Raw genomic sequence first — 144,179 nt, 5'->3', positions numbered from 1 at the left:
GTATTAGTAGTTATATCTGTTTGGATTAATGCTAAATGATGTTTTCATGATTTTTTGCCATTGTTTAGCCATTCTTTTTGGACATGTTCTTTTAATGGCTTTAATCTAAGTTCAAAGTGTGTTTCACCTTTGACACTTTTCCATGATAATTTATTTTGCACTTGTTTAAGTGTGGTTTGTGCTTAATTTCTTAAGCCTAAGATAAATTCTATCATGGGTTAGTTGATCGGTTTGTTTTGGTGGATTTTTATTGGATATTTTCCAAGTTTTATATGGACTCATCAGGTTTTACCTAGATCACTTGTGTCTAGGGGTTTTTTATTGAGTATTACACACATGTGTTTCACTTTCTTACTTTGGAGTTTTATTTGAACAACACAATGTTCATATACTCCGGATTGATGAGTTGGGCACCAATTTTAATGCTTCTTTTGGCATGATTAATGTCCATTAGATGGTATGCATTGTTTTTTTATGATCAACTATGGTTTTTATGGATTTGAGGAGCTTCTATGCTTTTATCCATGGTTTTTTAAGGATCTTTTGATCTTTTGGATAATATCATGTGCTTTGAAGGTAGCATTTGCCTTCGTTTTTTGCACGTAATTTTAGAGTATATTGCTTGTACTCTTGTACATATTCCAACTCGGATACCTAGTTGCTTATATATCTAGATGAGTTATTTTTTCTACCCTAGCTTTATTATGTTTATTGGGTAGTAATCATTAGAAAGGCGCCAATAATTCAATTTCTTTTCTAATGATGTACTCGGAAAGAGTTATTCCTTGGTGTAGTCTCAGGTATATAGAGACAGGTTTTAGTATGTGAAAGTCTGGATAAGGCCATCTTATTCCTTTTATACAGGATTTTATTCATTTTTTCTAGACGGCATACTAGGGAGTTTCAAATTGGTAAGGTATGTATGGGTGGTATCATGGTGGTATGGGACACTAGTGATCCCTCACATATATTATCTTATGGGATAATTTGGACTCAAGATTGTTGCTTTGCTTACATCACTTAGCATGTTGACCTCAACATTCAAAGACAATCTCATTTTCTAAATTCACTAGAAGTTATACTGTGGGCATTCTCTAGATAAACTTCTTTTATCTATAGCCTGTATGTTTTGATGAGTGTAATCTCGTCGACATTTTCACTTGTTCAAATCTCTTTCTTTAGAGTTCAAACAAGTTTATCTTGTTATGTTCGGGTAAGGAAATTTGGATTCTTCCTTTGTTGGCATTTCTTTCTCTAGTTTCGTACTTTAGGTGATTTATATAGTCAACCTGATGGTTTACGGATGGACATATGTGACTCATCGAGACGCTGATGACTCTCTATGTTGATATGGGTAACTCGGGACGTCGATTATTCCATATGCAGATGTGGGTATGTCAGGGCACCGATGAATCCCTGGTTTTTGCTGTTATAATACCATGTTTTCCTACTTTATTTCGAATGGTTTACAATGAGGAAGTTACTTTGAATGTGAATTGCTCTGATCGTCCACAGTAGTCTGATGGGCAAACATAGCGTATGAATCAGATTGTAAAGTATATGCTTCGTGCATATGTCTCTAGAAAATGATCATATTGGGAAAAATATCTTCCAATGATGGAATTTGCCTATAACGGTTTTAAACATACGACTATTGGTTTTAGTCCGTTCATGCTTATGTATGGGTATCAACCCAGGGCACCATCGAGCTTGATGCATTGATGCTTGACATCGAGCTTGATGTCAGTCTTAAGGACATCGAGCTTGATGCATCGAGGGATTTCTTGCGTGATATGCAGGGAATACTCATCGAAGCTCGGGATTCTATCAGGAGTGCTCAAGATAGGGCACGGTTTTATGCTGATAGGGGATGCTCATCTTGGTCTTTTGAACCAGGAGCGTTGGTTTATTTAAAAGTTCCTAAAGATTTTCAGACTTTGTCAAAAGGAAAATGCTCGAATTTATCTACTGGGTATTGTGGTCAAGTTCGAGTTATACATCGGATTAGCACGGTTGTGTATGAACTATAAACTACCTCCACATGTTAGAGTTCATCCAGTCTTTTATATCAATAGATTGAAAGGGAAACTGGGAGGTGAGGATTACACAATTACTCCTCAAGAACTCGTTGAAGTCAAAGATTTATCCTATGTTCCACACATGAACCTAATAAGGTACTTGAATTCAGAAAAAGGAAACTTTCTAGTTGACTAATCCTTGAGGTTAAAATTAGGTGGAAAGATAGGGAAATAGAGGTTTCGACTTGGGAGTCGGTTGATATTGTTGAGTGCAATTCTCTCTTTTTTTCATTGCAAGAGTGCAATGTTTTGAGAGAGGGGAAGTATGTTATATGCACATTATGTGTGCATATACTAGGAGGCTAACCCAAATTAAGCTTATGAGCATGGGAGCATGTGAACAAGCTCTAGTGGAGCATGGGTTAGGACCAACCTTAAGGGTTAAGGTTAGGGTCTGGCATCCAAGGGTCACACATGGGAAATGGAGAGTCAAGAGTCACTTGAGGGCCCTCCTATATAATAGGGACATGGGGCACACTCAAGGGAGGCTTGGGGACTTGGAGGCTTAGGCTATGGTCTCTTGTGTAGAGGTTCATATCTACTCACCTACCATTTCACACTATAGTTACATGCTATTGGAGTTATACCTCTTGATGGTATGGGACATCTACTCACCTACCATTTCACACTATAGTTACATGCTATTGGATTGGAGTTATACCTCTTGATGGTATGGGACATCAAGGTAGAGGTATGATGTATTTCATTTATAATTCATGTGTGCATCCCTTGGGCTCGAGGGTGGTTGGGAGGTTGAGTATATGCCTGATTTATGCATGTTTATGCATAACAATTATCTAGAGAGAACTTAGGGTTTTAACAAAAGGCATAAGATCTCTCCACATTTATATTTTGAAGGGAGAATAGTCCTTTAGGTTGTAAGGTTTGATTGCTCAAATGTTGTCTACAAGGTAGTGAACGTAAAAGGATTAAAGAAGGGATAAAAAATATCAAGATGAGGTGATCTCATAAATGATGTGTTGGGACAAGGTCCTATAGATTCACATGGGGCTAGCCACATGGTCGATGTTAGTTTATAGAGACGCTTGCTAAAGCTATAAATGTATGTATGTGTGAAGCCTCTCATTTTGCAAGAGATTTTTAAGTTGTAGTGATATCTAATCCATGTAAAGGAGCACATTTGGCTAATAAATTATAGTGACAAGCCATAAATTTTTTTAAACCTTGATCATTCTTCATTTGGGAGTCTATGTGGAAGTCTCCTAAGGGCGTGATTGGTTCCACACCAGGGTGAGAATCTTTGTGATCATTTTATTCATAGATGGTTGCTTTTGAATTTCTTGAACACCTCCTATTGAATGGGGTGATGTTAAGTAAGAGCTCTTCCAAGGTGGAAATATTTACAACCATAATTTGGAACAACTAAAGGGTGATATAAAAATAATAATTTCCCCTTCTTTTTATTTCAATGTGTAGGTTCTTATGGCACTCTACATTGTTTTAGTAGAGATTCTTGTGAGACTACCTATTTGGGAGGTTTTTGGGAAACTCTACCATTTTTGGAAAGAGACTCTTCATAACACCTAATTTTCCTTTTGTTTAGCAAGGTGAGCAAGTTCTTGTGTGACTATCTCTTGTTTTGAGATAGGTTGTTGTGTGCCTTCTTGTATTGAGCCACCACACCCATTGCACCTCCTATGATATACTTGAGTGTTTCTTTGCCATCTTCTTTGCATTTTAGCATCCATATTATTGTATTGTAATTGTAGAAGCATTGCACTTCTAGCTTTGGGTTGCTCTTTATGTGCCTCATTTGTATAGTACTTTTCTTTGCTGCCCTTGCTCAAGAGGAGGGGGGGTGTTGTCATGAAGGTCTCCTAGATGTTGGTTCATTTCTGTAGAATATTTTTAGTTGCCCTTACTCAAGGGGGGGGGGTGTTGTCATGAAGGTCTCCTTGTTGGTATTATCCAGATGTGGGAATTTTCTTTATAGTATCCCTGTGCTAGTAGGTTATTTTTTACCCACCACCATTGAGCAACAAAACCTCTTACATGGTTGCTTTTTTGCTTGATTATTGGCATCTACTTCTTTGGTTCTTGTTCTTAGTCTAATTATTAATTTCCTTTTTGAAGGCCTTTTGGGTCTCTAGACTTAATTAACTTCATAGTGATAGTATTAAAACAATTAGACCCTTAATTAAATGAAGCTAAGCAAGGTGGAAATACTAAAATCCATGAGACTCACGTAATAAGTGAGGTCAATTATGTTAATTGCATTATATATAGCTTCATAAGCACTCATTTCACACACATCATGCTTATCACACATGTCTACAACACACAAAGCATATGAGCCCACTCAAACCATGTGAATTCCATGTAAAACAAGTGACTTTCACATCTAGCACTTTCCATGTGCACCATCAATACATCTACACCTTTTGACCAATGAAACATGTATTAGGAGAACCCTTGCCTCCCCTCGTGATACAAATACACCACAAAGTGAACCCTTACAACACACAAACGTATTTATTTGACACCTCCCCTGGGTTTGACTACTCAAACCTCAATGCCTGCCTTTAGGGATGTGAGTTCCTCAATGTGCTAACTCAGGTTCCAAATCATCACCTCCCCTGGGTGTGACTACTTAAACTTCCTACATCACCATAGGCTACCATTACCCCACAGTTTAGTTAAGCCTCCACATACCTTGGCACCCACACTCTTGGATCTTAATTCAATGCATCTGCATTATATGTGAAACAACTCACCCGCAACTCACACACTCAAAAATACAGTTAGGGTTCATATCCCATGACTTAACTCGACTGTTTACAAAGGTTACAACATTCACAAAGGCAAAACTTGATGGAGAACTCGGTGATGTCCAATGTGATGCTGCTGATCTTATCGAAGAACATTATGGTGAAGCCTGAGCTAGTTTCAATCTTGTTGATGCCTGGCAAAGAAATCTAGAAGCCTATGAGGATGAGGATAATGCCCAACAATACACACTTGCATTTTCCATGTGAGAAGTCCTTAAAGTCGAAAAACCTTTAGACTTGCATTTTCCATGTGAACGACTAGTCCCTTGAGTCAACAACATACGTACATATGAACCCTCTCTTTCTAGACTTCTACGTATCAGAAGAAGAAGTCTGTTTTGCAACTGATGATGCCGCATTGCTACTCATACTGAAGGCTACACACAGCTCTTACATGATGAAGAGATACAGCTCCGACACCATGAATGCCATCAACGCACTATGCCTCAGTCCTCTCTAGCGAGGGAGCTGCGTAGAAGAAGGAGATTTCTCCCGTCGAGGACATCATTGCGCCTGTTAAGAAGCTCACATGCACACCATGGTTGTGCTTTTCTCAAAGTGCTACAGTGTAGGTAGGAGAAGCCTTTGATGATGGGAGCTGCTGAAGTCCTGTAGTGCCAACTATTGTGTTTCTCTAGTGCCTATTATTTATTATGGGACAGTTTTGCCTGCTGCATGCTTGAGCTGAAGCTGTTGCATACAAAACCCGAGCTGAGGCTCTACTGCTTTGCATTGATCCTTGAATGTTTTTTGTTGCAAGTGAGGAGACGAAGTTAGAGTCGCTTCAGCTCTGTTATTTTGCATGCTCTCTACCAAACCCTGATCTACAGCTCAAGGAAAGGCTAGCTGATGATGAACAGAAATGCTTGTAGTGGTGAGCTTGTCCCATTGACTATGCTACCATATATATAGTATATAGCTAGCACTCTTTAAGTTGCTCGGTACCACTCAGCACAACACTGCTATCATCTATCAGATCTCTGCTTGTTTGGGCTCCACACAAGGAGCCAAAGGTGTGCAACCAGCACGCTAGAATTTTATAAAAATTCCTTATAAATTTGGTAGGGAATTTCACAAAATTTCCATATAAGTCCCATGGGGACTTTTTTTTTTTTGGTGGGAATTGAACTTGAAATTGCGTATTTACATCGAGCTTGTATATAAACTCTCTCTCTCTCTCTCTCTCTCTCTCTCACACACACACACACACCACCACTGGCTCAAGGGTCAAGGGGTACACATCCACCTACAGCTAGCGAGGCTTAAACCCAGTACCTCTCAGATATCACTCGGCCTCTTTAACCACTAGACTACAGCCGTGGGTGTAAGTCCCATGTGGACTTTCATGCCCCCATTAACATGGCTTACTTTCTTACGTTGTTGCTAAGCAGCTTGTTTACTCACACAATGTTGGCTATATATATATATCTCTCTCCATCTCATCTGAGCATAGAAACAAATGATTTTTTTGAAGCAAACCTTAAACAAACTCAACCTCAACCTCATAAAGCATGCTCGTCGGGATAGAAACTTTGCTTCGATACAATTCTACTCCATGTCTAGCATTCATTCGAGTACTTGTCACTAGAGATTCATCAACTAATTAATCAATCTTTCACTATGGGTAAAAACCTTTTTATTTGAACGGGTCACACACAAAGCACACACTAAGCATAGCAAAGATTTTTTAAATATTTATTTGAAAGAAAGAATGAGTGTAGATTGTTAGAATTGGAATAGAATAACGCTTTCGTGAGTATTTATCAAATAGTTTCACTTCCTATGAAAGGGATCATCCAGTCTCCCAAAATGTCCAAATCTTTATGCCTAAACCCCCATGAAATTGTTTGAGGTGGTGGTAGCAATAATATTGGCCTTAATAGTCTTCTACAGAGGAACTGTACACTCCTTGGCCCACTTGACTCCAATCATTTCATTACCTTTGAGACGTTAGGCTATTTGTATCTTAATATCTTCCAACCCATTCGATAGCCCTCTTCACAGTCCTTCAAAAAGCAATCCTACATGTTCTGCTAGGATTTTTGGTTCCCTGTATGGTTAACATTATTCAAGGCTATTCAAAGATTTCGATTCTTCCCGCGAACTTAACATATTTTTGATATCGCTTTTAATTGATCAACTCCTAGATTATGCTTCTCAATGAGTGGATCGGGAATCCTCTATGTATCTCAATAATAATCTAAATGAGATCTGTATTTTGTTGAATCTGTATATGCCCAACCTGCCATGATTTGATGAATCCTTCACATTGTTTTTTCGTATACCTCTCAATGGAGGTGCGTATTTTCTGATCTTCCTCAATAATCTTCCATCTGTGCGAGTCTATAAGAATAATACTCCTAATTCACATCGAGTTGAAAACCGAGAGGATGAATCTCTCACACCATATATATTTTTCCATGACACAATATTTGATTAGTTTTCATTTGATATTTCTTTATCTCCCACCAATACATCCTCAATACCACCCTTTATTTGTCTTTTTAATCAACCTCAAAATTAACTTAATTATTATTTGTGTGACAAGCGGGTTTCCTTATGGGATAACTGTCACGTAGGCTGTAACGCCTGTGACCGACGGTAGACCGGATGGTCATATCCGGGGTTCAGTGGGAGAGGACGCCTATGCGGAGTCATGGGCGGCCAGGCTAGTGTGGACGGCAGGCCACACACTATATAGCCTGGGGGATGAGGGGCAATCCTCATTCTTCCTCTATGGCTGGGTGGTGAGCCAGAGGCCGTCCCCTCTTGTGGTAACGCCCGTATAGCAGCGTTATGGATATCTAACACTGGTATCAGAGCGTGGTTCGATGGGGTCGTCAGAGTCCGCGCGTGACCGGGGTCGATGGTTTTCAACAATTCATCTTCTCACCCTTATCTCCACAATGGAGTGTGTGGAGGGAGGCGGCCAAGACATTTTTGGAAGGGAAGAACTCTCTCTCTCTCTCTCTCTCTCTCTCTCTCTCTCTCTCTCTCTCTCTCTCTCTCTCTCACAGCAAGCAAAACGCAGGTAAGCATCTGGTTTTTTTTTTCTTTCTGCGTTGAAGTTGGTAGATAGAGAAGTCGCCTATCTCTATACTGTGTGTGGGGGAGGAGGAAGGCGAAGACCAGCCCCACGCTTAGATGTAGCAATGCAACGTTTGGGTCTGCGTGAAATTGCTGTGAATGATAGGTGGCGTAGCCACCCAGGTGTAATGACGAACGCCCAGCGCAGCTAGCACTGAAGCAGCCAGGCGGCGACGGCGGGCGTGTGGAGGTGGGCGGCACTCACTGCTGCTGCTGCTCTATCGCCTGAGCCATGGGCCAGCCAGGCGCGACGGCCAGCCCAGGCGGCCTAGGCGGCCAACCAGGCGGCGGCTAGCCAGGCCAACCAGGCCAGCCAGGCCAGCTAGGCGGCGGCCAGCCAGGCGACGGCCAACCGGGCAGCCAGGCAGGCCAAGCGGCGTCCACCAGAGCAGCCAGCCGACAGGCAGCCGACCAGCGCAGCAAACAGCCACGAGAGGAGAAGGGAAAAAAAACATTTATTTTTTATATATTTTAATTGTTCATTTTTAATTTATTAAAAATGAAACTAAATTCAAACGAATCCTCTCTCGGCTGGGGAGGAGGGATAATCCCGGCAAGGGATAATCCGAGTTTTTCAGGCACAACTTCCCGAGCGAATTAAATTTTTTATGAGTTGCAGGCATTTTTTTCTCGTGGATCGGAGCATCCCCGACTAGCGACGCTTGTAGAGGCTCGCAGGAAACACAAATCGACAGGCAACCGTAAAGGGGGGTGACTATTCTCTCTCCACCACTGCTCATTTTATTAGCGTTTTTTTTTAGTAATTTTCGAGTTCTCGCATTGTTTTTTGCAAGAATTAAAGATGTCTGCTAAGCGTAGTGTGTCCCCACCGCCTTCTACTTCTCTAGGTTTTTCAAGTCTCTTGTCCTCGGTCGTGGCTTTGACCCCGACCGAATTGTCAGGCCGTACACGCCCAACCGTTGTTCGGTCCGGAGTGCGCTCGTCAATCACGCGTGATCCGCCAGCGCCCTCCTCGTCTATTGACCCCGCCTTAGGACCCAGCGAGCTCGCAGAGCGGCCGCATTAGCAGATGACCCCTTTCTGGCCGATGAGCCAGAGGACATGAACACCGACGTCGCCGAGGGGACCGAGGAGGACCTCTTGGAGTACGATGACGATGATTATGACCTATTGGACCCTGCTGACATCCTGACAGAGACGGAGCTCTCTAGTGGACTGTTTAAATATCTTAATGCCAAACTGAACAATATGGGTAAAGTCCAGGCTGATTTAGTCACGATGCTACAGAGCATCTCCACACGGTTAGATGCACTGACAGTCGCCTCGGCTAGTACTCCGACTCCTCGTGGTAGCCGAGCTCCTGTGGCACGGGTGAGCGTAGCCTCGCCAGTGGTTGCAAGAGTACAGGCCGATGCGCCTGCGGAGCCGTCCGTAGCGACAGCTTCGTCGTTATTAAAAGACTTAAAGCCGCCTAGTTTTGGTGGCGAGGAGAAGGAGAGAAACAAGGACTCTGTCAATATGTTTCTAGCGAAGTGGTCAGATTTGCACGTGCTGTGACAGCAGCCTAGCTGGATACAGCCCGTATAGAGGCTAGCCTCTCATTAACCGGCAAAGGGTACAAGTGGTGGATGAGTTTGACAACTCGCCCTGCCACTTGGACGGAATTTGAAATGATGTTTCGAAAAGAATTTTTGCCTGTTAATGAGGCAGAGAGAAGCTGGGAGTTATGGGACAAGTGCTCGATAGAGAACAAATCCCTAACTCAATACATCTCAGGCTACAGGGAGATAGTACTCAAGCTAAAGGGAATCGATGCATTCCAGACATTGCGAGGCTTTAAGAGAGGCCTCAAAGATGATTACCTTGAGTACGTAGAGCCCTTACAGCCTAAAGACTTAGCAGAGGCAATTAAATATGCACAGATATTTGATGACATCAAGCGTCGTAGTGCGCGTGGTGGTTCTAGCAGGGCCGAGGATAGTGAAAAGAGGAGGTCATGCCTCAAAAGAAAAGGGTTCCGCAGTGATAAACAAGGGGATAGGACGGACCAGGAAGGACAGGGTGGTCATTGGTCTAAAAAACCGCGACCATCCAGGAAGAAAAGAGACACCGAAATCCAAAAGAAAGAGCAATATATTAAAGCGCGAAAGGAAAATCGCTGCTTTAATTGCAATGAAGTAGGGCACATGAAGGCTGAGTGTCCAAAACCTAAAGCCAGCACGAGTGGCAACGAGCCCAAAAAAGATGGTAAATCTTCTAGGCGGTTGCATATAGCGCAGAGACTCCCTCTCAGTTCCGCAGAGTTCAGAGAGGTGACAGTGTGTCATTGTGATGAGCATCACGCTTGTTTAGTGACACCAGCGATGTGGCAGCCTACTGTAGGTCCGCATGACATGGTGCGCATGTATGGCACCATAGGTGGCCGTAGAGTCACAGTTTTTATTGATGATGGAGCTAGCCACAACTTCTTGAACTACTCGTTAGTCAAGAAGTTGGGGTTGACTGAGACCCGGAGTGATCATGAGTATACTGTTGGCCTAGCCAACGGATATGACAAAACGGAATGGAATACCGTAGTATTGGGGGTTCCATTATCTATGCAGGACTACGAGGCTCCGCTTGACTTTCAGGTCATGCACTTAGCCAGAGCAGACGTATATCTAGGCAGGGAGTGGCTGTATGGCTTGGGCCCTAGTCTAGCTCGGAATTACTTACATAATACGCTATGTTTTGAGCACGGAGGTAGAGTCATTACCCTGCAGGGCGACCGTACTGTCCCTGCCACACCACTTATTTCCTCCATGGAGCTGTGTACAGCGGTCCGCAGAGACCAGATAGCAAAGGTATATGCTTGTTACCCTCTTTTGAATTCTGTTTCCGTAGATAAAACTGTAAATGATGTTTGCGTAGACAAACAAGAAAAACAAGATAGCCTTGGACGAGACCCACTGTTTGAAAACCCTGTTTGGCATGCATGTGATTCAAACAAGAAAAAATCCAAGGTGAATGAGACATTAAAGAAAAAGTACGTAGATACTTTAATGAATTTATTAGAGGAATTTCAGGATGTTTTTCCTGATGATTTACCAGATGGTTTACCACCATCTAGAGAAGTAGACCATGGCATCGAAGTTATGCCAGGATCAAAACCTATAAGCAAACCTGCTTATAGATTAAGCCACTCCGAGGCACAGGAGGTGGAAAAACAATTGACGGAATATTTGAACAAAGGCTTCATTCGGCCTAGTTCAAGTCCGTGGGCATCGCCTATTCTTCTGGTAAAGAAGAAAGACGGATCTATGCGGATGTGCATAGACTATAGGGCTCTTAATCAGATAACGATTAAGAACAAGTATCTAATGCCACGCATGGATGCGTTGTTTGATCAACTCTATGGATCGAGATACTTTACAAAAATAGACCTGAGATCAGGATATCATCAGGTTAGAATTAAACAAGAAGATGTTGCGAAGACAGCATTTAGGACCCGTTTCGGGCATTTTGAGTTTTTGGTTATGCCATTTGGGCTAACCAATGCTCCAGCGACGTTTATGACGCTGATGGACAGCATTTTACATCCATATCTGGGAAAATTCGTAGTAGTTTTCCTAGATGATATTCTTGTGTACAATAAGACACAGAAAGAACACATAGAGCATTTGCGTCTAGTGTTCGAGTTGTTGTTGCGAAAGCACAAACTATTTGCAAAGAAGAGCAAATGTGAATTTTTTGAAACAGAAATTCACTACCTTGGCCATATTATATCCGCCGATGGTACGCGGATGGAGCCAGAAAAAGTAGAGGCTATTCTTAAATGGCCAGCGCCAAAGAATCTCGAGGAACTGCAGATTTTTCTTGGCATGTCGGGGTTCTACCGACAGTATGTGAAGGACTACACGAAGATCGAAGTCCCGTTGACTGACCAGTTACGGTCAAAAACTAAAAACATTAGTTGGGGGGACGCCCAACAGAAAAGATTTAATAAGCTCAAGGTGACCGTAGTAGCAGCTGCACCTGTTTTGACTATTGTCGATCCAAATGAGCCGTTTGTTTTGGAAACAGACGCTAGTAATGAGGCCATTGGGGCCGTACTTATGCAAAGGGGATGCCCAATTGCATTTGAGAGTAAAAAGTTAGATCGTGCGTAGCGTAACTACTCGGCTTACGAGCGAGAGTTAGTAGCGATAGTTCATGCACTGAAAAAGTGGAGACACTATTTATATGGTGCTACTTTTGAGGTCCGGACGGACCATGAAAGTCTGAAATGGCTTTCAAGTCAAAATGAACTGAAGGGTAGAAAAGCTCGGTGGGCGGAGATTCTACAGGAGTTTGACCTTCAGATACGTTACCAGAAAGGTAAGTATAACGTGGTGGCAGATGCACTTAGTCGCATGCCACAGATTAATGAACTTAGTTTCACAGTCTTCAAGAATGATTTCTTGGAGTCCCTACGTGGTTTATGTGAGCACGATCCATCTTTTACATAGGTCTGGTGCGCTGTACGCGTACGCACTTCTTCACAGACGCGACCACCTCCCTCGTTGGCACGTATTGCTAGTCCGGAGAGACCGACCGAAGGTGCAAGGAGAAGAGAAGCGAGAGTTAGTCTGGAGAGACTAGCCGTGTCTTTTGGGTATAGTTTGGAGCCGGAGAGCTCTGACGTAGGCCCTTCATCACCTTTGACTGCCACGGCTTCAAAGGGGAGTGATAAACTTCGTCGGGGGGAGAAATATGCTAATTACTCCATTGACGACGGGTACTTACTCTACAAGGGTAGAGTATGTGTACCAACTATTGGTGACTTTCGGGCCCAAATTCTCAAAGAAAGTCATGATAGTCCAAGTGCGGGTCATCCTGGGATTCAGAAGACCTATGCACTAGTAAAAAGACAGTTTTATTGGCCTAGTTTGTTTAAGGACGTCTAGACTTATGTGCTGAAATGCAGTAAGTGCCAGGTCAATAAACATGAACGTCTTAAGGTTGGAGGACTACTCCATCCGCTGGAGATTCCTCAAGGGAAATGGGAAAGCATTTCCATGGATTTCATTACTGGTTTACCCAAGACGAGTCGAGGGAATGACTTGGTGTGGGTGGTAGTGGACAGGTTAACTAAAATGGCAAAGTTTATCGCCACGAAGAAAACTGTTAAAACACCAGAGTTGGCAAAACTCTTTATTGAACATCTCTACAAGCTATATGGCCTGCCCCACAGATATAGTGTCGGATAGAGATAGAAAGTTCAACAGTCATTTTTGGAGGGAAGTCTTCAAAAAGTTGGATACTACTCTGAGTATGAGTACGGCAGATCATCCGGAGTCTGATGGTCAAACTGAAAGAGTTAACCAAATTCTAGAGGATATGTTGCGTTCTTATGTTAGTAAGAAGCAATCTAATTGGGAAGAGTACTTGCCCTTATTGGAGTTTGCCTATAACAGCTCCAAACACTCCGCGACGACTGGATTTACACCATTCATGTTAATGTATGGATTCCAGCCGAGATCTCCAATGGCTGTAGGCTAGAAAAGGAGAAGATTCAATCTGTCAAGGATTTCCTTGAAGATATGAATGATATGCTCAGAGCTGCACGTGAGAGCATTCGTAGCGCTCAGGATCGCGCTAAAACTTATGCGGATAAAGGATGTAGAAAGGTGACCTTTGCAGAAGGTGACTTTGTATTCCTCAAGGTTCTTGCGCAGTCAGAAACCATGAAAACGGGAAAGTGTGATAAACTTTCTCCGAGATATTGTGGTCCTTTTAAAATCCTTAAGAAGATTGGGGACGTAGCATATAAACTTGAGTTACCGGAGAGTTCTCAAGTCCATCCTGTCTTCCATGTCAGTAAACTGAAGAAATCAGTTCACGGGTTAGAGAACGCAGTTTCTCCAGAGATTTTGGTGGACTTGATAGAGCCACCAAAGATACCACATGAACCTGAAAGATTCTACAGTATCGTGATAGACAGACCCGACATAAAGTGTACCAGGAGGTACTTGTTAAATGGACAGATAGGGATGAGGAGGTAGCTACTTGGGAACGCCGTAGTGCAATTTCCAAAAGGTTTCCCCAGTTTGTTTTCAAGGACGAAAACTCTTCTTAAGGGGGGGTAATGTCACGTAGGCTGTAACGCCTGTGTGACGACGGCAGACCAGATGGCCATATCCGGGGTTCAGTGGGAGAGGACGCCCATGCGGAGTCATGGGCGGCCAGGCTAGTGTGGACGGCAGGCCACACACTATATAGCCTGGGGGATGAGGGACAATCCTCATTCTTCCTCTATGGCTGGGTGGTGAGCCAGAGGCCGTCCCCTCTTGTGGTAACGCCCGTATAGCGGGGTAATGTCACGTAGGCTGTAATGCCTGTGTGACCGGCAGACCGGATGGCCATATCCGGGGTTCAGTGGGAGAGGACGTCCATGCGGAGTCATGGGCGGCCAGGCTAGTGTGGACGGCAGGCCACACACTATATAGCCTGGGGGATGAGGGGCAATCCTCATTCTTCCTCTACGGCTGGGTGGTGAGCCAGAGGCCATCCCCTCTTGTGGTAACGCCCGTAGCGGCGTTACGGATATCTAACAATAACCATGCTTTTTAAACAAGTGGCATTGTCCACCCATGCCTCACTAATGAACAAATTAGATTTACCTAATCCAAGATTAGGATTGGCATTTGCAGAAAAAACTAATTATGATATGAGGTAACATGCTTTGTGAGGCATAAGTTCAAGTGATACTGGTGCTTCTTCATATGGATAACCTTGGATTCAATTAATAATCCGTGAACTTTAGGATATATGACATTCAAAATTTTTTATACCAAAGCTTGCACTCCTTCTTTTGATTTCTTTTCATTTTCCATGAAATATAATTACGTAAAATCATTGACGATGCACCCTTTGGCGTGTCCCCAAAAATTTTGAGTGGGTACAAATTCTCCTAGTTTGTGAGCCACCATGCGATCAATTACATAAATGGGTAAGTGCTCTCGTCCATTGTGAATAGGAATAGTATGACCAATCATGCTAGGGACTATTGCACAGGCATGAGACTTGGTCATTACTAACTTCTTTTCTCTCCGCACATTAAGATTTTCAATTTCTCATATTAAATGATTGGCTTAAAAAGGACCTTTCCTTGATGAATGTGCCGAGGCTAATTACCCTCCTTCTTAATATCCCCATTTATCAATGACTCTTGCATCAACAAAGTATAAGTGGATTATTATATTTTTTATGTTTTCCCAAGTGCAATTTATCCCCAAGGATGGCTTCTTTCACCAATTAATGTCTTGCCTTCTCTCCCTCCATCGGGGATGAACTAAAGAGTTTGTAGGCCGCACCTCTCACCGGGCATTTCCCTAACTAATGTTTAGATCCAACTTGTCCTGAGCCCTCATTGTTAATATCATTTTTTCCAGCTCATCCACATTGCTAAACAATTTTGTGATCTTAAAATAATTTCACTAGAAGGTATTCTAAGTGTAGCCAATTGGCCCTCTTTTACAACTATTTTTGCTATTGCACACTAGCCTCTCTAAATAATTATCCACCTTTCCCTGTTTTCATTTCTATATTATGTATAATGGTTACCCAAAGGTATCTCGGTTGAAGTAGACCCGTGTTACGAGGAGAAAGAAGCATCCATAATGTTTATGTTAGTCTAGTCTATATCTTGCATAACAAGAACATAATCCGTTATAAAGATTTTTACCAATTTCATAATTAATGCATGGTTTTTTTTTTAAATCTAATTACTTTGTTCTTTATTTCTAAGGGCAACAAGCATCTTTGTCCACCGAGTCATAGAAGTAATTTATTAAGTGAGGAAATGCTTGATAATCTTGATAAACCATGGTAAATTTTTTTAGGAAGTGTCGATCTTAGGTTATTCTCTAAGGTTTAGTGATGATGAAACAAATATTCAGATTTTGTTTTTCTTTTGCTCCAAGGTTCAGTGAATGAAATGAATATTTCAAGTGTATGCCCATAGATTTTGTTTCTTCTCCTTCTTCAATTATTGTTTCGGGGCTTTTGTATACCAAAATAATTCTACTTTATTACTAATAAATATGACTTTACAAAGCAAAGTTGTAGCCACCATTAGAACCTTTCTCTTAAGATACTTAGGTGTGATGTCCTTTGTTCACTCAAGCTCTAGAATAGCCTTATCCTTGTTGTTCAAGATGGTGACATCATAAGGATTTAGCACCACAAATTGAAGTTTAGGACCATGAGTTGTAGTGGTAATTGGAAAATATCTCATCGTGTAGCTAATGTGATTTTCCCATAGAAGTAGGCCATGGTCATAAGTTGATGTGTGTATAGTGTGGTGTGGTAATGAGTCTCTGGATGCGGCTATGTGAGAGTGGTCTTTTGCAGTTAATATTATGTTGCAAAAAAGAGATTGCTATGTAGAAATTGAAAGGTTTTAAGAGGTTAGAGTGCAAGGATACTCACCTATCTCAACTGCTTGCTCCAACTGTTCCTCCACCTCCTTTATCTTCAAAAGACTTGGGCGGGGTGGCCTTGATCTTTGTGAATTTTGATGGAGATTTCTAATTTCTTTGTCCCTTTCATATTGTGCTTTTTGGTCCATCTCATCTCTCTAAGCATAAAATTTTGAGTTTGCTTTTTCTCAAAGTCTCTCACTTTTGTATCTCTCATTTACAAAGCTTAGTAGTTTGCTTGACCTTGCTACATGTTCCCTTGCTTGAGCTAGCTCTTATCGGCTTACCTTTAACTCTTCCTCTTTGGCTGTATACCCCTATTATTATCTGCTTCCACATTAGTCTTGGCTTCATTTTTAGCTTTGTTCTTGGATTTCTCTATTTTCTTGACCAACCTTAGCAAGTTGGTCTCCCTGGAAATTCTTTTGAGCTTTTCCATCTCTACATCATCCTCAACTATTTCCTTTACTGCTTGACATAATCCTCTTGGTTATTTAGCTTCTAACCTAGATTAGTAGCATTAGGCTTATGCTTTCTCACTATGCTTTCCTACTGTGGCCTCTTTTGCTTCTATTACCATTCTATGCGGCTTATGTACTAATGTTTCTCTAGTGGCTGCTTTCACTTTTAGCTCCAACTATAATGGTGTAGCCATCACCTTCGACATAGGTATATGCTTTTATTGAGAGATTTTATTATTGAGGATCCTTATATGCTTGCATCCTTAAAGTGCCAATCTCTTAGGTTTTTGTGGGGAGATGATTGGTACGCTAAGTTATACATGTCATTGGCTTTCATGGATCCCTTATGTGTCTCCATTGCATTCATCATGCACATCCTATTGTCTTTGGTGAGATCATATGTCCATGGTTAATTTGACATAGCAAGATATTCCGATACGAAGGGCTATGTCAATGCCTATTGCACACATGTGCACCCAATTAATATCATATAGTTAAAAGCACTAAAAGAGCAACATACTAAAAGAACAAGTCAAAACACAAGAGAAGATTGCAAAAATTATACGAAATGTCACACATATATTAAGTAATAACAAGGATCAATCCTGACTATGTTTGGATGGGAACTTCAATTTCGATATCCTCCTTTGTAGTGGTAGATTTGGAGGCCTCCCCTATATCTTTTACTCATTGAGGCATTCCATCTCCTATTTTTGAGGGTACAGGAAGGGGGGGCTCTTTTGGCATGATCAACTATTGTACTTGTTATTCTAGCTTTAAAGTTGTGCACATATGCATCATTGTAACGCTCTAGGTCATTTGCAATCAAAAAATTATAATGACTAAACCTTAGAGAATAACCTAAGATCGACACTTCCTAAAAAAATTTACCATGGTTTATCAAGATTATCAAGCATTTCCTCACTTAATAAATTACTTCTATGACTCGGTGGACAAAGATGCTTGTTCCCATTAGAAATAAAGAACAAAGTAATTAGATTTTAAAAAAAAACCATGCATTAATTATGAAATTGGTAAAAATCTTTATAACGGATTATGTTCTTGTTATGCAAGATATAAACTAGACTAACATAGACATTATGGATGCTTCTTTCTCCTCGTAACACGGGTCTACTTCAACCGAGATACCTTTGGGTAACCATTATACATAATATAGAAATGAAAACAGGGAAAGGTGGATAATTATTTAGAGAGGCTAGTGTGCAATAGCAAAAATAGTTGTAAAAGAGGGCCAATTGGCTACACTTAGAATACCTTCTAGTGAAATTATTTTAAGATCACAAAATTGTTTAGCAAGTGTGGATGAGCTGGAAAAAATGATACTAACAATGAGGGCTCAGGAAAAGTTGAATCTAAACATTAGTTAGGGAAATGCCCGGTGAGAGGTGCAGCCTACAAACTCTTTAGTTCATCCCCGATGGAGGGAGAGAAGGCAAGACATCAATTGGTGAAAGAAGCTATCCTTGGGGATAAATTGCACTTGGGAAAACATAAAAAATATAATAATCCACTTATACTTTGTTGATGCAAGAGTCATTGATAAATGGGGATATTAAGGAGGAGGGTAATTAGCCTCGGCACATTCATCAAGGAAAGGTCCTTTTTAAGCCAATCATTTAATATGAGAAATTGAAAATCTTAATGTGCGGAGAGAAAAGAAGTTAGTAATGACCAAGTCTCATGCCTGTGCAATAGTCCCTAGCATGATTGGTCATACTATTCCTATTCACAATGGATGAGAGCACTTACCCATTTATGTAATTGATCGCATGGTGGCTCACAAACTAGGAGAATTTGTACCCACTCAAAATTTTTGGGGACACGCCAAAGGGTGCATCGTCAATGATTTTACGTAATTATATTTCATGGAAAATGAAAAGAAATCAAAAGAAGGAGTGCAAGCTTTGGTATAAAAAATTTTGAATGTCATATATCCTAAAGTTCACGGATTATTAATTGAATCCAAGGTTATCCATATGAAGAAGCACCAGTATCACTTGAACTTATGCCTCACAAAGCATGTTACCTCATATCATAATTAGTTTTTTTTGCAAATGCTAGTCCTAATCTTGGATTAGGTAAATCTAATTTGTTCATTAGTGAGGCATGGGTGGACAATGCCACTTGTTTAAAAAGCATGGTTATTGTTAGATATCCGTAACGCCGCTACGGGCGTTACCACAAGAGGGGATGGCCTCTGGCTCACCACCCAGCCATAGAGGAAGAATGAGGATTGCCCCTCATCCCCCAGGCTATATAGTGTGTGGCCTGCCGTCCACACTAGCCTGGCCGCCCATGACTCCGCATGGACGTCCTCTCCCACTGAACCCCGGATATGGCCATCCGGCCGGTCTGCCCCCGTCGGTCACACAGGCATTACAGCCTACGTGACATTACCCCGCTACGGGCGTTACCACAAGAGGGGACGGCCTCTGGCTCACCACCCACCAGCCATAGAGAAAGAATGAGGATTGTCCCTCATCCCCCAGGCTATATAGTGTGTGGCCTGCCGCCCACACTAGCCTGGCCGCCCATGACTCCGCATGGGCGTCCTCTCCCACTGAACCCCGGATATGGCCATCCGGTCTGCCGTCGTCACAGGCGTTACAGCCTACGTGACATTACCCCCCCTTAAGAAGAGTTTTCGTCCTCGAAAACAAACTGGGGAAACCTTTTGGAAATTGCACTACGGCGTTCCCAAGTAGATACCTCCTCATCCCTATTTGTCCATTTAACAAGTACCTCCTGGCACACTTTATGTCGGGTCTGTCTGTCACGATACTGTAGAATCTTTTCAAGTTCATGTGGTATCTTTGGTGGCTCTATCAAGTCCACCAAAATCTCTGGAGAAACTGCGTTCTCTAACCCGTGAACTGATTTCTTCAGTTTACTGACATGGAAGACAGGATGGACTTGAGAACTCTCCGGTAACTCAAGTTTATATGCTACGTCCCCAATCTTCTTAAGGATTTTAAAAGGACCACAATATCTCGGAGAAAGTTTATCACACTTTCCCGTTTTCATGGTTTTTGACTGCGCAAGAACCTTGAGGAATACAAAGTCACCTTCTGCAAAGGTCACCTTCTACGTCCTTTATCCGCATAAGTTTTAGCGCGATCCTGAGCGCTACGAATGCTCTCACGTGCGGCTCTGAGCATATCATTCATATCTTCAACAAAATCCTTGACAGATTGAATCTTCTCCTTTTCTAGCCTACAGCCATCGGAGATCTCGGCTGGAATCCATACATTAACATGAATGGTGTAAATCCAGTCGTCGCGGAGTGTTTGGAGCCGTTATAGGCAAACTCCAATAAGGGCAAGTACTCTTCCCAATTAGATTGCTTCTTACTAACATAAGAACGCAACATATCCTCTAGAATTTGGTTCTCTTTCAGTTTGACCATCAGACTCCGGATGATCTGCCGTACTCATACTCAGAGTAGTATCCAACTTTTTGAAGACTTCCCTCCAAAAATGACTGTTGAACTTTCTATCTCTATCCGACACTATATCTGCGGGCAGGCCATATAGCTTGTAGAGATGTTCAATAAAGAGTTTTGCCAACTCTGGCGTTTTAACAGTTTTCTTCGTGGCGATAAACTTTGCCATTTTAGTTAACCTGTCCACTACCACCCATACCGAGTCATTCCCTCGACTCGTCTTGGGTAAACCAGTAATGAAATCCATGGAAATGCTTTCCCATTTCCCTTGAGGAATCTCCAGTGGATGGAGTAGTCCTCCAACCTTAAGACGTTCATGTTTATTGACCTGGCACTTACTGCATTTCAGCACATAAGTCTGGACGTCCTTAAACAAACTAGGCCAATAAAACTGTCTTTTTACTAGTGCATAGGTCTTCTGAATCCCAGGATGACCCGCACTTAGACTATCATGACTTTCTTTGAGAATTTGGGCCCGAAAGTCACCAATAGTTGGTACACATACTCTACCCTTGTAGAGTAAGTACCCGTCGTCAATGGAGTAATTAGCATATTTCTCCCCCCGACGAAGTTTATCACTCCCCTTTGAAGCCGTGGCAGTCAAAGGCGATGAAGGGCCTACGTCAGAGCTCTCCGGCTCTAAACTATACCCAGAAGACACGGCTAGTCTCTCCGGACTAACTCTCGCTTCCCTTCTCGTTGCACCTTCGGCCGGTCTGTCCGGACTAGCAATACGTGCCAACGAGGGAGGTGGTCGCGTCTGTGAAGAAGTGCGTACGCGTACAGCGCACCAGACCTATGTAAAAGATGGATCGTGCTCACATAAACCACGTAGGGACTCCAAGAAATCATTCTTGAAGACTGTGAAACTAAGTTCATTAATCTGTGGCATGCGACTAAGTGCATCTGCCACCACGTTATACTTACCTTTCTGGTAACGTATCTGAAGGTCAAACTCCTGTAGAATCTCCGCCCACCGAGCTTTTCTACCCTTCAGTTCATTTTGACTTGAAAGCCATTTCAGACTTTCATGGTCCGTCCGGACCTCAAAAGTAGCACCATATAAATAGTGTCTCCACTTTTTCAGTGCATGAACTATCGCTAGTAACTCTCGCTCGTAAGCCGAGTAGTTACGCTGTGCACGATCTAACTTTTTACTCTCAAATGCAATTGGGCATCCCCTTTGCATAAGTACGGCCCCAATGGCCTCATTACTAGCGTCTGTTTCCAAAACAAACGGCTCATTTGGATCGACAATAGTCAAAACAGGTGCAGCTGCTACGGTCACCTTGAGCTTATTAAATCTTTTCTGTTGGGCGTCCCCCCAACTAATGTTTTTAGTTTTTGACCGTAAACTGGTCAGTCAACGGGACTGCGATCTTCGTGTAGTCCTTCACATACTGTCGGTAGAACCCCGACATGCCAAGAAAAATCTGCAGTTCCTCGAGATTCTTTGGCGCTGGCCATTTAAGAATAGCCTCTACTTTTTCTGGCTCCATCCGCGTACCATCGGCGGATATAATATGGCCAAGGTAGTGAATTTCTGTTTCAAAAAATTCACATTTGCTCTTCTTTGCAAATAGTTTGTGCTTTCGCAACAACAACTCGAACACTAGACGCAAATGCTCTATGTGTTCTTTCTGTGTCTTATTGTACACAAGAATATCATCTAGGAAAACTACTACGAATTTTCCCAGATATGGACGTAAAATGCTGTCCATCAGCGTCATAAATGTCGCTGGAGCATTGGTTAGCCCAAATGGCATAACCAAAAACTCAAAATGCCCGAAACGGGTCCTAAATGCTGTCTTCGCAACATCTTCTTGTTTAATTCTAACCTAATGATATCCTGATCTCAGGTCTATTTTTGTAAAGTATCTCGATCCATAGAGTTGATCAAACAACTCATCCATGCGTGGCATTGGATACTTGTTCTTAATCGCCCTATAGTCTATGCACATCCACATAGATCCATCTTTCTTCTTTACCAGAAGAATAGGCGATGCCCACGGACTTGAACTAGGCCGAATGAAGCCTTTGTTCAAATATTCCGTCAATTGTTTTTCCACCTCCTGTGCCTCGGAGTGGCTTAATCTATAAGCAGGTTTGCTTATAGGTTTTGATCCTGGCATAACTTCGATGCCATGGTCTACTTCTCTAGATGGTGGTAAACCATCTGGTAAATCATCAGGAAAAACATCCTGAAATTCCTCTAATAAATTCATTAAAGTATCTACGTACTTTTTCTTTAATGTCTCATTCACCTTGGATTTTTTCTTGTTTGAATCACATGCATGCCAAACAGGGTTTTCAAACAGTGGGTCTCGTCCAAGGCTATCTTGTTTCTCTTGTTTGTCTACGCAAACATCATTTACAATTTCATCTACGGAAACAGAATTCAAAAGAGAGTAACAAGCATATACCTCTGCTATCTGGTCTCTGCGGACCGCTGTACACAGCTCCATGGAGGAAATAAGTGGTGTGGCAGGGACAGTACGGTCGCCTTGCAGGGTAATGACTCTACCTCCGTGCTCAAAACATAGCGTATTATGTAAGTAATTCCGAGCTAGACTAGGGCCCAAGCCATACAGCCACTCCCTGCCTAGATATACGTCTGCTCTGGCTAAGTGCATGACCTGAAAGTCAAGCGGAGCCTCGTAGTCCTGCATAGATAATGGAACCCCCAATACTACGGTATTCCATACCGTTTTGTCATATCCGTTGGCTAGGCCAATAGTATACTCATGATCACTCCGGGTCTCAGTCAACCCCAACTTCTTGACTAACGAGTAGTTCAAGAAGTTGTGGCTAGCTCCATCATCAATAAAAACTGTGACTCTACAGCCACCTATGGTGCCATACATGCGCACCATGTCATGCGGACCTACAGTAGGCTGCCACATCGCTGGTGTCACTAAACAAGCGTGATGCTCATCACAATGACACACTGTCACCTCTCTGAACTCTGCGGAACTGAGAGGGAGTCTCTGCACTGTATGCAACTGCCTAGAAGATTTACCATCTTTTTTGGGCTCGTTGCCACTCGTGCTGGCTTTAGGTTTTGGACACTCAGCCTTCGTGTGCCCTACTTCATTGCAATTAAAGCAGCGATTTTCCTTTCGCGCTTTAATATATTGCTCTTTCTTTTGGATTTCGGTGTCTCTTTTCTTCCTGGATAGTCGCGGTTTTTTAGACCAATGACCACCCTGTCCTTCCTGGTCCGTCCTATCCCCTTGTTTATCACTGCGGAACCCTTTTCTTTTGAGGCATGACCTCCTCTTTTCACTATCCTCAGCCCTGCTAGAACCACCACGCGCACTACGGCGCTTGATATCATCAAATATCTGTGCATATTTAATTGCCTCTGCTAAGTCTTTAGGCTGTAAGGGCTCTACGTACTCAAGGTAATCATCTTTGAGGCCTCTCTTAAAGCCTCGCAATGTCTGGAATGCATCGATTCCCTTTAGCTTGAGTACTATCTCCCTGTAGTCTGAGATGTATTGAGTTAGGGATTTGTTCTCCATCGAGCACTTGTCCCATAACTCCCAGCTTCTCTCTGCCTCATTAACAGGCAAAAATTCTTTTCGAAACATCGTTTCAAATTCCGTCCAAGTGGCAGGGCGAGTTGTCAAACTCATCCACCACTTGTACGCTTTGCCGGTTAATGAGAGGCTAGCCTCTACGGGCTGTCTTCGCTAGAAACATATTGACAGAGTCCTTGTTTCTCTCCTTCTCCTCACCACCAAAACTAGGCGGCTTTAAGTCTTTTAATAACGACGAAGCTGTCGCTACGGACGGCCCCGCAGGCGCATCGGCCTATACTCCTGCAACCACTGGCGAGGTTACGCTCACGCGTGCCACAGGAGCTCGGCTACCACAAGGAGTCGGAGTACTAGCCGAGGCGGCTGTCAGTGCATCTAACCGTGTGGAGATGCTCTGTAGCATCGTGACTAAATCAGTCTGGACTTTATCCATATTGTTCAGTTTGGCATTAAGATATTTAAACAGTCCACTAGAGAGCTCCGTCTCTGTCAGGACGTCAGCAGGGTCCAATAGGTCATAATCATCGTCGTCGTACTCCAAGAGGTCCTCCTCGGTCCCCTCGGCGACGTCGGTGTTCATGTCCTCTGGCTCATCGGCCAGAAAGGGGTCATCTGCTAATGCGGCCGCTGCGAGCTCGCTGGGTCCTAAGGCGGGGTCAATAGACGAGGAGGGCGCTGGCGGATCACGTGTCATCGATGAGCGCACTCCAGACCGAACAACGGTCGGGCGTGTACGGCCTGACAATTCGGTCGGGGTCAAACCCGCGACCGAGGACAAGAGACTTGAAAAACCTAGAGAAGTAGAAGGCGGTGGGAACACACTACGCCTAGCAGACATCTTTAATTCTTGCAAAAAACAATGTGAGAACTCGAAAATTACTAAAAAAAATGCTAATAAAATGAGCAGTGGTGGAGAGAGAATAGTCACCCCCCTTTACGGTTGCCTGTCGATTTGTGTTTCCTGTGAGCCTCTACAAGCGTCGCTAGTCCGGGATGCTCCGATCCACGAGAAAAAAAATGCCTGCAACTCATAAAAAATTTAATTCGCTCGGGAAGTTGTGCCTGAAAAACTCGGATTATCCCTTGCCGGGATTATCCCTCCTCCCCAGCCGAGAGAGGATTCGTTTGAATTTAGTTTCATTTTTAATAAATTAAAAATGAATAATTAAAATATATAAAAAATAAATGTTTTTTTTCCCTTCTCCTCTCGTGGCTGTTTGCTGCGCTGGTCGGCTGCCTGTCGCCGGCGGCTGCTCTGGTGGACGCCGCCTGGCTGGCCGCCCGGTTGGCCGTCGCCTGGCTGGCCTGGCTGGCCTGGTTGGCCTGGCTGGCCGCCGCCTGGCTGGCCGCCTAGGCCGCCTGGGCTGGCCGTCGCGCTTGGCTGGCCCATGGCTCAGGCGATAGAGCAGCAGCACCTCCACACGCCCGCCGTCGCCGCCTAGCTGCTTCAGTGCTAGCTGCGCTGGGCGTTCGTCATTACACCTGGGTGGCTACGCCACCTATCATTCACAGCAATTTCACGCAGACCCAAACGTTGCATTGCTACAGCCAAGCGTGGGGCTGGTCTTTGCCTTCCTCCTCCCCCACACACAGTATAGAGATAGGCGACTTCTCTATCTACCAAATTCAACGCAGAAAGAAAAAAAAACCAGATGCTTACCTGCGTTTTGTTTGCTGTGTGTGACGGGGAGAGAGAGAGAGAGAGAGAGAGAGAGAGTTCTTCCCTTCCAAAAATGTCTTGGCCGCCTCCCTCCACACACTCCATTGTGGAGATAAGGGTGAGAAGATGAATGGTTGAAAACCATCGAGTGGGCTCCAGTCCCCCGGTCACGCGCGGACTCTCCACAAGAGGGGACGGCCTCTGGCTCACCACCCAGCCATAGAGGAAGAATGAGGATTGCCCCTCATCCCCCAGGCTATATAGTGTGTGGCCTGCCGTCCACACTAGCCTGGCCGCCCATGACTCCGCATAGGCGTCCTCTCCCACTGAACCCCGGATATGACCATCCGGTCTACCGTCGGTCACAGGCGTTACAGCCTACGTGACAGTTATCCCATAAGGAAACCCGCTTGTCACACAAATAATAATTAAGTTAATTTTGAGGTTGATTAAAAAGACAAATAAAGGGTGGTATTGAGGATGTATTGGTGGGAGATAAAGAAATATCAAATGAAAACTAATCAAATATTGTGTCATGGAAAAATATATATGGTGTGAGAGATTCATCCTCTCGGTTTTCAACTCGATGTGAATTAGGAGTATTATTCTTATAGACTCGCACAGATGGAAGATTATTGAGGAAGATCAGAAAATACGCACCTCCATTGAGAGGTATACGAAAAAACAATGTGAAGGATTCATCAAATCATGGCAGGTTGGGCATATACAGATTCAACAAAATACAGATCTCATTTAGATTATTATTGAGATACATAGAGGATTCCCGATCCACTCATTGAGAAGCATAATCTAGGAGTTGATCAATTAAAAGCGATATCAAAAATATGTTAAGTTCGCGGGAAGAATCGAAATCTTTGAATAGCCTTGAATAATGTTAACCATACAGGGAACCAAAAATCCTAGCAGAACATGTAGGATTGCTTTTTGAAGGACTGTGAAGAGGGCTATCGAATGGGTTGGAAGATATTAAGATACAAATAGCCTAACGTCTCAAAGGTAATGAAATGATTGGAGTCAAGTGGGCCAAGGAGTGTACAGTTCCTCTGTAGAAGACTATTAAGGCCAATATTATTGCTACCACCACCTCAAACAATTTCATGGGGGTTTAGGCATAAAGATTTGGACATTTTGGGAGACTGGATGATCCCTTTCATAGGAAGTGAAACTATTTGATAAATACTCACGAAAGCGTTATTCTATTCCAATTCTAACAATCTACACTCATTCTTTCTTTCAAATAAATATTTAAAAAATCTTTGCTATGCTTAGTGTGTGCTTTGTGTGTGACCCGTTCAAATAAAAAGGTTTTTACCCATAGTGAAAGATTGATTAATTAGTTGATGAATCTCTAGTGACAAGTACTCGAATGAATGCTAGACATGGAGTAGAATTGTATCGAAGCAAAGTTTCTATCCCGACGAGCATGCTTTATGAGGTTGAGGTTGAGTTTGTTTAAGGTTTGCTTCAAAAAAATCATTTGTTTCTATGCTCAGATGAGATGGAGAGAGATATATATATATAGCCAACATTGTGTGAGTAAACAAGCTGCTTAGCAACAACGTAAGAAAGTAAGCCATGTTAATGGGGGCATGAAAGTCCACATGGGACTTACACCCACGGCTGTAGTCTAGTGGTTAAAGAGGCCGAGTGATATCTGAGAGGTACTGGGTTTAAGCCTCGCTAGCTGTAGGTGGATGTGTACCCCTTGACCCTTGAGCCAGTGGTGGTGTGTGTGTGTGTGAGAGAGAGAGAGAGAGAGAGAGAGAGAGAGTTTATATACAAGCTCGATGTAAATACGCAATTTCAAGTTCAATTCCCACCAAAAAAAAAAAAGTCCCCATGGGACTTATATGGAAATTTTGTGAAATTCCCTACCAAATTTATAAGGAATTTTTATAAAATTCTAGCGTGCTGGTTGCACACCTTTGGCTCCTTGTGTGGAGCCCAAACAAGCAGAGATCTGATAGATGATAGCAGTGTTGTGCTGAGTGGTACCGAGCAACTTAAAGAGTGCTAGCTATATACTATATATATGGTAGCATAGTCAATGGGACAAGCTCACCACTACAAGCATTTCTGTTCATCATCAGCTAGCCTTTCCTTGAGCTGTAGATCAGGGTTTGGTAGAGAGCATGCAAAATAACAGAGCTGAAGCGACTCTAACTTCGTCTCCTCACTTGCAACAAAAAACATTCAAGGATCAATGCAAAGCAGTAGAGCCTCAGCTCGGGTTTTGTATGCAACAGCTTCAGCTCAAGCATGCAGCAGGCAAAACTGTCCCATAATAAATAATAGGCACTAGAGAAACACAATAGTTGGCACTACAGGACTTCAGCAGCTCCCATCATCAAAGGCTTCTCCTACCTACACTGTAGCACTTTGAGAAAAGCACAACCATGGTGTGCATGTGAGCTTCTTAACAGGCGCAATGATGTCCTCGACGGGAGAAATCTCCTTCTTCTACGCAGCTCCCTCGCTAGAGAGGACTGAGGCATAGTGCGTTGATGGCATTCATGGTGTCGGAGCTGTATCTCTTCATCATGTAAGAGCTGTGTGTAGCCTTCAGTATGAGTAGCAATGCGGCATCATCAGTTGCAAAACAGACTTCTTCTTCTGATACGTAGAAGTCTAGAAAGAGAGGGTTCATATGTACGTATGTTGTTGACTCAAGGGACTAGTCGTTCACATGGAAAATGCAAGTCTAAAGGTTTTTCGACTTTAAGGACTTCTCACATGGAAAATGCAAGTGTGTATTGTTGGGCATTATCCTCATCCTCATAGGCTTCTAGATTTCTTTGCCAGGCATCAACAAGATTGAAACTAGCTCAGGCTTCACCATAATGTTCTTCGATAAGATCAGCAGCATCACATTGGACATCACCGAGTTCTCCATCAAGTTTTGCCTTTGTGAATGTTGTAACCTTTGTAAACAGTCGAGTTAAGTCATGGGATATGAACCCTAACTGTATTTTTGAGTGTGTGAGTTGCGGGTGAGTTGTTTCACATATAATGCAGATGCATTGAATTAAGATCCAAGAGTGTGGGTGCCAAGGTATGTGGAGGCTTAACTAAACTGTGGGGTAATGGTAGCCTATGGTGATGTAGGAAGTTTAAGTAGTCACACCCAGGGGAGGTGATGATTTGGAACCTGAGTTAGCACATTGAGGAACTCACATCCCTAAAGGCAGGCATTGAGGTTTGAGTAGTCAAACCCAGGGAAGGTGTCAAATAAATACGTTTGTGTGTTGTAAGGGTTCACTTTGTGGTGTATTTGTATCACGAGGGGAGGCAAGGGTTCTCCTAATACATGTTTCATTGGTCAAAAGGTGTAGATGTATTGATGGTGCACATGGAAAGTGCTAGATGTGAAAGTCACTTGTTTTACATGGAATTCACATGGTTTGAGTGGGCTCATATGCTTTGTGTGTTGTAGACATGTGTGATAAGCATGATGTGTGTGAAATGAGTGCTTATGAAGCTATATATAATGCAATTAACATAATTGACCTCACTTATTACGTGAGTCTCATGGATTTTAGTATTTCCACCTTGCTTAGCTTCATTTAATTAAGGGTCTAATTGTTTTAATACTATCACTATGAAGTTAATTAAGTCTAGAGACCCAAAAGGCCTTCAAAAAGGAAATTAATAATTAGACTAAGAACAAGAACCAAAGAAGTAGATGCCAATAATCAAGCAAAAAAGCAACCATGTAAGAGGTTTTGTTGCTCAATGGTGGTGGGTAAAAAATAACCTACTAGCACAGGGATACTATAAAGAAAATTCCCACATCTGGATAATACCAACAAGGAGACCTTCATGACAACACCCCCCCCTTGAGTAAGGGCAACTAAAAATATTCTACAGAAATGAACCAACACCTAGGAGACCTTCATGACAACACCACCCCCCTCTTGAGTAAGGGCAGCAAAGAAAAGTACTACACAAATGAGGCAACATAAAGAGTAACCCAAAGCTAGAAGTGCAATGCTTCTACAATTACAATACAATAATATGGATGCTAAAATGCAAAGAAGATTTCAAAGAAACACTCAAGTATATCATAGGAGGTGCAATGGGTGTGGTGGCTCAATACAAGAAGGCACACAACAACCTATCTCAAAACAAGAGATAGTCACACACAAGAACTTGCTCACCTTGCTAAACAAAAGGAAAATTAGGTGTTATGAAGAGTCTCTTTCCAAAAATGGTAGAGTTCCCAAAAACCTCCCAAATAGGTAGTCTCACAAGAATCTCTACTAAAACATGTTGGAATTAGGGTTGCAGGAAAGCACATAAAGCTTGGAGAAGAAGAAGCAAGAATGCACACAACACAAAGTGTACTAGATTGTGTCAATGTACAAAAGATAAGTTAGCCCTAGAGTAATGGGCGTATATATAAGCTGGGGGGAAAAAACCTCCTAAAGAGGGAAAAAGTGCCCCGGCGGTCCTAAGTCACACATCACTGCCTATATATATATGGCAACAAATCCCCCCTGGGAGTGATGGTGTGAACGAGAGCTGGCACTCATGTATAGGGGAGTGCCATGCCCGAAGTAGATCAGTCCACAAAGGGGAGCAAGCCCAAAGCTTTGCGGAAAGCTTTGAACTTCTCACGAGGAAACGCCTTTGTGAAAAGATCGGCGAGGTTGTCCTGTGTTGGCACATAGGCCAAGCTGATCTCTCCTGCTGAGAGTCTCTCCCTGACATAGTGATAATGCACCTCAATGTGCTTTGTGCGAGCATGAAAAACTGGGTTTCTCGCAACTGCCAATGCACTCTGACTGTCAGTGAAGATAGAGGTGGCAGACTCCTGTCCAACACCCAAGTCAGCCATAAGCCGTCTGAGCCACACACACTCAACCGTAGCTGTGAAAGCTGCCCTGTACTCAGCTTCACAACTAGAAGTGGCCACAGTAGGTTGCTTCTTGCTCAACCAAGATATGCATGAGCTACCGAGCATGAAACAAAAACCACTTGTGGACACTCTTGTGTCATAGCAACCAGCCCAATCTGAGTCCGAAAAAGCATGTAAATCTGGCGGCAACGATTCCCCCTTGGGATAAAACAACCCAAGATGTATGGTGCCACTCAAGTAGCGAAAGATGCGTTTAACTGCCTTCCAATGCTGAGACCCTAGGCTATGCATAAACCTACTCACCTGTGAGACTGCAAACTGAATGTCCGGCCTCGTAGTAATGCATACATAAATGAGGCAACCAACAGCTGTCTGATAGAATGTGACATCAAAGTGATCTCCAGCATCATGAAGACTCAACTTCAAACCTGTCTCCATTGGAGTAGCAATAGGCTTGCAGTCTTCAAGGCCAAATCTCTGCAACAATGTCTCAATATACTTTGTCTGACACAAAGCAATACCTCCATCACACTGCTTAAATTGTATCCCCAAATAATGATGCAAATGCCCCAAATCTGACATCTCAAAAGAGGCATTCAAGTCAGCCTTAAAATCAGCAATATGACTCTCATTTGGTCCTGTGAGCAGCATGTCATCGACATAGAGAGCAATGATTAGATGTACATCATCCACACGTTTAACATACAAAGTGCTTTCTGTTGGACTATTCTGAAAACCATGTGCAGTCAAATATGCATGTATCTTTTCATACCAAGCTCGTGGAGCTTGCTTTAAACCATATAAAGCCTTTTTCAACCTGCACATTTTGTTTTCCTGCCCTCTTTGAACAAAACCACGAGGCTGCGATACATACACCTCCTCATGCAAATCTCCATTCAAGAATGCAGTCTTTATGTCCAACTGATGTACATTCCAACCATTATGAGCTGCCAATGCACAAATGCTACGAATGGTAGTAGTAGTCGTACGACAAGTGGGAGCAAAGGTCTCATCAAAATCAATGCCCTTTTCTTGAGCATAACCCTTTGCAACAAGTCTAGCCTTATAGCGATCAACACTGCCATCTTGCTTTCGTTTCAACTTAAAAACCCATTTACATCCAATGGCCTTTTTACCAATAGGCAAATCACACAAAGACCATGTACCATTCTTCATTATAGCATCATATTCACTTTGCATTGCAGCCAACCAATTTTCTGATTTTTGTGCCTCATAAAATGAAAGAGGTTCTTCCTCTTCACACATACTAGACACAGCCAAAGCATAACAATCTGATGCATAAGAGGCATGCTGAAAACCTGAACGAGTACGACTAGATATAGATGCATCAATTTTACTATCACGCAAGGTTTGCACCAGCCATTTAGGCATACCTCTAGCCTGCTCATTTTCAGCCCTATCCTCAAAAATTACATCTTGTAAATCTGCATCAGAAATAGGCTAATCTATGATGTCGTTTGAAATTTGCATAGGCTGTATATTTGCCTCATTAGGACTTACATTTGAATTCCCACCTGTAAACAGAGGTAACAATGTATCAAATACATCCCGTAAGCTCACACCTGTCTCTTTGGTACATGATAACAAAGGCTGCACATCATCTTCCACAAAAACAACATCTCGACTAATCAAGATACGCTTTGACTGCGGATGATACAATCTGTAACCCTTGCTCTCAGCACTGTAGCCAACAAAAATGCATTTGACAGCCTTATCATCCAATTTTCTGTGTTGTTGCATAGGCACTAAAGCATAGGCCAAGCAACCAAAGACACGCAAGTGACCAATAGAAGGCTTCCTGCCATGCCAAGCTTCGTATGGAGTAATAGACTGCAAGGCCTTAGTGGGACTGAGTACATACGCAGCACACATGACAGCCTCAAGCCAAAACGCATGTGGCAAAGCTTGGTTCTTGACCATACATCGTGCCATCTCCATAAGTGACCTGTTTTTCCTCTCAGCAACACCATTTTGCTGAGGGGTATACGGCACTGTACATTGGTGTTTTATCCCACGACTAGCCAGAAATGCATCAAACTCTTTAGACATGTACTCCCCCCCTCGATCAGAACGGAGGGTGCCCACATTACAATTGGATACATTTTCAACCATAAGAAAAAACTGTTTGAAGCACAAAAACACTTCGGACTTTGCCTTCAGTGGATATACCCATGCATGCCTTGAGTAATCATCAATGAAAGTCACGAAGTACAAGTGTTTACCAAATGACGGAGTTTGCATAGGCCCACATACATCACTATGTACAAGTTGCAATTTGCGAGTGGCCCGCACAGAACCATCCTTTGGAAACGCAGAACGCTGCATTTTGCCCAAAATACAGCCTTCACAAACATGTTTCAATGGTGCCTCAAGAGGGGGCAAAGAAGCAACCATATCAAATTTCTGCAAACGCAGCAAACTAGCAAAGTTCAGATGACCAAAACGAGCATGCCATAGTTTTGCATCTGAAACTGCCTTTTCATCAGAAACTGCATTTGCGGAATCTTCCACACACTTGTCATAAGAATTGAGCCTATACAGCCCACGAAACAAGGTGCCAGATGCAATAATCGTATCACCAGAAGTCAAATCATGAACAGTACATCTGTCATCCACAAATTTGACTACAAATCCAAGTCTAGCAAGTGCAGAGACAGACAATAGATTCTTCTTTATTCCTGGCACATACAAAGCATCTGAAAGTGTGAAAGCACTGCCATTTGCAACAGTAAGCATAATTTTACCAATGCCCTTCACTGGGTAAGAAGCATTATTGGCACATGTGATAGTATTCCCATAATCAATTGTTCTTTGAGATCTTTAATCTCAGCAAGAAAAACATTCATGTCATCATCTTCCTGCATAATCTTCAATTCTAGCTCTTTACGCAAGTAAGAGATTTTTGCCTCGTTACGACCTGCATACAAACCAGCTAGAATATCCCAAGCCTGTTTTGCTGTTTTAGCTGAACGAATATGTGGGGTGATGTTACGTTTGACAGAAAGTGCAATCAAGGCATGAGCCTGCGCATCTTTACCATCCCAAAACGAGCTTGTTCAGCAGTGGGTAAAACAGCAGCAACAGTAGAGCTGCTAGAACCTGCAACATCCTCAACAGATCCTACATCCACAGAACCTGGACGTACATCCATACCCTGCACAATGTTCCACACTCCTTTTGCAACCAAAACATGCTGCATCATGTATGCCCAAAGTGGGTAGTTGCTGTCTCTATCCAGTTTGTCTTCAGCAGACAACATGCGAAATACATCATTGCTGTTATCAGCCATGGCCACTGACTGAAACTGATGCAAAAGCTACCTGTAATGAAGCAAAGACTGAACAGAAGACAACTTGTGCTATGTAGCACGGTCCACAATAGAACACGTATGCCTGTTTTGCAGAAAACTGCACTGTCGAAATTTCTGCAGAAAATGACGAAAACACCTGTGCAGAACTTGAAATGCAAAAACGGAGCCCGAAACGACCTCAGATGCAAATTCTGAGAACGCAAAGCCCTACGGGCATATTTGCAGAGTATAGGGACCTGCAAGCGCTCGTGAAAACTCACCTCAATCGGAGAACGTGAGTCGGAGGGTGCTGGCGGCGTAGCCCTGGGAGCCGATGCCTGCTCTGATACCAATTGTTGGAATTTAGGTTGCAGGAAAGCACACAAAGCTTGGAGAAGAAGAAGCAAGAATGCACACAACACAAAGTGTACTAGATTGTGTCAATGTACAAAAGATAAGTTAGCCCTAGAGTAATGGGCGTATATACAAGCCGGGGGAAAAAACCTCCTAAAGAGGGAAAAAGTGCCTCGACGGTCCTAAGTGTGTTCACACACATCACTACCTATATATATATGGCAACAAAACAATGTAGAGTGCCATAAGAACCTACACATTGAAATAAAAAGAAGGGGAAAAAAAAATTTATAGATCCATCACCTTCCCTCCATACATGAAATTTTTATCTTGCTAACAAGCCTAGGGTGTCCCTAGCACCAAGAAGTTTAAAAAATGGCCTCACCAAAATCCCTTTAAAATTTTACACAAGTCTAAATTAACATCATGGATTAAAATTTTTCTCCATGATGTTAATTTTTCTCCATGCAATTATCATTGTTTCCATGTTTCAACCAGTTTGCATGCCATGGAATTGACTTTAATTCCATGCATTTCTCTTAAATTTTACACAAGTCTAAATTAACATCATGGATTAAAATTTTTCTCCATGATGTTAATTTTTCTCCATGCAATTATCATTGTTTCCATGTTTCAACCAGTTTGCATGCCATGGAATTGACTTTAATTCCATGCATTTCTCTTAAATTCATGTCATGACCAGTTTTTACCATGGAGTACTATTCCGTGCCATAGATATTACCCCCTTATCCATGCCATAGAATGTATTACAAATCTATGCTATGGAACTCACAACATTTCCATGCCACATATCTCAATTCCATACCATTAAATGGACCACAAATCCACTCCTTCCACTATTCCATGCATAAAACTCAATTCCATATGAAGAATTGCTATTGCTAATGTATATCTCCCTCCATCGCTTGTTTTCTCATAGATTTTAGCTTTGTACCCAAACCTTATCAAAACATTTTCTACAGTAAGCAAACTAGTTTGTCCTGGTACTCATTTTCCCTCATAAGCATTCATATCATCAACCTTTTCTACAATAAGCAAACCAATTTGCCTTTGCCTTTGCACTCATTTTCCCTCATAAAAATTCATATCATCAACCTTTTCACCCTTTAGTTGTTCCAAATTATGGTTGTAAATATTTCCACCTTGGAAGAGCTCTTACTTAACATCACCCCATTCAATAGGAGGTGTTCAAGAAATTCAAAAGCAACCATCTATGAATAAAATGATCACAAAGATTCTCACCCTGGTGTGGAACCAATCACGCCCTTAGGAGACTTCCACATACACTCCCAAATGAAGAATGATCAAGGTTTAAAAAAATGTATGGCTTGTCACTATAATTTATTAGCCAAATGTGCTCCTTTACATGGATTAGATATCACTACAACTTCAAAATCTCTTGCAAAATGAGAGGCTTCACACATACATACATTTATAGCTTTAGCAAGCGTCTCTATAAACTAACATCGACCATGTGGTTAGCCCCATGTGAATCTATAGGACCTTGTCCCAACACATCATTTATGAGATCACCTCATCTTGATATTTTTTATCCCTTCTTTAATCCTTTTACATTCACTACCTTGTAGACAACATTTGAGCAATCAAACCTTACAACCTAAAGGACTATTCTCCCTTCAAAATACAAATGTGGAGAAATCTTATGCCTTTTGTTAAAACCCTAAGTTCTCTCTAGATAATTGTTATGCATAAACATGCATAAATCAGGCATATACTCAACCTCCCAACCACCCCCAAGCCCAAGGGATGCACACATTAATTATAAATGAAATACATCATACCTCTACCTTGATATCCCATATAACTCCAATCCAATAGCATGTAACTATAGTGTGAAATGGTAGGTGAGTAGATATGGACCTCTACACAAGAGACCATAACCTAAGCCTCCAAGTCCCAAAGCCTCCCTTGAGTGTGCCCCATGTCCCTATTATATAGGAGGGCCCTCAAGTGACTCTTGACTCTCCATTTCCCATGTGTGACCCTTGGATGCCATACCCTAACCTTAACCCTTAAGGTTAGTCCTAACCCATGCTCCACTAGAGCTTGTTCACATGCTCCCATGCTCATAAGCCTAATTTGGGTTAGCCTCCTAGTATATGCACACATAATGTGCATATAACATACTTCCCCTCTCTCAAAACATTGCACTCTTGCAATGAAAAAAAGAGAGAATTGCACTGAACAATATCAACCGACTCCCAAGTCGAAACCTCTATTTCCCTATCTTTCCACCTAATTTTAACCCCAAGGATTAGTCAACTAGAAAGTTTCCTTTCCCTGAATTTAAATACCTTATTAGGTTCATGTGTGGAACATCGGATAAATCTTTGACTTCAACGAGTTCTTGAGGAGTAATTGTGTAATCCTCACCTCCCAGTTTTCCTTTCAATCTATTGATATAAAAGACTGGATGAACTCTAACATGTGGAGGTAGTTTATAGTTCATACGCAACCGTGCTAATCCGATGTATAACTCGAACTTGACCACAATACCCAGGAGATAAATTCGAGCATTTTCCTTTTGACAAAGTTTGAAAATCTTTAGGAACTTTTAAATAAACCAACGCTCCTGGTTCAAAAGACCGAGATGAGCGTCCCCTATCAGCATAAAACCGTGCCCTATCTTGAGCACTCCTGATAGAATCCCGAGATTCGATGAGTATTCCCTGCATATCACGCAAGAAATCCCTTGATGCATCAAGCTCGATGTCCTTAAGACTGACATCAAGCTCGATGTCAAGCATCAATGCATCAAGCTCGATGGTGCCCTGGGTTGATACCCATACATAAGCATGAACGGACTAAAACCAATAGTCGTATGTTTAAAACTGTTATAGGCAAATTCCATCATTGGAAGATATTTTTCCCAATATGATCATTTTCTAGAGACATATGCACGAAGCATATACTTTACAATCTGATTCATACGCTCTGTTTGCCCATCAGACTACTGTGGACGATCAGAGCAATTCACATTCAAAGTAACTTCCTCATTGTAAACCATTTAAAATAAAGTAGGAAAACATGGCATTATAACAGCAAAAACCAGGGATTCATCGGTGCCCCGATATACCCACATCTGCATATGGAATAATCGACGTCTCGAGTTACCCATATCAACATAGAGAGTCATCAGCGTCTCGATGAGTCACATATGTCCATCCGTAAACCATCAGGTTGACTATATATCAACATAGAGAGTCATCAGACTACTGTGGACGATCAGAGCAATTCACATTCAAAGTACTGTGGACAATCAGAGCAATTCACATTCAAAGTAACTTCCTCATTATAAACCATTCGAAATAAAGTAGGAAAACATGGCATTATAACAGCAAAAACCAGGGATTCATCGGTGCCCTGACATACCCACATCTGTATATGGAATAATCGACGTCTCGAGTTACCCATATCAACATAGAGAGTCATCAGCGTCTCGATGAGTCACATATGTCCATCCGTAAACCATCAGGTTGACTATATATCAACATAGAGAGTCATCAGACTACTGTGGACGATCAAAGCAATTCACATTCAAAGTAACTTCCTCATTGTAAACCATTCGAAATAAAGTAGGAAAACATGGCATTATAACAGCAAAAACCAGAGATTCATCGGTGCCCCGACATACCCACATCTGTATATGGAATAATCGACGTCTCGAGTTACCCATATCAACATAGAGAGTCATCAGCATCTCGATGAGTCACATATGTCCATCCGTAAACCATCAGGTTGACTATATAAATCACCTAAAGTACGAAACTAGAGAAAGAAATGCCAACAAAGGAAGAATCCAAATTTCCTTACCCGAACACAACAAGATAAACTTGTTTGAACTCTAAAGAAAGAGATTTGAACAAGTGAAAATGCCGACAAGATTACACTCATCAAAACATACAGGCTATAGATAAAAGAAGTTTATCTAGAGAATGCCCACAGTATAACTTCTAGTGAATTTAGAAAATGAGATTGTCTTTGAAGAATTATCATGATTTTTCTTCCTAATTTTCCCTAATTTTTTAGGGCCTCAAAATATAATAATTTTGAATTCCACCAAACCTATCTTATGGCATTCCAAACCTATATTTTTCCAGAAAATTTTTAGCAATTTAATTTGCCAAAATACCATTGATATTTTATAAATACCAAATTTTAGGATTTTTAAAAATAATTTCTAGAATATTCCTAATTTTTCCTGAGAATCCCATCGTTCAACGAAATATCCAATTCCACCCGACAATTCTCCAATGAAAATTTTTAATTTTAATGGATTTTTAAAATTTTTGGGTCAAAAAATATATTTTAAAGGAATTTAAATGGTCACAGGCACGCGAATGGACACACCACATGCCAAACACCAACCCCACATTTTTCCAAAATTTAAAATAACCTGTCTAATTTTTTACTAATTTTTAAGAATTTTTTAAAATTTTTAATTAACCCCTAACGCATTTAGAATACAAACAGTCAAAAATTTTCAGAATCCCAACGGTTTTTCCGAAATACGGAAAGCCAAAAGTTTTGGGAAAATGAAAAGACAAAAAAATCGGAATGTGAAAGGTCAAAAGTTTCCGGAATACGAAAGGTCAAAAGTTTTTCCGGAATTCGGAAAGCCAAAAGGTTTCCCAGGAATGCAGAAAGCCAAGAGTTTTCTAGAAGATGAAAAGCCAAAAAATTTTAAGAGAAAAAAAAAATCAAAAATTTCCAGAGATTTTTTCCTCAAATCCCATAATTTCTCATAATTTTCAGGCTTTTTTCAAGCTTTTTTTTGAAACATTTTCAAAAGCTTTTTTAAATAAAAAAACTAAATTTAAAAAAAAATAAAAAACAATATTAATAGGCTTTAATATAAAGCTTATATAAGTTTTTTTATGGGGGGGTGGCGATTTTTTTCGCCACGTGCAGTGAAACCCCCCCCTCTAGTCTGCACGCAAAATTTTGAGAGAGGGAGAGTAAGAAAACTCCCTCCTCTCCTTCTTCTCCCTTCCATTCACTCTCCTCCCATCTCTTCTCTCTCTGTTAATAGAGAGGTTAATTTTTTGATTAATTTTGGTAATCATAATTAACTCTTAATTATGATTAATATTAATAAAAAATATTTTTTTAAGAGGTGGTTTATAAATGTGAAAGAAAATAGAAGAAAATTCAGAATTGAGAGATGAAGAGGGTCCCATGCACACGGGAGAGCATTCCATGCATCAACATGTTGCCCCCTATTGAATTTCAGTAGAAAATTGGCAGAAATTTGATCGCATATCCACGGAAAAGCCCGCGGAAAAGCCCGTGAAAATGTATAAAAAATATATTTTTAATAATAAAAATACTCAAAACTTTTCTAAAAAATTCTTAAAAATTCTAGAAATTTAGGGAATCCATTCTACCAAAAATATCCACAATAAAATATGTGGTATTTTTGTAAAAATTTCCATTAATGCTTATTTTAAACCATAAAAAATAGAAAAAAATAGCATTAAACTCATGGAATTCCCCCGCAGCGTCGATTCGTCCATTGAATTGTAGTAACACGCGTTCTAATCGCCATATCGACGATCCACGTACAAATCATCAACACAAATCAACAAAATAACATTTTTATTAGTAAATATTAAAATTTACTTTAAAAAAAATCAACAACAATTAACTAGAGATTGCTCTTATACCACTGTTAAAACCTTAAGTTCTCTCTAGATAATTGTTATGCATAAACATGCATAAATCAGGCATAAACTCAACCTCTCGACGACCCGCGAGCCCAAGGGATGCACACATGAATTATAAATACATCATACCTCTACCTTGATGTCCCATACCATCAAGAGGTATAACTCCAATCCAATAGCATGTAGCTATAGTGTGAAATGGTAGGTGAGTAGATATGGACGTCTACACAAGAGACCATAGCCTAAGCCTCCAATAGCATGTAGCTATAGTGTGAAATGGTAGGTGAGTAGATATGGACCTCTACACAAGAGACCATAGCCTAAGCCTCCAAGCCCCCAAGCCTCCGTTGCGTGTGCCCCATGCCCCTATTATATAGGAGGGCCCTCAAGTGACTCTTGACTCTCCATTTCCCGTGTGTGACCCTTGGATGCCTGACCCTAACCTTAACCCTTAAGGTTAGTCCTAACCCATGCTCCACTAGAGCTTGTTCCCATGCTCCCATGCTCACAAGCCTAATGTGGGTTAGCCTCCTAGTATATGCACACATAATGTGCATATAACACCTTTACTTCAAACAAAAGTGCAAACCCAAATTATGTGTGTGTGTGTGTGTGTGTGTGTGTGTGTGTGAGAGAGAGAGAGAGAGAGAGAGAGAGAGAGAGAGAGAGAGAGAGAGTTTGCAATAGATTTTTAATATTACTCTACTCCATTAAGGCACTACTCACTAAAGACACCACAAACAAACCACTACAATGATATCAAAAGTGTTACAATACATCCATGAAGTAATTATGTCATGGAATAAAGATAAAAGAAGCTAACTACAAAAAAAAAAAACCCATCCATGAAGTAACAAAGTCATGGAATAAATATAAAACAATCTAGCTAAAAAAAGAAAACAAGACAACAAGACAGCCATGCATACACATTGTTACAATGTATCCTTATAGTAGGTGAAACATGTAATGAGAAAAACTACCCAAGTATAAGGAAGGAAAGACATAACATCTTAGGTACAAGTCCTCTACGTGGCTAACTTGGGATCAAATTGTCTCATTTGCATCTCGGTGAGGTCTTATAAACTCTCAACATTCATTGCCTATGGGGTGAAGCACTTATGTTTTCAAAGGATCTCTCATATATAAAGTAATCGTTCAAAGGGTCGTGTCCATCCTCGTAGGCCTTGGGAACTTGTAAATACACACACACACACACACACATAGATTTCCACATGATGGAATCATGCATCATGGGCACAAATGTTGTTACATGTATCTATTTTATTATGATTTTGATGCACAATAATCATAGAAAAATATGCCTAATTAACTGTGTGTAGAAACCAACTTAATAAATGGAATGTGCGAGTGTGCACAAGGTTATTTTATGAGTTATTTTTATTGGCCACGTGCCAAATGATTATACAAATTATTTAAGCATGCTTGTGCATGTGGCATTGCTATTTTATTAGTACATATGTTAGAAGGGGTTTAGTTATTAACACTTATTGTGTGAACAAGCTTTAGTGCTTGAGTTATTATTGTAAAAGTAGAAAAGTAAGCCCAATTTTGTACGCACAACTATTAATATCTCCTTGGGTTATTTATTGAATACAATTCTAAATAGTGTGGATGGTGATGTCTACTCTATCTCATGTTTTTATTTCATGTTATGCTTTAATTTTGTCAACTTAATTCAAGTATATACTTTAATCCTTGATATATATGTGAGTTTTAATTAATTCTTCAAAAAGTACACGAGGTGCGTGCGGTGAGACAATGGTATCAGAGCTATGGATGCTTGGACTAGAAGATTATGGAGAAGCTCACAAAAATCCAAAGGGTGAAGAAGACAAAGACTCAAGAACTCTTGGACAAAGATTGGAAGGTTTATGGGAAATCTTTGAGCCATTGGATCAAGATTTGGATTAAGGGATGAGGTTTTAAGCCACCTTTATGCAAAAAGCCACTCTTCTTGAATAGAAACCACCCTTCTTCTTTCCAAAACCACCTTCATGAATCTTAATCCTCTCCATAATCCATCAGTATGTATGGAACAGTATGGATGGACTCAGCAAATTGAGGAGATCAAGAGCCTAATTTCAAAATTCCTAAGCACTGAGAATGCTCAAAATCTATAATGGAGGGCTCATAATTTTTCTTTTCCCTTTCTTCAAAAATCAATGGTGCATTGGTGATTTCCTTTCCTTAAAGAACAAAAAAAATTTCCTTTTCATTTTATTTCTTAATTTAAATTCATCCTCCTTCTCCTCCCTCCACAGGCAAGGGCTATGCGATTGGCTGGCAACTCTTCTTTTTTCTTCCTCTCCACCAACGGTGGCCCTCCGGTGCCGACCAATGAATTCAGCATGAAAAACAGGTGGGAAAGTTTTTTTTCTTCCTTCATTTCTTTCAGACGCATTGTGCCCGAGCCGCCGGGGTGAAGCCTTTTGTTTATTGTTTTTTTAAGCTTAAATCATTAAGCTTTACGCGCCTTTAAAGCGTATTGCTATAAGCTTTTAAAAGCTTATCACCACTTTAAGCTTTAAAAAGCTTGTGTTTTATCTTTCATAAGCTAGAAAGCTCATATTATTACAAGCTTTACAGTCCTCTTTAGCCTACAAAAAATAAAATATAAAAAAAAAGAAAAGAGAAAGAGAGGGAGCCTTACAAACACAAAAATTCAACCGAGTGGACAACGGGGTTTTCTTCTTTGACATTTTTTAACTCTTTTGAAGACTTCTTTAACAAGTTATTACTTGGATTTATTTTAGGCGTCAAGGAGTTATTTTGTACATCGAACTTGTTTCTTGGGTAATATTCTAGAGCTTTTGAAGATTTCCGGAATCATGGTTTTTTGTTAATTATTCACCAATCGACAAAAATTCTTTCTGCACTTTATCCATGCTAATTAAAGTGTAACAAGTAGTAACTTACACCATGCTAGATGATATGTATAATGATACTCTCATCGTAGTGACACAACTGGTGAGTGTATGTTGTGTTTGTACCTATCAACATTTCATATTGGGATTAATTGTAGAGAAGGGCAATTAATTGGAACAACTAATGTGTTTACGTTTGAGAGATAGGTGATGATGAGCAGTTCACGTGCTGCACATGGAGGATCTTGTCTATATTATATTATTTTGTATTATTATGTGTGATTTGATGATGAGTGTGAGGGTCACCGATTTAGGTACCACACGAGTTTTATTGTTGCAGTCCATGTTCACCCGAGCCTCTAAGCCATGCTTGGTCATTGAACCTTTGAGTCTGTTTGTAGTATTCCATTTCCATAAGAACCTCTTAGCCATGCCTGATCAACCTTTGAGCCATGTTCGGATCTCTGAGTTTACCTTGCAGGATATGTCATCACCAACGCGCGCCGAACATGATGTTGTTATTGCAACATTTTATGTTTTTCGATTTCTTCTACACAATTGAGGATAGTTGTTTCTTCAAAGGGGAGGACTGTTTTATAGGTATATATTGTATTATATTTGTGATACACGATAATCGTAGAAAAATATGCTTGATTAACTGTGTATAGGAACCGGCTTAATAAATGGAAGACCCCGCTTAATAAATGGAATATGCGAGACTGCACAAGGGTATTTTATTAGTTATTTTTATTGGCCACATGTCAAATGATTGTACAAATTATCTAAGCACGCTTGTGCATGGCGTTGCTATATTATTAGCACATATGTTAGAAGAGCTTTAGTTATTTACACCTACTATGTGAACAAGCTCTAGTGCTTGAGCTATTATTGTAAAAGTAAAAAAGTAAGCCCAATTTTGTATGCATAACTATTAATGGCTCCTTGGGCTATTTATTGAATACAGTTTTCAAAACACTCATGTCGTGGAAGTGGAGCTACACACATAAGGGGGAAGATTGCACTTAATAGTGTGTTGATGGTGATGTTTACTCTATCTCTTGTTTTTATTTCATGCTGTGCTTCAATTTTGTCAACTTAATTCAAGTCTATGCTTTAGTCCTTGATGTATATGTGAGTTTTGATTAATTCTTCAAAAAGTACATGAGGTCCCGTGACGTATGTTTTGGGCATGTGATGGTCACTTCATACAATGGTCATGTTATAAATGGGGAGAGGACATGACTCATGGTGATAAGATTTATAACATGAACAATTAGCCCATTTTATTGATTTTTTTATCTTCAAGGGTAAAGTCAAGTTGGCAAAACGTGTTTGATTTTGTTGGGTGGGAAGAACCCAAGTTCAAACCTATTTGTTCATGCGTTCAATGGAGTTCATAATATGCAATATTAATTTCTAAAATAAATAAATTATAATCTTAATTCTATAGGGGCATGATGTTTGAAAAAATTCAAAATTCAAAAGATTAGTTGGAACTTGTTTTGGTAACCTTAGATTCTAAGGTTTTTTGTAAACCATGATTGTGGATAAGGTACCCTACTCTTCCCAACTATTTTAAACCTTAATTGTGGATAAGGTACCCTACTCTTCCCAACCGTTTTAAACCCCTAGGACAACCATCGCATTTGAAAGCAATGCTCTCTCTCTCTCTCTCTCTCTCTCTCTCTCTCACACACACACACACACACACACACACATGCACACACACACACACACACACACACACACACACACACACAATTTGCACGTATGCTTCTCTATCTCAAATTGTAAACAACAAGCAAATCTCTCACTCACACACATATATCACAACTAGCAAGTGAATCTCTCTCTCTCTTCTAGACCCTCCTCCGTCTGCATTTTGCAAGCAAAATTCTCTCTCTGTTATGGCTCTAGTTATATTCAAACAATGCATAAAAGGCACCCCATTAAATTTGTTCCACAATTGGACCTTTTCTTCCACATTTCTCCATGATGTAAACTCAAGTTAAAGTGGGGGTAGGTCAGATCTTCCTTTAGCAGTCATGTAAATGGATCGTCTACAGGGGTGGGGGATATAACCCACAAAAGACATCTAGTTATATTCAAACAATGCACAAAAGACACCCCATTAAAGTTGTTCCACAATTGGACCTTTGCTTCCACATTTCTCCATGTAAACTCAAGTTAAAGTGAGGGTAGGCGAGATATTCCTTCGTTAATGGCTCCTCTACAGGGTTGGGGGAATAACCCACAAAAGACACCCAATCAAATTTGTTCCACAATTGGACCTTTTCTTCCACATTTCTCTATGAAAACTCAAGTTAAAGTGGGGGTAGGTGAGATCTTTGTTTAGCAGTGGTCACGTAAATGGTCCCTCTACAGGGGCGGGGGAGTAACCCATCGGTAAAGCTTCGGCTTTGAAAGTTGAGCACGTTTCCTCCTCCCACCCTTCCCACACTTGTCAGTAAAAGTTTCCACTGGCTATGTAAATCCCCATCATTCAGCACGCTGGGCACCTTTTGATACACTTGCATAGCTCTCCACATCACCTTGGAATCTACGCTCTAGGTTGCGATCGCCTCGAATTTGAGCTTCCTAACTGTGACAAAAATAAATAGCCATTGGTTAGTCAATTTTCCAAAAAAGGCTCCCTACTATCATAGGTCGCCTTTCTCTAGAAAAATTGCCCTCCTAGTAGCCATTCCCTAGTCAATAAGGTGTGGGGTTTAAAGACCTCTATGTAGATATATTTATAATGTGTACGTGCACATTATATGAAAAAATGGCGACTTGCGCAACTCGATCGCGTGCTCTGTCCCTCTACAGGAAACTCTTACGCTCCGCCCGCACCTGGCCTGGCCCTCCCGAAGAGAAGCACTACATCTTGGTATGTTCTCCTTTCTACTTGCACAAAAGAAAACGCAGATATGACGGCTGAAAAACTAGGGTTTCATTTATCTCACAACTAGCTTCTCTCAATACCTCCGCAGGAAGAGAGCCGATCTCTTTTCAGACAAAACCGACATATCTCTGAACTTGATGCCATCGATAAAAAGGTAAGATCATATTCATTTCTTGCTACACGCTTTGTGACATTAAGTATGGATTAATCATATCTTCAGGTAGTTAATCAAACAAATTTTGGGCGCTTTCCCCTTAGTTTGGGCGAGAGCACCAAACGCATGCACACATACACGTGTGACCCACAAGAAAAGCTGTTGACGGGCTCACCAACACAATACAGACCTAACAGATCATAGGCCACCTGAAACCGGCCTCTGGTAGAAACCAAAGTGCGGTAGACTAGCAGTCACCAATCCAATTGTAGTCCAGACAAATAACAAATGAACAGGAGCTAGAATGTTCCAGAACAAAAAGGAAAACGACACCTGTTGGCCCCAAAGCTTGGCGCCCCTTTCGGTATTTCTTTATTCAAATTCAATGGAAAGTTTAATTGAGTACAACAAAGCCAGTCAGGGAAAGTAAACCTGCATGTCCAATCTGGCAGCCCTCAAGACCTCTTAGCATAGAGGATTCACATACAGATCTGTGTCCCACAAAAGCAACACACTGTGGTCTCCTCTAATCAACCAAGACAATACAGCAGGGCAACCTTGAGCATGCATCTGGCTGTTCCATGTTCATGGCTTCAAACTCAGTCCAAGTACAAATCCACTATGTCCAACACTGTTTTCACCTTTCAAACTGCCATACCCCTCCTCTCACAAAGTGTCATGTGCACAGTGCGTATCTACCGTGTGCTATACGCATGCAAGACTAGTTTCGAGGCTTGGGGAAGCTTGGAACTAGGCAGGCTGATTGACGAGCTGAGTTAGGGATATACTAACGGGCGGGCACCCAAGTGTGGACGCCCGATGACCGGCCAAGAGCCTATAAAAGGGTGGCCAAGGTTAGTTATTGATATAGAGAGTCTCGCAAGTTTGTGAGAGCTCTATGGTCTTGGAGCCTGGATCTAGTGCAGACGTGCACCTGCTTTATGCAGCCGAGGCCGGCAGCAGTCTCGAGGCCCGCGAGGGCAGCTTCGTGGCGGTATGGGACGTCGCGAGGAGGAGATTGGTCGGTACGTCATCCTAGTTAGCTCAGCTCGTGGCTCGGTGGGGACAGCCAAGACTGTGGGCTCGCCCACGGCTGTCATGGTTGGGAGGTGAGTCAGGCCTGCACCCCCTTTGTTGTTGGTTGTTCGTTTGTTTGCAGGATTCGAGTTTCGAACCAAGATCGATCACGAGGGAAGATCCGTGGGGATTTGACAGTGGTATCAGAGCATACCTCATGAACGAGCAAGTCGGTAGGTAGAGAAGAAGAGGTCGAAGTACGGTATGTGTTAAAAAAACTTGCTGTTTTTCTGTGCATACTGAAGTTTTCAGTTTGGTATGTGTTTTTCTTCATCAAAGAAACCCATGTTGATGATGGGAGATGGTAGTTTTAATAGGGTTGATTGCTTTGCAAAGAAGAGGCCTTGTGTGCAGTCGCATATCTTGCAGGAAGAGAAAACAGAAAAAAAAAGAAAAAAGCATGATGCTTTTCGTGGCTTTTTGGCGCATGAGAGAGAGCGAGCGGAGAACTGCTTGATTCGTTTGCTGGCGGGTGTACGTTTGGCCGCAAAAGGCCCTGTTGGCAGGCGCCTAAGACTGTGTAGGCGGGCAGCCAAGCACCTAGGCTTCCATAGCCACGCCTTAGCGCAGGCGGCCCAGGCCAGGCAGGCCAGGCAGGCCAGCGCCCAGGCAGGCCAGCGCCTAGACCAGCCCAGGTCGGCACTCTTGCCACGATGCCTGGTCCATACAGGCGCAGGTGCAGGCGCAGGCGCAGGTTGGCGTAAGCGAGCAGGCGACAGCATCCGTCCGGCGAGGTGGCGAAGGCCCTATTCTTGGCGGGACTTGGAAAAAAAAAAAAAGCAAAACAGCAAGCGTGTGCGCCCAGCTCGATTCGGCGCTTTGCTTTTTTGTTTTATATATATTTTTTTTACAAAAGTCGAGGGTCCCTAAGGTTTCCAAGGTTTAAAAGTGTTTTTTTTTTTGAGGATGGGCCAGATCCGTCCAAGTAAATCACCTTGGGGTGCACCTGTGTTGCTTAGGAGAAAGAAGGACAATACTTGGAGAATGTGTATAGATTACAAAAGATTGAACAAGCTGACTATTAAGAACCGTTATCCTCTCCCTAGATCAGATGACCTAATTGACCGGTTAGCAGGAGCGAAATATTTCACGAAGATAGATTTGCGTATTGGCTATCACCAGATACGTATTCATGAAAGGCATGTCGAAAGAACCGCCTTTCGGACTAGGTATGGCCATTACGAGTTTCTTGTATTACCTTTTGGGTTAACCAATGCTCCAGCCACTTTCCAACAAATGATGAACGATCTTTTTCGTGAACATTTGGGGAAATTTGTGGTGGTGTTCCTGGATGATATTTTGATATATAGCCGTACTCTTGAGGATCATGTCGGACACCTCACGATTGTCTTATCTATTTTAAGACAGAATCGACTATATGCTAAATTCAGTAAATATGAGTTCTTTATGACCGACATCATTTACTTGGGACACAAGATCACTAGAGATGGATTGAGCATTGACTATGACCGAGTTCAGAAGGTTTTGGACTGGCCTATACCGCGAACAGTGAAACAACTTCGTTCTTTTCTCGGTTTTGTTGTCTTTCTTCGGAAATCTGTACGGGAGTACTCTCAGCTCACACTACCGATGACCGACTTATTGAAAGGTCGTGGACGTAAGTACAATCAGCCTATCACTTGGAATAACGATTTGGATATGGCCTTTAGACTTTTGAAAGATAAAGTCAAGGAAGCACCTATCTTAGCATTGCCTGATCCTAGTCGGCCTTATGTTCTTGAAACTGATGCCAGTGACTATGCTATCGGGGCTGCTTTATTTCAAGATGGTAGACCGGTTGCTTTTGAAAGTAAAAAGCTAGACGACACTCAATCTCGTTGGCCAACCCTTGAGAAGGAACTTTATGCTGTGATTCATGCTCTTAAGGTTTGGAGACATTATTTATATGGCTCCAAGTTTGTGGTATTGACTGATCATCAGTTAATCAAGTATGTGTGTGATGCGGATGATTTGAGAGGAAGAAAAGCTCGTTGGGCAGAGTTAATGCAAGATTTTGATTTTGAGATCCGTTATCGGAAAGGGTCCATGAATAATATTGCAGATGCGCTTAGTCGGATTAGAGAGGTGAATTCTTTGTCGTTCACCGAGATTTCTACTGACTTATTTCAGTCATTGAGAGGGCTTTGCAGGACTGATAGTTATTTTGGTCCATTTTGGCAGAAGATCCAGGACGGGAGCTCATTGATTGACCAAGACTCGGTGACTGCGCAGTCTACCATTCAGGCTGCAGGAGGTCAGTGGATGATTCGGAATGGTTTACTATTCCGTAATGACAAAATTTGTGTACCACAGATCCCGGACATTAGGTCCAAGATTCTGAAGGAGTGTCACGACGCACCTTCTGCTGGACACCCTGGGGTACACAGGACACTATCATTAGTGAAACACACTTTTTATTGGCCGAAGATGAAAGGGTATGTAGAAGATTATGTTCTCAAGTGTCAGATTTGTCAGGCAAATAAAGCTGAACGCTTTAGACAGGCTGGGTTGTTGCATCCTTTGCAAATCCCAGGTAATAAATGGGAAAGTATTTCCATGGATTTTATTACCGGATTGCCAAGAACACATCAAGGCCACGATTCTATTTGGGTTGTGGTAGATCGCTTGACAAAGATGGCTAGATTTTTACCGACCCGGAAGACTATTACAGCTACGCAATTAGCTCGGCAGTTTATCGAGCAATTGTTTAGACTGTACGGGTTACCGCAGGACATAGTCAGTGACAGGGACATACTGTGGACCATTTCGTGTTACACGACGGATTGGTTCAGTTGCATATGAATTGGATTTGCCTTCTCATGTGAAAGTTCATCCTGTATTTCATGTCAGTAGACTTAAGGAAGTACTGGGTGGAGCAGATCAGTTAGTTACTCCTCAAGAAATTATAGATGTCCAGGACATGACATTTGTTCCACACGAACCTGAAAAGATTCTTGGCTTTCGTGAACGAAGATTGCGTCATACGCTTATCACGGAATACAAGATCAAGTGGAAGGATCGTGTTGAGGAGGACGCTACATGGGAGACATTGACTTCTCTTCAGAGAGATTACCCTGGCTTTTTAGTGAGCTCAGGAGTGAGCTCTTAGAGGAAGGGGAGTATGTCATGTGCACAGTGCGTATCTACCGTGTGCTATACGCATGCAAGACTAGTTTCGAGGCTTGGGGAAGCTTGGAACTAGGCAGGCTGATTGACGAGCTGAGTTAGGGATATACTAACGGGCGGGCACCCAAGTATGGACGGGCGGGCGGCCAAGTGTGGACGCCCGATGACCGGCCAAGAGCCTATAAAAGGGTGGCCAAGGTTAGTTATTGATATAGAGAGTCTCGCGAGTTTGTGAGAGCTCTATGGTCTTGGAGCCTGGATCTAGTGCAGACGTGCACCTGCTTTATGCAGCCGAGGCCGGCAGCAGTCTCGAGGCCCGCGAGGGCAGCTTCGTGGCGGTATGGGACGTCGCGAGGAGGAGATTGGTCGGTACGTCATCCTAGTTAGCTCAGCTCGTGGCTCGGTGGGGACAGCCAAGACTGTGGGCTCGCCCACGGCTGTCATGGTTGGGAGGTGAGTCAGGCCTGCACCCCCTTTGTTGTTGGTTGTTCGTTTGTTTGCAGGATTCGAGTTTCGAACCAAGATCGATCACGAGGGAAGATCCGTGGGGATTTGACACAAAGGGCCAGAAGAAACAACTTTGTAGCAGACATAAGCCAGTGGAAAGAAAGAAAGAAAGATATGTTGAGAGTTTACCAACTGTTATGCGCAGTTCTGCACCGGAGGGATTGACCGTACCAGTCTGTACTTGCAGTCGCCTGTGTCAGCAATTCTGCAGCACACGTGTGCACCTGTCCGTACAGGTTTGTACTTGCAGCACACGTGTGTACCTGTCTACTTTTCTCCCTACAATTGCCTCAGAACTGTACCTGCAGCTGTCCTTGTGATGCACCGCCTGTAGCCTTGTGATGTGCCGCCTGTACCAGCTGTGCGGGACTGAACTGTACCCATTTGTACTTGCTGGACAGGGCTGTCAGTACCCGTCTGTACCTGTCCGTACAGGTCAACACCTGCAGTCGCCTGTCTGATGCGCTGCCTGCATAGAAGTCGTCCTGCAGCAGCCTGAATGATGCGCCTGCACCTGTCCGTACAGGTCAGCACCTGTAGCCGCCTGCACAGTAGCAGCGTGTACCTGGTCGCCCTGCAGCCGCCTGCACCAGTAACGTGTAGCAGCCTGTATCTGGTCACCCTGCAGCCGACCTGTACGTCCTCTCCTCCACGCAGCCAACCTGCACATCGTCTCCTCCACGCAGCAAGCCGACCTCCTCCTTCCACGCAGCCAGCCGACTTGTCTTTTTTTTTTTCCCAAAAAGCAAGAGAGAGATGGATAGGGAGAGAAGCGTGTACCTTCAAAAATGGGATAGCCTCTCCCCAAATTTATCCATAAGAATATCTAAGGCCCGAAGGTCCTTTTAAGTTTATTAAAACTTATTCCTAGGGGCCACTTATGCCTAGGGGCCACCCAAGGTTAAAACATTATAAATATTAAATCCCTTGGTCCCCCTTCACACTTGGGGATGTCCACACATGTTACCATTTGTCCGGGCCCCCAAGTATGAATCGTGAAATATTTATCTTGCTCACCGACCACCATGCCCACACTTGTGCTGTTCCAATTTCACAGGGTCATGACATACCCCCCTCTTGAAACATGGCAAGCATCCTCGATTGCAATCTGGTGATACAGCAAAATATCCAAAGTGAAAAGTACAATATGGCAAGATCAGCGTCCCAATCTCTCTAAGTCATGCATATGTAACAACATTCATTGCAAACCAATGGTGTAGTAGTAGTCCAAGTTGTATACCACTGTGAACCATACACAACCACAACATCGAATGTGACTAGTACACATATATCATAGAAGTCCCATAAACAGATGTACTGTCAGCCATCAGTACCTTCGGGTGAGACAAAAGCTGCACCAAGCGACCTCTAGATGTCATCTGAGCCTGTCTGTATCAAGCGAGTGGAGGTGCTACCCCCCTCTTGAGCATCAGGCAATGCTCTAGACCCATGCTCTGCTGAACGTGAATGAGCCGTAACAAGAGTCGGCTCCAACTCAAAGGCATCGAGATAAAGCTGCAAAGCCTGAGGTGAATCTGCTAAGTCACCTTCCTCCATCCACTTCGCATCCATCGGTGAGTAGTTCTTGAACTTCACAAGATAGCGACGGGAAACTTTACCTCGTACCTTTCTTTCCTTATGTGCCAGTATCTGCTCTGGAATAAGAACCTCATCAAGTTCCTCAACTTCCGGCTGAGCCTCATCTGATACATCCTCAGGCACATTCCCATGGAAAGGTCTAAGTAGACTCACATGAAATGCATTGTGAATTCTCCAGTGATCTGGTAGCTTCAAGCGATAGGCCACCTCACCAATCTTTTCCAATACCTGAAAAGGTCCATAATAGCGCATGCTCAACTTAGGGAATAAGCGCTCTTTACCCTTCATTTTCTTGAGCCTAGCTTTTTCAAATCGCAAAAGAACCCAATTACCCAATGCAAACTCTAATGCACGTCTGTGACGGTCTGCTGCTTTCTTTTGCTTTTGCTGAGTTTTCTGGAGTGCCAACTTAACTCTCCGATAAGCTTCATCCATGTTCTCCACATATTGATCAGCCTCAAAGATCTTATCCTTTGTGTGCGGTACCTTCTTCCCTCCTTCCACAATCTCAAAAGGCGCCTTGCCCGTCGAGGTATGGACGGTGTTGTTATAAGCAAACTCCACCAAAGGAAGATACTTTTCCCATTGTTGCTTGTGCTCTGACACATAACACTTAAGAAGATCTAACACTATAGAATTAGCCTCTTCCGATTGACCATCTGTTTGTGGATGAAACGAAGATGAAAACTTGAGAGTTGTACCCATGTTGTCAAACAACCCTCTCCAGAATAAACTCGTCATCCGTGGATCACGGTCACTGATGATAGACGAAGGCAAGCCATGATACTTGAAGATGTTTGCCATGAACAACTTTACCATATGATCAACTTTGATCGTCTTACGCACGGGAATGAAATGAGCCTGCTTAGTGAACCTGCATATGATAGTCCAAATGCCATCATTCCCCATTTGTGTCCGTGGAAGATCAAATATAAAATCCATGGCAATGCTCCCCATGGTCTATCTGGAATAGGTAAAGGCTGAAGTAACCCTGGTGTCTTTTGACGGTCAAACTTCACCTTCTGACATACGATGCATTGCCTAACAAAAGCATCAACATCTCTTCTCAAGGTCGGCCAATAAAAAAAAGTCTCAACTGCTTTTACCGTGGCGTCAATACCTCTATGACCTGCATACGGTGGAGCATGACTTTCAATCATAACGTTGAGTCGTAATTGCCTGGTAACACACAATCTACCATGCATCAACAAAAAACCATCCCTGAGAGTATAATGATCATGCTGCTGACCCTCAGACATCTGATCATAGAGTCTTCCAAAATCCTCATCATGGGCATACTGCTCTTTCATCTCATCAAGCTCATGATGATAAGCAAGTGAAACTGCTGAGACCTGTGGCTTGCATGACAAAGCATCTGCCACAACATTCTTTTTGCCTTCCACATGCACAATCTGGAAGTGGAACATAGACAAAAAGTTAGCCCATCGCATATGCTTCTCAGAAAGTTTAGTTTGTGTGAGGAAATAACGCAAGGTCTGATGATCTTTCTGTACAGTGAAATCAACCCCAAGCAAATAGTGTTTCCATGTAGAAAGAGCATGAATTACAACCAACATCTCTTTCTCATAAACCTGCAAAGCATGTCTTGACTCGGTACAGATACGGGATCTCCCGTAGCGGGGGAGAGTAGATTTGTGTGCGATATACGACTCTCATAGGCTATCACATGTCCTTCCTGCATGAGAACTGTCCCAATACTGTTTCCACATGCATCACACTGGACAACAAAAGCCTTTCGGAGATCCGGTAATACCAATACGGGATCCGAAGTAAGCTTTTCTTTAAGCTTTTTAAAGGTTGTAATTTCTTGATCAGCCCATCTAAACGGAGTTGCCTTCTTTGTTAAGGCATGAAGGGGCGAAGCAATCTTAGCAAAATACCGTATGTACCGCCTGTAGTAGGAACACAATCCCAAAAAGCTACGTACATCATGCACGGTCCTCAAATCTGGCCAATTAAGAATTGCTTCCACTTTCGAAGGATCCATACGGACTCCATGCTTAGACACAATATGCCCCAAGAAGTGTATATCTTCCAAGAAAAACTCACTCTTCTTGCCATTAATGACCAGCCTATGCTTCCGGAGTTCATTAAACACAATGGCCAAATGCTTCCTATGCTCCTCCTCAGTGTGTGAATGCACAATCATATCATCAAAGAATGTGTCCACAAACGCTCTATGAGGTCGGAAAATCCTGTCCATCATCCTGTTAAATGTGGCAGGTGCATTTGTCAAACCAAAGGGCATAACTAAGAACTCATATAGTCTAAAAGTGGTCCGAAATGCTGTCTTATGCACATCCTCGGGTCTAATGTGTATCTGATGATACCCGCTTTTCAAGTCTATCCGACTAAAGACTGTTGAGCCGTGTAAGCGGTCCAATATGTCATCGATTCTCGGAATAGGGAATCGATTCTTGATGGTATTCTTGTTTAGCGCCCTGTAATCTATACACATGCGCCAAGAACCATCTTTCTTTTGCACCAAGAGTACAGGTGAGCAAAAGGGTGATGAGCTAGGCTGGATCAACCCTTTATTCAACAACTCCTGTACCTGACTCATAATTTCTTCTTGTTGGCTGCACTAACGCGGTACGGCGGTCTATTTGGTGGAGTACTCCCCGGAATTAGATCAATAGCATGATCTTCTGGCCTTTCCGGAGGAAGTTCTCCTGGCAATGACTCGGAAAAACAATCTTGGAACTCACGCAAGAAATCAGTCCTGTCTTTATCTAACATAGACAAATTAGATTTAGACTCATCATCTTTTGCATCCTTTACAAAAATCAAGTACGTGGAAAGATGCTTTTTCATTATTGATGAAATTGCCGAAGCTGATACAATGGGAACAGATTCCCCTTTAAGCTTTACATCCAAAATATGCTCTTTCCCTCTATGAGTCAAAGTAATCTTCCTGTTGTATGTATCCACCACCGCATGTACTCTATGGCACCATGGCATACCCAACAAAACATCACATCCATCAAGTGGCATGATGAAGAACTCCTCACTGTCCTCATAACCCTGCACATGAAGCCTGAGCTTCCCAATAATAGGAGTAACGGGTTTTGCATACCCAGGACAAGCCATATTAGTCTCATACAAAGGCCCCATCTCCTCTGCACGGATCCCCAATCGGCCAGCCAAATCCGGTGAAATAAAGTTAGCTCTAGCACATGTGTCAAAGAAAATCAAGGCATTTTGATCTCTCACTTTGCCCCATGCCCTGCATAACTCAGTCTCTTCACCACCTGGCTGTTCCCCAACACGATCAGGAACTAACCCTACAGAAGGTTTTGGTTTCTTAGACTTGGGCTCCCCTTTAGTGTCAGAGTCCTTTTGGGACTTACGCTTGGGACAGTTAAAAGACATATGTCCCTCCTCTGTATAGTAAAAACATTTCCGAGCATCCATCAAAGCCTGTCTCTCCTCAGGAGTTCTTTTGGGCATTGGTAACGTCTTATACTGCTTCTCTGTAGACCCTTTTGCATCAGCTTTTTTTACGAGTGTTGGAGGGGAGTAAACCATTAGAGCTGGATGGCTCCCAATGTTTGCATGTGGGCGGCCAGCAGATGGACCAAATGGTCGGCCAATTGGTGACACATGTTCCAAGGTGTTTAGAGCTAAAAGAAGTCTCCCAGAGCTTCTGCATGTGACATCCCCCCAACACACACACAAAAACAAAAGCCTCACTCTACTGAGCTGCCTCTACCGCCAACACTTCTTCTGCACCCGCCTTTGCTTGTGCCCTCGTCCTAGCCCTATTTTTCCTTATTATCCTTACGCTTGCTCTTGCCAAGTGCGCCCTTCTCCACCATCCTTTCTGTTAGAATTGTGCATCTCAGTGTTTTGGGGCTTTACTATGTATCTGGGATTTTATTGGATTTTCTCCTATTTATTTGTCTAGGGCCAGTTGGCCAGCCCTAGAGGCAGTCAGCCAGTTTACTCCTGCACTATATAAGGAGTTCCCCATTATTCACTCTTTCATCCACTTCCCTTGCACATAGTTCAACATTCAGTTGTTGGCCATTGCCATTGTAAAGCTTTACTGCCTTCATAAAAGGTGATCTTGTCCAACTCTCTCAATCTCCTTTGCACTCTCTCATATGTTTACTGTTTATGCTTCCGCATGTGCTATCTCCTTCATGGTATCATACGCTTAGGTCCAGGCTGCTCCAAACTCTGCAAATCTGCCCACCTTGTTGTGCATTTTGCTTCCATCACTTCTCCGGCTGTAGATCAGTCCATACAGTAGCTGCGTTTTCAGTACCTTGCTGTGTTTTCTGGTCTAGCCCTCTTTTGGTTACATGCTTTGTTTAGCTCTTCAGAGGCAGTTTTTGAAGTGTTCTGGCTGCGTTTTCTTCTATAGCATCTGTTGGTGGTGCGTTTCTTGCTCGTGGTGCTTTGATGGAAAGGTTGTACAAACCCTAAGTCCTAGCTAATTTTAGAGACCTTATTTATGACCTTAAGAGATTGCATATGACGAATCCCCAGAAATGTCTTTTGGAATTAACTCGTTTATGACTTCAACCTTTTATTTTGATTCCTAAAAGACAGTTGTCATGAAATAAATTCATGTTTTCATTTTTTATCAATCAAGATTGTTAAAATTATTGCTAGTCATTCATTATATTCAAGTTTATATTGCGCTTAAATTTTGAATGTATTGAAAGTCAATTCTCAACTCAATGTAAGTTTCTCTAACTTTGATATCAATAATCATTTTATATTTTATTTTTATGATCTCAAGTTTTTCAAGAATTGTGTTGAAGTACTATTGCAATAACAAGTCTTAGATTCTAACTTTAGTGGTTATTTCTCTCCTTATTTAATATGTCACTTTAAATTAATAATTTTATATTGACTATGAATAGAATACTATAAAGATTTACATATCTTGGAGTGTTAAATATGTTTTTCTAGATAATTTCAACTACACTATCACAACGATAGAGGTATGTGTTCACTTCATTTCACCAATGATTCACATTTTCAGCAAAGTCATTTAAATTTCCTTTAAAAAATATATTTACTTTTACAGTAAGATCTTGAAAATAAATTCATTAGATTATCATTCATTTCTCAAGCAACAAGATTTTAGCATGCATACTTTAAATATTTTCCACACTTTAGCTATCAAAAATTTAAGTTTCAGAGGGAACTGGCCCCTCCATCTCAAACTTATATTCTGAATGAGTGATATGTGGAGTTAATTTGGTGGTATGGGGGGACATTATATTCAGCTCATGTACTTACACTAGACACATTTATGGCTTCTATTTTTTACCATCTTGTGTGTGTATGTGGAATGTCCCTTTGTGGTATGAGACACTTAGACTCGTTTCACATCGCAACTCTTCGAACACTGTGACCAAATGAGTTCTATGTTCCTGCTCATTCTTGGAGAAAACCAAGATGTCATCAAAAAATACACCTATGAATTTGCGATGGGGTCGGAATAATCATACGATTAAACGTGGCAGGAGCATTGGTGAGACCAAAAGGCATCACCAAAAATTCATATAATCCAAAAGCTGTCCTGAATGCTGTTTTATGGACATCTTGTGGCACCACTCGTATTTGGTGATAACCACTCTTCAAGTCAAGACGACTGAAACACGCCGAACCATCAAGCTTATCCAAAATGTCATCAATACGTGGAATTGGGAATCTATTCTTGATGGTAAGCTTATTTAAAGCTCTAAAGTCCACACACATGCGGAATGACTCGTCTTTCTTTTGAACAAGAAGCACAGGAGAGCAATAAGGTGATGAACTAGGCTGAACCAAACCTTTCTCTAAAAGCTCATTTACCTGCTTCATGATCTCTTCTTGTTGTGCGGCACTCACACGATATGCGGGTTTGTTAGGTGGAGAACTACCTGGCATCTTGCTAGAGTTCTGTTCAACGGAGGATAGTGCGGTGGACCTCTTCACGAAGTCTCTATCTCAAGCTTTGCTCCGGCGGCACTCCAGCTCACTGGGGTTGGTTCCACATCCAGGAGCTGAGAGGGGGTGTTAGCAGTCATCTCCTGTCTGTATATTTACACTAGGGCCTCTGTTGTGGGTGTGCCCGCCCGATTTAGGTGTTTTCTCATTTTTCCCCACTCTCCATATTTTTCCCTATTTTTTTGGTGTGGGAGGCTGTCCTGTGGCTCTTGGCTGATCCAGTTGTGTCATGTGCAAGAATTGCAATGGACATTCTTTGGAGCTAGTCTGAAAGGGGCAGCCAAGGAAAAGTGGCCCAACTTCAGTCCCTAGTGCTGTGTCATGTGCAAGATTATCTTATGTGGTTGCAGGATGTATATGTGATGTATGATGTCTCTGGGTGGCATATGTATTGATTCATGCTCATATTGTGATGGATGTTGAATGTATGCTGTGATTTGAGCCATTGGTTTTTTGTATTACACGTGCCCGCCTTGTGACATTGGTATTAGAGCAAAGGCTTCTTTCTTTGCTTGAGAAAGGATGATTTTTGGGCATACAATATTTTTCTTGGCTAAGCATATAGAAGAGATAACATGAGCACCAAGCTGAGGCTCTTGGGCAGGAGAGGGCTGTTGGGTATGAGGGCAGCTAGCCTGCACACACACACACACACACACACACACACACACACAACCTCAAGCATAGAGAAACGTGAGTGCTGGAAAAGATGTACTCAATAATAATGAAATGAAAGTACAAGTGAGTACATATAGTAGCCTAGGGCAAAGTGCCCAACACACATAAGTGTGTTCACACGGGGAAAAAACCTTTGTCCAGTCACATGGAAAAAATGCCCGTGAGTAAGCTGTGTTCACAATTGAACTAGCCGGGAGTGGACATGACCAACAAACCCCCCTCAAGTGAACGGTGTGAACTGGAAGCAGGGTGATAAAGCTGTGAATGCTGCCCTGCACTATGCTCCACAGTAAGAGTGATCAAGAGAGATCACGACGGCAAAGAGGAACTGGAGTGCCAATGGGAAAAGCAAGCGCTATATGATGGGGAAATAGAGAAGCCCCAATGTCGTAGTGCTAATGCTAGAGCACCGTAGTTCATAAACGCATCACCTGAAATGCATGGAAAAGATCATGTGGACATCAACTGCATCAAATCAAGAGGCATCACATAATACCCCCCTGAAGGCAAGCATCCTAATGCCAAGCTGAACTGCATGTAATCCACATCAATGACAACAAGAGCAAAGCATAGCTCTGTAACTGCACAAGTGATAAGCATAAGAAGAGGTAGCAGATATACGCATGTGTAAAGGCAACAGGATCCCGAAGTCATGCCTGTGAGACACGCAATGTAAGCTCCAAGAGAGAAACTCATCAGTGGAGGATCCGATGAGGAAAAATCAGCAATGGTAGGGCTGATAAAAGTAAAAATTCAGCAATGGGAAAAGCTGAAAATCGAGAGAAAAAGTGGGGGCCTCGAGGTGGGCATCAGCCAATGCTATGAGAGGATGGGTAAACTCTCAGCGATGCCATGATCAGTGGCATGTATGGCAAGTGTAAAGATGCATAATCCCACAATGAATAGTATACATGTGACATGTCAAAACCATGAGAGCAAGCCAACAATGGCCAAGTGTGTAGAAGGCACTCCCAATAAACATGACATGTGAGAAAGTGACAATGTCAACATTGTAGAAACAATCCCGTTGCAAGGGAAAATAGCATAAAGGGATCTCCAGTAAACATCACATAAGAGAAAGCGTCTAGCATAGACCAGCATAAGGGTCAACAAGCATAAGTGACCATGAGGCATCACCAATTGCATGTGGGCAAGTAAAATCCCCCCTTGAAATGCATCTGCCAGACCATGCATACCAAGGAGTATAGACTATAGAGCATAGTCATCAAAAGCAACGGCATCAGAAGACATCTCTGCATGTGATGAAGATGTAAGGGTCAAGGCTAAAACATGTGTAGCCAAATTGGCATGATCTGCACCTGTGGAAGAAGATGCCAGCTGCTTCTTTTTTTCACTCTCAATACGCTTCTTGCATTCCTCTATGGTGTGCCCTGTTTTCCTGCAGCGCTTTTTCTTTTTAGGCTTGTCCTCTGTCTTGGGAGGATCTGATGGGCTAGGTTTAGGCCCATATCTATTCCCACGAAAGGGTGCAGCCATTGCTGACTCAACAGACATCATGTTGTTCCTGTTGGAACGAGATTGCTCTTCACTGAGCAAGAGAGTCACAAGGTTGTCAAAAAAGTGACCGCATTAGGTGCATTGCCAGCCAACAACCGCAAAGTGGTGCCAAATGTCTGATAAGAGTGGGGCAAATTACGCAAAACTGTCCGAACAATATAGCCATCTGTCAAGACCTCATCAATGTTAATGAGCTGCTCTCGTAGGTCTTTCACATGCGTAAGGTACTGATCAATAGAGTCACCTTCAAGCATGCGGTCAGTCTCAAGCTTGCCCCGAAGGTAAGCTACACGAGCCTCATTGCGACCTGAATACAACGCCACCAAGGTATCCCAAGAACCCTTTGCAGTGGTGTAGGAATGAATGTGCAGAATGATATGCCTGGAGCACGAGAGAGCAATGAACGCATGGGCTTGAGCATCCCTAGCATCCCAAGTACGTTGTTGCTGAGGAGGAGGAGGAGGAGGAGGAGGTGGTGGTGGACTTGCAGGAGGGTGAGCGGGAATCACTTCGCCTTCCGTTGGAGCAGGTGCAAGAGGACGCTCCTCAGTTCCATCCACATATAGGCATACATTCTTGGCAACCAATACATGATGCATCATATAAGCCCACAGTATCCCCATTGAGCTTGTCCTCTTGAGATAGCATTCCAAAGAGGTCATTATTACTGTTGGCCATGATAACACAACAAATCTGTCACAAGTCACCACGAGTAGGCAATGCCCAACAAAACCGTAAGAATGCGGGAGATAAATAGCAGGATAATCAATGGACTGAAAGGGAACTCCTTCACCACAAGAAATACATATGCATGTCCCAAATCTGCAAGTGTACTGCACGATGATGCAAATCTGTCAAAGTGTCCACAATGGCATACATATACTGTAGCAAACCACAAATGTATACATGTGTCGTGAAAAACATGATCAACTGACACGTGAAAGAGCTGCAAGTGCTCAAATCCCGGTAAAATCAATGGTAAATGGATCAAATGCTCCAAAAATGGGCTCAATGTAGAAAAGCCCCAATTTTTAGGCAGCCAATTAGACCAAATCATAACCGGATTTGCACCTGTAAATCTGGTAAAGTAATTGTCACCTGTACCAAATGCTGTAATGTCCAAAAAAATTGGGGAAACTGCCCCAATGCCAAGTAAATGTGCTTATAGTATCCAAAATGCCTGCAAATAGTGCCAATTTTTGCAAAATCCCCAAACTTCTAGTGCAATTATGCACCAAATCTGCTGAAATCAATGCCAATGTGTGCCAATGTTGCAATTGCAGGCTCAATAGTGAAAAGTCCCAAAATTAATGCAACTAATTTGCTAATTTTTTTTTTGGTCAATTTTAGATCAAAATTTGCAAATCCCACAAACCTGAAATCTGTAAGGGCTGAAATTTTCAAAAAATTTCAAATGCCCCAAATTTTGTAGTGTGCAGGTACACTTGTAGGATGAACAGCAATCGCAGATCTGTACTGTGCAAGGCAGCTTGCTGGGCGTAGTGTACGGGATGTACAGGACAGCAGTTGCAAGGCGGCGTAGTGTACGGGCTGCAACTGGGCAGAGGATAGGCGGCGCCAGATCTGGGCCAGGGCGCGGTGCAGCGTAGATCTAGTTTGGGGCGGTGTGAAGCAGATTTGGGGCGGTGTGAAGCAGATTTGAGGCGGCGACGCTAGCTTCGACAAGTGGCGCGACGGTTGCGGCAGCACAGGTACAGGTCGGCGCTGGGCAGTGAGTGTGGTGTCGTACGATGTACAGTCGGCGCACAGAGCGTCGTACGATGCAGGGCGGCGCAGATCTGACAGGCGACGACAGCTTTGAGGGTGATGGCAAGGCAGCTAAGAGCGGATGCAAAGGCAGCGACAGGGCGGCTGAGGGCGGATACAGAGGGCAGTAAGAGGAAACCCTAACCCTAATGCTCAGAAATCCTAATGCAGGATTGTCAAATCCCCACGGATCCCCTCGTGATCGATCTTGGTTCGAAACTCCAATCCTGTAAACAAACGAACAAACAAACAAGCAAGGGGGTGCAGGCCTGACTCACCTCCCAACCATGACAGCCGTGGGCAAGCCCACAGTCTTGGCTGTCCCCACCGAGCCACGAGCTGAGCTAACTAGGTTGACGTACCGACCAATCTCCTCCTCGCGATGTCCCATACCGCCACGAAGCTGCCCTCGCGGGCCTCGAGATTGCTGTCGGCCTTGGCTGCATAAAGCAGGTGCACGTCTGCACTAGATCCAGGCTCCAAGACCATAGAGCTCTCACAAACTCGCGAGATACTCTATAATACAATAACTAACCTTGGCCACCCTTTTATAGGCTCTTGGTCGGTCATCGGGCGTCCACACTTGGGTGCCCGCCCATCCATACTTGGGTGCCCACCCGTTAGTATTTCCCTAACTCAGCTCGTCAATCAGCCTGAGCTTCCCCAAGCCTCGAAACTAGTCTTGCATGCGTATAGCACACGGCAGATACACACTGTGCACATGACATACTCCCCTTCCTCTAAGAGCTCACTAAAAAGCCAGGGTAATCTCTCTGAAGAGTAGTCAATGTCTCCCATGTAGCGTCCTCCTCAACACGATCCTTCCACTTGATCTTGTATTCCGTGATAAGCGTATTACGCAATCTTCGTTCACGAAATCCAAGAATCTTTTCAGGTTCGTGTGGAACAAATGTCATGTCCTCGACATCTATAATTTCTTGAGGAGTAACTAACTGATCTGCTCCACCCAGTACTTCCTTAAGTCTACTGACATGAAATACAGGATGAACTTTCACATGAGAAGGCAAATCCAATTCATATGCAACTGAACCAATCCGTCGTGTAACACGAAATGATCCACAGTATCTAGGGGGTAATTTCGGAGATCTACCTGTCCGTAAAGTCTCGGAATCTTTCGGAACTCGCAAATACACCATCGTTCCTTCAGAGAACTCTCGATGTCTATTAGAATAAAACCTGTCTTGGTCTTGAGCACTTCTAATAGATTCCTTTGCAACTTGTAACATTTCCTTCATATCTTGCAAAAAATTACGTGCTGCATCATGCTGAAGTCCTGAGAATCCTATTGTAACAGGTGATCTAGGTTGAAAACCATACATAAGCATGAAAGGACTAAACCCTGTACTCGTATGCTTAGTACTGTTATATGCAAATTCTAACATAGGAAGATAATCCTCCCATGAATTCTGTCTTTTGGATACGTATGCCCGAAGCATATCCTCCAAAATCTGATTCACTCTTTCAGTCTGGCCATCAGATTGAGGATGATCTGAGGAACTCAAATTCAAAGTTGTTTCCAACTTCTCAAAAACAAGTTTCCAAAAATCACTCGTAAACTTAGAGTCCCTATCACTGACTATGTCGTGCGGTAACCCGTACAGTCTAAACAATTGCTCGATAAACTGCCGAGCTAATTGCGTAGCTGTAATAGTCTTCCGGGTCGGTAAAAATCTAGCCATTTTTGTCAAGCGATCTACCACAACCCAAATAGAATCATGGCCTTGATCTGTTCTTGGCAATCCGGTAATAAAATCCATGGAAATACTTTCCTATTTATTACATGGGATTTGCAAAGGATGCAACAACCCAGCCTGTCTAAAGCGTTCAACTTTATTTGCCTGACAAATTTGACACTTGAGAACATAATCTTCTACATACCCTTTCATCTTCGGCCAATAAAAAGTGTGTTTCACTAATGATAGTGTCCTGTGTACCCCAGGGTGTCCAGCAGAAGGGGCGTCGTGACACTCCTTAAGAATCTTGGACCTAATGTCCGGGATCTGTGGCACACAAATTTTGTCATTACGGAATAGCAAACCATTCCGAATCATCCACTGACCTCCTGCAGCCTGAATGGTAGACTGCTCAGTCACCGAGTCTTGGTCAATCAATGAGCTCCCGTCCTGGATCTTCTGCCAAAATGGACCAAAATAACTATCAGTCCTGCAAAGCCCTCTCAATGACTGAAATAAGTCAGTAGAAATCTCGGTGAATGACAAAGAATTCACCTCTCTAATCCACTAAGCGCATCTGCAATACTATTCATGGACCCTTTCCGATAACGGATCTCAAAATCAAAATCTTGCATTAACTCTGCCCAACGAGCTTTCCTTCCTCTCAAATCATCTGCATCACACACATACTTGATTGACTGATGATCAGTCAATACCACAAACTTGGAGCCATATAAATAATGTCTCCAAACCTTGAGAGCATGAATCACAGCATAAAGCTCCTTCTCAAGGGTTGGCCAACGAGATTGAGTGTCGTCTAGCTTTTTACTTTCAAAAGCAACCGGTCTACCATCTTGAAATAAAGCAGCCCCGATAGCATAGTCACTGGCATCAGTTTCAAGAACATAAGGCCGACTAGGATCAGACAATGCTAAGATAGGTGCTTCCTTGACTTTATCTTTCAAAAGTCTGAAGGCCATATCCAAATCGTTATTCCAAGTGATAGGCTGATTTGACTTACGTCCACGACCTTTCAATAAGTCGGTCATCGGTAGTGTGAGCTGAGAGTACTCCCGTACAGATTTCCGAAGAAAAACAACAAAACCAAGAAAAGAACGAAGTTGTTTCACTGTTCGTGGAGTCCAAAACCTTCTGAACTCCATCTCTACTGATCTTGTGTCCCAAGTAAATGATGTCGGTCATAAAGAACTCACATTTACTCAACTTAGCATATAGTCGATTCTGTCTTAAAATAGCTAAGACAATCGTGAGGTGTCTGACATGATCCTCAAGAGTACGACTATATATCAAAATATCATCCAGGAACACCACCACAAATTTTCCCAAATGTTCACGAAAAAGATCGTTCATCATTTGCTGGAAAGTGGCTGGAGCATTGGTTAACCCAAAAGGTAATACGAGAAACTCATAATGGCCATACCTAGTCCGAAAGGCGGTTCTTTCGACATGCCTTTCATGAATACGTATCTGGTGATAGCCAGTACGTAAATCTATCTTCGTGAAATATTTCGCTCCTGCTAACCGGTCAATCAGGTCATCTGATCTAGGGAGAGGATAACGGTTCTTAATGGTCAGCTTGTTCAATTTCTTGTAATCTATACACATTCTCCAAGTATTGTCCTTCTTTCTCCTAAGCAACACAGGTGCACCCCAAGGTGATTTACTTGGATGGATCTGGCCCATCCTCAAATAATCTGCGAGTTGTTTAGCCAACTCATCTTCCTCGGCTTGGCTCATCCTATAAGGTGGAATACTCACAGGATGAGCACCAGGGATCAAGTCAATACGATGATCTACTGCCCGTTCAGGTGGTAAACCCGATGGCAGTTCCTTAGGAAATACATCTTGAAACGAATCGAGTATCTTCTGTAATTCTCTGCTTTCAAACACACTTAATTCATTCACATCTGAGAACTTGAGCAAGAAGCCCACTTGAGGGGTTTATAAAGGTTTCCCAAAAGCCAAAAAATCTTCAAAAGCTAGGCTTAGCTTTTGCTTTAGCTTTTGTGTTTTTTTTCTTGAATAAATAAATAAATAAATAAATATATATATATATATATTAGTATATATATATATATATATATATATATATATATGGATATATATATTCTCTTTTCTTAAAAAAAATAAAACACCTTGGAAACCTTAGAGGAGGGTGATTTTAAAACTTAAAATTTTTAAACTCCAAAAAAAAAACTGAAAGCTAAAAAAAAACGTAAGCTTTCCTAGTTTTTTTTTTCTCTCCCCCTGGATTCGCCCGACGGCTCGTTGCAGACGTCACACGTGCAGGGGTCGCCATCTTTGCTGCCGGCTTGCTTTGCAGCATCTGCGTCAGCCTCGCGTAGGTCTTGCGATGAAGCCACGTGGGCCTGCGCTGGCTACGCTGCCTGGCCTGGCTGGTGTACCTACCTGCCTAGCGTAGGCGCTGCCTAGGCAGGCTGCGTAGGCCTGATCTGGGTGTTGCTTAGCTGGCTACGCAGGCCTGGCCGCAAGGCTGTGCAGGCCTAATCGCCTGGCTACTCAGCCTTGGTCGCTTGTGCAAACTTGGCCGGCTACAAGCCTGGCTGCCAGCATAGACACCCAAAAGTTAATGCTTGCCCAACGTGCAACACGTCTCGACCAGCAGTCCTTCATGACCAGCGTTGCAGTGTTCGCCTCGCACGCTCTCTCTCTCTCTCTCTCTCTCGTACGCCAAAAAACAACGAAAAGCAACATGCTTTTTCTTTTTTTTCTGTTTCTCTCCCTGCAGTTTATGCGTATGCACAACAAAACAGGCCTCTTCTTTGCAAAAGCAATCAACCCTACTTAACTACCATCTCCCATCAACATGGGTGTCTTTGATGAAGGAAAAAACACATACCAAATCTGAAAACTGCAGTATGCACAGAAAAAACAGCAAGCTTTTTAACACATACCGTTCTTCGACCTCTTCTTCTCTACCTACCGACTTGCTCGTTCATGAGGTATGCTCTGATACCACTGTCAAATCCCCACGGATTCCGTCGTGATCGATCTTGGTTCGAAACTCGAATCCTACAAACAACGAACAAACAAACAAGCAAGGGGGTGCAGGCCTGACTCACCTCCCAACCATGACAGCCGTGGGCAAGCCCACAGTCTTGGCTGTCCCCACCGAGCCACGAGCTGAGCTAACTAGGTTGACGTACCGACCAATCTCCTCCTCGCGACGTCCCATACCGCCACGAAGCTGCCCTCGCGGGCCTCGAGATTGCTGTCGGCCTCGGCTGCAGAAAGCAGGTGCACGTCTGCACTAGATCCAGGCTCCAAGACCATAGAGCTCTCACAAACTCGCGAGATACTCTATAATACAATAACTAACCTTGGCCACCCTTTTATAGGCTCTTGGCCGGTCATCGGGCGTCCACACTTGGCCGCCCGCCTGTCCATACTTGGGTGCCCACCCGTTAGTATTTCCCTAACTCAGCTCGTCAATCAGCCTGCCTAGTTCCAAGCTTCCCCAAGCCTCGAAACTAGTCTTGCATGCGTATAGCACACGGTAGATACACACTGTGCACATGACAAGGATGGAGCCTAACCCTAATGCTCTGATGTGTGCAATAGGCTGAAGCAAGAGGAGAAGCTTAAGGGCAATGGGGGTAACCCTAACCCTAGCAGCACCCCGCTTTGATACCAATGTTGGGTAGTAGGGCAGCTAGCTTGCACACACACACACACACACACACACAACCTCAAGCACAGAGAAATGTGAGTGCTGGAAAAGATGTACTCAATAATAATGAAATGAAAGTACAAGTGAGTACATATAGTAGCCTAGGGCAAAGTGCCCAACACACATAAGTGTGTTCACACAGGGATGTTGGGGTAAAGGCATTATGCCCACCCTTGTAGTGTGCACAAGCCCATAAGTTATAGTACATAGTACACTTAGTACTTTTAATGTACTAAGTGCACTATGTGTACTAGTGCAAATATACATGTGTGATAGGGGAGTCACACACACACTTGATGAGTTGACTTATCCCCACATATCTCTCTCTCTCTCTTTCTTCTTCTCTCTGTGTATGTCTCCCACATGAAACCCTAACAGACAGCTGAGCTTCCATAGATCATTCAACTGGTATCAGAGCTTTGGCTACAGGAGATCCCTGTGGTAGAGAGTGGTAGGGTTTCTACATAGAAGAGCACTGGTTTTAGGGTTACGAATTTGACTGCTGTGCTGACTGCGACAAGCTGGCTAGGGTTTGTTAGGGTTTGTGCAGTGTGCAGCGACTGTGTGTCCCTGCGTTGAACCAGTCGCAGGCAGGTGGGCGGAAAGAGGAGGCGAGGGCAGCCATTTCTCCTTCAGCAGAGCGGCAGGGTCTTCAACATCATCGTCTCGCTGGAGCCGCTGGATAAACACGTGGCGTGTCTGGTGCTGGTAAGCGTGTCTGGTGTGGAAGCGTAGTTGGTGGTGGACGTGCCGGGAGACGTATTATTGGACGCAGCTGGAGGAGTCGGGCGACGTACGGGAGAGGCTTCGTTTCCATCGTCGCCGACTCGATAGCACAACTCGCCTCATAACTCGCTGGGGCAGCGCTCACAGCAGGTGAGGCGCCTAGAGCGAAATCGCCGCCAACTTGCAGGGGCTTTCGTGTTGCAGCCCGTGCGCGAGGCCCTCCTCACCAGCAGCATCTCATCTTTGCGGGGAAGCATCTCGAAGATGGCCGCACCTTGGCAGACTTTTGTGAAGACCATACCCGGGTTTTATGATTTGCAGTAGCTCTGCAACATTTGGACATGGGTTTCAGAACCTGCAGCTCCTTGGTCTAACGTTTACAGCATCCGTACGTGCACAGCAGAAGCAGCATCTCACAAGAATCATCAAATACGAAGACACCCCCTTTTTTCTGCAACAGAAATCAGCTGATTTCAGAGGTATTTGCGTCAATTTTTTTTTGGGATTTGCAATTGAGCAGGTACAATCATCAATTGAGCAAGTACAGGTCCAAATTGCTCAATTTTTGAGCAAAATTGGCAACATTGGGTGACATTGGTCACATTCAGGATCAATTTGCAGGAAATTGGATGTCAAAATTTGGGGCTTTTGATGTAATTGTGCCATTGGGCATTCATACATGCTGTATGATGTGAGCAATCTCACATTTGGGGCAAAATTGCAGGAAATTGGAGTGCAAATCAAAGGGCTTTTGTGCCAATTGGGTTGATTTGCATGCAGGCACTGGCATTTGATGCTTTGGGCAATGTGTTGATGCTTGTCAAGCACTCAATGTGCCTGTAAATCAAGGGGCTTTTATGTATTGGATGTATATGTGGCCAGGGGGAAGCATTGTGAAGACTCTGGATGCCTTCATGTGCATTAATGTACCGTTCATGATCAGAAATTGATCTTGAATCAAGGGGCTTTTCAAGATTTTGTGCTTGTTGAGCTTGGCAAAGCAGCAGGGAAGACTTCTATGCCTTGAATCCTCAGAAATCCACTTGCAGTCAAGGGGCTTTTGCCCAATTTCTGTCCGGGACTGTTGTATGCAGTGGTAGGGACTGCCAAGGTCTGATTTTCACTCATTTGGACAGCCAGGAGAGCATTTATTGCTGCTGTACTTGCTGGTATAGATTTGGTACAACTTTGTACAAGTTTTGGCATGGCTGTACATTGATTTGAGTGAGGAAAAGGTTCATTTTCAGCTGTTGTACTTGCCGGTACAGATTTGGTACATCATTGGTGAGCACTTAGTACTGTTGTACAGTACTTTGGAAGGGGAACAGAGCACATCTAAGGTGCTGTCATAAATCTGCAGCAACCAGATTTTGGTGATTTTATCACATACAGTGGGAGTAGAGTTGCATTCGTGCTTCCGCAGTGGGAGATAAACTTTGGGAGAACGACTGTGAGCACTTTGTGTGCTTTTGGTGCAGTGTTTGCACATCTTGCAGGGAGTCAGGCTTTGTCAAAGGTTGCATATTGGTATGGCAACCACAGGTGAGAGCTCTTCATTGCTTCACATCAAGAAGCTTGAAGGCTCACATAATTATGACATTTGGCAAACCCAGTGCTATAATGTGTTGCTCCAGAAGAAGCAGCACAAGCCCATCAAAGAAAGGGGTATAATGCCCGCTTCTCTTACTGCTGAAGAATGGGAAGATATGGATGAGCTAGCAAGATCCACCATCATGTTGTCTGTGTCAGACACTTTACTTTTCAGCATACGTGAAGAGAAGACAGCTTGGGGAATGTGGCAAAGATTGCAGGACTTGTATGCCCAGCAAAGTGCCTCAAGCAAAGTGTATTGGTTGAAGAAACTCATAGGTCTTCAAATGAAGGAAGGGGCATCTATGACAGCCCATCTAAATGAGTTTAATGGTGTTGTCAGCCAGGTCATCAATCAAACGATGAGTTCAAAGCCACCTTTCTCTTATGCACTTTGCCAGAGAGTTGGGACACATTCAGGACAGCCACTAGCAATTCAAATGCTATGCTGTCATATGCAGATGTGGAGGGTGCTCTTCTTCAAGAGGAGATGAACAGGAAGAACAACTCTGTTGGAAAGTCCAATGCAGTGAATGCACGTGGGAGATCCCAGCAAAGGGGTAAAAGCCAAGAACGGGGAAGGAGCAAGTCCCGCTCCAAAAAGGACTTGGAATGCCATTATTGTGGCAAGAAGGGACATATTGAAGAAAAGGCTGCATCAGACCTTTGATATGAAGGATTTGGGTGATGCAAATCACATTTCGGGTATGCGGATACTTCGGGACAGAAATCAGCATGTGTTGTATTTGTCTCAGAAGGAATACATTGGCAAAGTTTTGCAGAGGTTCAATATGGATGGGGGGAAGAAGACTAGTACTCCTTTGCCTCCATATGTGAAACTCAGTGCTATGGACAGCCCACAGTCGGATAGTGACAGGGCTGATATGGCCAAGATTTCGTATGCTTCAGCTTGTGGCAGTCTCATGTATGCCATGGTTGCTACTAGGCCGGACATTGGATTTGCAGTGGGAGTGGTTTCTAGATACATGGCCAAACCTGGCAAGAAGCATTGGGAAGCAGTGAAAGGTGTTATGAGATACCTGAAGGGCACACAGGATATGTGCATATGCTTTGGCAAACAGGATGCATTAGTGCATGGTTACACGGATTCGGATTATGCCGGTCATCCAGGAAGTCTACTACCGGTTATGTGTTTGCATTCACAGGAGGTGCTGTGTCATGGATATCCAGGATGCAGAAGTGCACTGCCTTATCTACTACAGAGGCCGAGTATATTGCAGCCACAGAGGCTTGCAAGGAGGCATTATGGCTATCTCGGTTAGTGGTTGATTTGGGTTATACAGGGGATATTCTATTGTTGCATTCTGACAGTCAGAGTGCCATCCAGCTGGCAAAGAACCCTGTCTTTCATGCAAAGACGAAGCATGTGGATGTGAAGTATCACTTCATCAGAGAGGTGATAGAGAACAAGCAAATTCAGCTTGTCAAGATTCATACGGATGACAACCCGGCTGATCGGTTGACAAAGAGTTTGCCTCCAGAGCGATTTGCTCATTGCAGACACTTGATGGGCATTGGACGAGGCCAGTTTCAGCCTTGATATGGCCTTGTATATTATCATGTACATGCTGATTTTTCTTTTCCTTCATTTAAGGGCACTTTGCCTTCTGTAATTTTATGATCAATTCTTACAACCAAACTTTGCTAAAAATGTGCGCAAAGAATGGGATTGGCTGAAACAGGAAGAAGGGGAGTCGGTGCAGACTTACATCGCCAAATATTGGAAGGTACTGCTGAAAGTTACCCTTTTCATGACACTCACTGATGAAGAGAAGAAAAGAAAGTTTGGGTTGCATCCGATCATTCAAGAGAGCCTTGAAGTGTACCCAAACCAAACCCTTCAGCAGTCAACGCATTCGGCTACTGCGGCGGAGACATTGCACATAAAACATAAGCCAATTTCAGATTCTTTCAAGGCCAAGAAGAGGGCTGGTTATGACCAGAAAAAGGGCGGACAACCACTAAAAAGTGATCAAAAAGCTACCCAAGGTACAAAGGAACGTACATCCAAGAAGCTGTGGAGCAAACACAATGATCATGGCCTGTCAAAACATCAAAGGATTGAGTATGCACGTGAGGGAAAATATTTTGGATGTGGAAGTAAAGATCACTTGTATTATGGGTGCCCACGAAACCCGAAAAAAGCAGATGGTGGCACCGAAAAGCCTCATGTAAATGCCGTGCTAGATGTACCGGGAAACACAGGACATACTTCAACTGAAAGACTAATATGTAAAGCATGGGAACAGCTAAAAGATCAATTCGCTTTGTTTCTTTTTGATGATGCATCTATGAACAATTTCATTTTTGTGTAGATGGCTGCCACCATAGGATTGGATGTATCAGATTATGGCACTCAAATGGATGTAGATGGAGCTTTTGAGGGTAAAGGAGTGAATGTAACACCAATCATTGGCAAGCTTCGCATTCACATACAGGGCTGCCTTAATCATGAGAGCTTTATGGTTGCTCCTCTCACTGGTTGTGATGTTTTGCTGGGAATGCCTTGGCATGCTCGTATGGAGCCAAAGAAATCATACAAAGAAAAGAAGGATCTCCTTTATTTATGGAGGTAGAGAGATTGTTATAGATGTTGGTACTCCAGTAAGTACCATACTTACTGTTAGTCATGTACAGGTCAATTGCTCTTGAGATCGATTCGGCTAAAACAAGTTGCACCTTTCAACTTGTCAAGAATGTCATCGATGTGCGGAATAAGAAATCTGTTCTTTATCGTAACCTTGTTAAGGGCATGATAATCGACGCACATCTTGTATGTTCCATCTTTCTTTTGCTAACACAGGTGAACAATAAGGAGATGAGCTGGGTTGTATGAACCCTTTCTCAAGCAAGTCATTTACCTGCACCATAATCTCTTCTTGATGGCTAGCACTTACCTTGTCTGGAGGTCGGTTGGGTAGTGTGCTACCAGGTATCACACCAATACGGTGGTCTTCGAGATGCTTAGGCGGTAATTCACCAAGCAACACATCTCGAAAACAATCACTATAGCGATGCACAAACTCTACTCGCTCTCGAGTTAGTTGATCAACATTCATGCTCAACACTCTCTTACAAAAACCAAGTAAGAACAAACAGCTTTCTTTATTACCTTGCTACCATCAAGTACACAAGTGGCACCATAGGATGTACAGAAAACTGCTTTCCAAACGCAATTTGGGCTTTATGAGTTCTTGGTAGTGCGGTTTGGACTTTACCAACGCACTGGCCACGTTCAATCGGATGATGGATAGGATTTTCAGAACGCATAGACAGTTTACTGGAACCTTCTTTAATGATATCATTGTGTTTTCCAAAGATGAGGAACAACACCGTGAGTACTTGGCTATTGTGTTCGAAGAGCTTCGTAGTCACAAGCTCTATATAAATGGTAAGAAGATTGAATTCTTCTTATCGGAAATTCACTATCTTGGTCACATTGTATCAAAGGAAGGCGTATGCATGGACCCGGTCAAATTACAAGCAATCAAGGATTGGCTAGAGTTGCGTATGGTGCATGAAATTCGAAGTTTTCTGGGATTATGCTCGTATTACTGACGCTTCATTAAGCACTTTGCTGAAATTGCTTCGCCATTACATGATCTCACCAAGAAAAAGGCAGTTTTTCAGTGGGGTGATGTACAAAAGAAGGCTTTTCATGGTTTAAAACAAGCCATCATGTTTGGACCGATTTTGATTGTGCCAGATTTACACAAACCATTCTCTGTTGAATGTGATGCTCCTGGAGATTGTATTGGTGCCGTATTAAACCAAGAAGGACATGCTGTTGCATACGAAAGCTATCGATTGCAACATGAGGAACTTCATTTGCAGGTTTATGAGAAAGAGCTTCTAGCAATCATTCATGCTCTCACGATGTGGAAGCATTATTTGTTGGGAGCTGAATTTACGGTTAAGATAGATCATCAAAGTCTTCGGTACTTTCTTACTCAAACGAAGTTGTCTGAGAAGCATATGAGATGGGCAAATTTTCTCTCTATGTTTCATTTTCAGATTCTACACACTCCCGGAAAGAAGAATGTAGTGGTTGATGCGCTTTCCCGAAGGCCTCAAGTTCATGCCATTATTGTCGCCTGTCAAATACAGATGATGATTTTCACCATATATGGGCTGATTTACAGCAGGGTAATTCAGTCCCGAATTATTCGATACGTGGTGATTCACAGCCGCCTTCGTGTGCATAAAAACTTAAGGCAAAAAGTGTTGGAAGAATGTCATGTACCACCTTATGCAGGACATAGAGGCATTCTTGCCACTACGCAGACTTTGGAGAAGTATTTCTTTTAGCCTAGGATGCGTGACGACATTGATGATTATGTTTGGTTTGCCAAAAGGTCAAATTTGATAGGCATAAGACTCCAGGTTTGCTTCAACCTTTGCTGATTCCGAATCAGCCTTGGAAAAGTATCGCCATGGTTTTTATCATGGCTCTTGTGAAAATGCAGCAAGGGAATGATGCTATTTGGACTATTGTGGAGAGGTTCAGTAAACAAGTACACTTCATTCGAGTGCGGAAGACCATAAAGCCAGAGCATATGGCGAAGATATTTTTGGCCCAAATCTTCAAGCATCATAGCATGCCAAAGACAATTGTGGGGGACCGTGATCCTCGCACCACTAGTCTCTTTTGGCTCGCACTATTTGATAATATGGAAACCAAGCTGAATTTTTCTTCGGCATATCATCCACAGACGGATGTGCAGAGTGAAATTGCAAATTCAGCAGTGCTTGATTTGTTGAAATCTTATGTTTCTGACCGCAAATCAGACTGGGAGAAGTATTTACCACTTATTGAGTTTGCCTACAATAATACAGTGTATACTTCTACAGGTAAAGCACCCTTTGAAATTGTGTATGGCAAAGTGGTTTTGCCTCCTATCCTACGCACCAAGGATGAAATATTTGCAGCACACGAGTATGTCAGGGATGTGGATACTGCCTTCTCACATGTCAAGACAGCCATACAGAGATCCCAGGAAAAGCATAAGAAAGCTGCAGATAAACATCGGAAACAATTGCAGTTCAAGGAGGGTGATTGGGTTATATTGAAATTCCAAAAAGCTTGCCTCCGTAAGAAGACAGACAAAGAGAAAATGTATCCCAAGCTTATCTTGCAGGTATTATGGACCATTTTAGATCTTGGAGAAGATCAATGAGGTAGCTTTTCGATTGGTGTTACCAGATCATTGGCGGATACATAATGCCTTTCATGTCAGTCTCTTGAAACCATATGTTGGTCCAGATCCTTTGGAACCGGTAGTGGAGGACCAACTGGAGATTGATGAATTGGAAGAAATCTTGCAGCCTGAGCAGATTGTCTTTCACAAGGAACGAAAAGCGCCTCGTGGCAAGCTTATTCGTAGATATCTGGTTAAATTCAAAAACTACCCCGCACTTGATGCAAAGTGGGTTGATGAAGAATACTTTAAGGACTACCCGGATCTCCTTATAGCATATATGGACGCTTTTCAGTTGAGGACAACTAATTAGAAGCCGAGGGGGATGCCACGATCCTCGAGAGATTTGTGCCATGCAGAAGGATTTCTTGGAGCATGATGGATTCACTTATGTAAAAGTTGGTGACTCTAATGAGTGATTAGAGTTTGTGACTCTAAGTCAGTATGGAGAGGGTTGCAGGCGGGCAGAACTGCTGTATGTGCAGGTGCATCAGATTTCAGGACTTGTTCTAGCTCTTGGAGAGGGACAACAGTATTGGCTACTCTCTTGCGCATCAGAACAGAAACACAGGTCCCCTCTCTACTCCCTCTCTTTGGCTTTTTGGAGGACAAGCTGGCTGCTGTGCTGCAGAGAACATAGGCGGCTGCAGATTCTTTCTTTCTCTCTCTCTCCTTTGCTTTTGGCAAGAAGATGGTTGTCAGTTGGGAAGTGTGAGTTGTGAGAAGGGAACACAAGGCTGGACAGCAGATTCTCTCACAAGTATTCTCCCTCTTCCGGCTGCAAGACAAGAGGACAAGATAGCTTGGGGCTTTTCCTCGAGTATTTTCTTCCTTGTGGAAACCGACATCAAGACTGTAAGTTTCTCTTTCTTTGTGAGCAAGTGGGACTGCAGGTGATGTCTTTTGAAGTCTCTCTTTTCACTGGCTCAAGACTGCTCTAGAGTGGTTCTCTCTAGCCCTTTGTGAGAGGAAGGGTTTGGCAGTTCAGAGGGTGGAAACAAGGAAGTTTGTGGGCTGTTTTGGATGAGTTTGTGGACTGGTTTTCATGGCTGAGATTATGGTTATGTGCACGGTTCAATCAGATGCTTATTCAAAGCCTCATGGATGTACAGTCTTAGCATATTAGAGGTGATAACAGTGTGGTGTTCTTGGGACACAAGGCTGTGTAACTTCTATGCTAAGAGGTACTGAGGATTGGTAGATTGGACTTGCAGACATACAAGCCATGGATGGCCATATTGTAATCATCTAAATCTTCCCATTGAAATTGAATAAAGAAGTAGCGAAAGGGGCGCCAAGCTTTGGGGCCAAGAGGTGTCTTTCTCCTTTTTGTTTTGGAGCACTCTAGCTCCTGTTTAATTGTTTATTGTCTGGACTACAATTGGATTGGGTGACTGCTAGTCTACCGCACTTTGGTTTCTACCAGAGGCCGGTTTCACCTAGTGCTTGCATTTCCATTTTTTTGTGCCAATGGGGGTTACATGGGTCCACACAGTATCCCTTGCCCTCGGCATTTCCCCGAGAGATTTGGGGCAAGCTGATGCAAAAAGCCCAAATTTCAGAATCTGAAATTTACAAAGAAATTGCACAAAATCATAAAAATTGGAAGAAACCAACCTGAATAGCGGGCCACACAAGTCCCACGGTTGAACTAGGCACAACTCTCGAGGAAAACCCAAGCGTGAGGGTACATATGAAGACAACACAACAAACGAAAAGATATTGTACTTCGCTGTACAATTTTAATGTAAGGCACGCTTTTTATTCATAAAAAAAAATGAGAGCTTTGAAACGTCGGAAACGCATTTCATGGCAACTATGAACACAACTTCAAGGGAAGCAAAACGATTGGCCTAAGTGCTGTATTGGGCCTGTTTGGAGCTGCTGAATTGCACAATCGTGTGGACAGCTATGAAACTAAGGAACAATTGGTGACAGTGTAAGCCGAGGTTGGTGACCAAGGGTTTGGTTTCACGGGACAACAGTTGCTGAATTGCACAATAGTGTGGACATCTGTGAAACTAAGGAACATTGTGTAAGGCGAGGTTGGTGACCAAGGGTTTGGTTTCACGGGACAGCAGTTGGTGATGGCTTTGGCCCTGGTTGGTGACCGAGGGTTGGATTTATCTGGACAGCAGTTGGGGACTTCTTCGGCCTTGGTTGGTGACCAAGGATTTGTTTTCTCTATTGGTGGGCAGTTGGTGACTGCCTTGCTCTGGTCGGTGACCAAGAGAAAATTTTTTGGATAAATGTGGTGTTGGCTGAGGAGTGGAACTCCCGGGCACCCGCATCTTGCATAAGAGAACACTCTGTTGGTAATAAAGATGCCCTCAGGGGGGGCTGGCCCAACTTCAGCCCCTAGTGTTGTGTCGTGCAAGATTATCTTTTTTTTTTTTCGAGAAAAGATCCTTTCATTAGTTATGTAAAAACGCCCGTAGGGCTACAAAAGATCTCTCCTGCTCCTAAGAGAGAGAAGAGCAGTGAATACATCATGGCAGCCCGGGAGACTCTCCCTAGGTGCTGTAAAGTATAAGCATCAGTATAAAGAACTGAGCGGCTAAATCATACAATAGGGGGGGGGAAGAGCCAAACAGGTGGCCTGTAGTGCCAACGGGGGGATCCCGTGTGTAGGGTGTAGAACGGGCCACAGCGCCAAGTGGCGTGAAAGGCCTGGCGCCGTAAGATCGCCTCATCCGAGTCTCCCCGGATGCGGTCGTACTGTCCTCGCAGGGTGTGGATCAACTCCTGCCAAATCCCCCGAACAGTCTCTGCTGGTGGCTCTAATCTCCCCTCAAAGGCCGTAAAGCACCGGGCCCTCCAGGTGAACCAGATGGTGAGGCTGCTGAGGAGCTCCCATCGTAAATCCCTCTCCTGTGTCCAGCTGGCGGACGAGAAATCCGGTGCCGGAACCAGGCGAGGCTGGCCCCTAATAAATCTGATGGCCTGACTGCCCTGCTCCATCTCATAGCCCATAGCAGGCCCTGACGAAGTCGACCAAGCAGCGGCACCCCACGTAAACATACCCTCTGGAGAGAGGGGGGCCAAAATACGCAGCATCCGTAGCCAAATCTGCTGTGCCTGAGGGCAGTCCCAAAGGCAATGTCTCTGTGTCTCCATAGGGTGGCCGCATCGGACGCAGGCCGCCGGAAGACCGCTGTAAACAAGCCAAGTGCCAACTGCTGAGCCCCTGTGGGCGACCAGCCACTGAAAAGCCGAGATCCTGCGGGCCTGTCGACTAGCCCAGAGCCGAGCCCAGAAATCCTCCAGGAACTCCTGTGAAAGTCCCTGCAATCGCCAATGCCCCGCTGCCGCTGGAGAAACCGTCCTCCTCGCCGTCAAAATATGCCGTCCCAGCCGAACAGTATACTGGAAAAAAGTGATCTCTGTGGCCTCAAGGGATGCATAAGGATCATGCCACTCGTACTCCCCGGGGTCCCACTGTAGCCGGGCCAAGGGGCGCGCTGCATATGCCCATATGCGCCAATCCGGGAGCACATCAGCAGGGTCGGGGTCAATATGCCACTTCCGAGAAGCGGCAGCCACTACCCGAATCCTCTGAAAGGTGCACTCTGCAACCAAAGGCGACTCCACCTCCACTCTCTGGAGTCTGCCCTCATCCTGAATCTCATAACAAAGGCATCTGCCATCCTCAGTGCTGGCTCTGACAGCAATCAGGATCTCCAACTGTGTAAAGGCTCCCATCCACCGTGGGGCCACTGGCTCGAGGGGTGTGAACCACTCCTCTGTAAGTGCCTCCTGAATATCATCCCTCATAATCAACCCCCCTCTGAAGTGACTCATCCTCTCCACCTGGGTCTCCTCTGGTAGACTGCAGAAAGCCTGCCAGTCTCCAAAACTACGAGCTGGGCCTGCCGCTAAAGGTCCCCAGGCTAGACGAGGCCGAGAACCAAGCATATGACCCTGCTCCGTACGAACCGCTGGGCTCCAGATGAGCGGCTGCCTGGCCCGCTCCTCAACACAAGAAGGAGGCCGCTGAGAAAGCCCCGGTCTCAGCAGCTCCCAAGCTCTCAGGATACTCAAAGCAAATCTGTCCTCCCATCCTCTACTGAGGCCTGTCCTCCTCATCTCTATGAAGATCCAGCGAATCTCTGGTGCCCAAGTACCCCCTGCAGGGGGCGCCCGAGCCTGCAGTCGCTGCAAGAGGAGCTCTTTCCAAGGCTCAGCGCCTGGAAGCAACCCCCGAACAATAAGCTTCCCCAATAAGGCTCTACTCTGATCGACTGGATCTATAATGCCCAAACCGCCCTGAGCCAGCGGAAGTGTAATAACTGCCCATGCAACCTTTGCCCGAGCTGGCTGACCGTCCCGCCCAGACCACAGAAAGTTCCTGATCAGCCTCTGTACCTGGCTGATGCAAGAGCTCGAGAAAATCCAGCAAGACGTAATGTACCACATGGTCGCTAACAGCACCTGATTTGCCACCACCACCCTCCCAGCCAAGGATAGTCGAGCTGTACTCCAATACAGTAGCTTCTTCCGAATACTCAGAAGAAGCGGGGCAATCTGCTACTCAGGTGACAAATCGAGGCCAATCTGGCATCCCAAATACCGCACTGCTGTGCCTGGAGGAATCCATCTAAAACCGGGGTCCGGGCTTCATGCCGGAGTGGGAGCACTACTGATCCAAAAGGCCATTGTCTTGCGCCAATTGATCAATGCTCCCGAAGCTGCACTAAAAACCTGGAGCGACTGCTTTGCCCGAATAAGATTGGCCTCATGGCCATGCAAAAATAAGCCCGTGTCGTCTGCAAACTTAGCATCAAGCAAATCCTCCCCCCCGGACTGGGAGCTGAAGTCCTCTCAAACCAACCTCCTCTGCCGTCAAATACATACTCATAGCCTCCGCAAAGAAGAGAAAAAGGAAAGGGGCGAGAGGACACCCCTGACGGACTGATCTGGTCAGCTCAAAACTCGGCCCCCGACCTCCTGCAATCAGCACCTGGCTGCGAGCTGTGGAATACAGAGCTGACACCCCTCTGATCCATCCTGGCTCAAAGCCCAGGCGAAGCATAGTGCCCTCTAAGAATCCCCAATCAACTCTATCATATGCCTTCTCAAAATCGAGAAGCATCACGACCAAGTCCTCGCCAAGAAACCTAGCTCGGGCCGTCGCCTCCCAGAAAGTAAAGATGTTGTCAAGGATACTGCGCTCCTTGACAAATCCTGTCTGAGTAGCATGAATCAACTCCCCCAGGAAGGGCTGGATCCTCAAACTCAAGGCCTTTGCTAAGACCTTGTAGACAGTATTGAGGATCGTAATAGGCCTCCAATGCCGAATGTCATCTGATACTCCCTCCCCCTTGGGGATAAGATAGATCAAGCCCTCTGAAAAGCTCTGCGGCATCACCCCAGTGTCCAAAACATGCTGAAAGCCTCTGCGGAGGCCTGGCCCCAAAAGGTCCCAATAGCGCATAAAAAAGGCCGGCGTCAGTCCGTCCTCCCCTGGGCAACTATGTCGCGGCAGGACCCTCAAGGCCTCGGCAAGCTCAATCTCTGACAGAGACGCACCTAGAACTGTACGCATATGGTCTATGACCCTCCTCTGCACGAGCTCAGTAGCTATCGATCCATCCGGTCTACCAAGCTGGCGGACTCCTGCTCGCGCATGACGGGGTCCAGTGATCTCAAAAAACTCCCCAGTCACTCTATCACCAAGCTGCGTCCACTGAGAGGCCTGACGACGATAGTAAAACTCATGTCTCTGCTCCTCTACCTCTCTAACCTCCTGACGTGCCTGGCTCAGCTGGGACGCCACCCACTCACATGCAGGCTGCTGCTCCTGAAGGCGCTGTAGCGAAGCAAGGTTGCGTCTAAGCCGTTGCTCCCGCTCGCGAATCTCTCCTAGTCGTGTCAAAGCTGCAGCGTGTAGAAAAGAGCTAAGATCAATGAGTCCCTGGGCACACTGGCCCGCTGCATCCTGGTCAGAGCACTGACTATCATGCCAGATCCTCTCAATGTCCTCAGCGAGACTGGGATCTGCAAGTACCCTCTCTGGGATCCTCAACTGCAAGCTGGGCTCCCGTGTCCCCTCCTCCAATGTCAATATAACTGGCGCATGATCTGAAAATGAGGTGCCAGCGAGAATGCCGACGGAGCCCCCTCGCTCCCCTAACCAATCGCCCACATAAAAGCGATCAATCCGTGATAGATTAGTCCCTCCCTGCCGGCGATCCGACCGAGAGAAACTAAGACTGTCCTGAGACCGGGAGAAAGCCCCATGCTGCCATGCATCAGTGATCCTCAGTGACATGCAAAACCGGTCCCAAGCTGCAAGCTCCGTGCCGTGCACTGTAACATGACTGCCTCCCACCCTATCTGCCGGGTCCTCAAGCATGTTGAAGTCTCCCCCAACACACCAATGTGCGGCCTCTGGCAATGCATCTGTAACCTGAGTCCAGAACTCTGCTCTGGCACTAGCATGATTGGGCGCATAGATGTTGAGCACACCCAATAGCTCATCATGCATCCTCAGAATGACATACTGTGCTCTACCAGGCACAATGATCCCTCGATCCACAATGGCCTGCCGCCATACATTTGCAATAACCATGCATACTCCTCCCTGTCCACCCAAAGGACCAAACCCTGCAGACCAAAAAGTGTCCCATCTACCAGGCATCACCGAACCATATCTCCGGATCCTGCTCTCACCCAAGTGGTGCTCCTGCATCATCAAAATGTCAATGCTGCCACCAACCAGGCATCTCTGAAGCTCCTGCCTCAAGCAACCTCGATAGCGTATAAAGTGTGCTCCGCCAAGGCCCTGTACATTCCATGAGATGATCCTCATGGATGCCCTGCTGAGGTGGATGCTGTCTCAGCCGTACGGCGGGCCTTCGCAAGCGGCTTGGATGGAGAGTAGTCCCCATCCGAACGGCTGCGAATCTGCCCACCCGGTGTACTGCAAGAATCCCGGATCAGGCGCCAGTGGCTGTGGCCCATGGCGACTGCCTCCTGCTCTGACAGAGAAACCTCGTGTATACTCACATATCCAGGGTCGCGTGCCAAGTCTGCCACTATGCGCACGACCAAATGCCGAATCCCTGAGGTATCCACACTCCCGGGATCCAAGAAGAAATGAGCCAACTCCCAAAGTCGGCCTATCACATCAGTCACCTCCAGATCGCTCATGTGGTGAGAAAACTCAACTGCTTGAGTCTTCAAAGTGCTGAGAGCGAGCTCTAGAGTCCACTCCCGATCACAAGGTCCACAAAGAGGGAACGAGAAGGCCACCGCTGAGTCTAGTGCCTCCTCCCCGCGGGCCGGAGGTATCACTACATGAACTCGAATGGGTGCTGGCTCATGGGGGCCCTCTGCTCCAAAAAGCCGTGTAAAGGTATAATCAAAGGCCTCCGAGCGCTGTCTAATGCCAAGGCGACTCAGCCGACTGCGGATAGATGAAATCCGTGAGGCCCTAATCGGCATAGGTCTCCTCTGTGATGCTCGAGCGAGGTCAGTGCTCAGCGCTCTCCGGACTGCAGGTGAGCGCCAGGGAACTGCCAGGGTCTCCCGGGAAGGTGAGGCGGGCGGAGGGGGAGGAGGGGGAGGCGAGGGAGGTGGAGAGGGAGCCGCTGCCGAAACCGGAGCGGGGGCGGGAGGAGGCGAAGGTGGAAACGAGTCGGTGGGAGGGGACGGGGGTGGGGGGGGTGAAGAAGGGGGAGCTGGCATCTCCTGGTCCTCGGTCGCTGCAGGAGTCTCCTCCTGAAGGGGAGCAAAGCTGTTCCTCACGGGAACCCAGTGAGGCTGAGACTGTGGCTGCTACTGCAGCGGTCTCTGTGCGTGCTGCTGTGGCTGTCTCCCTCGGCGGCGCCCCTGTCCAGGCTGCCACTCCGAGGTCTCTGTGGCCTGAGCAGGCGTCCCTGAGGCAGCCTGCCGAGCCGAATCTGTGGGCGGGCCATCAGTAGCCTGCGGCGGTGGTGAGGGTCGAGGTCTCCTGCGAGGGCAGGCCTTGGCCAGATGACCGACCTGCCTGCAAATGAAGCACTGGTTCGGGAGCCCCGAGAACTCCACTCTCTGATCTATCCACCCCCCCCCTATCCTAGGTAGCTGAATGACCTTAGGAAGGGAGGAGATGTCAGACACCAACACTCTGACCGAAGGTAGCCCAGCTGCTCTGGCCACCACTGAAGCTGCTGAGGGGCCCGTCTCTAGTACCGAGCCCACCAATGCTCCGAGCCTGGAGAGGAGCGGAAGATACTCCCGGCGGAGACCAGGGAAACAAACTGTAATATGGAAGAGGCGCTCTCCCTGCTCCGCCGCTGCTGGGTCAAATCCATGCTGCCAAGGTCTGAAGAAAGCCCGAGCACCCCTGATGTCCAGAGGACTCATGGCAAGGACCTTGGCAACGCTCTGGGCGGCCTCGAACTCGATCTGATAATGGCCCCGGCCCAGGAGCTGTACATCAAGGATCTTGCCCACATCTGCAAGAAGGCGAGCCTGAAGAAGATCCCTGATCTCCCCTCTGCTGGGGCGAGTGCCGACTATACGGCAGATGGTGGAATGAGCCTGGAGGCGTTCCACCTCTGCAGTGAGGCTCGCTTCCTCTTCCGGCGAAAGAGAAAGCCTGATGGGGATGTCCTCGGGGGCGGGCGAGGGGGCTGCGGGTGAGTCCCTCTGAGGCAAGGCGGGAGGAGTCTCCATCAGAGTCTGAAGCTCAGGCGAAGGCGAGGCGAATGCGGAAAACCTGCAAGGAGCAGGCTGCACCCAAAGAGGCGGAAGACCGGATGAAAATGAAGAAAAAACAAAACCCCCTGGGGGTGACCAACAGCACGAAAGAGGAGGGAGAGGGGGAAAACGAAGGAGAAGCCCGGGGGGGGGGGGGGGGGGGGGGCGGCAACAAAGCGAAAGGGAGGGGAGGCGGGGCGCTGGCGCGAACAGGCGGAAAAGGGGGGGGGGGGGCGAAAAGGCGACAAAGGGGAAGGGGGGGCGAACAGGCGAAGAGTGGGTTGGGGGCGAAAATACAAAAAGGCGGCTAGGCGGGGGGGGGGGACGAAATGGGGAGGAGGGGGGAGTCGCAACAGCGAGGCAGGCGGGGAGTGAAGAGGCGAAACGGCGAGGAGAGGAAAGGACGAAATGGCGAGGGGGGGGGAGGCGCACCAGCGAGGAGAGGGGAGCGAAGGCAGGCGGGGGGTGAAGAGGCGAACCGGCGGAGAGGTGGGGGGCGAACAGGCGACGGAGAAAAAGGGGGGGGCGTGCAGGCGCGCAGCGCAGGGTGGAGGCGGGAGGCTTCAGCGAGCTCGTATCCAAGCTTTGGCTATTCTATCGTGCAAGATTATCTTATGTGGTTGCAGGATGTATATGTGATGTATGATGTCTGTGGTAGATGTATTGATTCATGCTCATGTTGTGATGGATGTTGAATGTATGATGTGATTTGAGCCATTGGTTTTCTGTATTACACGTGCCCGCCTTGTGACACACCCACCCTTCATCGTGCAAGGATGAAATGTTCGCCAAGTCCTTGACCACGAAGGTGTGTTGGTTTTCTTCAAGTACATATGCGCGAGGTACACGTGCGTAGTGTGGTGTTTTAGGGTTAATAGAGGAGAGCTATGGAGGATGATGAACCTCATGATGTATGTGCAGAAAAGAGAGGGAACGTGTGATGTAACAAATTGGAATCAGATGATTGCTGAGTACAATGTGATGCTTGTATTCATTGATTTGAAGTTTACAAGGTACAATGCTTTTATAGGCAAAATGCCGTATCTTTCTCAATACACTATTCATTGGGTTGTCTATACCTAGTGACATCACCGCTTACTCACACAAACACTTAAGTGGCTATAAGCGCTTGTTCACACACACTTGCACACATTCATCTGTAAGAGGTGTTCAGACACATACACTCATAGGGAGTATTCACACACTGAAGCTTCGAATATCCTACAAAATCCCCCTTCGGAGCAAAGGTGGAGATGCTAGGATGGCTTTCAATAGTCCTTGTCCTCCAATACTAGCAAAAGCATGACATGTTCCCCGCAATCAGCTCAGAGGCTCATGAACATGGCTTAGAGGCTAATAAGCATGGCTCAGAGGTTCATGTAGCATGGCTTAGTGTGAAAGACTCAGAGATCAAATCTTGCTTAGAGAGACAATAGACAACATACATCAACCAACAATGCAAAACCCCCCGCACCCCTTGTAGGGATGAGAGAATGTGGAGCCTTTTATAAAAATAAGGCTTACAATAACCACACACAAGATTTTTTATCATATTTTGCGGGACATCTCGGGCAGAGAACCCTTTGACTCATACAAAGTAGAGAAACTAAAAAATCCGATCATAATCTTCGTCTTTGAAAGACAGATTGTCCATCACAGTAGTTGCATGTTCCACTGTTGTGAAAGCTTCTGCTTCTTCCTTCTGCCACTAAGTTTGCATGCACCTTTTCTTGTTCCTTAGCCATCTTCTTGAAGCATTAGTCTTCTGCGTGTATGAACTTCTCGTAGAAGTTAGATTTGACAATGTAACTTGGTTGAACACAATGCTAATCAATACACTTAAATACACTAAGATTTGAAGGACACTTGCTCATATACAAGAAGTAAATTGCTGAATTGACAAGAGACACACAATGAGCCGGAACGGCCGACCCCTCCCTTGAGTAAATTGTATTACTATTGGAGAAATTCAATACATAGCTTCACGGGCATCCATTGCCAAATCCTCCATGCCAATGCATATGAAATTCAGCATTTAGAAAACAATGGTATGTCGATGTAGATCACCAAGGAGCTGCAAGAGCACATAGGACAAGAGAAATACTACACAGGGCGGCTAAACAAGGAGTCCTGCCCTTCTACTGAATAAGTAATGACAACACATTGTCCAATTAGCTTACCAGTCTTCATAGAAGTTGTTGCAAGCGGAAGCCTTCGCGTTGGAAGCTTTAGGAGTGTTATTAATCTTCGATTTGCCGCAATCCTTCGCGACAAAAGTCTTCAAGAGGATGAAGGGAACCCTGGGAAAGCTTCCCCTATGGTTCAACTTGAGAAAGGAAGGCTGAAATTAGGGTTTTCAGCAAAAAGACCAGAAATTACAGCAAAAATGAGAGCTGTTTTGCTGAATTTCAGTCATTGGGAGTGAGTAGGAGAGTGATTAGCACTTGGAAACACTCTTGGAAGCTTGGAAAACACCCTAGCAAGTTGGGTATGGCTATGGAGAGCTTGGAAATGGAGAGAAATGGTGGAAAAACAGAGTTTTCAGCCTCCAAAAATCCTCATGAAGAGAAAACACGAATCTTCTCTTAATAAGTAAGTGAATTGGGGTCCAATTAGGTGAGAGGACATGGGGAGATGCCCATTTATGAGTAAAAAGGGAGGATCAGGTCTTGGACATTGAGTCTTGTCCGCCTCGGGACTTCAGTGAGTGTGAACTTGGAAGCGGTCATAATTTATAAGTGACTTTTGGACGCCCAAACTTTAATGAAGTGGGAACGCACTCACTTATAAATATTGGCTAAGTCCTAAGGGCTATTTGAGCCTAGATTGGGTAATACTTACCACCTGTTCACATGCCACACAACCATGTCAGCAAACAGTTTCACATGCACGGTTCACGGGCGGGCGTTCCCTAGCCCGGAACTACACATAGGTCATGCAGGCATGAAAACAGCATGCAATTTCATTTGCAGGCAAGCACATAAAGATGCTATGCAATGCAGCATTGGCATGAGCAATTTCCGTTCATGAAGCCATATAAGACCAGGCGTTTCCAGGCAAGTATATGCGATACCAGACCCAGTGGAAAGCCAATCCTCCAGGTGTTTCCGGGCATGTACACAAAGGCACAAGTCCCAGCGGAAAGCCAAGTCCAGATATTCCGGGCATGATAACGTCAAGTCCCAGCGGAATATCATTTCCAACTATACAGCATGACACGTGTCAATCACATGCATAGGCACATTCCATAAGCCATGGACACCAATCCAATATGTACATAGTGTGAAAGCAAGAGTGAAAAATTCGGGTGGCCAAATGGTGACATTCCCCCCCCGCTTCTAAACAGTTGTCCGCAACTCAAATGCATCCAAATATGTCTGAAGCACATGCGGGCAATCTTTGAAGAACTCTTCATCTACCCATTTAGCATCAATGGAAAGATAGTTCTTAAACTTCACAACGCCTCACAACTTTGCCTGCAGCAAGCTTGCGTTGGGCTCCGACCCTACATACTTGCGAAGGAGACTCACATGAAAAGCATTGTGTATGTGCCAATGACTATGTAATGCCAATCTGAAAGCCACTTCATTGATCTTCTCGATCACTCGAAAAGGCCCATAGTACCTGGTTGCAAGCTTAGGATATGCACCCTCTGTGCCAGGTCTCTTTGCAAGTCTTGCTTTCTCAAATTTCAGCAATACCCAATCATTCTCTTTAACATCCAATTGCCTTCTATGCTTGTCGGCAGTCTTTTTATGCTTGTCTTGTGACCTTGCAATGGCTGTCCGCACCTGAGCAAAAGCAATATCCAAGTCTCTTACACACTCATCAGCTGTGCAAATATCTCATCCTTTGTGCGAAGGATGGATGGCAAAACCACCTTACCATAAACAATCTCAAACGGGGCCTTTCCCGTAGATGCATGCACTGTGTTGTTGTATGCAAATTCTACAAGCGGTAAGTACTTCTCCCAAGAAGACTTCTGATCCGCCACATAACATTTCAAGAGATCCAACACGGCTAAATTTGTAGCCTCACTTTGCCCATCCGTTTGAGGGTGATAAGCTGATGAGAAGTCCAATTTGGTGCCCATATTATCAAACAAGGCCCGCCAAAAGAGACTTGTAGTCCTGGGATCTCTATCCCCCACAATGGACTTCGGCATTCCATGATGTTTGAACACTTGTGCAAGATATATTTTAACCATATGCTCAGCTTTGATGGTCTTTTTGACCGGCAAGAAATGAGCTTGCTTGCTAAACCTGTCCACAATTGTCCAAATTGCATCATTACCCTGTTGGGTACGTGGCAAGTTCATAATGAAATCCATTGTAATACTTTCCCATGGCTGTGTGGGAATAGGCAATGGCTGAAGCAAACCTGGTGCCTTTTGCCTATCAAATTTGACCTTTTGACAGGTGATACATGCATGTACATGTGCCTCTATGTCCTTCCGCATACTTGGCCAAAAGAAATACCGCTCAATCATGTGCGTAGTAGGGATTATGCCTCTATGACCAGCATATGGAGGAGCATGGCACTCATCCAAAACCTTTTGCCTCATGTTAGACACCACACATAGGCAATTATCTTTCATGAGATAACCCTCTTTGATCACATATGAGGCATGTGCATGACCAGCCATCAAATCAGTCCAAATAGTGGCAAAATCAGCATCTGTATGATACAAATCACGCATGGTAGACAAGTCCCCATGAGAGGCAACCGAGATAGCTGCTACATGCGGCTTTCGTGACAATGCATCGGCCACTACATTCTTCTTTCCTGGGGTGTGCAAGATCTGAAAATGAAACATAGAGAGGAAATTGGCCATCCTCATATGCTTCTCTGACAACTTAGTTTGAGGAAGAAAATACCTCAAACTCTGGTGATCTGTCTTCACAGTGAAATCAACCCCAAGAAGGTAATGTTTCCATATAGTAAGTGCATGAATTACAGCCAAGAGCTCTTTCTCATAAATGCCAAGAGATAGCTCTGCATCATGTAATCTACGACTCTCATAAGCCACGGCATGTCCCTCTTGATTAAGGACAACCCCTATGCAATTTCCAGATGCATCACATTCCACACAAAAAGGCTTTTGCAAATCCGGAACGACCAACATTGGACCATGAGTAGTTGCATCTTTCAATTTGAGGAATGCATCTCTCTCTACATTAGTCCATTTGAACACAGCCTTCTTCTTTGTCAAATCATGCAAAGGAGAAGCAATCCATGCAAAGTGCCGAATGAACCTGCGGTAGTAAGAGCATAATCCAAGAAAACTACGGATCTCATGCACCGAACTCAATTCGGGCCAATTCCCAATTGCATCAATCTTTGCAGGATCCATCCGCACTCCATCTTTGGATACAATATGCCCAAGATAATGTATCTCTGACAAGAAGAACTCACTCTTCTTTGCATTTATGAAGAGTTTATGCTTATGGAGCTCTTCAAAAACAATAGCCAAATGAGCTTTATGCTCTTCTTCGGTCTTCGAGAAGACTAGGATGTCATCAAAGAAGACACTTGTAAATTTCCTGTACCCACGGAATATGCGATCCATCATTCTATTGAACGTAGCCGGGGCATTTGTAAGACCAAAAGGCATAACAAGATACTCAAAGCCCAAATGCTGTCCTGAAAGCAGTTTTGTGTACATCTTGAGGCACTACACGCACTTGATGATATCCACTCTTGAGATCAATTCGGCTAAAGCATGCCGATCCATCCAACTTGTCAAGGATGTCGTCTATGCGTGGAATCGGAAACCGATTCTTGATGGTAAGCTTATTCAGAGCTCTATAATCCACACACATACGAAAGGATCCATCCTTCTTTTGAACCAAGAGGATGGGTGAACAATATGGGGAAGAGCTTGGCTGAACCAAACCCTTCTCAAGAAGCTCATTCACTTGCTTCATGATCTCCTCTTTTTGGGATGCACTTACACGATAGGCTGGCCTATTAGGTGGTGAGCTACCCGGCACAAGATCAATGCGATGATCTTCCAGTCGTACAGGTGGTAACTCATCAGCAAAACAATCATTGTGCTCTTGCAAAAATTTCAGCCTATCATTACAAAGAGTGTTTACATGTACATTATTTTTCTCAACATGATCTCGTACAAAAATCAAGTACGTAAAAACACTCTTTTTCATTACTTTCTTAATTTGTACATGAGATACAAGGGGAATGGTATCACCCTCTTCACCAGCATCAATTACATGTTCTCGGCCTTTATGCATGAAGGTGATCCTGTAGTCTTGTAAGCCTTGCACGGATCAATACGTGTATGCCAAGGCTTTCCAAGCAATACATCACAGCCATTCAAAGGCGCCACAAGAAAATCCTCATGATCCACATAGCCTTGAATGTGTATGCGCAACTTGCCAAAAATAGGCATGACCTGCACTTCTCTACCAACAAAGGCAGCCCCTACTTCAATTTGAGGACCCATGTCCTTCACTTCAATACCCAAAGCAGCTGCCATCTGAGTGGATATGAAATTTTCAGATGTACAATCATCAAACATGAACAAAGCGGGCTGATCTTTGAGCTGTCCCTAAGCTTTACATACAACCCTATCTTTGCTATCATGTGAAGTGTTACCCTGCACATCCAGAACCATATGCACATTAGGCTTCGGTACATTAGCATTTTCAGCTTTGTTCTTCTTATTTGGGCATGCTCTTGCCATGTGCTTAGTGCTGCCACAAGTAAAGCATTTGCCTTCACGCATATATTGCTCCTTCTTCTCAGCACTAAGACCAAAGTTTGCCGGCTTATAAGGGCGCTTTTTAGCAAACTTATTTTCAGCTTTCTTGGCCTTCAAACGATCATGTACTAATGGATCCTCGCGGCGATAGAGATTCAATTCTTCTTGTTGTGCATGGAGCAGAGCCTGCATACGAGTAAGTTCAGCCCTCAAGACTATGGACTCTTCTTCTTGCATCTTCTCTTTTCCACGGGATGGCTGTCCCACATATTCATGTTCCCTATTGTGCACCACATGAGTTTGCTCATCCTGTAAAGCATTGGAGGCATGCATTTCATTGTCCCTGCCTCTTGTATTAGCATCTCCAACATTCATTGTATGGCTGTCCATAATGTTCTAAGTGTAGAGATAGCTAGTGTTCACGGTGATCCTCTCTCACGATAGAAGTGAAAGAGAACCGTATGCTCTGATACCAATGTGACTTGGTTGAACACAATGCTAATCAATACACTTAAATACACTAAGATTTGAAGGACACTTGCTCATATACAAGAAGTAAATTGCTGAATTGACAAGAGACACACAATGAGCCGGAACGGCTGACCCCTCCCTTGAGTAAATTGTATTACTATTGGAGAAATTCAATACATAGCTTCACGGGTATCCATTGCCAAATCCTCCATGCCAATGCATATGAAATTCAGCATTTAGAAAACAATGGTATGTCGATGTAGATCACCAAGGAGCTGCCTTGATGCCCGGCCCGACTTCAGTGTCCATATTCTCTACCATTGGCTCTATGTTCTACCAAGCAAGGTAGCAACATCTTCAAGAGCACATAGGACAAGAGAAATACTACACAGGGCGGCTAAACAAGAAGTCCTGCCCTTCTACTGAATAAGTAATGACAACACATTGTCCAATTAGCTTACCAGTCTTCATAGAAGTTGTTGCAAGCGGAAGCCTTCGCGTTGGAGTGTTAATATCTTCGATTTGCCGCAATCCTTCGCGACAAAAGTCTTCAAGAGGATGAAGGGAACCCTGGGAAAGCTTCCCCTATGGTTCAACTTGAGAAAGGAAGGCTGAAATTAGGGTTTTCAGCAAAAAGACCAGAAATTATAGCAAAAATGAGAGCTGTTTTGCTGAATTTCAGTCATTGGGAGTGAGTAGGAGAGTGATTAGCACTTGGAAACACTCTTGGAAGCTTGGAAAACACCCTAGCAAGTTGGGTATGGCTATGGAGAGCTTGGAAATGGAGAGAAATGGTGGAAAAACAGAGTTTTCAGTCTCCAAAAATCCTCATGAAGAGAAAACACGAATTTTCTCTTAATAAGTAAGTGAATTGGGGTCCAATCAGGTGAGAGAACATGGGGAGATGCCCATTTATGAGTAAAAAGGGAGGATCAGGTCTTGGACATTGAGTCTTGTCCACCTCGGGACTTCAGTGAGTGTGAACTTGGAAGCGGTCATAATTTATAAGTGACTTTTGGACGCCCAAACTTTAATGAAGTGGGAACGCACTCACTTATAAATATTGGCTAAGTCCTAAGGGCTATTTGAGCCTAGATTGGGTAATACTTACCACCTGTTCACATGCCACACAACCATGTCAGCAAACAGTTTCACATGCACGGTTCACGGGCGGGCGTTCCCTAGCCCGGAACTACACATAGGTCATGCAGGCATGAAAACAGCATGCAATTTCATTTGCAGGCAAGCACATAAAGATGCTATGCAATGCAGCATTGGCATGAGTAATTTCCGTTCATGAAACCATATAAGACCAGGCGTTTCCAGGCAAGTATATGTGATACCAGACCCAGTGGAAAGCCAATCCTCCAGGCGTTTCCGGGCATGTACACAAAGGCACAAGTCCCAGCGGAAAGCCAAGTCCTCCAGATATTCCGGGCATGATAATGTCAAGTCCCAACGGAATATCATTTTCAACTATACAGCATGACACGTGTCAATCACATGCATAGGCACATTTCCATAAGCCATGGACACCAATCCAATATGTACATAGTGTGAAAGCAAGAGTGAACAATTCGGGTGGCCAAATGGTGACAGACAACCCCTTTTCTTTTCCTTTTTTTTTAAATTCTTCAATGTTGGACAAGAGGATAACTTTCTTGTTGTCTTCATTTGGCTTGGCATTAGGCTAGCTAATTGCTGAATGAGAGAGCCCAAATTTTTTAAATGTTCTCCCAGATTAATAGATTCACTCATTTTTGAGCCGAAGAACCTTTGCTTGAGAAAAACTTTGCCAAACAGGTTTTCAAGCTTGTTCCATACCACTTTTGCAATTACCAAGGTCAATCTGTGCTAGTGCCTTGTCGTTTTTGTCTTGCCAAACTGCACCTTGAATGCCTTTAGGTTTTTCTTCGGTGGCGTTGACCACGTTCTAAACACCATCGCACATAAGAAGTAGTCGAATCTTTTTCTGCCAGGTAGGGAAGTTAGGTCCGGAGAACTCTTCGAAAATGGCAGTGCTTATGTTTCATGGTAGAGGCGAAGAAGGAAAGTAAGTAACATGCACTGAAGTCCCGTTGCAGAGTAAGAAGCGCCGAGCAAGTAGTGAGGAGGCCATGATGAGGGACAATAGGAGGCAACTCAGCTCAGAGCATCGGCGGTGATGGCAACATTAGCATCAGTAGTTGGAGACGAGTAGAGGAGAAGAGCTGGTGTCCCAGCTTGGAGCAGAAGCCAGAGTCGACGGCTAGCCAACCGACAACGGCGCGTGAACAATAGACGGCGGCAGCGGTGCTCCTCTAGACACTCGCATCGCCCAAAAAAGCTGGTGACGATAGTTTTGCCGTCGTGGGGGAGGGGGGGTGTGCTGGGGTGCTAGGTGGAGGTGGTGTGCCCAGCACTAGCGCCGTGTGAAAAAAGCGGCGGTGGGGCTTTCACAGGGACATCAAGAAGAAACTTGGCTCTGATAACATTTGTGGTGTTTTAGGGTTAACGAAGGAGAGCTATGGAGGATAATAAATCTCCATGATATATGTGCAAAAAAGAGAGTGTGTGATGTAACAAACTAAAATTAGATGATTGCACAGGACAATGTGATGCTTGTATTTATTGATTTGAAGTTTACAAGGTACAATGCTTTTATAGGCAAAATGCCATATCTTTCTCAACACACTATTCACTGGGGTTGTCTTAGGTCTATACCTAGTGACATCATAGCTTACACACACAAACACTTAAGTGGCTATAAGCCCTTGTTCACACACACTTGCACACATTCACCTTTAAGAGTTGTTCACACACATACACTATAGGGAGTGTTCACACATTGAAGCTCTGAATATCCAACATGTAGAGCATGGCATTTTGGCATACGTTAGAGAGCTCTTTGGTTTCTAGGAGAAAACATGGTCCACCATTATCAATCTCTACAAAAGCATATAGGATATAGAGAGGGGTGAGGAGATGATCCGACAATTGGAGAGTTGGTTGGCAGCTTGTCGGCAAGAGATCCAAGCAACAAAGCACATAGAGTGTGGTAAGTCCATCCATAGATGTAGCTCAATAGGAGGGAGCGTCCCGAGGATGCCGAAAACCTTTCAAGACAGAAAGTGGTATCGATGATAGAGTTCCCAAGTAAGGAGCATATTTTGGAGTATGAGCCCAAGGAGAAGACGCTATCAAGCTTGGAGGTGATCCAAACAAATGGAGGATGATCCATCCCAGAGTCCATTCCAGTTTATGAGGACGGAGAGGAGTCATCCAAGTGAGTTTCTCACTTTTCTCTCTCAAATCCATTGAGGAGGATGAGACGAGCGATTCTGTAGTGGTGTCTACTATGCAAGCTAAGCATCCAAAAGCAAAGAGGCTAGCTAGTGCCCACAATTCTCGAGGAGGGAGTGGTGGAGACATCATTGAAGACAACAGGTCTAGTAGCTATGCTATTGGAATTACGGACCGGTGTGTGGAGCAGAGAGCGAGTTGGCCAGGAGATCCGTACTGGGTTGGAGTGGTGGAGCATCATTTGCACCTGTGCTTCAAGTTAAGCAAGAGAGAATATCATGTGCACACTCTTCGAAGTGTGACGTGGACATGCTTCTATCCATTGGCTAGCTTAGAGGTCGAGCACGTGGCCGGATTCATGGGTTTGTAAGGGCTATTGTGCCAGTTCATTGTAATATTGTCTAGCTGTCCAAGGAGCAGCCAACTGTGGACAGAGTTATTGGGGTTGTGTTAACACACTGAGTTGGACATTATTATTAGGGCTTTGTGTGAATATATGCTCTTATGTGTGTGTGTGTGTGTGTGTGGAGTGCGTGTGTGAGAGCATATCTTGATATAGAGTTCTACACCTACTATTGGGCACTGATGACGTTAGTGGGGATGTTGTAGTATCTAGTCCATACTATGCATAATGGAGCTGATAGTTATATAGTCTTGTGGGTTGACTACCACGAGTATATAACATGCACGTTCCTAAAAGGTGAATTTGGGCATGTTCCTGGATTCATCTAGGTATATAATTCAGCCGTATTAGCGGACATGCAGATTTCACATTGTGAAGTTTTCGTCCAAGTTGCGGCCAGTTGATATTGTGCTTATTCTTTCTATCTTTAGCGGTGCATTTGTCCTATCAACTACTTATTTGCTGTACTAATTCTTTCTATTTGCTACTTCCCTTAGTGCTAGGCTTCATTATGGCTGAGTCTGCCCTACATCTCCGGAGGTTTGACAAAAACTCAGTACGAAGGGCTTTGTGTGAATATATGCTGTTATATGTGTGTGTGTGTGTGTGTGTGTGTGTGTGTGTGTGTGTGGAATGCATATCTTAATATAGAGTTCTACACCTACTATTGGGCACTGATGACGTTAGTGGGGATAGCGTAGTATCTAGTCCATACTATGCATAATGGAGTTGATAGTTATATAGTCTTGTGGGTTGACTACCATGAGTATATAACATGCAGGTTCCTAAAAGGTGAATTTGGGCATGTTCCTGGATTCATCTAGGTATATAATTCAGCTGTATTAGCGGACATGCAAATTTCACAATGTGAAGTTTTCGTCCGAGTTGCGGCCAGTTGATTTCTATCTTTGGCGGTGTATTTGCCCTATCAACTACTTATTTGCTGTACTAATTCTTTCTATTTGCTACTTCCCTTAGTGCTAGGCTTCATAATGGCTCAGTTTGCCCTGCATCTCCGGAGGTTTGACAGAAACTCAGGACGAAGGGCTTGTGTGAATATATGCTCTTATGTGTGTGTGTGGAGTGCGTGTGAGAGCATATCTTGATATAGAGTTCTACACCTACTATTGGACACTGATGATGTTAGTGGGGATGTCGTAGTAACGAGTCCATACTATGCATAATGGAGTTGATAGTTATATAGTCTTGTGGGTTGACTACCATGAGTATATAACATGCACGTTCCTAAAAGGTGAGTTTGGGCATGTTCCTGGATTCATCTAGGTATATAATTCAGCTGTATTAGCGAACATGCATATTTCACATTGTGAAGTTTCGTCCGAGTTGCGGCCAGTTGATATTGTGCTTATTCTTTCTATCTTTGGCGGTGCATTTGCCCTATCAACTACTTATTTGCTTTACTAATTCTTTCTATTTGCTACTTCCATTAGTGCTAGGCTTCATTAGAGCTGAGTCTGCCCTGCGCATCTTCGGAGGTTTGACAGAAACTTAGTACGAAGGGCTTGTGTGAATATGCTCTTATGTGTGTGTGTGTGTGTGGAGTGCGTGTGAGAGAGCATATCTTGATATAGAGTTCTACACCTACTATTGGGCACTGATGACGTTAGTGGGGACGTCGTAGTATCTAGTCCACACTATGCATAATGAAGTTGATAGTTATATAGTCTTGTGGGTTGACTACCATGAGTATATAACATGCACGTTCCTAAAAGGTGAATTTGGGCATGTTCTTGGATTCATCTAGGTATATATATATATTATTATTAGGGTTGGTAGCCAACTCACCAACATTAGACACTAGAAATGTGTGGAGATCAATGTAGCAACACACACATAGATGTAGCAAGCAAGGAGAGAGAGATGGAAGCACAAAACTCAAAGTAGGTTGATGAGAATGAGCGAATTACAAGAAGTGACATAATAAGGTCACTTACACACACTCATAAGAGTGCGTACAATGTACATACGCTCGGGGGGAAAATGTCTCGGCCCATTGTTAGCCTATATCTACACATCACTACCATCGACAAATCTCCCTTGTAACAATGATGTGAACATGTATGGAAATTATGTGGTTGATCAATTCTCGAATGTCAATAAGCCCAAAGCTTTGTGAAAAGCTTCAAACTTCTCACGTGAGAGAGCCATTGTGAACAAATTTGCCACGTTGTTGTGTGTAGAGACATAAGCCAGGCTGATCTCTCGTGCAATGAGCCTCTCCTTGACATAACGATAATGCACCTCAATGTGCTTTGTGCGAGCGTGAAACATTGGGTTCCTCTTTACGGCTAATGCACTCTGGCTGTCAGTGATGATGGAGGTGGGAATTGTTGTCCAACACCAAGATCTAGCAAAAGGCGTGTGGGTCATATACTTTCCGTAGTCGCTCTAAAAGCTGTCTTGTACTCAGCTTTACAGCTCGAAATGGCCACTATCTGTTGCTTATCGATGAGCCATGATATACATGAAAAGCCACTAGTGGACACTCGCATGTCATAACATCCAACCCAATCAGAATAACTGAAAGCATGGAGCTGAATACCAACCCCCTTAGCATAGAATAGGCCAAGGGACTGAGTGCCTTGTAAGTATTTGAATACTTGCTTTGCAGCTTGCCAATGCTCGCTTCCGAGAGTGTACATAAACTTGCTCAAGTGGGAGATCCCAAACTGAATGTTTGGCTTCGTATCACATAGATAGACGAGGCACCCAACAACTTGCTAATAAAGTGATGCATCAAATAGTTCACCTGAATCTTGGAGACTAAGCCTCGCTTATATCTCTACTGGTGTAGCAGCATGGTTATAGTCTTCAACCGTGTAAGAAGCCTCTTTGTGTACTTTGACTGCAACATCACAATACCATCATCATGTTGCATAAATTGTATGCCCAAATAATAATGTAATGAGCCCAAATCTGTCATGTCAAATGACACGTGATTTAGCCTTGAAGGCTGAAATCAACTGTGCATAGTTCATTGACTCCTCTTTTTCAGCACTTGGTGTTGATGCATCAGCCACAACCATGCTTGACTCTTTCTTCTTCTCCTTCACCAGCCTTTTTCTACATTCATTGATATAATGGCCTAGCTTTCGACATTAGTTGCATTTGCCTTTCTTCTTAGGCTTATCACCCCCCTTCTCAACATCCTTTCTAGAAGACAAGGCTAATTCTGCCTTTAGTTTATAGTTGCCCTAAGAAAAGGCTTTACCTTAACTTTTTGACTGGCAGCAAATGTATAATCTCCCATGCGCTTACTACTATGGTTTAACGGAGATTTCTCTTCTTGCAAGAGCACTGTAACCAACTCATTAAAAGCAAGGGCATTGTGTTTACCCTTCATCATTGTTGGTCATGTCCACTCCCGGCTAGTTCAGGTGTGAACCCAGCTTACTCACGGGCACTTTTTCCCTGTGACTGGACACAAGTTTTCCCCCCCGTGTGAACACACTTATGTGTGTTGGGCACTTTGCCCTAGGCCTTTTAGTACTCACTTGTACTTTCATTTCATATCATTATTGAGTTGTGTGTGTGTGTGTGTGTGTGTGTGCAGGCTAGCTTCCCTCCTACCCAACATTGGTATCAGAGCTTGGTTAGGGTTAGGGTTAGGGTTACACCATGCTGCCTCCCAACATTAGGGTTAGGGTCTGCCTCCGGTTGCCCTTCAACATTTTGCTTCAGCCTATTGCACACATCATACATGTCACACTCTCTCTCTAGATCTGTAAGTACTCTTTCTGTTACACTATTGTACTGTGCACGCTTTTGTACGCTGCTCACGACCTGCTGCTGTGCGCCGACCGTACCTGTGCACGCCGCCGCCGCCGTTGCCTGGCAGATCTGTGTGCGCCGTCGCTGCCGCTTTTCGTTGCCTGTCAGATCTACGACGCTGACCTGTACCTGCGCCGTCGTCGGCGTCGTTCTGCCCGTCAAAGCTCCCAAATCTGCGCCGCCTCATGCTCATACTGCTGTGTGCCGACTGTACCTCATGCCCGTATTGCTGCCTCATGCCCGTACTGTTGCTTGCCTTGTTGAAGCCACTACAAGCTCAGTAACTTTCTTATTGATTTTTTCTGCAATGTTTTAAAAATTGAGAAATTGCTAAAATTAGAATATTTGTTTCATTAATTTTGGGGCTTTTCACCATTGAGCCTGCAATTGCAACATTGGCACACATTGGCATCGATTTCAGCAGATTTGGTGCATAATTGCACTAGAAATTTGAGGATTTTGCAGAAATTGACTCGATTTTGCAGAAATTGGCACTATTTGCAGGCAATTTTGGGTTTTTTAGGCACATTTGGTTGGCATTGGGATATTTCCTCCATTTTTTGGGTATTACGTGAAAAGATGCAGGGGAGAAGAGAGCTTGAGCTCTTGCAAGCACACACACACACTCACAAAACCCTAATAGAGAACACACAATGTGAGAGGCTGAAAATCTTCTTCTTCTTCACTTAACACTCAACACACCATATACAAAGATAAGAGTACACACCATATGAAAGGTACTCAACCAAATGCATACTAGGGTTCTCTATAGTGTGAACCCAACCAAATGAGCTAGCGCTATAACTATGCCAGTCTCTAGATAGGCTGTCACACAGCCTGTCATCCCACTGGCCGCATATCACCCATGATCTCACCAACCATGCCAATGGTGTAAGTGTGGGGCCTATCCCCCAGGCGGGTCATCAGTGTCCACCGCCTCACTAGATGAGCTCGATATCTCAACACTCCCCCTCGAGCTCAACTCCATCTCATGTACACCAAGCGAAGCCTTGAATCTGCGGAGCTTCTCTGTACTAGAGCAACCGTAGGCTGCTTCTTGCTGCTCCAAGTCACAGCAGCACTCCCCAAAGAAAACATGAAGCCACTAGTAGATCTTCTATCTGAGGTACTACCAGCCCAATCAGCATCTGTGTATCCATGTACACATATCTCTGTCCCAGTTTCATAAAATAGTCCACAATGCAAAGTAGACCTCACATACCTTAGTATGCGTCTCAATGCATCCAAATGCGGCTTCCGTGGAACCTGCATAAACTGACTCACCAACCCAACAGCATAGCTCAAATCTGGCCTGGTGATCGTCATGTAGATCAAGCTTCCTACTATGCGCCTATACATAGTAGGATCCTCCAAAATCTCTCTTGAATCTGCACTCAACTTGCCATTCTGATCCAATGGCACTGAGATAGGCTTACAGCCTGTCATACCATACTTGGACAACATGTCCAAGCCATACTGTCTCTGCAGTAATCCAATACCATGTGGTGACCTAATCACCTCAATGCCCAAGAAATATCTGAGCTCCCCGAGATTCTTCATCTCAAACTTCTGTCTAAGCAAGATCTTTACATCAAAGATCTCTGCATCATGGTCCCCCGTAATTATCAAGTTATCTACATAGATGACAATAAGCACAACCCCTCTATCACCGTGTCTCACATGCAGCGAGAAATTTGCATTGACTACATGAAAGCCAATAGTGACAAGATATTCAGAAATCTTGTCAGACCATGCTCTTGGTGCTTGTTTTAAGCCATACAAGGCTTTCTTCAACCTGCAAACATGCTCGGGGTGACTCACATCCTCATAACCAGGTGGCTGCAACATATACACTTCTTCTTGCAAATCCCCATGCAAGAATGCATTCTTTACATCCATTTGATGTAAAGACCATTGCTTTGACGGAGCCACTGCTATCACAACTCTCACTGTTGCCATCTTGGCAACTGGGCTGAAAGTTTCCTCATAATCAACGCCATATGTTTGCGCATATCCTTTGGCTACCAATCTAGCCGCCTTGTATCTGTTTATGCTTCCATCACTGTTATGTTTTACTTTGTACACCCACTTGCATCCAATGGCTTTCTTGTCTTCAGGCAATTGCACTAAATCCCAAGTCTCATTTCCATATAATGCATCCATCTCCTCATCCATAGCTTTCTCCCAACACACATTTTCAACAGCCTCATCAATGCATGTGGGCTCTACAACCTGCACAACCTTTGCCATGTATGCATAGTGATGTGCCACATAACCATCATATGTAAACCTCTGCATAGGGTTCTTCACTCTCCCAGATCTTCGCAGCTTTTCATTCATGGCTTCCATAGCCTTCTTTACACCAGGTGTTCTCATAGCTGGGATCCCAAGCTCCTCATCAAGGCTCATCTCTGAGCGACTAGACTCTCCATCAACATGAGAATGCCCTGCAGAAATGTCAGTCATAGTAAGGGGCTCAATCACTTTCTCTTTTCCTTTACGTGATGTACCAATCACATTTGCAGGACTGGTATTATGACGCAGCTTGCCACTCCATGGTCTATCAACTGAACCACTAGATGAGGACTCTCCTGGTCCACTCAAAGATTGTGATTGCTGACTTGCATTTTGTGCTACCACATTTCCACTCACATCAGTCCCAACAACTTCTTTTTTAGCAGCATACCAGCTGCTCATCTCATCAAAGACAACATTCCTGCTTACCCTCAACTCACGTGTAGCAGGGTTATAACACCTGTATCCGTTTTGCTCAAGGGAATATCCAATAAACACACATTTTTCAGCTTTTGGATCCAGCTTAGTTCTCAGCTCATTTGGCACATACACATATGCAATGCATCCAAAAACTTTTAGATGAGACAAATCAGGTTTTCTGCCAGTAAACCTCTCCTTTGGAGTTATATCATGTATGGCTGCAGTTGGAGTCCTGTTCATGATGTAAACTGCTGTAGAAACAGTCTCAGCCCAATAGCTATGCGGCATATTCTTCTCTTCCATCAATGCTCGCGCAATCTCAGCAATGTGCCTGTTTTTCCGCTCAGCAACTCCATTTTGCTGCGGAGTGTATCTGCATGTAAACTGTCTCCGAATACCATTTTTCTTCAAAAATTCAGAGAACTCATTGGAGAAGTACTCTCCCCCTCCATCTGACCTTAGGCACTTTACATATTTCCCTGTTTGCTTTTCAACCATAACTCTGAAATGCTGAAAGTGAGTAAACACCTCACCCTTCTCCTTCATGAAGTATACCCACACTTTCCTTGTGTGGTCATCAATAAATGTCACATAATACCTGCAGCCTCCCATAGACATGGTCTTCGTAGGACCCCATACATCTGAATGCACAACATCTAGTGTATTTCTGCTCACATATCTGTTACGTGGAAATACATGCTTTGTTTGCTTTCCAAATTGGCATGTTTCACATATTTTCTGCATACCTTTAACTTTAAATTTTGGCAGCCGTGTCACAATTCCTTTAGTCTGCATAGACTTCATTCTCTGCACATTCACATGTCCAATTCTTTTATGCCAAATGTTTGTGTCTGCAACAATTCCTGAACCATTTACAAACATTGCAGCACTCACTTCAGGCATATTTACATTCAACATAAACATTCTGCCCACTCTGTTGCCTTTTGCAACCAACCTGCACTTGTCTTTAAAGTCTTCAACATAACAACCATCAGGGTTAAACCGAATCTGCAAACCCTGCTCAATCATCTAGCCAACTGAAACCAGATTCTTTGTTATGTTCGGAACATGAAGTACATCTGCAAGGTACTTCACTTTGCCATCCTGCATAGATAATGACACATCTCCAACATGGGCAATTGGATGAGTAGTGTCATCCCCTATTTCCACAAAACCTGGTCTTTCAAGGTTCTTCATCTCCTTGAACCATTTCCCATGACTTGTCATGTGGTTCAAAGCACCTGAATCAACGTACCATATATCATCTTTATGTGCTGCTTCAACATTTTCAGACATGGCATTAACGACATACTGCATAACAAACAACCTTTCATTATCCTCATTGTTTCTGCTCGAGGATGCATAGTTGTTTTGCTGCAATTTCTCATTTTGCATGTCAGCCTGCTTCTTATAATAATCTGCCTGCACATGTCCAGGCTTACCACAATAAAAGCATCCACGTGTATCATTATACTGCCTTTGCCAATTTCCACGACCTCTTTGACTCCCCCTGCCTCTGAATTGGCCTCTTCCACCTGCGTGTTGTTGTTGTTGTTGTGAATTTTGGGACTGTTGTTGTTGCTGCTGCTGGCCATAATTCTGATTACCTGTTCGGCCACCTCCTTGACCGCGTCCACGGCCTCCTCTACCTCGTCCTCTTCCTGAACTTGTGTAGAAGGCCTGTTGCTCTGAACTGTTTTTGTTTTGTGAAGACTGTTGGTCTTCGCCCAAGCTCTTCTCTTCTATAATCAACAGACACCAAATCTGTGAAATTGGGAATGTTTTCCCGAGTCTGAATAGACGTCTTGAACGCCTTGTATTGTGGCCCGAGACCACGTAGACAGACTTCCACCTTGTCATCATCATCTACTGAAACACCAATAGATGCAAGGGATTCCACAATACCCTTTATCTTCAATGCATGGTCATTCACAGACATACTCTTTTTCTCCACAGTATGTAGTTCATTCTTCAACTGTATCTTTCGCGCCTTGGTATTTGTTTCATAGAGTTTTACCAAGGTGTCCCACGCCTCCTTGGGGGACTTGGCATCCTGTATGTGTCTAATCATGGTGTCTTGTATACTGATAGAGAGCCAATACATAACTTTTCTGGCTCCTTGGTTCCAATCCTTGAACTCTTTCACATCTGCAGCAGTCGGATTGATGTTCGGTATCTCCGATGCCTCTTCATGCTCACCTTCTATATAGTCCCAATAGTCCTTTCCCATCAGGAAATTTGTCAGTCTGAACCTCCAAGCATGGAAGTTGTTCTTATCAAGCTTCTCAGCAACAATCTGGATTATGCCAACATTTGACATCTTGCTAGACACAAAAATTTACCAGAAACAGCACTCTGGTTTGTCCTGCACAAACTGCTGTATTTTCTGCAGCGGTACTGTAGTACACTCAAACGTCACAACAAGTTACCTCAATGTGCATACATACACCCAATGGCAACTGTTGACCTCCTTGCAGCACACAGTGTCTGCACAGCCAATCTGTCTTCCTGCAGTTCTTAAAACAGAGTTTTGCAGAGAATCGATAACTTACCCACAGTGCTCGAAATCGCCTGCTTTCTGAAAAGCGGAGGTCCTGCCACGCCCGAAACGCGTTTTCGGCCCGAAAATTTCTGCCCGATAAGACGATATAGTTGTCCTATAGCTTTACTCCCGCGAAGAAAGCTCCTCAATCAGAGATCGTTTGCCGGTGCCTCCTGCAGAGCTCCCGACAGGGTGTAGTCGCCAACACAAATAGGGAAGAGTGGTTGAAGCTCTTATCCTCGTACCGCTTCCTGTGCTTCTCTTGCTTGCAGCTCAGCCCTTAGTATGAACCAGGCTCTCATACCACGAAAAGATGCACGGGAGAAGAGAGCTTGAGCTCTTGCAAGCACACACACACTCACAAAACCCTAATAGAGAACACACAAGGTGAGAGGCTGAAAATCTTCTTCTTCTTCACTCAACACTCAACACACCATATACAAAGATAAGAGTACACACCATATGAAAGGTACTCAACCAAATACATACTAGGGTTCTCTATAGTGTGAACCCAACTAAATGAGCTAGCGCTATAACTATGCCAGTCTCTAGAATGGCTGTCACACAGCCTGTCATCCCACTGGCCGCATATCACCCATGATCTCCCCAACCATGCCAGTGGTGTAAGTGTGGGGCCTATCCCCCAGGCGGGTCATCAGTGTCCACCGCCTCACTAGATGAGCTCGATATCTCAACATTACGGGCACATTTGGTTGGCATTGGGGCATTTCCTCCAAAATTTTTGGTATTACAGGCACACTTGGTTGGCATTGGGACATTTCCCCCAATTTTTGGGCATTGCAGCACGAGGTGACAAACACATTAGCAGATTTACAGGGGCAGATCCGGTTCAGATTTGGTCTAATTGGTCGCCTAAAAATTACGGCTTTTCTACATTGAGCCCATTTTTGGAGCATTCGACCAATTTACATTCGATCTGCCAGGATTTGAGCACTCGCAGCTCTTACAGGTGTCAGCTGATTGTGTTTTTCACGGCACATGTATACATTTGTGGTTTGCTGCAGGATATGTATGCCATTGTGGACACTTTGACAGATTTGCATCATCGTGCAGTACACTTGCAGATTTGGGACATGCATATGTATTTCTCGTGGTGAAGGAGTTCCCTTTCAGTCCATTGGTTATCTTGCTATTTATCTCTCGCATTCTTACGGTTTTGCTGGGCATTGCAAACTCGTGGTGACTTGTGACAGATTTGCTGTGCTATCGTGGCCAACAGCAATAATAACCTCTTTGGAATGCTATCTCAAGAGGACAAGCTCAATGGGGACAACTACCCTATGTGGGCTTATATAATGCGTCATGTTTTGTTCGCCAAAAATGTATGGCTGTATGTGGATGGCACTGAGGAGCGTCTTCTTGCACCTGCTCCAGTGGAAGGTGAAGTGATTCCCGCTCATCTTCCTGTAGGTGCACCTCCTCGTCTTCCTCCTACTCACAGCAGCAGCGTACTTGGGATGCTAGGGATGCTCAGGCCCATGCATTGATTGCTCTCTTGTGTCACAGGCATATCATTCCGCACATTCATTCTTGCATCACTGCAAAGGGTGCTTGGGATACCTTGGCGGCGTTGTATTCAGGTCGCAATGAGGCTCGTGTAGCTTACCTTCGGGGCAAGCTTGAGACTGACTGCATGCTTGAAGGTGACTCTATCTATCAGTACCTTACGCATGTGAAGGATCTATGAGAGCAGCTCATTAACATTGATGAGGTCTTGACAGATAGCTATCTTGTTCATACAGTTTTGTGCAACTTGCCTGACTCTTATCAGCACCACTCTGCGGTTGTTGGCTGGCAATGCACCTAATGCAGTCACTTTTGACAACCTTGTGACTCTCTTGCTCAATGAAGAGCAATCTCGTTCCAACAGGAACAACATGATGTTTGTTGAGTTAGCAATGGCTGCTCTCTTTCGTGGGAATAGATCTGGGCCTAAACCTAGCCCATCAGATCCTCCCAAGACAGAGGACAAGCTTGAAAAGAAAAAGCGCTGTAACTATTGCAGGAAAACAGGGCACACCATAGAGGAATGCAGGAAGCGTATTGAGAGTGAAAAAAAGAAGAAGCTGGCATCTTCTTCCACAGGTGTAGATCAGGCTACACGTGTCAGCCTTGACACTTACATCTTCATTGCCTGCAGAGATGTCTTCTGATGCCATTGCTTTTGATGACTATGCTTTATAGTCTGTGCTCCATGGTATGCATTGTCTAGCAGATGCATTTCAGGGGGGGATTCTACTTGCCCACATGTAGTTGGTGATGCCTCATGGTCACTTATGCTTGTTGACCCTTATGCTAGTCTATGCTAGACGCTTTCTCTCATGTGATGTCTACTGGAGATGCCTTCTATGCTGTTTTCCCTTGTAGTGGGATTGTTTCTACAGTGTTGACATTGTCACTTTCTCACATGTGATGTTTACTGGGAGTGCCTTTTACACACTTGGCCAGTGTTGGCATTCTCTCATGGTTTTGACATGTCACATGTATATTATTCATTGTGGGATTATGCATCTTTACACTTGCCATACATGCCACTAATCACCACTGATCATGGCATGGCTGAGAGTTTACCTATCCTCTCATAGCATTGGCTGATGCCCGCCTCAAGCCCCCACTTTCTCTCCCCATTTTCAGCTTTTCTCATTGCTGAATTTTTACTTTTGCTGATTTTTCCTCATCGGATCCTCCATTGATGAGTATCACTTCTGCAGCTTACACTGCATGTCTCACAGGCATGACTTCTAGATCCTGTTGCCTTTACACGTGTATATCTGCTACCTCTTCTTATGCTTATCACTGGTGCGGCTACAGAGCATTGTGGATTATATGCAGTTCAGCTTGGCATTTGGATACTTGCCTTCAGGGGGGTATTATGCGATGCCTCTTGATTTGATGCAGTTGATGTCCACATGATCTTTGCCACGCATTTTTGGTGATGCATTTATGTACTACTGTGCTCTAGCATTAGCACTATGACATTGGGGATTCTCCTTTTTCCCGTCATATAGTGCTTGCTTTTTCCATTGGCACTGCAGTTCACTCTTACTGTGGAGCATAGTGCAGGGCAGCATTCACAGCTTTATCACCCTGCTGCCACCCGTTCACACCATTCACTTGAGGGGGGTTTGTTGGTCATGTCCACTCCCGGCTAGTTCAGGTGTGAACCCAGCTTACTCACGGGCACTTTTTCCTTGTGACTGGACATAGGTTTTTTCCCTGTGTGAACACACTTATGTGTGTTGGGCACTTTGTCCTAGGTCTTTTAGTACTCACTTGTACTTTCATTTCATATCATTATTGAGTACATCTTTTCCAGCACTCACGTTTCTCTGTGCTTGAGGTTGTGTGTGTGTGTGTGTGTGTGTGCAGGCTAGCTTTTCTCCTACCCAACAATCATGAGCCAAAGTGTAGACGCAAAACCCTAATATGAATAGCTGTGAGAACAGTAGACACCACAGAAGTGTCCGGATATTCCTCATCAATACATACCAGCTACTCCCTGAGATCTTTAATCCTTGTGAGGAACTCATCCATTAAATCTCCTTCGTTCATATGTTGGGACTTTAATTGTCTGTGCAAGTAGGGACCCTCGTGCCTCGTAATGCAGTTGGTAAAGCGCATCCCAAGCATGCTTCGCAGTTTTACATGAGCGAATATGGGGATATAGTTGCCAGTCGTTTTTAAAACGGGAAGTATTATAGGAGTTTTATACTCTTAAAAACGTTTTTTATTTTTAGGAAAGTTTTTAAAAAAGTTTTTTACTCATTATTTTTTAAAAGCTATAATTATGTCATGTATATATAGTTTTTAAGCCTAGGAACCACAAATTTCATGTATAAAAGTTAAACTTGTGCATAAAAACGAGTGAACAATTTGAAGCCTATGGCTATCATAATTCATTAAATCATAATGATAATACATTCACATGGCCTCAGGCTCCCATGGATCTGGTGGTGGCAATGCCAACTTTAATATTGATTTACTAATGACCATTCAACATTGAGCATTCTTTTTAAATAAATTTAAAAAAAAACTATCTTAAAAAAACGCATCCCAAAAATTGGGATGTTTTGAAACGTACACGTTTTTTTTTTGTTTTTTTTCAAAAAAACGTGTTGTTTTGTAACTATGTATGGGGAATAATCTCCTTTTCACTAGAAGTGCCACTAGTGCATGTGATTATGCATCCCTGCCATCTCACTTGGCTTGTTCTCTCGTGGGAGGTGCAAAGTTGGATGTCACAGTTACATTAGAACTCATATCACCATCCAAAGTAGTTGTACTATGTTGTTGTGCTGGGGGCGAGACAGGGCGTGCCTCAATACCATTGCTGCCAATAGATCATTGATGACGAAGGAAATCTGCAAAGTATATGAAAAATTGTGGACTCTAGAGTGTGGAAATGTTACTTAGTAGAAATGCAAAAATCGATGATAATGTTGGCGATGCTGTTGAAGTTGTTGAAGATGATCTCAAAGATGCGATGTCGAACATGACGATGGCCTTGTTTGCACAACCAAATGCTACTTGCTGTTGATGCTGTGTAGAAAATCCAAATCCGAACGAAAACTGTTTGAATTGACACTCCCTCGGGTGCCTGCGATAATCTTATAGCATGTAAACAAGTCCCGAAACATGCCAAAACGTGCTATGTTAACAACACACTATAGGGTAAACCTCCTCCACCTAAGAGGATAGCTCAATCTAAGACAATCAAAAGAGTAGCTTAAGGAGAAGATTACAAGGGGGTGAGAGCCAAGAGAATTCGCTCTTATACCAATTGTTGGAGTGGAGATCACTGTAGCAACACACATAGATGCAACAAGTAAGGAGAGAGAGATGAAAGCACAACACTCAAAGTAGATTGGCGAGAATGAGTGAAGTACAAGTGAAGTGACATGATAAGGTCACTTACACACACTCATAAGAGTGCATACATACGCTCGAGGGAAAAAACTTCCTAAAGCGCCCCAGTCCATTATTAGCCTGTCCACACATCACTACCATATAAGTGACGACAATTAATAGGAGTCTAGGCTTTAGTCATAATTCATTCATTGATCAATCAGTTATCATTGAGTCATTGAGAGAGTGCTACCATTGAGTATCTCTACTCAGCGTTGTATATACTTCATGTTAGTAATCCATGGTAAATTAGGTCGTCTCTACCTACTGTGGATGGAGCATGAAGTAGTAGCTTGTTGCATGGGTTCAAGTCTCCGATTAGGGGCTAATCACAATCAATCAATCATAAAAACAAGCACCCATGTCACACAAGCCTACAAATCCTGCTGGTTGGCAAGTCATAGCTTGAAAAGGGCATATATTCCCAGGGCTTTTACATCCACAGCCCCTGGCTGGGCTGTTCTGGGTACTGGCGCTGTTTAAAACTGCCCTCAACTGGGTCCTTGCTTCTGTTTGCACCAAATGCACAAGCTGGCAAACTTCCTGCTGGTTCGCTTGTGATCAGGAGTGCCTAGCATGGCTTTCCTTTTCCTTCAGTTCTCGGCCTGCTCATTCTCTCAGATGGAAGCCTAGTTCTGGGAACTAGTTTGAAACACAATACTGAAATATACAGAGAAGAGGAAGAAAACAAAAAGAATGACAGCAGAAGACTTGATTCTCTCGACCTAACCTGATGGTACAAAACTTTTCATAAGGAGATGGCCATGAAATATTTGCTGGTTTTTTTTGTTTGAGACGCATCAACATGAGAATGAGGTAGCTCTACATTCTCATTGGAGGGTCATGGCGCCTATGGCTTGTTGATATCATCTTATGATGTGTATGTAACTTAATGGTGTTGAAAAATTTGATCACCAAGAAGCTCAAAACTCCCCTTCTCTTTCTGGCCCTGATTCCTTCCCTCCTTGTGTAATTTTCTACTTATGTAACAGATAACAGAAGGAGAGGTACGCTATGATTATGCATGGCACTACAAGATCCCATATCCTCGCCTTCATAACTTTGCAACCGGCACGATGGTGGAGAAGCCTAGCAGAATAACAGGCCCTGTTTATGAGGTGAGTCGTGTTGTATTTGTGCATAGGTCATTGTTCAAGCTGTTTGTATGCTATCAAGGCCAATGCTAGCGTGTTGTTGCTTTCACGAGCTTTCAACTATATCTAAACCTTGCCCTTTGTCTTTTTTAGGTACCACAACAAAACTCATGGCAGGGAGCACGGTTGTAAATGTGCCAATTAATCAAGGGTGTGATTTGCTTTGCCAAATTCTCTTATTGCTTGAAGCTCTTCGAGAAGTCAGCAAGCAAAAGTTTATCTATGTGAAGGTCAATACCTAGGAACTGTGGGTGTTAAGGTCGCAAGGCTTTTGGAAGGCGTTTCTTGAGTCATTTGGTTGTGCTGATCTATGCAAGAGCTTCAGCAATTTTCTCACTTTATTAAGCTAGTGGAGATGCTGAGGTAAATACTGGACTCAAGTGGTAGGTTTTCGAAGTTGATATAAGCAGTCTTTAGGTACATGTTAAAGAATTAGCATTAGAGGGTGTACTAAGTTTATGAAAGTCATCTTGTAGTTAAAAGTACGGTAAACATGTTTCTTATCTTTCTTTGCCGAATGTTGAAGATTTAATATGTTTAGATCATTATTCTATCAACTTTTGAATATGCTCTGGTCACATGCCACATGCTGTATGACCAGCTCAACTACTGACTTGAAATCTGTACTCCATTTAGCACAAGTAGTCTGTGCATTTGTGCATGTGTGTGTGTGTGGAGAGAGAGAGAGAGAGAGAGAGAGAGGATTATAAAATTGTAAGTTTTTTTGGGCCTTTTTCTTTCATTGCCGAGCAAAAAAAACGTGTTGCTTTTGCAAAGGACAAGCCTTTAAAAAAAAGGGAAAAAAAGATAGGTTCATGCTATATGCAACCAATTACTTATACTCTTGTACTTATTAGCGCGCACACATAACTTGTTACCATTGATCATACGTAAGAGGACATATAATGATTGATTTAAAAGTAAGTGATTGGAAAAGCTTGTAGAATTTGTAAAAGGTATTCAAGGAGATGCTTGGGTTAGGTGCCTATATCCATAAACAAATTGAAGTTAACAGTTATCACCATTGTCAGCAATGTGATTTGCCAATAGAATTGTGATGGTGGAATGAAAACAAACAAAACAAAGACTGGACCTCATAGGGGGAGGAATGGCTCATTGCTTCTCAAAATCTGTAGCACAATGGAGATATACCAATGGGAGAGCTAGCCGAGAAGAATGAATGAAGGGTTTAACATAGGGGCCTCTTTGCACAATAACTAAGTTAATATCTCATTATTTTGGCTAATACGATGTAGAACAAATTGATGTTATGATACTGTTAGCCAATTTCAACATGTTTCTTCTCTCTTCACACACTAATTAAGATATAAATGCATTTATAAAAAATCAGGCATGCCATAATGATACTGTTCTACACGACGTGATAAACACAACACAAAGAGACAAAAATTGCACTTCAAAATTCAAACCCTTTTGTGGTTTTGGTTGTTTAACTCATTCCTTATGACACACAATAGATAATGATACAAGATTTTGACATCTCTATATTATCTTAAGGAAGAGTTTCACAAAGCTTTCATGTGGCATGAATTTTGAGGTTTAGGAAGAGGAGGAGGAGGTTTGAGGAGGTTGGGGAAACTTGGCTATTGGGATCAGAAAATATAGCCTGGCATTAATTAGGAGGTCACACTCCAAAAAACATACGGTTTTGGAGCCTTGGATGTTTTTGTTTGTTGCCTTTGATATTGGTTTGGTGTTTGTTTATATTAGGTTTTCATCTATTGGTAAGGCAAAACTCTGGTTCACTGGTGATTTGCATGAAATTGGAGCCCAAGAAGCTTAGATTTCATTGTTTTGATTTAAGGATTAGCTTAGCAATTATGATTAGGAAAGGAATCCACTCTAAAAACATGAGCATTGAGTTCCATTAGATTGAATTAGAGTGGCATAGCCAATCAGATAAGCATTGAGTTCCATTAGATTGAATTAGAGTGGAGTAGCCAATTTTTATTTTATGGATTTCATAATTTTATTATGCATTGTTGGAATTGGTAGATTAAAAGCATGCTAAACCATTAAAAATAATTTTAAAAAATGATTACATGTATCATAACCCTTAATTATGATTATGATCATTAATCATATTCCAACGAGTCCAAAATCTCTCAAAAACCCTCCAAAAATCATAAAAATGAGACCAAACCAGCTCTCGGTAGGGGACGTGAGCCCACAATCCTGCATAAAAAGATACGAGTTTGGATACATGAGCCTGCAAATGTGAGCCGTGAGCCTAGACATGTTAACATGCAGATGTGAGCCTCGAGATGTGAGTTTAGAGATATGTATACCTAATATAGTAGAAAAAAATTATTACTATCATAAAGACTCGTATGGATACACCTACCCATGTCTTTGGAAGATTTTCTGTACTACCTACAAATTCTAAGAAAAATTCATGCCCTTCATAATTATTGGAGAATTAGTACTCGTATTACCCAATAATTACACACTAACCCTATGATAAGCCAAGTTTCTAGATTTTCGTGTAGATTATTTCACACAAGGGAAGTACATGAGCTGAGTTCATAGACATGAGCTTGGAGATGTGAATCTAGAGACATGAACCTAGACATGTAAGCCAAGAGACAATATGAGCCTAGACACATGAACCTATAGACATGAGCTTGGACACGTGAACCTAGAGATATGAATTTGGAGATGTGAGCCTAGCAATAATAGTAGCAAAAAATAATAATTTTAGAAAAGTCAATAAAAAGCATGTTTGAAACCATTTTTAGACTTACACCAGAAACACCAAGGACCTTTGATGCGAACCCATTCTTGACTAATTGTTAAACATGACAATACAATCAATTGTAACGTATTGAATCACACTTCCTCAAACCCACCGAGCCTTTGATCTTAGAAATGGGAGTAGTTGTTTAAGGAATTTCTCATTTCCATTTCAACGAGCAAAATGCATTCTTGACAAATAGTATTACTTGAAAAATGCAAATTCTCAAAATTTTTTATTGCCCTTTAACTAACTTCCATGCCTTTTTCAGAGGTGGATCTATGGTCCAACACTCAACAACTACTCCCTAGTTAAGAAGGTTAGACTCCTTCAAATCAACCTCAAGTGAGGAGATTTGGGAGGAAATGAGTTCATGAAACACACACATGAGTAGAGGAACATTGGAACCACTAGAAATAGGAGCCTCCACCATGGGTCTTCAAGATCCATCACCATCTGGCTCTCTTAATAGCACCTTAAATTTATGAAGAAGATTCAACTGCCCTATCTTTGGGCACAGATCTAGTGAAGGAGCGGGAGCAAGACCAACAACCTTAAGGTTCACTTCCACAAGAAGCGGTCAAACCATGTCAGACACTACAATGTTTCAAACATTTGGTGTCGATACTTAGCTAGATTTATCCCAAGCCAACAATCGTGGTTATGATGGCAAATGTGACATGTCCCTTTTGCTATACCACCAGGGATAAGTGTTCCACAATACACACAACAACAAGCATACACAACATAAGTAGGAGTCCCACTCTCCATAGGAGATCATTTCAAAAGTGCCTTTACCCATGGAACCAAGTCCTAGTTCTTCTTCATTTGGATGTCTTCATTTGGACAAGGAACATGGAACATGGAACATGGGGAGGAGTAAGAAGCTAATGTCAGGGACTACCTCATTAGAAGGGGATCCACGAAAACAATCTCATAACGTATCCGTAGCTGCACAACGAGCATGTAGTCTCAAGGCCAAGCTAGCGTGAAGGACACGCTCCGTTGGAAACCGCACTGCCTAGGGGCAAGAGATCTTGTACCCTTAAAGAGAGGGTTAGAGTGTAGGAGGTCATTAGAATACAAGTGTAATTGTTGATTCACAGTTTCTAGCAGCAGAAAAGTCCAGCTTCCTCTTGAAAGGAGGGGCCTGAGAATCAACTGTTCCAAAGCAAAAACCTTTCTCATCATCAAGAAAGACATCCCCATGGACATGAGAAAGCAGAACAATGAGGAAACAGTAAAAACCAAAAGGGACACAAGAATTTGCAACAAAACACGATGCAGATCCATTTGAAAAATGTCAAGTGCTCTCCTCGCATTTTGTTGCAAATTCTAAATTTCTATTGACATCCATCGCCAATCAAATGCTAGGGATATCTCACAATGTTCAGGACAGTAAATGATACCAGGAGGAATTCCCCAGGGCAAAAGAGAGCAAAAGAAAGAGGAAAAAATAAAAACCAAAACAAATATCAGAATTTGCAGGAAAACGCGATTTGGAGCATTTGGAAAATGTAAAGCACTATAATCGCATTTTGTTGCAAAATTCCAAAATCCTATTCATATCCATATCTTATCAAATCCTAGGGTGATCTACTAGATTTCTATGCACTGAGATTCAAGAATTCTACAGATGGAAGAAATATATATCAGAAAACATTGGAAATGGTATAGATCTCTGACCTTTCTTTTCCTCTTCCATACTGTTGGAGTAGCCCTGGAGATTCTCCTGCTCTCTTCCAAACTTGAGCTGTAGCACTGGTAATGGTAGTAGTCTTCAGACAGGTTGCAGAGAGGATGGAGTGTGTTGGGTAGGAAGTGATCAGAGTGGGAAAGAAAAGGATGATGGGAGGGTGCTTGCAGGGATGGAAGATGGGGAGGGAAAAGTGTTAATGGATCTAATTATGAAATCATGATTGGCACAATTTCCAAGGCAAAAAGTGACTTTCACACGTGTCAAATTTAAAATTCCAAAAGATCTGGGTGGGACCCACACGTGTTAAAAAACGACTATATTTCACACGTGTGGTATTTAATAACTCCTTTATTTGTATTTTGCAATAATCTACTCTCCTAACTCAGTTCTCTTGCATCTCTACCTCCCTACTCTACACCATCAGCATCCAGACCAGCAGCAGAGGTTCATCCCCAGCACAGGACACTCATCATCAGCACAGCACACTTGCAGATAGCTTCCAGGTTAGTAAGACAATCTATTTCCTTCTCTTCTTGTTTAATAGTATATTAGGGTAAGGAACTGATTGATGTGATGTAGGTTAGATATTATGATAAATATTATATACATTTTTTAGATTTTCTCAACTGCATGTAGAAGCAGGAAGACTTTTTATTTGGGCCTGTTGAGTGAGAGCTTGATCACTTCTTGATGTCTATAGGCTCAATCCATGTTCCACCAAGCTGCATGCACACTGAAATGACTAAAGGCATGATGAAGTATGCTGCCTCTAGGATTTGCAACAAAACGCAAGGAGAGGGCTTTAGAAATCTCAAACAGCCCAAATCGCATTTTGTTGCAAATTTCAAAATGCTTCTTCATCCACCCATTTCATTGTGATTTTGTAACTTTCTAGGCTATTCAAGGCTGCATAGAGCTTGCACAAACTCAATACATATTGTTTATAGTTGAAAAGACAGAGAATTCACTGTAGGGAAGCAATAGCATGTTGTTTCAAGTATTTGCAGAAAAACGCGATGATGAGCTGTTAGAAATTTCAAATCATCATAATCGCGTTTTGTTACAAATTGTTCAATTTTGCTTTATCCATTTTGTCATCACCTTCTTTTATCATTCCATGTTCTCCATGGTTGTAATCTTTTTCTATTGCTTGCAAGAACCAAGGCAACTGCAAGGAGGTCTGGCAAGGGGCCAGGGCTTGCAGCAGCAGCTGGGGCTGATGTCAAGGAAACTAGTGTGCCTCCAAAAGGAAGAGTTGCACATGGCAGGAAGGGGAAGCCAATGAGCATGCTGCAGCAAAAGTCCAAGAGGCTAAAACATTCTGCAGGTGTGCTAAAGGAGATCAGGAAACAACAAAAAGCTATAGGCTTTGCAATCCCCAAGGCACCTTTTCAGAGGCTAGTGAGAGAAATTTGTGATAGCTGGCACCTTGGTTTCAGGTGGAACAGGACTGCCATTCTTTCCTTACAGGAAATGGCAGAGGATTACTTGGAGAAGTACTTTGAAGATGCAATGCTTGTAGCAGCCCATGCTCACAGGGTAACTCTGATGGCCAAGGACTTCAACACATTGTCCAGAGTGAGGTGAAGGTATGACAAGCTGGTCCATCCTGTGGAATGGCAGGACATAAAAATGAGAGACATATTATTAATTCCACCTACAAGGAAATTGAAGGCAAACAAGGTGAAGGTTGTTGAAGTGACCCACTCAATGAGCACCAGAGGGAAAGCTGCTTATGAGGAGTCACTGAAGCAGCAAATAGAAGAATCCAAATTTGCTATAGATGTGGAGACTGTACAGATGGAGCTACAGATACAGAGAAGGTTGCAGGAGCTGGGCCCTAACATAGTTGTCCATATTGAAGATGATTTTTCAGAGAATAATTTTGACTTGACAAAAGCATGCTTGGCAGCATTGGCTCATAAGAATGAGTATTGCTCAGATACTATCATTCTTGCAATGCTCTAGTAAGTGTCTTTTATTTTACATTTGTTTGCAAAACAATCCTTATTGTACCTCCTCCCTTACACCTTACCTTAATTATTGTTTTGTCCAATGTAGCATGATGAGAAGCTGTCTCAACCATGCTGTACAGCATACAGTTTATATTATTGATCCTGCAATTTCCTTCAAGTTAAGAGATCCAAAGGAAACTCCCATGGATATTTCCAATTGGTTCAGACACTGTGATTTTGATCATGTTGATATTTTGCTACTTCCATACCATAACAAGTATGTGTGTGGCTGCTTCTTTTGGGATTTTCCTTCAAGATTGAGTACTCTTGTAGCCTTTGATTTCTTAATGCTTTTTTCCTTATGCAGTGACCACTGGAGCTTTGCTTCTATTGACATCCAGCAGAAGCAATGCTTTTTATTTAACTCTCTTAGAAACACACACAGAGAGGTGAAATTGTAAGTGGTTTGTATGCTATTTTTAACTTTAAACTTCATTATTTGGATTTAATGCACACTAACTGAATTATATGTATTGCAGTTGTATTAGAAGACTTCTAGATGCATTGGATCAGTGTCCTCCTAATGTCAATCTTTTGGATTCAATAGAGCCAATAGATTTAGAGGTAGAAAGTTGTTCCCTCTACTGATGTCTATTTCATGCTATGCCTTTAAACTTATTGAATAATTTTATTTTGTTCAGACATTAACAGTTTCTAACATATCTTTCCAACTATCCAGACACCACAACAAGATGATTCAAGTAGCTGTGGCTGGAGAGTGCTGATTAGTGCCAAATATATACTTTCAAGCTATTTTAAGATAGGACAGCCAGAGCTTGTAAGAAAAAATAATTTTCATTTAGCTTCAAAAAATTTGATATTGGTACAAAGTGTTCTAAATCATCATATCTCATTGCAGATGAGAGAAGATAGCTTCAACTCGAGCTATGTGTATAGTTTCAGAGCTGATATAATTTGGAAGTTTTTGAAGTATGCCTTCCCCAAACCTATTGTACCAGCTACTGTCGAGTTGGGTGAGAGCTCTAAAGTCCGAGAAGGTGTCATACACCTTGATGACACAGATGATGCAGATGTGGTGCCACAAGAACAAGGACCTAGTGCTGATGAGGAGAAGCCACAAGAACAAGGACCTGCTGCTGATGTTATTGAGGAAATGATGGAGCAGCAGCAAACAGATGCTCCAGGGGCAGTAGAGGAGACAATGGAGCAGCACCAAGAGACTGTACACGACAGGATGGAGCAGCAGAAAGTAGATTCTCCAAAAAAGATGATACGGTGAGCTTGGACCATGTAGAGCAGCCTCTAGATCAGCCTGTAGATAAATAGAAAATTGTTGTCAAGAATATGTTCTACATATATAATTAAACAATTCTGTACAGAATTTTACATTTCTGAATATAATACCTTTGTTTATGGAGTCTGTGTTATCTCAATTTTCAAATTTTCAATGTCTTTGCATTTTATTGATCTCTCTCTTCTTTTGAGCACCTGCAAAAAAGCAATATGAAACAATAGGGTAAAGTAAACTAATAGCAGTGCTTAATGAGACTAGGATAAGTCACATGGTATACCTTCTTATTGTTGTAGATAAATAAAAAGTCCTTTGAAATAGAACCTTCTGTCTCAAATAGAATGTCATTGCGCAATTGAGCTAGGGAGCAACATTGTCTTAATGTGATATTGACTAGCACATCACCATTCTCAACAACATCAATATCAAGAAGTTTATTTTCTGCACCAAAAGAATCTTCATCTTGATCCATTGGGACTAGTTTTGTACCTAGCATTCGACTGTGCTTATAATAAAAAGAAAAAATGAAATTTTGTGATGCAACCATGTACTTCAGTTGCATAGAAGGTTGGACAACCTCACAAAACACTGAACTACATGTCTTCTTATCCCAACCTTTATCCAAAAATTGTGGCATGCATGCCAGACTTGTTGCTTTAACTGTGAACATTGTTTTTGAAACCTTCACTGGAAAGGTATTAAACAAGTCTACAAAAACTGTGAGAGGCATGCATAAAGAAATTTTTATTATCCTTGTGGCAATATTGGGCCTCAGAGCTTTCTGTACTTCTTTGAAAAGCTTGGCTCTATATGCCTCTGTAACACTAAAATGTGGGAGAGGCCAATCCACTGAATTCCATGCTGGAAGGTCTTGTTTTCTTAACACACCATGTGTGTTTGCATTGTCCAGCAACTGATAAAAATGATCAGTAAAAAATATACCGGATTGAGCTAGCTCTGTTGCACATCGACCTTGGTATTGTTGTTCTCCTATCGATCCATGCAAAACATCTATAAATCCCAGAATACAATCGATGTTTTGCCATGTCTCATACGATGAAGGGTATAAATCTGAAATAAAATAACACAAGAATATCAATAAGCAAAGAAAGAAAGCTTTGTCTTAAAAATCCATGCACCTCATAAAGAACAAAACCACAATAGAAAAATATACAATTAGGCCTGTGTTGCGGAAGATCATTTGGATAGTCTCGCAAGACAAGTTCTTTATGCATGTACACATGCTGAATCAAAACTTCTTTCACCGATATCTTTCCTCTGGTGATTTTAAAATCTCGTACTCTTCCCTTCCATGATGCCAAGAAAATGTTTTTTGTCTGGGGTCTCTTTCTTTTACTAGGTTGCATGAGCACCCATGCTCCTTTCGAAACAGTAAACCTTTCCCAAGTTCCTTCCGTTTTGACTGTACTTGAATTCTCTACCGAAGAAATAGAAGAAGCAGGTCGACGGGGTAAGGATGTGTGGTATAATTCTGCCTTCATAGCATTATCATCCACAGAGCGTCTTCCACAAGAAGGACCATAGTTTTTATTCACCATGGATACCATGAATCTGTAACCACAGCAAAGTAATGTAAACAAGATAACAAAGTGAAGTTTCAAGAAAGAGAAAGTGGGCAGACAGATAGTTGACAAGAAACATCTTACTCTAAGCCAAACAGGATCAAGGGAGCAGTTTTGGAAAAGAAGAGGTTGCTGCACAATGAGGCAGTGGTGTAGAATGGTAGACCTTTCGAAGGAAAGGCAGCACAACAATTCAAAGTTCAAAGGGAGGTGGAAGCGGGAAGGCCCTTGTCAGAGAAAATGTCAGACTAGATTCTATCTTCATGTCCAAAGATCTTGTGAGAATAAAAAACCAATCTCCACATTAATGTAGCACGCTTGTACCTACATAAAATATTGTTTCTTTTATCTATTTCCTTTTATTTTTGTGAATTTCCAACGTTACGTTGGCCCTCTGTTCATTGGTTGAGAGCTTATTTTTCCAAACCATAAAAGGCCCCAAAATGAGCTCCCTTTTTCCCTAATGCACTCTTTCATTGAAATATTGTATAAACCTTAAGTCGTCTTTAGTTTAGAGACCTTCTTTATGACATTAAGCAATCACATAATACCCTTTCCTAGTAATGTCATTTGACATTAGCTTGTTTATGACTTGAACGTTTTATTTTGATTCCTAAGAGAGAGTTACAATGAGATAGTTAAATCCATGCTTTCATTTTATCAATCAAGGTTGTTAGAACTGCTACTAGTCATTCATTCTGTTCATGTTTATAATGTGCTTAAATTTTGGATGTATTGTGCAAGAAACTAGGGTTGGCCACTCAAGGCATGGAGTGACAACATGGGTGTGGGCACATCTCATATGGGAGAAGTTCACCATGAAAGCTTGGGCATGAGAGCTCCAAGAAAGTAATAGTAAAAAATGATCATAAGTTGTGTGTACAATGCCCATGAGTCCAATGTATCCTATAGCCCAAGGCCCCAAAGGCACATTGTAAATGACTCTAAACCCAAGTGCCTAGGCCCCATCCCCCATGTGCATGTGACACCAAATCTAATTCGTTACAAACCATATCCTCCTACAATGATTTCGTCTCCTCGAAATCGAAGGGTGGTCGTGCACAAGTATGTACAAGAGGCTATATACAAAAGCCAAAAATGCACTCATGGCCTAGATGAATATGTACAAGAGGCTATATACAAAAGCCCAAAATGCACTCATGGCCTAGATGTATCTGCCATCATCAAAACATGTCCACAGTACCCACTTGGATCGAATGGAAAGGATAGGAGGGTGTCGTAGATAATGATGTCTAGATCAAATTGAAATCCACGGCATGCCTGACCCATAACTGTATCAATCCTGCATCCTCCTGGATCAAATGGATGATGTAATGCACTACAGCCATCAATGAGATACATCTAATATCCCCCTGGGTAAAAAAGATAATGCACCCATACATAGAATCCACGGGTACATGATAGCCCGTATAGCACCACCCACTCGAATCATAGGTGAATACATCATGTCAAAGAGTGAATGTCTGATAGACTATGTTTGTATCACGCATAGGCATCCATGATCATCAAAAGAGAATGCCTCATACTCCATAGCATGCTCCATCAAATGTGAGTCCATGTCCCCACTGCATCCATCACCATGCATAGGTCCATAGGCATGATCCACATCACAAATGATTACCTGAGCATAATCCATATGTACCAAGGCATAATCCTCATCACTCTCCATATAACCCTCGTAGAGGTCACAATCATAGACTCTCCACTCATCTCCCAAGAAAGGGTCATAGACAAGGTTCCCATAGAACTTCCATGAAGTATCCAATAGTTGCTTACTAGATGCATGAATAGCCTCATCATCGATGTCATCCATATCATCAATGATCCACATCAATAATTTCATCCACATGCTCACTAGCATCATAAAACTCATCCTCATCATATGTAGCATGTGTATGCATACTACCATCATCCACATCAACATAGATGCTCTCCTCATCACAAATAATGATGGTAGATGAATCATCAACACTTGTATAAGCATCATCATCAAGATGCCTAATGTCACCACCATGACTAATAATGCATGTCTTCACCATATGTATAATCCTCATCCACATGTGCATGGCATATGTCAACTGCATCCTCATGTGCATGCGCATCATCACATGAATCATCATCCCTTGTGTCAAACACAATTGCATGCACATCCAAAATATCCCCAATGAGATCAAGTCTTTATGATCTCGTGGCATCATATCATAAGCTTAAAATGTATCCACCAAAGCACTTATGGAAGTAATCCAAGCATTCCCATTTCCAACTTGTGTGTTTCCATCGGCCACAAACACATCAGTGATGTCTTGTGTGTCGAGAGAGAATCGGCATTGAGATCTCCTCATGTACTTGCTATCCAAAAATTACAGCAAGTGTCTCATCCACTTCAACACCCACAATGTGTGCATAAAGACCCACAGTCATATTCTATGCAATGACCAAATGTGATTTTGTGAATGGAAGTCCTCGTTTGTCCTTAAATCCAACCTCTTTCAAAATAGAGTGTATAATAGCTCTTCCATCTCCCCTCAAAGTAAGAAGTGAACCAAGAAACTGTACCAAGAATTCACATATATTGATTAACCTTTCCTTTGTTTCACTAGTAGTGCCTCTACCATGAGACTACACCTTGTTTTCTTCCATCCATTGCTTGTGAAGAAGAAGGCATTTGACCATTGCTATGCTCAAACTCGTCATTAAAATTGTCCTCAATATGAGATCTTGAAGCACCACTTCGATGAGTATTTCCCTTGAATGGAATACAAGCATTACTCCTTGGGAATCTTAAGCCTTCATATGCAGATACATGACATTTGCCTTTGGCATCATTGGGTGTGTATGTAAACGTTGGTTTGCACATAGCACCATGAGTAGAATGGAAACTTGGGTGATGATCCTCTTTGTCTTCAATATAAGCTTGTCGATCCTTGTAAAATTGAATGATGTCAGAATTGAATGATTTAGGGCTCGGTTGAAAGCTCTTGAGGTATAGAATGCAAATATTCAAGAATAGAATTTTTTTGAGTAGCCTTAATATTCTCTATTTTAGGTTTTTTTTAGAACAGTGCTGAAAATCGGAATTAGGCTATAGAGTTCTCAAAAGTCATCGGATCTGGATGAAATTTAATGTGTTGACAAGTACTAACTATGCCTAAGAGGGTTTGACCAAAGTCAAGGTGAAGATATCCTCTGTTTTGACTTTTTGATCAAAGTCAACCATATAGGTTTGACCCCCCAAATGACATCGGATTCGGGTGTACTGTGGATTGTTGGGAAGCCCTAATGATGTACATCCATCCTATGATATCATTTGTCCCAAATAGCTCGATGTTTCTGATTGGGCACAAGTTTGACCTCCAATAAAAAATGGCAAGTTGGGGATCCAAATGATGTCGGAAGTTTAAGGCTTGGGAAGGTATAAGGGAGTACTAAGAGCTTATATAACTCCCGACCTAATGTAATTTTACTAAATTAGGGTTTTTTAAATCTACAAATTTTGCGCAAGAGCTCCTTTAGTGCCCATTTGCCTTCCGCATGTTCCACATGTACTGCCCTTTGTTTCCAAGCATCTTTGGCATCCAAAAGCAACTTATATGTGTCCACAATTGCCCTCGATCCCAGTCACACATTTTGAATCTATAAATTTTGCGCAAGAGCTCCTTTAGTGCCCATTTGCCCATCTGCCTCCGCATGTTCATGAGTATCTTAACCTTGCATAAACGCACTCTTACATAGGCATGTCAAAAACATGGGCAATCAACACCTCCATGTACATATGTATTAGGCATTCACATAAGCATCTCATATGCCATTCCAATTTTACCAAGATGCACCAATGCATCAAAATGCAGTCAAATAACATCAACGAGTATCTTAACCTTGCATAAACGCACTCCAAAGCTATATGATGTCAATGAATGAGGTTAAGAATGGAAAAATCCTCAAGCATTTCAAACTAGGCATCAAGAATGCAAACCAACCACAAATCTTTGCCCAATTGCATGAAATGAGGGTTTCTAGTATGGAAGCCCCAAATGTTGATGAAGACCTTCCATCTTGGCATGCCAATGCTCATTTAGAGACTTATGTAGAGGCTTAATAAAAGCTTATCCATCATTAAAGAATTATTCCACATTTGACACGGCTTCATTATGCCAATGCAATCCAATCCCCATGAAGCCTCAATATGCATGAGAAAGGAAGTTTGAAGCATTTCAATGGAAAATTAGGGAGATTGTTGCTCACATTTTGATGACCATTGTCAAGCATCATTAACATTTAATGATTGATGGCTAAGCTTCACTTACCAGGGAAGCAATATACACAAGTTTGATGGTAGTCTGATGACTAAAATCAGGCTTAATCTCCTTCAATTTGTAAACCATGAACTTGCTAAACAAGTTGTTAAGCCTTAATTAGAGAACTAACTAGGCATTGTTAAGTTGTTAAACGTTTAGTTCCTTGCGCTGCCCTCCACCATGGCCGAAATCACACTGCATAGGCTCCTTACAAGGCTTTTGATGTGTGTAATGTTTTCTTAAGCCGTATTTAAGCTCATAACACGACGAAGGAGGGCAGATTTGCGTGCAGCCCGCTGTTACCCTCACAGTCGAAGTCGTCATTCAGCCTCTCTATTGGAACACTTAATGTGAATATTATGCTTCCTTAAGCTTAAGCTAGTGTGAAGAGCAAGATGTGCGAGGTGAAAACCCTAAGGTTTGGGCAAATACCTCCAAGAATCAAGCAGAGATGAGGGAGAAGGGAAATGTTTTGATTAGCCATATTAATCTTGATTAATGGAATTTATGATCTTCTTCCCCAAATTTGGTCCCGAATTTCAAACTTGATGAAGCCATCCCCAAATTTGATCCACCATAACCCAAAATCTGATGAAAATGTGCATCTAAAGGATCAAATCAATTCAAACAAAACCACCATAGCCCATTTTTTGATCGAGAAAATCAAGAAAGTCCAAGAAAATACAGAAATTTAAAAAATTTCAAAAAACATGGGATCAATTCAAGGCTATGATACCAATGCAAGAAACTAGGGTTGGCCACTCAAGGCATGGAGTGACAACGTGGGTGTGGGTCACCATCCTCACATCTCATATGGGAGAAGTTCACCATGAAAGCTTGGACATAAGAGCTCCAAGAAAGTAATAGTAAAAAATGATCATAAGTTGTGTGTATAATGCCCATGAGCCCAATGTATCCTATAGTCCAAGTGTAAGGTTCCCCTTATTTTAAAAGAAAAAGATACACATTTATTAACACCAATATTTAAAAAAATTCTTCTTTAAAAGATAACCAAGCTAACCTGGCCACCATTTCCTTGAGAAGCTTGTAAAGGGAGGGTTGGAGCCGCATCGGGAGTATCTTCTCTAATCTCGTTGTTGCGCGCTCCTCCCGATGTAATATTCTGACGTTTTCAGGAAGGGACCATCTTGGACGTCGTCTTGTAGGGCTCCCTGCCGCGGTCGAAACGCTCTAGTTAGATCTCAATTCTGAAATCGTTTTCTCACCGTATGAGCAAAAGACCATAGCGCATGAACCCTCTCTTAAGGCTAAAACCTCTTACTAAAGTCCACGCAAATGGGGGGGATTGTGAGATGTCCTTAACACAAAAACGTTTTGCTGAAGGGGAGAAAGGCTGCTATAAGTCTCTTCACACGAGGGAGGGGGGGTGGGGGGTGGTTGGGGAGGAGAGAAGAGTTAAGGACACTGCCTCCTAGCAAGAGAGGGATAGAGAAGAGTTAAGGACACTGCCTCCTAGCAAGAGGGGGATAGAGGAAAATTGCCTTATCTGAAAAGTGGCAAATGAGGGGGTGTGGAGAGGGGTGGCTGTAAGGGGCGGCTGTACTACAGCAAGCACACTGCACTGGGACAGACGACGGTACGGACGGCGGCACACCAGAGCATAAGCTACGCAGAAATGCGTGTTGCCCATGGAGCACCCCGGGGGTTTATATAACTGTGGGGTACGGGTATGGGCACTGCGCAAAGCAAGGAGGAAAGGACGGTGTACCAGCAAAGGCTGTAGATCAGTGGCTTGCATGGCTCAGGGAGAAAGGTACGTTGTCGATTAACAGGGAAGGAGTGATACGCATGTACCTTATCTGGTCAGGAGCAACATGGGTGTCCACGTAGCGGTACGTGTGGACCACACAGTGGGTGGCCGTACTTTGGTTCTTGTGTGGCCATCGTACGGGCACCCTGGTAAGTGTGTATGGTCCAAATTTTGGGGCGGGGTCCCCAAATTTGGGACGTCGACCTCGATGTGCGTGCCGGACCCCGTCCTGGGGACAAAAAAATTTTTTTCGAGATGTTCTCCTGGTCGTTGGGGTGCAAACCGTTCGTCAATCGGACGCCCGGTCATGCATTTATTAAGGTTTAAAGGTCATCGTTTTTTAACTAAAAATGACTACTGAAATTTGCGTATAAGCTTGATCCGGTGTCCGTTTTGGATGCTGTAAAATCCTATAATAGGGTAAAATCACGCGCAGATTCTAAATTTGGGCTCAAAATTTGAAGATTCTAAGTAGAAATAAAATCATTGATTTTTATACCATAAAACTCATAAATTTATCTAATACATGGACATTTCTTTGTTAGTGAAGATGGGTATGTTACACCAAGGCCCTCAAAGGCACATATGTAAATGACTCTAAACCCAAGTGCCTAGGCTCCATCCCCCATGTGCATGTGACACCAAATCTACTTCGTTGCATATTGGAAACTTAATTCTGTCTATTGTTTATTTATAATTTGTAACATCTAATGTTACAGATTGTCCATCCGTCCCTCTGTGGATAATTGGGGAATGCCTGAATACCACTATGTTCGTAGCATGGCACTTGGGTGATTTCGAAGTCCATGTGTGGGACATATGAATTTAGGGATGGTTAGAACTAAGTGTTAGATTTAATGCTTATGTACTGTTGTGTAATTTTAGCAGGTGTTGCTAATGTGTAATGTGTTTGAATGGACAACCTATAGGTTGGTGAGATTGACGAGCCTTATGCTTGTAAGCCAGTATGGCTAGGACATGATGGTGATGATTTGGTGTGAGAAATAACTGGGAAGATTTTCCTTTTAGTATTTTGGCCTTGGTGGAATAGCCAATGATTTTGGTATTTTGGCCGTGATATTTACTATGAGATATTTTTATATTTTGCTAGCCACCCACTATTGTTATACTTGGGTGTGGACCTATTAATTTTATTGCACATGAATTTGCCCTTAGGGTTATTTATGTATTTTTCCTTTAGTGGTTTAGATAGGAAGGATTTATTTAAGCTTTTGGTAAAAGCAACTCTTATTTTTGTAAAGGGCAAGCTCATGCAAAAGCATGTAACTATTTTTAGCATGTGGGCTATTTTTATTAATAAGACATAAATACCCAAGAAGTGGAAGGATGTCGAAACTTCTTTGGGGGGGGGGAGGGGAGGGGAGGGGATATCAAGGCAATATTTTGTTAATGTGAATGGCCAAATGGATTGTTTTGAACAGATTTATAATGTTTCAACATTGTTTTAAATTTGTAAGGATAATTATCAAACCTAACATAATTTCTTGCACTATATCAAAATAAATCCAAAATATTTAATTAAATTTACAAAGAGGAATATTTAAGCAAAGGTTACATAATATAAGATTTTCTAAAAAATCTCTAAGTGTTTCCTCAATATAGAAAAAGATAAAAAGGACCCTTTAAAAAGAATGACATGTAAGAAGATTTCAAATTCGAAAGATAAAAAGGACCCACATAAAAGTTACTTCAAGTTTTCTTTTATGCCAGTATTGTATTTACAACCTCAATTTTCTAAGAATTTTCTTTAAAGAGAATTCGAAGTTCAATGTAGTCCATTCGGTCATGTAGTGCTATGATGATTTGAAATAAGTTTTTTTTGTGTCAACAAGCTCAAAGACTCAATTTGCAAAGTATTAAATAAAGGAGAAATTTTCATGTTTTTGTTTTTAAAACCAAAAACATTGGGAAATGAAGACAAAAATTGCAATTCCCAAATGTTTCTAGCCATTGTGTTTTGATGAGAGATTTGATTGACTATTTTAAATTTGTGAAAAGTAAAATTGTGACACACATTAAATTTTTCCGTAACATGAGCCCATAATTACTCAAGTTGATAGATTTCCTTGCTAGTATAGTGATTTTCTACACCAACTTCCTAGTATAAACTAAAGTTGATAGATTTCCTTTGCTAACATAGTCTACACCAACTTCCTAGTATAAACTAAAGTGTTGGCTCTCTTCTTACACAGCAAAGTCAAACTAATACATTTACAATGTTGGATAATTTGTAAATGTTTCATATGATTAATTAACTTGATTATAAATTACTTCTTGGAGGGTGCACTACCAAGAAATCCTATATATCATGTGCGTTCAAGGAGTATTTAAAAAACCCCTTACATACTTTTATGAATAAAATGACCCCTTTTTCTTCATAATTTTTTTCCCAAAATTGGTTTAAAAACCCCCTCTTGTAAATGTAATTCTATAACTTTTTTGGATTAATAAACCCCTCCGATGAACTCATGTGATACACATATATTTTTAGGTGAACCCCCGAGTCTATGACCAGTTTTGATGGCCCTCAACCCATGTAAAATTTTGACATGTTTCATAATCTTCAATGACGGTGTATTTTTTGATACATTTGTATAATACTTGTGAGATACTCATAACAACTAATGTACCATCCTTTTATATTTAAATTAGATAAGCTACATGATCTAAGTATTCAGAATTATTTTATATACATGTTTGTAGCATTCAACTATGACAAGTTTAAATTTTTCTCAACTAAAATGTTATCGCTTTTTATCATGTGTATCTTTTGACAAGATATATAAACTTTGTTTTTTGTGCTCCATGTTATATTCTAACATAGATTTTCTTTGCTAACATAGTCTACACCAATTAGAAACTAAAGTGTTGGCTCTCTTCTTATAAGCAAACTCAAACTAATACATTTACAATGCTGGATAATTTGTACTGTTCCATCATGATTAATTAGCTTGATTATAAATTACTTCTATGACCAATTGTTGGCCCTCAACCCATGTAAAATTTTAACATGCTTCATAATCTTCATTGATGGTGCATTTTTTGATGCATTTGTACAATACTTGTGAGATACTCATAATAACTCATGTGCAACCTTTTATATTTAAATTAGATAAGATACATGATCCAGCTATTCAAAATTATTTTAAATTAGAGAAGATGCTCATAACAACTCATGTACCAAGCTTTTATATTTTAGATAAGCTACGTGATCCAACTATTCAAAATTATTTTATATACATGTTTGTAGCATTCAACTATAATAAGTTTAAATTTTTATCACAACCATAATGTTACCACTTTTGATTATGTGTATCTTTTGACAAGATATAGAAACCTTGTTTTTTTTGCTCCATGTTATATTCATTTCATCTGTACATAAGTACTTAGTCAATGCCTTTGTTTTGAAAAAAAAAACTAGAGGATGATGAGAAAGCCACAAAGCCTTTATAATTCTTTTACCTCAATAAAATCATGCCTACTATTGGTTTCTTCAAAGTGCATCATGTCATGATGAAGAGAGGTGTTATTCAACACACTACATGTACTCACTATGACTATATCCACGTAGTTCATGCTTTTGAGGGGTAAGGTTCAACATCAGTAGCCATCTACAACCCTCAAGGATCAAAACATAAAAGAGGGGCACACACTTTTATAATTAAGGTTTTATGGTGGAAGATTGGCATTCAAAACGTGAAGGAAGAAAGGAGGCAAGTGATGAGTATTTGATTGTCAAGATCACCCTTGAGACTTCTGAAAGTTTTTGTAACGTCCAAAGATTCATTAAGAAAATTAAAACTTGTTTATATAAATTTGTCCTTAAAATAAGTGATGGCAAAAATAATTCAAAGGGTCTCTAGGGTGTGACAACAAGGAAGAGTCCAAGATTGTTGATATGCATAAGAAACTTACCATATGCAATACCATGTACCATGCATCATAAATTTAAGGGATGAAGGTGCTAAAGAGGTCATGGAAAAGTGTAAGTTAGTGAAATATTAAGGATACAGTTTGAATATTTAGATTTGTACATTTCACGATTGCATTCTAAGAGACCAATAACCAAATTACCTTCTTTAAACAGACCAATATGGTAATCAATACTTCCTTAAGAGCTGTTTGGAGAGGTAAAGCTTTCCCATTTACTGGGTGATGTTCTTCTAGTTTTAAAAAAAGAAGATTCTTATTTTCTAAACAAAAGGAATATCTAACAAGGCCAAATAAACCATGCAAGGAAGCTTTCTATGCCATGAAAACATGATAAAAACCTCCACGGTTTGTTGATCTAGTAAAAGGCTATTAAATTTTGGTAGAAGAAGAGGAAGGACTTCATACAAAAGGATTTTCCATATGAAAGAGTGCTCATAGTATTTCAATATACTACGTGGCGATAGTTGGTGTGTAAGATATCAGATTATTTGTACTACACTTCTAGTTAATGATAGACATAGAGGGTAATGAAGTTTCTACAAGAAATTGTCAACAAGTTGTCATGGGTTCTATTGTGTCCAAAGATAAGGATAGATTTTTCAACAATAAAGCTTATCTTCAAGTTGACAATGTTAGCAACAATTGTGACCTGAGTGCGAGCCTGGCATTGAAAGGTCATATGGTGGGCCTTGAATTGACCTAGAAATATATAGGATGTGATTTTGATGGAAGGGGTTTTCTTTTTGAGACTACCCACAAAAAAACATCACATGCTTAAGAGGCTTTAAACTATAAAAAGTGATAAAATCCATAAATTTGATCCAAAAGGGGCATTTTCCAAGTTTACAAAAGGAATGTCTTTAAAACAACAATATTCAAAGATGAGGGGTTTTTGAATTACCCCATACCCCATTAATGCACATGATATACATGGTTTTCATTTGACAAACCTCTTGAGCTTGAAATCTAGGTGAGACTACTCTTGTAATCATTCGAGAGTTGAGCAATGCACATTGACTTGAGGATATATGGGTTAGGCTAAGGAATTGCTTTCAAACCACGTGTACTAAATTAAAAGAAGAATTTATAAATGAGAATGAGTACACATGGTCATCTTGAACACATGGAATCTTTTCTTGATTTTATGGCATTAGAAAAGTACACCTCTTTTAGAAGTTAGTGCCTTGCATTTTTAGGTTTCTAAAAGCTAGCATGGACCATGCTCAAGAGATTATTAAACAAACTCCTTTGGTACCTTCTAGATGTATGTTTTGTAGGATATAAAGGAGCCTGAGCATACTAGCACAACTCAAGTAAAAAGAAGTAAAACTTGAGGAGGTTAGAGTAGTGTAAAAGGCAAAGACATCAACTCAAATAAAAAGAAGTAAAACTTGAGAAGGTTAGAAAGGCAAAGAAATTTGTACTTCTATAGGAGGAAATTTTGATTTGAGATTGTGGAAACTCGATTCCTATAGGAGAAGATTTTGTTTTGAGAAATGTGAAGTACTTCTATAGGAGAAAAATTTGATTTGAGAATGTGAAGCTTGTGGAAGCTCAACCTCAAGCCTCATGCATATATACCAAACTCTGACACAAGCATGTGTTTTTACTAGGCTTTTGTACTTTGTTTTTCCTTTAATTGATGCTTGGACTATGCCATGCATTGTAACTGGTCTCATAGGTCATATCTGATTTCCACAAAGCGCGCTCTCTCTCTCTCTCACACACACACCACACACACACACACACACACACACTTGTGTGAGCATGCATACACAAAATGTTGTCAAAATAAAATTAATGACGATGTATAATAAGCATACGTTAGTGAAGAGATACATAGAGGCGTGCTATACAACGGAAAGAATGCCAAAGGTCATGTGGAAATTTTGTTGATGGCACAAGTATGCGACGAATCTTTACCAATATGTAAAATGAGTTTGTGTGTGTGTGTGTGTGTGTGTGTGTGTTGGCGGGTGGGGTGGAGAATTAAGATTATGTGTGTAAAGGGCCTAAGGACCTTGCACCCATGCTCATTCGATTGCCCCATCAACACCCGGTTTGTTTGTCTCTAAACAAACGAACATGCGATTCCTTTGGAAATTGGGTTGTGAACACCAAAATATTATATATATATTGTAGACGATTTTTTATTTTACAAAATAAATGCCCAACACTACACCCACCTGTGTGAGAGAGCAGAGGTCAACAACAGCAGCAGTTACAGCACGTTACTACAACAAACAGCCCCCCCCAAAAAACAAAAAAACAAAAACGGGAAAGTATTATTATTATGTATTTCTATTTTTTATAGAGAAAAACAAGAAATTGTCCCCAGCGGCTCTATTTGTCCTTCCTTTTTTCGACGCCATCCCTTACCTTCCTTCTTCGTTTCCTTTGCGTGCTTGGCAGGATCAGCTCTCTGTTCCCTCCCCCCCTCTCTCTCTCTCTCTCTCTCCCCCCCCCTCCTCCTACTAAATTCCTCTTCATCTTCAAGACTCTTTCCTCAGCTGCTGATTCCTCCTCATCCCAGACAAAGGTCGGTGACCATTTTTCCAAGATTTCAATGCGAGATCCTTTCCAGAATTTGTGTGTGTGTGTGTGTGTGTGTGTGTGTGGCAAATGGAGGACTCAGGAGCTTATTCAGTTGCTCTCAATGTGAACTTTCCGCGCAATTGAAGACTTTGTATTTTGCATTTAATGAAAGCTTTCCTCATGCATTGGGATCAGAGTTTTTTTCAGCTGGGTTTTTGTGCTAACTCGCTTCAAAGAAATCGTGGGTTTTGCATTAAATGAGAGTTTCAAAACTTGGGTTCTAACTTCTCTCTCATTTTTTCTGCTTTTTTTGTTTTTTAACCCCCCAAATTTTGAGGTGTGATGGATCATGCTAACACCCAAGATTTCCTCTTGAATTCCTCGTGTTTCTGTTAAGGTGATTTCTTGGCGATAAAAATCTTGATGTTTATTATACAAATCTCTTTTTGTCAGAGTGCTTTGCAATATTTAAGTGTGGTGGATCACGGTACACACAGTTTTTCTCTTGAAATCCTCATGTTTCTCTTAAGGTGTTTTCTTGGTGAATACAAATTGATTTGGTAATTAGAAATCTTGTCTTCTTTTAATGCACCGTTTTCTCTTTTAATGCACATTTAAATGACAACTGGTGTTTTAAATATTCATTGCAATTAGATTTGGTGATCAAAGTCTTGGTTCTCTTTTTGTGCAATTTCAATCTTTTTAAAGGAAAAGATCAGAAAAGGAAAGGAAAAAATAAAAGATGTTCCCTACTTGGGCTGCCTGCGCTTTTTGATCTCAGGTTTCATTGACCATACAGAAGAGAGCCTATTCTGCAAGAGCAAAAGCTTCCAACAAGCTTCACTGCTGCAATAGCATTTTGGGCTGCATACAAAAGGTTTTTCAGAGATGATCTCTAGATCATACACTAACTTGCTAGACTTGACTGCAAGCTACTCACTGGCTCTCTCCAGTGTGAGTAGAAGCCTGCCCAAAGTGATGACTGTAGCCGGTGCTCTCTCGGATTTCCATGAAAACAAGGATGCCACCGCAGTCCCTTCATGTGATACACCACACTCAACATCACAAGAAAGAATCATCATTGTCGCCCACATGTTGCCCCTGCAAGCAGAAAGGAGCCTCTCTGGCTCATGGTCCTTCACCTGGGATGATGACTCACTCCTCTTGCACATGAAGGATGGCCTGCCATTCCATGCACTGCCCACGTATGTTGGCTGCCTGAGTGTTGACATCGACTTGACCGAGCAGGAAGAAGTGGCCACCACATTGCTCGAGAGGTTCAACTGCATGCCTGTTTTTATCCCTCCGGACCTCAAACACAAGTACTTTGATGGCTTCTGCAAACAGCATCTCTGGCCCCTCTTCCACTACATGCTGCCCATCACCCCCAACCTGGGTGCCCGGTTTGACCGTGCCCTCTGGCAAGCCTATGTATCTGTCAATAAGATATTTGCTGACAAAGTCCAGGAAATCATCAACCCGGACGAAGATTTCGTATGGGTGCATGATTATCATCTCATGGCTCTCCCAACTTTTCTCAGAAAGCGGTTCTATAAGGTGAAGCTGGGCTTCTTTCTGCACACACCATTTCCTTCTTCAGAAATATACAAGACTCTCCCTGTCCGCGAGGAGATCCTAAGAGGTTTACTTAATGCAGATTTGATAGGTTTCCATACATTTGACTATGCTAGGCATTTCCTCTCTTGCTGCAGTAGGATGCTGGGCCTACAGTTCAAATCTCAAAGGGGCTACATTGGTCTGGAGTATTTTGGCAGGACGGTAGGCATCAAGATAATGCCAGTGGGCATTCACATGGGCCGTCTGACAGGCATTTTGAAGATGGTCGAGACACAGGCGAGGGCATGTGAACTGCAGGCAGAGTTCAAGGGCAAGGCAGTCATTCTGGGAGTGGATGATCTGGACATCTTCCAAGGCATCAGCTTAAAGCTTCTTGCTATGGAACAGCTCCTACGACAGCATCCTGAATGGAAAGGCAAGCTAGTGATGGTGCAGATTTTGAATCCTTCAAACAGTCATGAGACATCAGATGTAGAGGAAGAGATTTACAGCACAATGAAGAGAATCAATGAAGAATTTGGGTCGGAAGACTACACCCCTGTTGTGTGGATTGAGCGTCCGGTCTGTGTGTGTGAAAGGATTGCATACTACACCATTGCAGAGTGTTGTGTTGTCACGGCTGTCAGAGATGGATTGAATTTGATTCCTTATGAGTACACTGTGTGCAGACAGGGCCATGAAGGTGCCACGTCTTTATCTAAGGAAAGTGCCACTAAGCAGAGCGTGTTAGTGGTTTCAGAGTTCATTGGTTGCTCACCTTCACTCAGTGGAGCCATAAGGGTGAACCCTTGGAACATTGATAGCGTTGCAGAAGCCATGCACTCTGCACTCACTTTAGAAGGGTCTGAGAAAGAAATGAGGCATGAGAAACATTACAGGTATGTGAGCACCCATGATGTAGCATACTGGGTCAGGAGCTTCATGGGAGACTTGGAGAGGACATGCAGGGATCACACACAGCATCGTTGCTGGGGTATTGGGTTTGGATTTGGGTTCCGGATTGTTGCACTGGATCCTAGTTTCCGGAAGCTCTCAGTGGAGCATATAATGTCTGCCTACAAGAGAACAACCAACCGAGTTATCCTACTGGATTACGATGGCACCATGATGCCTTCCAACTCCATCGATAAAACCCCGAGTCCAGAGATCATCTCAGTTTTGAATGCCCTATGTCATGACCCAAATAATCTGGTCTTCATAGTGAGTGGAAGGGGCAGGCATGTTTTGAATGAATGGTTTCTTCCATGCAAGAAGTTGGGCATATCAGCAGAACATGGATACTTCAACAGGTGCAAAATAATTCAACTGTTGTTTAGGCATTGTCTTTGTCTGGCTATCCATGTGCTTATCATGTTATGTTTTATCTCACAGATGGCAGCAAGATGGGGACTGGGAAATTTCTGTTCGGGTCACTGACTTCAGCTGGAAACAAGTTGTCGAGCCTGTGCTAAAACGGTATGCTGAGAGCACAGATGGCTCTTATGTAGAAGCCAAAGAAAGTGCTGTGGTGTGGCATTATCAGGATGCTGACCCAGACTTTGGATCTTGGCAAGCAAAGGAGCTACATGACCACTTGGAAAACATCCTTGCCAACAAGCCTGTTGTGGTGAAAAGTGGCCATCACATAGTGGAGGTCAAGCCCCAGGTATATATAAATTTTGTGGCAATTTCCTGTTAATTCACACTCACACACACACACGCACGTGCACACACAGACAAATTTTAGTAAATTTGAATGTGTTCATGGCATGTTTTAAGAGGTGTGTTGTATGCAGGGTGTGAGCAAGGGCATTGTGGCTAAGGAGCTCTTGCTTTCAATGCTAAGTAAAGGAAACCCCCCCGAGTTTGTGCTTTGTGTTGGGGACGACAGGTCCGATGAAGATATGTTTGAAAGCATTTCCACAACCATGGCAGGCTCTCCGCAAACGCCCGTGGCGGAGGTCTTTGCATGCACAGTTGGCCAGAAACCTAGTAAAGCAAAGTATTACCTCGAGGACACAGTGGAAGTGGTCAAAATGCTGCAAGGTCTTTCTGAGTCTTCTGAACCTCAAGGCTTGAGTACTCAGATTCCCAACGGCACACCAACATTATCTGAGCATGTATGGGGATGATGTGCTACAGTGCTCTGGCAAGCGGCTGATGACCCTGAAGTGCAGGTTTGATCCTAAAATACTTGGAATGCAGCATAATTTTGTGTAATGAAGTACGTATTATGAAGTACCAAGCCTTAGTGGTGCTAATTGATGTTAATCCCACTTCTAATTGATGTTAATGATCAGTGGGTTCTGTCGCAGGTGCATACTGGTTCTCTCTAAACATGGCACTTATGTTTGTGTGGCTTTTGGTTTGAATCATTTGATGCCTCCTCTTCTATACTTTGGAACCAGTGGAAAAACAGGCATACATGTGGTATACAAGATCATTGGAAGGAATGGCGCAAAGTCTCTCTTCCCTTTGTAGCTGTATAATTGACATACTCCATTCAATCTGTGCTTTTTGTACAAGGCGTTCTAGTTGTTTTGCTTCATTATTTCAAGCTGTGATTTGCCATGGGTTTGCATGCACTCTTGGAAGTCCACATAGTCCAGGAAGCCATGCCACTTGAAGAAGATGCTAGGACGTGCCAAAATAGCTTTTGCATAATGAGTTAGAGACTGAGAATGCTAATCAAAACATATGGGATTATTATACATCCAAACAGACAGCATGAACAATATGATATATAGCTACTAAAAACACAGCTATAATCAGGCATACAGGGTAGGGTTCGGAAAAGATGGGTTCGCTTCATCCTGGAGCCTCTCATCTTGGGAAGAGAAGGAAAAATGAGGCCCCCTATTTTTCAAAAAATAGGAGTAATCGGATGAAATTATGAAGAAAATGCTTGTTCAAAAGTGCCTTTTCCTCTTCAACCGGTATTCATGTCATGTCCACTCAAAGATGTTTAGACTGATAGAGGGAGCAGATCACTTATCAAGGGCCTAATTACAAGTGGAGAGAATAATTCAATTGTTGTGAGCAGCATCTAGCAAAAGATCCTAGGGCCTAGTTACAAAGATCCTAGATGTTGCTTACCTATCCTAGGGCCTAATTATAAGTGGAGAGAAAATAATTCAACTATTGTCAGCAGCATCTAGCAAAAGATCCTAGGGACTAATTACAAGTTGATCAAGGGCCTAACTACAAAGATCCTAGACGCTGCTCACAAAAGTCGTGAGTTGCAACTCTCTTCATAAGCTCTAGGTAATTTGATGGCGGGAAGGTGCGTTCTATTGGTTGTTTTTGTTGGAGGTGTAAATTTTGCATGGGTGATGGGAGTGCAAGATGGAAAAAGGGATGTCAAGTAATCCCACATTCAAACGCAATGTGGAAGATGAAAGGGCTTATTTAGTCCAAAGGGATCGATCCTTCCTATTTTTGACTCCCCAAAGCTTTTCTTTTTGTGGAAGATTGGAGAGTTGGTTAGGCAAAGTGGAAATTGTCTCAGCGTGCCAGTGCCTTCGAGTCTAGTGGCAATGTATGCCACACCAACTTACCTTGCTTTTCTTGCAAATAGACCCACTATGTAACAAGAGCGTTGTTATTACAAATGTTATTTGCTCTCTTTTTTTACCTTATACATCGCTTCCACCATCCTCCTTTTTGTGTATGTTGTTCACTTGCATTTTACCTCTTCCACATCCTTACTACAATTAGAGAAGGTAATGGAGTGCTTTGCTATGCTTTAGCACACAATCATTGTCAACAAGGAGCTCTCTTTTTAATTTTTAATTTTTAAAATCAAGATAAATTCCTTGTCCCTTGTCTACGGCTCCTTTGTTGGCACAAGCTTTAAAGCTACAAATTAGAGTGATAAGATACCAAGATATGTCCTTGTATTGCATTTTCAAGTGCTCCCTTACCATGTTGGATATCAATGCTTTTCACCTGCATATTGTCTTGTCTAGGCATCGGTGCGACTAGCTTATGTTTGTACGACTCCCATTATGTTGAGTAGCCATGGTTGAGCAACCCGAGCACCCGACATTCTTGTATTCACGTAAGATGTTGGAATAAGAGGCCATATGGTTTAGAGATGGCTTAGATTAGATTTGCTATATTGCCAAATACGCTACATGCTAAAGTGGACCGGCTACATGTTATAGTGGACTGGCACACTGCCAAATATGCTACATGCTATAGTGGACCGATTATTATTCCATAATAGTCTACACATGGAGTAGGTAAACTTTACTCTTGGACACCATGTCTTGACATTACAGCCTAAACGTGTGCCAAGATGAGCATGGATGGCTATGGGAGGATAGGCCGAATCTACATCACAACCAATGGCACCGAGTATAATTGTAGACCTGCACAATCATGTCATTGTCGGCGTACATCTATAGGCCTATATAGATACAAATGTATGCAGCCTAAACATGTGCCAAGATGAGCATGGATGGCCATGGGAGGATGGGCCAAGTCTACGTCACAACTGATGGCTGGCAAGTATAATTGCTTGCAGACTCGTGTAATCATGTCATGGTCGGCATGCATATACATGCCTATAGAGATACTCGGTTAGTCCCTTCTCCACACAATATATCAGTCATCATTGTGAGTTTACTCCCTACTAGCTTCTACTGGCATACAACCTCTGACTTGACAGTTCTTCAAATCAACCATTTGAAGCTCCCCTTCATAAGAGCACATGCGTTTGGGGCTTTACCATCTGTCATATCACTATTGAAGTAATACATTATTCTTTTGTGTCTCTGTTATTAGTGAAATTTGTGATTTTTTGTGATATGAAAGATCCTAGTTTGTTCTCTTGTATACACTACATGTCGTATCCTCTTACATACCATTCCATGTTGCACTAATCTGTGAGTTTACATATTCATCATTGTGAGTTTACTCCTCCTCCCTACTAGCTTCTACTAGTATGCAACCTCTGACTTAACAGTTCTTCAGATCAACCATTCGAAGCTCCCCTTCATAGGAGCACATGCGTTTGGGGCTTTACCATCTATCATATCACTATTGAAGTAATACGTTATTCTTTTGTCTCTCTGTTATTAGTGAAATTTGTGTTTTTTTGTGATATGAAAGATCCTACTTCTTGTGAGTCTTCTCTTGTATAGACTACATGTCACATCCTCTTACATACCATTCCATGTTACACTAATCTGCATTTAGTGCATTCTTCATGAGACTACATTTCAAACCAAAATTGCCATTCTCTAATAGTTTTAGCATGAATTTCTGGGCCCTCTCTATAATGCACATGCTATCAAGTACAAACAAGGATGACAACATCTTTACCCCATCCAAAGGGATGGCCTCATGTTGCTTGCACATCACTTGCATCATCTAGTCTCATCATCATGGCATGATGGGGGCGATTTCTCATGTATTCTCTTGATGTAAGCATGTATGTCAAAGGAAGGATGAGCATCCTACAAATATAACCAAGTTTGCAAAGCTCCATGAGCACCTCAAGAGCCTTGATCTAAGAAGAATGAGCATCATGCGTACACAAAGCGTTGAATTGTGCCCACAATAGAACGAAGTTTGTACAGATTCATGAATACCTCAAGAGCCTTGACTTAAGAAGAATGATTTTGGGAAACAATGACCTTCAAACTTTGCTTAAATTCCTCAAATCATTATGAACCAAGAGCTAGTTTAGAAATACCATGTTAAGCTATGATTGGTGTTGAGCATGCTATATAAGTAGCCATTTTTAGGGATCCTTTTAGCCGTTTGGTCAAAGTAGGTTACACCAATGCCTCAATTTATAGGTTTTACATCCACAAGATGCCAAGCATCTAATCCCACTAATTTCTCCTTGACTTGTGCCACCTCCCCTACATCTGGAGGCACCTTTTTCTAGAATCTTTCCACACCCCTATATTCACTCATGCTACCCTTGATTCTCTCATCAGTAGATTCCTCTCACCTTTTCACTGCTACCCACTTAATTACAGACTCCCTTTTACAGTCTCTTGCTAAGGGCTTGTTTCCAGACACACCCATTCACTTGCATATTTCAACACTTTTGGTGTCGTGTGTTGGGTTGTGGTACTGGTGATAGTTTCCTCCTCACGGTGGTGTGCGTTGGACGAGGCTATAAAGGCAAGTTCTCCCGGACACATCAGCGTCGTCTATAAACAAGTGGCTGCAAATGTAACGTACCATTGAAGTTTTACATGGCCGTGAGGTGGACAAGATCCCTAGCATTAGAGATTCCATAATCTATTTAGAGATGGGTGAGGGAGTCTGTCCATGGTTGGGAAATCGCTTCTTATTTCCAGGTGCTCCCACTTAGCTATGTGGTGGCACATATCTATATGCCGATGGGAGGATGTTGCACCATTGCTAGATCCCCTCATACTTTGCAAAGCAAGTATATGCAGAGTTTATGTTGGTATTGGAGTACCACACTCGTCCTACCGATGGTGCAGGAAGGGGTCACTTGGGTATGCAAGGCCGTGACCTCCCCCACCCCTTAATCCCTTTGAGTTGTTGAAGCAAACCTAACCTTTGTGCCACTTTTGAGTGTTGAGGCTCTTGGATCAAATGTTTGGGTCGATGTGCGTCTATAGGCACCAAACCCTATCTTTTGACCTAAAAGCTATCCTTTCTACACTTGGAATCTAATATTTGTAGAGATCGAAAACCTTCATGATACCACTACGGGTTTTCTATAAGTACAAAAGTATTTTACAAGTACTAATTATTAAGTTACTCAGGTAAAGATGTATGGCAGTATATCCTAGATTGTGAGCAACAAGAAGCTGGACAAGAATAGCTTCCAAGCATGAAAGTTCACAACGATGATAACCAATTTCCTTATGGGAAAAGGATATTGGGAGTTCATCACAGGTGATAAAAAGAAGCCAGAGATTGTTGAACGAAATCCCACCCCATAGCAAGTGCAAGCATATAAAAACATGGCATGAAAAGGCCATAAAGGTGCTATATTGGTTGTCTCTCAGTGTGGCAGACTCTATGATTTTGCATATAGAGGAAGCACAAATGTCTAAGGAGGCTCAAGAGACCTTAATGAAGATGTACATCATAAACACTTAAGCTGAAAAGATACAGCTAAATCCGGGGTTGCATAATGTGACCACAGGAAAGCTGAGTATAAATGATTACTTGGTGAAGGTTAAAGGGCTTTTAGATGCCCTTGCTTCTATTGGATCACCAAATAGATGATGATGATATGGTATGAGTGACCTTGAATGATCTTGGCAAGGAATACAATTAGTTTCAGACCTCTATTGGAGTTGGAGAAGAGAACTTTCTTGATTTTTAAGAGCCAATTTCTCTCCGCATCCATGAGAGAAGATGAATATTGGAGGAGGTTCATCCTATGGAAAGTCACATGATTAGGCCTTCTACTGAGATAGCAACCATGCATTTCACATGATGGGATAGGTGGATATTAACATATAGCACAAGCACATTAGTCATGTGAATATATAACAATTGAAGTCTATGCAGGCCCGAAATATTACTGTAGATTTACTGAAGTTTAAGGTTGATGATATGCATAGCATATGCCAGCTTTGTAAAAGCAGGCCAAACATGCTTTCCCACATGAAAATCAAGTCATTTCAAGGCCATTGGATGTTATACATTTTGATGTATGGGAAGAACCGACAAAGAGTGTAATAATTACAAGTTAGAGGTACTATGTTTACATTCATTGATGATCACACTAGGAAAGTGTGGGTTTGCTTCTTCATGAAGAACAAGACCCCCACTGCAGCAATCACGGTATACCACCTGAACAAAAGTTTACAAGCATAAAACTAGATGTGTCTCACTTAAAAGTGTTTGGATGTATTTCATATATGTATATTCCTAATGAAGTGAGAACCAAGTTGAATCCAAAGGCAAAGAAATGCATCTTCATTGGTTATGCTTTGGAGCACAAAGATTATAGATGTTGTAACCTACCACTCATGAGATGCGAGTAAGTAGAGATGATATCTTTGATGCAAGTAAGCAAAGATGTTATCTCATGCGTGGAAGGGTTATAGATGCTATAACCCAACCACTCATGAGATTTGAGTAAGCATAGATGTTATCTTTGATGAGCTAAGTAGTTGGTATACACTAGTGGTAGAGTTATAGATGCTATAGAGGGAACATAGATGCCTCATATCTCATGTTACTAGTACCACACACAAAGGGAAAGAAAAGGTAGATCAACCTTTTATGCTTGATTTGTCAATAGATTGCTCTTATGTGTATGGGGACTTTATTGGCTCCTAGCACTAGAGACTTTATGATGATACCCGACAGTGATCTAGGAATAAACAATTCTCCTTGGGGGGGTGAAAGAATGAAAGAATATATATACTATTGGCAAAAGCATGTATTATACTTTTAGTATATTCTAGGGTGAAAATAAAACAACTTTTCATGTAAGGTGGAAGCGTGTGAATGTTCTTTCCCAAAAATTCATGTTCCATCAATGTCTTTTCCCAAAAATCCATGTTCTATCCATCCCTATTAGTTTTAAGGTTTTATCATACTTTGTATTAGTCTGTGCTTTCCCCGTATCCCTCCAACTTTCTGAATTTTGAACTTTATGCAATTTTCTCTCTAGCCTAGCATTTTTGGAGTCTAGAGAATTTTCGTCTACAGATAAAATGTGCTTTGCATACTTTGTGCTCTCTACCTAGAGGGAGTTGCCCAACTATGTCCTATAGCTTCAACTTTGCTACCAGACGCTCCAAACAAGTTGGTTCTCTCTCTCTCTCTCTCTCTCTCTCTCTCTCTCTCTCTCTCTCTCTCACGCACTGGCTTGTTTGAATGCACAACCAAATAGGTGCTGCAGTATGTCGACCCCCAAGAAATCTTATTGGTATGCAAAAAAAGTCTGCATCAAAGTTCTTGAAGGGAAAAGCTTATGTTCATTCCATCTTGATAAATCCCACAAGCAATGAACTCAATTGGAACTTCTTTCTTTGAGCTAAAGCTAATATATATCCAAAAATGAAGCAGTGGTGGATCATCAGACCCATGGGCCTACTTAGATAAGCTTAGCAGATGTGCGGCTATCACATCAACAGTTTAAAAGGTTGCTGGAAGGAGGAGTTCATGCATCTGTATGCTAGGATCTACCACTCAACAATAATGTTGAGTAATGAAGTGGGCACAATACTCGCCCGTGCCTTTGTTGATGTATACAAGCATGGGATAGAGGTAGACTGGGATGACTTACCGAGTAGAGATTCAAGGGCAGTCAGCCAAGATAGTTCATATGTGAAAGAAGAGCAGGATGTTACCCCCAATGTAGGCCAGTGGGAAAAAAGTTGTTTCAAACTGCTGCATCTGGTGAGAAGCAACAGATGATCATGTCCTTTTGGAAGCAGCAGCCTAAGAGTAGAAATGTAGCATGAAGATAGAGCTTGAGGCTGCAAAAACTATAGAGTTGGATGTAGGGAAGAAAGTGGCCTCATTAACAAAGCTCAAGTGCCACAAGAGTAGCAACGCAACTAGAATTGATGAAGGACTTGGTTGACTTTGAGGCAGAATTAAAAACGAACAATGGTAGCCTAGACTAAGCTATGCGCATTGAAGAGGAGATAGCTGACACAATCACATGATCTATGTCAAAATTTGGACCAAACAATCCAAGGCCTCACATAGTGTGGCCTATGAGAGTGATGGTTCCTGCACACCAACCAAACATCTTACTTCTATGACAAACGTTGTTGTCAAGATAGATAGGCAAGAATTTGAATGTGTCTTTAACATTTTTATTGTGTGTAATATATGTCCTAAGTTGATAGAAGATTACGTGTGTAATGTATGACAAGTGCATGTTATGTGGGCTTGGCTTTTCTAGGGAGACATTGGATGTGCTTTGCCACTTTATGTCTCCACATGTACCAAATGCTTTGTGCAGGAGTGCAATTTTCATAGAGCCTTCAATGTTGTGATCCATTTTGTGAAGAAAACCACATATCAGAAACATGGGTCGTTGCCTTGAAGTTCAATAAAGGTGAGCACTTGCAATTTTCTTTTTCTAAGAAGTTACTTGTACTACGTACCACAGTGCTAAATAGTACCACAATGTGCTGAATAGTACTATGGTATTATTATGTACCATTGTATAATACTATTAGTACTATTGAGTAGCATTGTCTAGTACTCAAATGGATATATAGTACTAAAATAGATGGTACTATCTATTTTAGCACTCAAATAGATATATAGTACTAAAATAGATAGTATTATTACAGCACAATCTAGAACTATTTAGTACTATTGAGTAGCACTTTGATGTTGTGGCTTAAGAATTCAGTACTCCTAGTAATAAAATGGATAGCACTCAGGTAGTACAATAGTCCTAGGTAGTAGTACTCAAATAGTACCACAGTATCTAGATAGTACTATGATAGTAATAAAATGGATAGTATGCAAGTAGTACAATAGTCCTAGGTAGTACTCAAATAGTACCACAATATCTAGATAGTACTATGATAGTACTATGGTGCTATATGGTAGTAGTACTATCTGAGTATTACGACAGTCCTAGGTACTCAAATAGTACCACAATATCTAGATAGTACTGTAGTGCTATATGGAAGTAGTACTATCTAAGTACTACCTAGGATTGTGGTACTATCCAAATGTTATATTTAGTACTATTTACTAGCATTGTGGTGCTATATTGCAGTAGTACTATTGGAGTACTATTTAGTGATTTTGATTAACACTTTGGTGATGTAGCCTGAGTACTTTTGAGTACTATTATTTAGTATTGTCTGTCTTATTTTAGTACTATTGAGTAGCACTCTGGTGCTCTGGTCTAACTAATTAGCAATTGCATTATTTAGTACTATGTGAGTACTATTTAGTATTATTGATTAGAAGTTTGGTGTTGTAGCCTAACCATTTGGCAGTAGTAATGTCTAGTACTATTGAGTATAACACTCTATTGTTGTAGCCTAACTAATTGGTGGTAATACTATTTAGTGCTATTTGAGTACTATTATTACTACTTATTAGCACTTTGGTGTTGTAGCCTAACAATTTAGCAATAGTACTATATGTGAGTACTAAATAGTACCCTAATAATTTGTACTATGCATCCCTTGTGTTGTGTTTTCTTCTTCCAAGAGAGGTAGAGATGTTTTATGTTTGGGATTTATACTATCTG

At 42.7% G+C, this 144,179-nt stretch overlaps 2 protein-coding genes across 3 annotated transcripts; both read left to right on the top strand.

Moving 5' to 3' along the window:
• Positions 1–45,339: 45,339 nt before the first annotated feature.
• Positions 45,340–110,177, top strand: LOC147633710 (uncharacterized). The gene is made up of 4 exons (XM_086804474.1): positions 45,340–45,508; positions 45,612–45,677; positions 109,390–109,515; positions 109,645–110,177. The coding sequence occupies exons 1-4, from the start codon at positions 45,377–45,379 to the stop codon at positions 109,681–109,683; spliced, it is 363 nt and encodes a 120-aa protein (XP_086660600.1). The 5' UTR covers positions 45,340–45,376; the 3' UTR covers positions 109,684–110,177.
• Positions 110,178–131,245: 21,068 nt separating this feature from the next.
• LOC147633709 (putative alpha,alpha-trehalose-phosphate synthase [UDP-forming] 7) lies at positions 131,246–135,513 on the top strand. Of its 2 annotated transcripts, none has more exons than XM_086804724.1 (5): positions 131,246–131,435; positions 132,213–134,298; positions 134,381–134,654; positions 134,785–135,165; positions 135,304–135,513. In XM_086804724.1, exons 2-4 carry the CDS (start codon positions 132,320–132,322, stop codon positions 135,118–135,120), a joined length of 2,589 nt encoding a protein of 862 aa, XP_086660850.1. In that variant the 5' UTR covers positions 131,246–131,435; positions 132,213–132,319; the 3' UTR covers positions 135,121–135,165; positions 135,304–135,513. The 2 variants fall into 2 exon arrangements, with proteins under 2 accessions (XP_086660850.1, XP_086660848.1); XM_086804722.1 differs by having other exon boundaries at positions 131,251–131,435; positions 135,289–135,513.
• The last annotated feature ends 8,666 nt before the right edge of the window (positions 135,514–144,179 follow it).

This window comes from Cibotium barometz, chromosome 11, assembly GCF_041138505.1.
Source record: "Cibotium barometz isolate CiBa-2024 chromosome 11, ASM4113850v1, whole genome shotgun sequence".
In the NCBI taxonomy this organism is placed as follows: domain Eukaryota; kingdom Viridiplantae; phylum Streptophyta; class Polypodiopsida; order Cyatheales; family Cibotiaceae; genus Cibotium; species Cibotium barometz.
Note: the sequence above shows the minus strand (reverse complement) of the source record. Positions and strands in the feature narration are given on the sequence as shown.

What these genes read in the sequence shown, in the direction of transcription:
- LOC147633710 (XM_086804474.1), top strand. Translation starts at nt 45,377, where the DNA reads ATGTGTACGTGCACATTATATGAAAAAATGGCGACTTGCGCAACTCGA. An exon ending in TTGATGCCATCGATAAAAAG is followed by an intron (nt 45,678 to 109,389) that starts GTAAGATCATAT and finishes CTTATGTAACAG; the next exon opens with ATAACAGAAGGAGAGGTACG. An exon ending in TAACAGGCCCTGTTTATGAG is followed by an intron (nt 109,516 to 109,644) that starts GTGAGTCGTGTT and finishes TGTCTTTTTTAG; the next exon opens with GTACCACAACAAAACTCATG.
- LOC147633709 (XM_086804724.1), top strand. Translation starts at nt 132,320, where the DNA reads ATGATCTCTAGATCATACACTAACTTGCTAGACTTGACTGCAAGCTAC. An exon ending in GAACATGGATACTTCAACAG is followed by an intron (nt 134,299 to 134,380) that starts GTGCAAAATAAT and finishes TTTATCTCACAG; the next exon opens with ATGGCAGCAAGATGGGGACT. An exon ending in TAGTGGAGGTCAAGCCCCAG is followed by an intron (nt 134,655 to 134,784) that starts GTATATATAAAT and finishes TGTTGTATGCAG; the next exon opens with GGTGTGAGCAAGGGCATTGT.